This window comes from Camelina sativa, chromosome 5, assembly GCF_030686135.1.
Source record: "Camelina sativa cultivar CO46 ecotype springtype chromosome 5, ASM3068613v1".
In the NCBI taxonomy this organism is placed as follows: Eukaryota; Viridiplantae; Streptophyta; class Magnoliopsida; order Brassicales; family Brassicaceae; genus Camelina; species Camelina sativa.
In genome coordinates this window covers 36,476,475-36,596,473 of record NC_141884.1, presented here as the reverse complement: position 1 = coordinate 36,596,473, position 119,999 = coordinate 36,476,475, and the positions used below count along the sequence as shown (strand labels likewise).

Below are 119,999 nucleotides of genomic sequence, written 5' to 3'. Positions count from 1 at the left end.
TATGAGTTTATTGTTGATGTTTTTTCAAAAATGGAAACATCATCAGATCAACAACACAACAACAATCAGAAACAGATCATTCAAGTTAAGAGATTGAATCAGCAGATCTAACAAAATCAAAAACACAATTGCAAATATAAACTTAGATCAGAGAGCAGAGTAAAGAAAAACAGAGAGATCGGAAATGAAATGGAAAACATCAATTCAGATTAAAAAAAAAAAAAAAAAGAGTGACGATGGACATGACTATTTGGATATGATCCTTATTGGGCATATACACTTTTTGATTCATTGTACATTTTAGACTGTCCAACTTTTACCCATACAAAACAATGTCCAAAGGGACTCTCCCAACTGGTCCATGGACAGACTATTTGACACTTCTATTCCTATATAAGATATTTGGTCAATCTTCTTTTTAGGTCCTCTCTTAACGTTGTTTTTTTTTTTTTTTCTTGTGAAATTACTCTGGCTCTAAAAATATCTTGCGTATTTCAAAACTTTAGAAGCCAATATATGGTAACATTGAACAACTGAAAAACATGACGTGTAGACTGTAAACTTTGTACACATATATTGTAAATTTTTGCATATTTAGATGATAGATCTTCTCTCTTTGGTCTTTACTAGCGTAAAAGAAAAACATATGTTTGAGGTTATATATTTATTTTCAAGTTTAGAAGTTTATATATTCAAGGAGAAAACCAAAAGAGACTTTGCTCAGATCTAGCTACGAATAACATGAGAATATATACTAACCTGTAAATGTAATCTCCGGCCTCCTTGCTTTTCCTATCCCTCAGGAGCGCCTAACTACTAAAACCATATATTTTGTAGAGTGTTGCATATAAGCTGACTAGGAAATCTATTAAGAACTGACAAGAATGAAGAAGAGGAAGAAACACAGAGGTACGTTGAATGAGCCTTTGAATTAAAAGCCTTTAAAACATGGAGCAGAATGGAGGAATTAAAGAAGGATATAATAAAGTAGGCTACATTGTCAATGTATCCTAAGATTTTACTATGTCTGTTTTAGAAGAAAAATAAAATAAAAAACTACATAGTAGAGTCGATCGGTTTTGCAGACACAAGCATGGGGTTTTCGAGCTATGTCCAATCAGATTTTGGATAATTCTTTGGACTTATATTTTATTTGCTCAAAAAACTTATATATATGTATATATCTTAGATTATTACCACAAATGGATTATACAATTCAAACTATTTTTAACAATCAAATCATTGCTCAAAAGACACTCTTTAGGAATTATCACCACAAATGGATTCTATTCAAAACTATAGTGTTCTTACCCTTTCTTTATAGACTTCAGAGATTGGGACCAGAGCCAGATATATATATATATTTTTTTTCACACGATCAGAACCAGTTTAGAAGTCTCCATTTGAAGAGATTTTATTTTAATTTTATATATACATGTTTTGTCAATTTTAGGCAGATATTTCCAAAATTTAATGCTAAGAAAAATGTGACTTGTTACATATTTAGCTAGATAATTAATAATAATAATAGAAATTTTTTATTGATGGGATTATTGAAATATTGGAGAACAAAATCTTGTTTTGTCTGCGTTTTTTTGTTTTGATAGGCAATAAACTAACTAAAGACGTAGAGAACATAAAAGTACTGTTATTTATTTGAAAAGAAGGGAAGAATGAGATATGGATGTCGAGAGAGAAATCTTTTGGCAAAATGTAGCTGCTTCTAGATTACATAGACTTGCACTGCAGCTCGTACGGAGCCTTCTCTATGTTTATTGCCTAACTCTTACAACACATTTACATATTGAAGCAATATGATGAGATCAACACGTAGAAAAATCTATATCAACTGTTTGTGTCTCTTACGTATAGCTTCATAATAAAATTCAACTTTTGAATCCTTGTTAATTTTTCTCCATATTATGCATTTTTTCAAATATCATTTTTTCTGTCACTTTTAAAAAATATTTTTCATGTTGTCTATTTTCAAAAATACTCATTTTTAATATACAAAATGACTAAATTCTAAATCTTAAACCCTAAATACTTCCTAACCCCTTAAAACTATACCATAAACATAAATAAAAAATCCAAATCTAAAAATTAATTTAACATATTGTAACTGTGTAAAAGATAATAAAAAAATGTTTTTTAAAAAGGTATCTTTTAAAATATATATCTCAAAGTGGACATTTCTAACAAATTTTCTATTAGGATTATTACCCATAATGACATTCCTAACTTAGAATTGTCTTAATCGATCAGTTTAGGTTTTTGTTTTGTGATTACATCTAATAGAAAAGAAATGGTTGAGCAAAGAAAGGTAAAGTAAGGTGAGTTCAGCCACAGTCAGTGTGACGCATGACTAACAACAATTTCATTTTCATTTTCACTCAATAATGTAATATAATTGGGATTTGATCCATGATATATACTATCTCTTAATCTTTTTTTTTTTTAAAACAAACACATTTGACTAAACCCACTAAATTACCCAACTAAATTACCCATTCGGACCAAGTTTGTAACGATGATGAAAATTTCAATTTTCAAATCTTTATACGAAATTTTCATTCTAAAAACACATTTAACAACATAACTTTATAAATTATTCTATGAAAAAATCAAAGTTTCTGTAAAACAGAAAAAACTATGTTTAATGTGTTTTTACCGTGGTGGTATGTGTCTTCAAGTTTACGTATTTCGGATACTGGACTTTTATAAACGTTAGTTTTACTTTTATACTAGGAGATATTCCGTGCTGTACAGCACGGATCAATATATTTTCTAAAAATAATAATATAATAATAATAAACTTATTATTATATTTCTTTTAAAAAAATTATTTTGTTTAAATAGTATTTATTTTTAATATTGTAATTGTTCGGTAAATCTATATATATATTTTTAATACTAATTATTTTAGAATATTATAGTTTTAAATTTGTTTGATGTATAATACAGTTTTATATTGCTTGTTTGTATTATTTGCATCATTATTTTGTGAAATATTTTGAAGTAGTAATTATAATATTGTAATTGTGAGTAAATAAAATTTATGAATTTATCAGCCACATAAATTTAGTTTTACCAATCTACTAATGTGAAAAATTAAAATACACATTTTTCTTCATAGATTAAGTAATATATCTTTGACTTTTATAATTCAAATCACAATATATGCAGAAATGTTTTTACATATTTATTAATCATAAGTATTATATGATAATTCAAAACAATTAGTAAATAAAATAAAAGAAATATGATAAGAGAACCATAATTTAAAATCTTAACAAAATCTTCCAAATCTAATTATTAAAAATAATCATATTATCTACTCTGATATAAAATCTTAGTTTTAAAAATTCTGATTTTAAAAAATAAATAATAATTTTCGTCCATAATTAATTAGAAAAAGAAAATATATTTATTTGAAATTTAATAATTATTTAAAAAAATTATTAGAAAATTTTGATTTATTGTTTATATTTATTCAAAGTATTTATTATCTTTATTAAATTAAGTAACTAATTTATATTAAATATTTTTAATAGCATTTGAATGTATATTTTTACACTTCTTAAGGTTAGTTTCATATTTGTACTTCTCAATTAATATAGTAGGATATATACAGTTGGCGGAGCCAGAAAAAAAAATTAAAAGGATCCAAATAAAATTGTTTTTTTCCTAAAAGGAACAAAATGCAAAATTTGAATTTTTATTTTTTTAATAAAGGTAATGCAATTTTCGGAGGATCAAAATAGAAATTTAGTCTTAAATGTAAAATTTATAAGGGTGAAAATTAAAATGCAAAATTTGTAAGGGTCAAAATACAAAATTTAGAGGGAATCATATTATAATTTATAACTAAAAATACACCCAAAACCAAAAATTTGTGGAGTCAGCTGACTCCCTATAATACATATATTTTTTCATTTAGGATCCTATACGTAAAATTTAACATAAAAGTTACCCTAAAAAAAGCACCATGTTTGAAAACTCTCCGAAGCACTATCTCCGAGGAAACATTAGGCAAGCTATTAACCAGATCTCAACCACCTCTCTCCACCAATAGGAACTCCACAAACATTTACCCGCTGGAAATTAACAATCATGAGGGCTGTTCTTCATGCTTGCTATCCAGATTCAAACTCGACCGCAACCAGATCTGCATCAAAGCATTAACTCCGACCTACCAAAACGGTATTAACGATCTTTACCCTCACATTTACTCTAGATACTGTGACGATCAGTAACTTGTTAGTAGCTTTTTCCACTATTTAGCCCACTTAATTACACCCCTCGTCAAACTTATAAACATGTCAAACCGCATCCCTTACCACCTCAAAGGGAAAGGACCCTTAAGAGGCTACTCCCCACCCCCTTGCAAGCGAATCAAAACACCGGAGCTAGATACCACAGACCTGATTCAAGAAAATTCCCTCACTCTCATAGGAAGACTTACCAACCCAGCCGGCCAAAGAAGGTGGGCTCTCTTCCCTTTCCTTCTTAACTGCTGGAACCTGCAAGGAAAAGCAACGAGAGCTGATTTAGGTCAAGGCGTTTTCCAGTTCAAATTTGACTCAGAGGAGGACTTCCTACAAGTCCTAGCGAACAGATCATACCATTTTGACCAATGGATGGTTATCATTCAACGATGGGAACCAATAATCTCCCCCTCATTCCCTTCCTCCCTCCCTTTCTGGTTAGAGATCCATGGGCTACCCAAACACAACTGGAAAAAGAAGATGCTTTACTCTATCGGGGAAGCTCTAGGTGAGATCCTAGACTGGGAAATCTCCTCCACCTCAGTTCAACTCAAGATACTGCTTAATGGACTGGAACCTATCACAAAATAAACCATTATTGAGTTCCCTGAAAGCAGTGAAGCGGTAATCTGCTTGGATAGTACAAAAACCTAAAGAATTACTGCTCACACTGTCTGAGGTTGACTCACGACAAAACTCAATGCCCGGGTCTACTAGAGTCAAACAAGGAACATGTTAGACAAAGTAAACAAGATCTCCCTATCCCCGATCAAATAAAAACTTCAAGAAATTACTATACACCCCAGGATAATTCCCTTCCCCCCACCCCCCCCCCCCCCCCCCCGAAACCAATCTCAAGGTTCTGGAAAGAGTTACCTCCATTACTCCAATACCAACCAAAGGAAACAACCTTTTGCAATGACGAATAATGGCTCTAGATCAGTCTCGGAGGCGAGACGCTCCTCCACGATCCCCACCAAGATCTACTCATAGCAGGGAAAACACCCACCCCTCTATGGTGATTCAACCAAATGATCCCTCTCCTCTGACTCGAAATCTACAATGGAGAGAAAAGTCAACCTCCTCAGCTGAACAATATGGTGAACCCTCTGTATCCTCCAGAGCTAGACGACCTCCCCTAGAGAGAGTTACTTCCACCGAAGAGCCACTCATTCTCCCCATGCCCCCGATCCAAGCTTTCACTGCAACTTCACGAGCCCCCCCTGGCATGAAAAACAATCAAAAATTCCCCTCCAGAGAACAGATAATGGATGAGCTACAAGAAGTTACTATCCAATATGTCTCATGTCCTGACCCCATTGAGAGTGTTGTCCGACGAGTGCGTGTCCTACAAAGCGACTCGGAAAACCTTATGGAACACACAAGTGATACTATCATGGAGGTCAATCTCTGCTCCTCAACCCTTCAAGTCACTTCTGATACTGGCTCCCAGATGGAAGAACCCCTTGCGAACCTCCCTTTTTCTGAGTCCCCCTCTCGAGCTAGAGAGATTGGCAGCTCTAGTAAAGAGGTTGAGGACGTCCTCCCCTACAAAAACAACCAAGTAAGTCACACCTCAGCCTACCATGAGCAAAATTACAGAAACAGAATTTTACAAATGGATCCCTGAGAAAAAATGCTGAATCAAAAAGTACAAGTAAAGTTGCTCCTTCCAAAACAAATTAAAAAAGAACCTCAAAAGGTTCTAACAACTCGAGCTCTTGAACTCAAGTGCCTTCATCTAGTCATCAAGTCCTCACTCAGAATGGTGACCAAGGTCAGTCGAGGACAATACCACCATCACTCTCAATCTCTATCCCTCGAAGAACCTCCATAGTTCCTGCAATCAAGAAGAAATAGGTGGATTTTCAGAAACCGCCAACCCCTCCTCCTTAAGGATGGTGAGCTGGAACTGTTGTGGGTTGGAGAACCCCATAACAGTCGAGCGTTCAAAGGAAATCAGGAAAAAGATTTTTCCTGATGTCATCTTCCTAATGGAAACCAAAAACCCCTTGGAGTCTGTCCAAAAAACTTTACATTGGCTAGACTACCCGCAACACCACCTTGTTCTCCCTCACTCTCCTGCTGTAGGTGGCCTCAAGTTGTTCTGGAAATCAAGCATAGAAGTCGAAATTATTACTTCTAACCAACATTTCATAGACACCATAATTAAAGCGAAAGGTAGAACCTTCTTTGCTACTTTCCTCTATGCTGACCCGGAGAGAAGTAAAAGAATCCAGGTGTGGACCCCCCTCCAAGAACTCGGCCTAAGCAGAACCGGCCCTTGGTTCATTACAGATGACTTCATTGACATTATCTGCAGTGATGAGAAAGTGGGAGGTCCTGATAGAACTGAGGGATCCTTCTCTGACCTTCGAACCTTCATGTCCACATGCGATCTATATGATTTAAAGCACTCAGGCAATTTTCTCTCCTGGAGAGGAAGAAGATATTCCCACTTAGTCAGATGTCGACTAGATAGGGCGATGGCGAACAGTAACTGGGTGATGGCCTACCCGTCTGGTAGGAGTGAATATCTGCGCTTTGAGGGTTCAAACCACCGGCCCATGGTAACATCTTTTGATCCTGTCAAGAGGAAACATAAGAGTCTATTCAGATATGATCGAAGATTTAAAGACAATCCTGAGGTTAGCAATCTAGTGATTCAAGCCTGTCAAGCATGGAACTCAAATCCAGCAGCGTCCATAGACCAGCGGCTGCAAAAAGGTCAGTTGGCCATTATCCACTGGAACAAGGAACATATGTTAAACAGCCAGCAGGAGATATACACCATCAACTAACAACTTGAAGAAGCCATGTTTAATGACTCGGTACCACAACCTATCATTGATGAACTTAATCAGAAACTCCTAACGGCTTATAAACAAGAGGAAGAATTTTGGAAGCAACGGAGTAGACAACTCTGGCTTACCCTTGGAGACAAGAACACAAGCTATTTCCACGCAGTAACAAAGGCGAGTAGAGCCATAAACAATATTTCTATGTTAGAGTCAATAAATGGAGTCAAGGTCTATGTAGAAAAAGATATTGTTAAAACAATTTCCGATTATTTCCAAGAAATTTTTACCTCACAGGAAGGTGTAAGAACCAATGTCGTGAAGGAGGCTTGATATGCTCAAATTAACCCTAGAGCTACTCTCTCAAATTAACCCTAGAGCTACTCTCTCAAATTAAGAGATCACTGCAGTACTTAGGGGTCGAATTCCACAGAGACTCAAGATCACACACAATGGATTATAGAGTTTTATAATTATGCTAAACAAATTGATTTAAATAAAGAAAAGCAATGCAAAATATTAAATAAAAGCTGTTGTAATTTCAGAAGATCAAAAAGCTAGGTCTAGGGAATTTCTTAGGAAATTATGAAATATTAAATCAATCAATAAATTAGGATTCAAACAATTAAGAACAGATCTAGAACTCTAAACACTTTTGTAAATTAAATCAGTTCTCACTGCAAATAATATCTAAATTTAAAACCAGAAAATCCAAATCTCTTTGTAAAATTCTAGGTTAAAAATCAGCAATAAAATCAGGTTTAGATTGTTCACAAAATTATTAAATCAAATCTCTTTGCAAGAAATAATTTTGCTCATCAAAAGGTTTTATCAGGAAAATCAATTATATTCTCATATCAATTTATTTTCCTAAAGTATTAATTCTAGATGGCCAATCAAGGATTAATATGAAGAAACAACCTATGATGAAGATCTAGAAAGATAAAGAATCCTAAATAACAGATCTAATAATTCATAAAATCCCTGTGAAAAACCCTAAACCTAACAAGCAAACTACTCAGACATAATCAATGAAGAACAAGACATGATTCTGAATAATAAGCAATAGAGATTAAAAGAGTAAGAAAGGAGTTTAAGAATTCTTCTCTCAAAGCAGTTTAGATCTCTCTCTCCAATAGCTCTCAAAAATCTCTCAGGGTTGCAGAAAAAATAAAACTTGCTAGAATAAAACTTAAGGGTTTGGAAAACCTAAAAACTATATATATATATATATATATATATATATGTCCTAAAACACGTCAGAGACTAGTTTTGCAAATATGGAAAACTTCGGGCAACTTTGTAAAACTTCCAAATTTAGCTCTCTCGTCGGTTTGGACTGGGTGTCGATCGATGCTAAGGCAGTGTCGATCGGCACCATCTCCTCTGATCGATTCCAAGTTGATTTCTTGCGGATTATTGCTCCAAACTGATCCAAATTGCTCCACTTTGCTCCTTCCATGCTAAAAACCTGTAAAGACTCAAAAACAATCTAGAAACAAATGAAAAGACACTAAAAGACTCCTTATATCATGGTTAAAAACCACAAAAACAATGATATATCAAGGCTCTCTCCCCATGTGTTACTCAGAAGATGAATGATAAATTGATCTCTATGCTTTCACCTCTGGAGATACAACAAGCATGTTTTTCAATCCACATAGATAAGGCCCCGGGCCCCGATCGTTTCTCAGCCAGTTTCTTCCAAACTAATTGGGCCACGGTAGGAGAGGCAATTAATGCAGAGATTCAAACCTTCTTCATCACCGGAAATCTATCTTCAAAAGCAAACCACACTCATGTAAGACTCATCCGAAATATAACCACTGCCCCAAAGGTTTCGGATTATAGACCAATCGCACTTTGCTCCCTGTACTATAAAATCATTGCAAAGTTGTTAGTAAAGCGATTACAACCTGTCCTGGATTCCTGTATCTCGGAGAACCAATCTGCCTTTGTACCCCAACGTGCTATCTCCGATAATGTGTTAATAACACATGAAGCTCTACATTACTTGAAAACCTCGGGAGCTAAGAAAAAATGTTTCATGGCAGTTAAAACAGACATGAGTAAGGCATATAATAGATTGGAATGAGATTTTATAAGGGCTGCTTTTGAAAGAATGGGATTTCATCGAACCTGGATTCATTGGATCATGCAATGCGTGTCCACAGTCTCCTACTCTTTCCTCCTCAACGATCAACCAAAGGGTTTGGTATTACCCCAGCGAGGTATCCGCCAAGGCGATCCCCTGTCCTCATATATCTTCATTATCTGCAGTGAATTTCTCTCTCGGCTTTGTCTGAACGCTCAATCACAAGGCAACCTACCTGGTTTAAGGGTTGAAAAAGGGATTCCAAGGGTAAATCACCTCTTGTTTGCTGATGATACCATGTTCTTTATCCGATCTGACCATCACAGTTTCTCAAAGCTGCTTAGTATCCTCCAAAAATACGAAAGTGCATCGGGCCTGAAAATCAATGTAGACAAATCTTCACTCACTTTCTCTGCAAAAACCCCTCCATATTTAAAGGATTAAGCAAAAAGAATACTAGGTATACAAAAGGAGGGAGGTCAGGATAAATACTTTGGCTTACCTGAACTGTTTGGCAGGAAGAAGAAGAACCTTTTTGCCTCCATTGTGGATCGTATAAAGCAAAAAGCACACAGCTGGTCTTCAAGATTCCTATCCACAGCGGGGAAACTCACTATGCTCAAATTGGTCCTTACGGCTATGCCGTCATATACAATGTCTAGTTTTCACCTCCCTGCTTCTCTGTGCAAACGTATCAAGTTTGCACTCACTCGCTTTTGGTGGGATACCAAAACCGAAAAGAAAAAAATGTCTTGGATAGCTTGGAAGAAAATAACAAAAGTGCTGAAGGATTTAAATTTGTTCAACAAAGCCTTGCTGGCCAAAATCTGCTGGAGACTGATCACCAAACCTAACTTTCTCCTTGCAAAAGTCCTCTTGGGAAAATATTGTCACTCGACGTCCCTACTCGACTGCACTGTTCAAAATTCTGCATCACATGGTTGGAGAAGCATTTTTCTGGGTCGAGATCTACTCAAGTCAAACCTAGGTATGATAGTAGGCTCTAGATCCTCAATTCCTATCTGGCAAACTCCGTGGCTCTCCACTTCCTCCCCGCAAGCACCAATGGGACCACCAACCGAAGCACATCAGAATCTTAGAGTTGCCGACCTCATCCAACCAAGATCAAGTGACCGGAACCTAGAGAAAATTAGACTTATCTTCCCACATCAGGAAAAGGAGATCCTAAAGCTCAGGCCAAGTGCAAAAGGAGCTCCAGATATTTGGGCTTGGTTACCTACCACCGATGGGGTGTATTCTGCTAAATCAAGTTATATCGAAGCCTCTAAGCTGGAGAATGATCTCGAAGATTCCACCACCCTCCCTCCTACAATTCCAGATCCCATTAACTGGTATACTAATATCTCGACACTTAAAACATCTCAAAAAACCAAGCTCCTACTGTGGAAAGCAGCCCAGAATGCCCTCCTAGTCGGAGAGAATCTAAAATTTCGACATATTACGGACTCGACTATGTGTCCTCACTGTGGAGCGGAGGAATCCACCTTGCATATGTTCTTCCACTATCAGTACACAAAACGACTATGGAATATGGTACCAGTAAAAGACCCATTCTTCCCTGCACTATCACCTCAGTAAAGAGGGCATAACTAAGTCAATCAAACTCTTGTGCTTACCACTTTCGGGTATAGCCTTGGGACCCATTTCCCCATGGATCTTTTGGTCTCTGTGGACCACTCGAAACCAACTGATTTTCAGCAAGAAGTGAATCTCGGAGGAGGCCGCTGTACTCACAGCCATGACTATAGCCAGAGAGTGGCAATCTGCTCAATCCCCCTCCCAAAATCCACCAAAGCACCAAGATCTTCAACATCTTCTATTAGATCATCTACATCCTTGACCTGCTACACGGATGCCTCTTGGAAGGCAGACAAATCGGGCGGGAGTTGGGTGGGTTATCAAAGATCAATTCGATTTCATCAAATTGCAAGGATCTGCATCCTCGACCGATGTAGGATCTCCTCTGATGGCCGAAGCGTTGACAACTCTTACTGAGGTGAGAGTTGCAATCGAATCGAACATCACCAACATCATCTTCGCTTCTGACTCACAAGTGCTAGTCCAAACTCTATGTTAGAAGATCCACCATAAGGAACTTCACGAGACTCTCCACGATGTCCTCTACGTTTAATTCATATTCGTTTACCTTTATCCTTCGTAATCTAAATCGCCAAGCCGATGCTTTGGCGAAGGACGCTCTCCTCCGATTATGTATTGAACCTTAAGTTTTAATTAAAATCTCTTTGTTAAAAAAAAAAAAAAATCGTATACGTTTACGTGCAATGTGGTTTCATTCAACTTTTCGTAGATCTTTTGTTTGTAATATACTATCCGAAAGCAATCAAATAAATAAAGATGAGAGACCAATCATGCATTAACATCTGAAAGATTGTATCCAAAAAACGACTATTCATCATTAGATCACGCTCAAATTTTTACAGCATAAACTGTTGGAAGATACATCGTTTGGTATGTTTTATCATTTTACAATTGTACACATTTTAGAATATGTAAGTTAGTAACATAATAACAAAATAATCATCCTTTTACATTTGAATTCCTAGAATGTTTGATTGCAATGTCAAGTTAGATATTTGTTTTCTTCCTTGTAATTTACAATATATGTTTTAAAAATAAAATATTTAGATATATATATATTTAAATACATTGTCTAGAAGGCAGCCGTTGAGTTAACGATCTTCCATGAATGGAGGTTCTTGGCATTTGACTTTTATTATATGGATAATATAGATATTAATATTCTTTGCATTTTGTTTTTAAGGAATCGTGAACTGAACTGTAGAATAAAATAAAAAAATTGATGTTCTTTTAACCAGTGTGCAATCATATCAAGAGCACTCAACAACATTAGTGCAAGAGAAGATATACACAGTTAAAAGGCTGGTTTGGAATTGCACAATGCCCACCAGTTCCAAAATCCACTCAGGAAACCTCTTTCGTGCATTGGAAGACCTTTAATCAATTTTACATCTCATCATCTTTTTTTTCTTCACTATGAGAGATTCACAATCCAAGTTATAAAGAGCTGAAATTCCTTTCTTACTTAATTTAATAGAAAAATCAAATGAAATACAAACCGTAAAAATTGTTTATAATTATAAATTTAAATAAGTTAAAATAGGAAAAATAGAGAAAATTTTTATACAAGTTTAGGCGATCGAATTGATCGTTTAGAGTTTAGACGTTCAATATGCCTAGTGCCTAAATGATACCTAGCCAGACGTCTAAAATGATTTTTAGTAAACTATCTCTATATATATAAATCGTTAAAATTATGTGATTCTACAAAACTAAATTATGTGATCTTACAAAATTATCCATGATTTAATAAGACCATATTATTGAATACATTTAATATATAGAAATTAACAAGTAATATATAAAAATTAATATGGTATATAATGCGAGAAGACAAATTTTCAAACACATTGAATATATGAAAGTCAACCGCTGATGAAAGAAAAAAAATGTTATTATCAGAAAATATCATAGAAAAAGTAATATGTGGAACGTGGTATCATTAAAAAGTCCACGACGCAATATCTAATTTTTTCAGAGCACATGTAAAGGCAATGGATCGATAACTCTTTAATTACTCTGCTCACACGTCGATATAATTAGACCTATAAATACGATATGAATTATTGCAATCGTCTGCTGCAAATACAATACCATTGATTACAAAGCTTTGTAATCAAAGGTTTCATTATTCCAAAGATTTTTTAATTTTATTTTTGACAGTGTCAAAGATTTTTTCATAATTGCTAAGTTGCAATCATGCCTCTTTTTCATTCCTTGAATTCTAAGAAACCCTGATGCATTAGTTTTACTTCCCTTTAATACTCCACAATTATGGTTTATCTTTTGTACACTAATAATTGATCTCTATAGATTTTGTTTATGTAGGTGTTATTATCGTGAAGATATTATTCGTTCTCATGATCTAATTCTATTAATGTTCTCCACTTGATATTTTGTTGTTGGTTTATATCTTTAATGACTGCGTTCATTTTTTATGAATGTAAATATAATAATTTCAAAACATTATAAATGCCTACAAAATTACTTTCAATGGTCAAGAAATAATGTAATTACGCCCTTTTTTTGTCAATATAATAATCTCTCAACTGTTATTTTGTCAACAATAATTTACAATGTAAGATTTATAGTACAATGTAAGATATAGTACTTTAAAACGACTCAAATGAAAAGAAAAAAAAAAACACTAGTAATGAAATAGCCTAGTAACGAAAGAACTAAAACATAATCATATGATACATAAAACCTATAAAAACAGAAAAACACTAATATGATATTTAGAGTTTCCAAGGATTTTCTCTAACAACAAATCACAGAGATCATAAAACTAAATCTTTTAGGGAATATGATAACTTAGTGGTCATATAAGCTTTTCTATCGTTTCCAGTTTGACTAGATTTGAACTCGTTTTAAGAGTTAAAAAAGGGGTCATGTGACCACTAACCTAGAAGACAGAAAAAAGAAGACTACCGCCAAAGCTAAGAAAGGCCAGCCACTAGATTAAAACCAAACATATGTTTTTGCCCAAATTTTTTGACACAAAAATTAGCGAATACTTTTTCGAAAATAGAGCACATATGTCATATGAGAAAGCAGCCAGCGTTGAAAAGACAAAATCCCACTCCCTTCACATCTCTTAAGCTTTACATTTTGTCAACCATATAATATTATGATATATATAAATATAGCTGAGCTCTCTTACCATACTATCTTCCAAACCGTCCTACAAAGCTTTTTATTAGTTTACATCTTTCCAAATTCATACATAAACACAAAAAGACAATATCTTATATTTTATTTTTATTTTTGGCTCTATTCTTATTGATTAACACACCCATATGCTTAAAACTTCCTTCAATCATCTTCCATGGCCTTGAAGTTCTCTCAAATTCTCTTCATAGTTCTATGGCTCTCTCTCTTCTTCCTCCTCCTCCACCACTTGTACTCCCTCAACTTCCGCCGCCTTTATCTAAATGTGGCGGAGGAGCAATCGTCGATATCGAAGCAACACCACCACCGTTTTCACACCATTAGATTAGTCAGCAGAAAAGCTCTCTCACAAAGATACGACTTCACGCCTTTCAACCGCCGCCATGATCACCATCGTTCCGAAGAGCGATACGACGGTGATGAGATCGACCCTCGTTATGGGGTGGAGAAACGCCGTGTTCCCTCCGGACCGAATCCGTTGCACCACTGACGATGACGCGTGTTTAGTCATTTGTGTGGTAACATACTTTTGTCTAGCTTTTTCTTTTTTTCTTTCTTTTTAATATATTTCAGTACGGGAAAAAAAAATTAAAGAATAGAGGATACATTTTCTACAATTTGGGTGTTAATACATTTTATTGTATTTTTTCTTATAATTTTGACGATTTGTATTGGTGAATATGTTGATTTACTAAAGATATTGACATCTTGATTATTATTTTTAGATTTTGTTTTGTTTTGTTACTGAATGTAGTAATGACTGTTATGTACATTGATTACTATAATTAGTTTTTAAATCAAATAGATCAAACTGGTCGTTGATTACAATGATGGATGTTTAAATAATTGCTTTGACTTTGGGATTAACCAACCAGTAGCTGCAACGGCACGTCACAACTCACAACTCAGAGATATTATACCAAAAATAAATGGTGTAAGATAAACAAATACAATACTATATAGAAAACTAATACTAATTTTTGTTTCACATAAATGAAATTTGGATTACAAGGTATATACTTTTCTTTTCATGCTTATATAGTACGCAAAAATTTACTGTAGACGTATTCTCATTTCGACAAAAGATAAAATACAGTTATTGATTTATTTTAAAAAGAAAATTTATATAGAGCAAATCAGAGAAACTAACCCAAATAATAACAAAAAGTGTTGTAATTTTGTAAAGAGAATAGGTTAAAAACGTTAAAGACATTTATTTGGTACGTCTAAAAAAGACTTGGCCTGTCTTTTCGATAGAAATAAGGAAATTGTCATTTTGCAAAAGCTTCACTGTCTCTCAATCTAAGGATGTGCCGACTTTTTCCTATTTTGAATTCTACACCATGAAAATGTTATTAAGTTTCTTTCTGATATTGACATTACATAAATGCAAAAAGGGACCAAAGCTTTTACCAAAAATAAAAAGGACCAAAGAATCCAGTGCAAATAAGAAAGTTACTGGATATATGTGTAACATGAATGTATGGAAAGAAAATTAGAGGAATTTGAGTAACATTTTTTAGTTGTAATTTTTTTTTCTTATAGTATTTCTTTTATTTTAAAATAAATATTTATATTTCAAACAATAATATTGTCGCTATAATTTTTCTTTTTGATTTTTTTTCCCGATTCAAATTTTCGGTATTAAGAGAGAAATTATGTGTATGATATGAATTATCTCCCTGAGGTCTTAAGTCTGGAGAGAGTTTAATTTTGGCGTTAGAATTTTGATTTTGCGATTAAAAATTTATGAATTGTATGATATGAATTCTCTCCCTGAGGTCTAAAGTCTGGAGAGAGTTTAATTTTGGCGTTAGAATTTTGATTTTGCGATTAAAAATTTATGAATTAGCATGGCAGCTGAATTTAGTTTTGTAACTTGATATGAAACTACGATCATTAGAACAGTGAATATGAATAATGTTTCTATATGAATATGAAAAATGTTTATATATGGTAAAAAACGTAAATATTTGTGAAAAACTTGTGAAAGATTCAATAAATATGTTCGTTTGAGAACATAATACAAATGCTAAGTTGTAAATAAACGCTAAGCGTATCTAAAAAAGTATCTAACAAAAAATGGTAAGTTTGTGGTAAACGGCATCCACTAAGTTGCTAACCCATAAAATTATGTTAAAACTCATATGTAACTAGCATAGGTTTATGTCAACTCAAGAATACAATTGTTTCTTCGTTTTTTTTATGTGGACAAACGATTAAACTGAGGATACTAGTGATCTAATTGCCCCAAAAAATAATGATCTTTTTATTAGAAAGTTTATCTAGTAAATAAGCAAAGTCGCCATTACACAGTAGTCTAAGACTATAGTAGTGGTTGTGTGTCCATCATTTCAATGGACCCCTTTCAGATATTAGGTTTGTGTGACATTGAAATATATTTACAATGTTTTATAGAAAGCCAATAGAGTAAAAGCAGAAACAACTAGCTGATTATTACAAAAAAGAATATCATCAACTACTCTAATACTATTTCCAAATGATATATACATATTTTTCATATTTTAGTAAAAAAAGTGAACTGCCAAAGCATTAAATTTCCTTTACTAAGCAAAGAAAGCAAGGGTTGAATTCTGATAACAACATGGAATACATGTCACAGACTCACATGCAATGTTTTCTCTCCAGTGAAATCGAGAATGTTAAAAAAAAAAGAAGAAGAAGAAGAGTACAAGAACTGAATCAAGATTTCAAAATGAAAGGCTGTCATGCTCATGTGGTAATATTATCGGATGCCCACGAAAGGACGATATTCATCAATATAAACAGTCATGAGTCATGAATAAGTAATCATCTTATTAACAGTGAAATATGCACGACACTCTCTTTAACCGAGTGATCCTTTTTACTGATGTTACAAATACAATCAATTTCATAGAAATTTAAAACATAGCCAAGATTTCATTGAATTTTTCGTATAGTTAACTTATCTATTGTGGGATGCCATTGTCTTTGAAGTACGGGAGTAAACATACATAAACATTAGATTAGGACCGTGCTTTTGAAATTCTTCTTATATGATTGTTTTTAATATAAGTTTTTTTTGGTCACCAGTTTTTAATATTATTTATATGATTATATTTAATAGTTTTTTTGGATAAAATATTATAGGATCCGTGCTAAAGCACAAACTAAAATTCCTTCCATTGTTATTTTTATTTTTTTTGCATGATTTATATTGAAAGTTTGGAAAATTCTCAGTAAAATTTTATTTTCAATTACAGAATAAGATCTCAGAAATCATGATTAAGTGTGATAAATTGCCAAGATTTTATTCCTTTTTTATGTTTCACAATATATTTTTATTCTCTTTAATAAGTTGGTTAACTCTAGCAATAAAATCTGCCGAAAATAAATTTGAAATATTTTCTTTAAGATTTTTAGAAACAATTAAGGTTGCACCCACTATTTAACTTGTGACCAATTAATCTATCAATTAATCTATAATCTATTTGTAACCAACTTATTAAAATTATATAGTCTACAAAACAATGTTGTGTACTTTCGTTTTATTATAAAGGGGATGATTAATTTTTAAGAAATATAACTTTAAAAAATTAAAACTAATTTTCTTAAATCAATAAAATAAAATAATCATAACTTTAGTACTTTGGTCATTTTTAAATGAAAAATACATATATTTTTTTTAATCTTTATTTTCAATATATATTTTTTTTTTGGCAATCGTAGTGACAACTTTTTAACTTAAGGAGGTGTATTCAAACCATGATTTAATAAATTTAGAATTTTGATAGATTTTAGAGAAGTTCATATGATTTTCTGTAAAATTCTTTCAAATCCCACCTAAAACCATGAGATTTAGATTTCTGTATTTTTAACTAAACAAATCCTCCAGAATCCTAAAAATTATTAAAATCCTAATCCACAAAACTGTTTTGAATAACAGTGGATTTCAAAGTAGATTTTTAAATCATCAGTTAAATAACAAGGAATTTTAATGGATTTTAAAGTAGATTTTTAAATCATCAATTCAATAACAGTTGATTTTAATAGATTTTTTAAAATTCATGATTGAATAACATAAAATTTGTAAATTTCACACAAATCACTTAAAATGTCAAGTTGAATACACCCCCGTTAGTTACGGATCGACCTTTCAACATAGATAACACATACGTTGACTTTGCATAGACTAATTAAATACGGGAAATTTTGTTTTGAATACCAAATATATTAAATATTAAATACTACATAAATACTTTTAATCAATAATAACAGAAATAAAGTTTCGGAAAACAGACAAACTTGGACCAGCTGAAGAAGAAACAATTCTAATTAGATAACGACAGAAAAAGCCCAAACAGGCCCAATAAATTATTCACACGACCCTGATGACGTCGTTTGCAACTTGCAAAAAGCACCGAAGATACTTTGCCACTTTGAGGTTGAAAGAAAGAAAGGTGTGTGATACAGAGAGTGCGCAGTTTCGGAGCGGAGGACATAACTCTCTTCTTGTAACTGTTTTTTACTAACTGCTTTCACGACGGCCCCTGTCAGAAAAAGATTTCAAATTGGAGCAATTCAATTCCTCCGAAAGTTGTCAAATTAGGGTTCTTTAATTGATGCATCTGGGTCTTTAGGGTTTGAAAGGAAAATGTTGACTCCGCATAGGAATCGGTGGCCGGAGACTGACCGGAAAGGAAAGGCTATAGCTTTTGCCGATGAAATCAAGACGCCTTCTCCGTCAAGGGGCCTCCTCCTAAGAGAGGATGATGATTGGCGAAAGTTCAAAGAAGTTGGTTTACTCGATGAACCTTCTCTGGAAAGAAAAGATCTTGATGCTCTTACAGAGAAGATCTTGAAGCTTGAAAAAGAGGTAAATAAAATAAAGTTTCGAACTTTTTATGGTGCAATTGGGTTTGAATTGAGAAAGTATTCTTTTTTTTTTTTGTGGTACAGCTGTTTGATTACCAACATAATATGGGGCTTCTGCTAATGGAGAAGAAGAAGTGGACTTCGACAAATGAAGAGCTTCAACAAGCATTTAATGAAGCTACGGAGATTCTCAATCGTGAAAGAACATCAAAGTTGATTGCTTTAAACGAAGCTGACAAAAGAGAAGAGAATCTTAGGAAAAGTTTGATTGCGGAGAAGCAATTTGTAGCTGAGGTATCTCTCATTTCTCAGTTCGTGGTGTCTGTTTGTTGTGGTTTTATTTGGGTTTGATGTTTTATTTAGACGTTTCTGCTATTTGTGTATTTCAGCTTGAGAAGGATTTGAAATACTGGCGACAAGAACATTCTGAGGTGAAGTCTACTTCTGAGGCAAAGCTAGCTGAAGCAGATGCTTTGGTTATTGGTATGAAGGAAAAAGCTTTAGTGGTGGATAGAGAGAAGGCTATTGCTGAAGAAAAGCTTTCAGTGATTAATAGAAAAAGTTCTGAGGTAGAAAGGAAACTAAAAGAGGTGGAGACTCGTGAAAAAGTGCACCAAAGAGAGCATCTTTCTCTAGTTACAGAGTATGAACATTAACTTTTTTTTTACTCGTCGATTCTGTTTCTTGTTTGTTGGTATGGAGATTTGACCACACATGTTATCTTTTTCTTATGTTTCTTAGACGAGAAGCTTATGAGGCAGTGTTTTACAAGCAGAGAGAAGAGCTACAGGATTGGGAGAAGAAGTTGACACTAGACGAAGATAGGTTGTCTGAAGCTAAAAGAAGCATTAACCATAGAGAAGAAAGAATTATGGAAAGTGAAAGAGCTATCAAGAAGAAAGAGAAGCTCCTTGAAGAGACGCAGCAAAAGATTGATATTGCCAAGTCAAAATTAACAGAGAGAGAAGAATCTATAAACAATATGCTAAATGACATTTCTAAGAAGGAAAAAGTGAGTTTTCAAGCTGCAATTTTTTTTCTGCTTCCGGTACATTTTTGCTTATATAGGAATTCGTTTCTGTTTTAGGACTTTGAAGCCATGAAGGCTAAAGTTGATATCAAAGAGAAGGAGCTCCATGAGTTTGAGGAGAAGCTTATTGTGAGGGAGCAGGTCAGCCTCAACTTGCCTGAAATTTTTTTCCAATTTGTTAAATATATATCGCCTTGGTCATTGTAATTGTTAATTTTTGGTTTCACGTAGTAAATCTTCAGTAAATGGATAGGAAAAATCAAAGGTAGATGTGTCTTTGTGTTTTGATGTTGTATTACTCACACATACCCACCCACCTTTATTTGCCCCATTAATTTTATGTCACAGTGCGGCAAGTACGGCTTACAAGATTATTAGTGTCCTAGTTATTGTGAATACCATGTCTTGTTGCTGTGAAATGTTATTTTTGTAGTATTTATCAAAATCAGAGTTTGTATACAGAGCTTGGGTTAATGTAAGGAATATTTTAAAACTATGGTGACTTTTCATGTCGATGCTACAAAATTTAGTAACTGACTAGAACAACTTACAGAACTTAATATTTTCAGGTTATTGTTTTCGTTTCTGTCAAAATACATACTTCAAAGAGAAATGACACTGTGATTAAATTTAACAGATGGAGATTGGGAAGCTCCTTGATGATCAGAAGGCTGTTCTAGATTCCAGAAGGCAGGAGTTTGAAATGGAGCTTGAACAGATGAGGAGATCCCTTGATGAAGAACTTGAGGGAAAGAAAGCTGAAATTGAGCAGCTGCAAGTTGATATCAGCCAGAAGGAAGAGAAGTTGGCGAAGAGAGAGGCAGCTTTGGAGAAAATGGAGGAGAGAGTGAAGGTGAAAGACAAGGATCTTGAAGCAAGGCTGAGAGCTGTGAAGGAAAATGAAAAATCTAGAAAAGCAGAAGAGAAAAAGCTGCATTTGGAAAATCATCAATTTCTCGAAGAGAAGAAATGTTTGCTTAAACTTAAAGATGAGATTGAAGAGATCGAAGCTAGGACAAAAAAGCAGGAGTCAGTGATTCTCGAAGAACATGAAAGTCTCAGGATTACAAAAGAAGAGAGACTTGACTTTCTGAGACAGCAGTCTGAACTGAAGCAGCAGATAGATAGAGTTAAGCAAGAGGAGGAGTTACTCTTACAGAAACGTAAAGAACTGAAACAAGATAAGGAAAGATTTGAGAAAGAGTGGGAAGTTTTGGATGAAAAGAGGGCTGACATAGCTAGAGAGCAAAAGGAAGTTACTGAAGAAAAGGAGAAACTGAGAAGGTTGCAAAGGCAAGAAGAAGAGGGTGAGAGAGATTTTAATGAAAGGGAGAGAACATATGAGAAGAGAAGCCAAGAAGAGCTTGAAAACATTAATTACACAAAGAAGCTGGCTCAGAGAGAGATGGACGAAGTGCAATACGAGAAGCTTGCTCTTGAGAGGGAAAGAGAACAAATTTCTATCCAAAAGAAGTTGTTGAAAGAACAAGAAGTTGAGATGCATAACGACATCACTGAGCTAGATGTACTGAGAAGCTCTTTGAAGGAGCAACGAGAAGAATTCATCAGTGCAAGAGAGCGTTTCCTAGTATTCCTGGAAAAACTTAAGAGCTGCAGTTCCTGCGGAGAAATAACCGAAAATTTTGTTCTTTCTGATCTTCGACTGCCTGATGTTGAAAATGGGGACAAACTTTCTGAGAAACGGAAATTAAAAGCAGAGGACGCTTTCAACATTTCTCCCAGTGCAGAAAATAGCAGGAAAACATCTTTGATTGGGAAAATTGCTTCAAAGCTGTTGAGTATATCACCGATTGGGAAGGCAGATAAAGTCACTGACCTGGGTGTAACAGTTAAGCTTCCAAAATCTTCGCAACGTGATGATAATCTTGATTCAGTGCCAGGCGATGATCATGAACCATCTGCTACTGAACAGAGTTTCACAGATAGTAGAATACAAGAAGGTCCTGAGATTTCCCTGCAATCAGAGATAGAGAGTGATAAACCTAGACGTGGTAGAGGTAGGGGTAAGTCTGTTAGAGGAAGATCGCAAGCAACAAAAGCTGCGTCTAAAGATTCAAAACCATCTGATGTAGGAACTCCAAAGAAGCGACAACGCGAACAGGCTTCTAGAATCACAGAAAGTGAACACACAGCTGGTGATAGCGATGAGGGTGTAGATAGTATCACAACTGGTGGACGTAGGAAGAAGAGACAAATAGCTGTTCCAGTCTCTCAAACGCCTGGGCAAAGCCGGTATCATCTCAGGAGACATAGAAAGTAAGTTCCTACTTTTAAACTGGGAAAATGAGTTGCAGTGAATTCAATACGTTTGAAACTAATATTTTGTATGGAAAATCCTTTCAGTGTAGGAACAGAAGAAGATAAAGCACAAGCATCAACAGGTGCCACAGAAAAACAAGAAAGTGTCAATGGTGATAGCAGAATAGTGCCAAGTCTGAAGGATACTCTTACTCGACCACAAGGTGAGAATAGGGAAAATGGCAAAGCTGAAGTATTAGTGGAAGCAGTAACACATGAAGAGATTGTTAGGGTAACACATGAAGAGACTGTTAGGGTATGATTTTCTGAAACATCGTATTGGCTGTTCTTTCTTTCTTACTTTATTTATCATTATGTGCAAATGTTCTTTCTTCTGAGTGGAACATGTGGGCATGTTAATCGTAAGATATATGTAATCTGAACCATGGTTTTGATGCAGGTTGTAGCAGAGACGGAGTTCAAGGATAACAACACGGGAAAGAGGAAAGATTCACAGTTGGAAACAGGAGGCAGCGGTGAAATAAGAGAGCATGGTGAAGATGATGATGAGGATATCAGCATGATCGAAGAGGAGAAGGAAGGAGAAGAAGAAGAAGAAACAGAGCGCCAAGGTGATGCTTCCATAGGAAAAAAGATTTGGGTCTTTTTCACAACCTGATCATTTTCCCTTTATTTCTCTTTTAAAAAGGACAAAGCTCTCCCACAAGTAGGATTTGCAACATCTTGTTATGTGTTGGTTCTTTTTTAACTTCACTTTCTTTTTCTAAGCAACTGAAACAAAAAGGAAGTGATTCTTGAAAGGCATGGACATGTTAGGAAATGTAACATTTGATTTTACTCTCTACCACTCCAACTCCATAGATAATGCTGGTATCCAAGGAACCAAACCATAATTTAGAGGTAAGAAACAAAGTTACTTAAGTCATTGTCATGGACCTGACATCTTTTTTTGGTTATGTTTGCTTGAAAATCGCCAAACTAAAAATAAAGTCCAAAGCAGAAAACGGTAAAAAGCAGAAAAGGACTACACAACGGCTTATATGTAGGATCTGACCAAGATTTGAAACTTAAATTGGATGGATTGATAGTGAGTAGATAGTAGATACGCCTCACCTATCAATGTTAAGACAAAAAAGAGTGTGGTCCAAAAGAAAGGACATGCAAGAGCATCAAAAACTCACTCTTCATTACACTCCACTCTTAGAAACATCCCCATTAATTCTCTCAATGGCAAGGTTTTATGACTTTTGAATCAGTCAAAAAAATACATCTTCTGGTTCTATTCTATTAATGCTTTTAAGTAACTAAATCCAAAGTAACTAAACATTATTCTTTAATTTCAACCACCAAGTAAGCTTCTTCCTTTTTCAGTGTTTTCTAAAATTCTTTTTCAGGAAATATAATAACTACTTTTGAAGAAAGGGACAGTTGAGGAAATATCAGAAACATATAGATAAAATATAAAAATGTGGAGGCTGCAGAATAAACAGCTCCTCTTATAAGAAAGACTCACTCGATCTTCTCTGTCTTTCGCTTTCACTTGCATTATCAACACAATATGTTGGACCTCTCTCTTCTTATCATTTTCATTACCATTATTGTTTCTCTGCTTTGGTAACTGTGTCTTGCTTTCAAAAATTTGTTTTTTACTTTTTCTTTCTCCGATTTATAAACTTTAATTGCTAATGCTAAGTCATTGTCTAAATCCTTGGCTATGTACCCTATTTCTTCACAATGCTTCTAGTCTATGGATCTAACAACCATAAAATGAATATGTCAAAGTTGTAAGATCCTTTACATTTAGTCTTTTATCAAATAGTATTTGTTATTCGTATTTTAAATCCAATATTTCAGTTTTGTCATATTATATAGTCTGTGCTATGTAATCATAAGTTAGAGAAACAGATTTTGGCTTTTCCTCTCTTGCTCTCTGGTTGTGTCTTCTTCATGGCATTTCCTCTATACTATAAACCCTAAAGAGAAACGAAACAGAGAAACCTCTAAATTTTCTTGTGACACAAACCAAGCTCTAGAGGATAAAAGATTAATCAAAACAATTCGTATACAAATCAACCAACATTCGTTGTTTTCAAAAAGGGTCCCATAACCCAATTGTGGTGAATGGTGATAGCTTTGTTTTCATCTTCCAACATTGACACCCACCCAAAATTCTTGATTATCTTTGTTGCTGTATTTTTTCTTTAACTTTCCCTTGATAACATATGCAACAAGTGGAATAGTTCCAATACAGATAAGATCCACACAAACACTTTTCTTTCCTTCTCTTCTTTGGTATCGTCTCAGTGTAGTCTCAATATAAAGATGCTTAGACTTAGAAAGAAGCAACATTTGGTTTATTTACTATGTGTGTGGTGTTTGGTGGTGGATTTGAGCAAGGCAGAAGCAGAGGAAAGTGAAGGAGGTCCTATGGAGAAAACAGAACAAACTGCTCTCTACTCTACAATTCAAGGCTTTGTCGGTGACTCATGGAATGGCTCATTTCTTTATCCTGACCCTTGTGGCTGGACTCCAATTCAGGTTCTTTCTCTCATCATTCTTCTTTGATCTTATTTGAATCCGTTCAAGAACAACAGCAAAAATATCATTTTTGTTTTAAAAACTATCTTACTAATTTTTTTTTTGTGCATGTGCCTACAATGTAATCTCAAACCAGACGAAAGAAAATAAAATTCTTTACTCATTTTTATTAGTAACTAAATTCTTATGTTCCATATTGGTGTGCAACATACTATTTTGATATATTTGTTAAAAAATTGGTTTATTTTGATAAAAATATATTTGTTAATGTTACGTTTGTTTCTCATGAAAATTCCAATTCTCTGTTGTTTAACTCTGCAGGGTGTTACTTGTGATATGTATGATGATCATTGGTATGTAACTGCTTTAAGCTTTGGGACTGTGCAAGAAAACTCTCTTGCTTGTGCTGACGTTCCAGTGATCAGACCACAACTCTTTGAGCTCAAGCACCTCAAGTCCCTCTCTATTTACAGCTGCTTCACATCGCCGAACCGATACCTAGCTTCAATCTCGGATGAGAAGTGGTTGGATCTCTCTAAAAGCTTGGAGAGACTTGAGATCAGATCAAACCCGGGACTGATAGGTGAACTCCCTTCTGTCATTACCAATCTCACCAACCTTCAATCTCTGGTGGTACTAGAAAACCAGTTAGCAGGTCCATTACCGGGGAATTTGGGCAAGTTGACCAGACTGAGACGCTTAGTATTGTCAGGAAACAAGTTCACAGGGAGAGTACCAGAGGTCTTTGGGTTAACCAGTTTGTTGATATTGGATTTGAGCCGGAACTTCTTATCCGGGTCGTTGCCCTTAAGCGTTGGAGGGTTAAATTCACTTCTGAAACTTGATGTCAGTAACAATTACTTGGAAGGAAAGTTACCTAGAGAGCTACAGTCCTTAAAGAATCTGACTCTTTTGGACCTTAGAAACAACAGATTCTCAGGTGGAATAACTAAAGAGATCCAAGAGATGAGTTCTTTGGTAGAACTGGTTCTCTCCAATAACCGCCTCGCCGGGGACTTGACAGGAATAGAGTGGAGACATCTGAAGAATTTGGTGGTTCTAGACCTCTCCAACACAGGATTAACAGGGGAGATTCCTGGTTCAATCTTGGAGCTCAAGAAACTGAGGTTTTTAGGTCTGAGCAACAACAATCTCGGAGGCAAACTCATTCCGCAAATGGAAACCGAAATGCCTAGTCTCAGCGCGCTCTACGTGAATGGAAATAACATCAGCGGAGAGTTGGAATTCTCTGGGAAGTTTTATGAGAGGATGGGAAGGAGACTTGGTGTTTGGGGGAACCCTAATCTGTGTTATAACGGAGATAAGATCAAGAACCTTCCTTTTGGAGTGAACCAATGTAAGAGAGTTAAGGCAGATAAATATTAGAACCCCTCGTTTTTGTGATATAACAATAACTTTGAATTTGAAATGGTACAATACAAAACTGTGGTCGTTTCAGTTTAATTTCTCTGTAATAAAAATACAAAAGAACACAATGGAAAAAGCCCATTAGGTAACCTAACAGGCTAACACTAGCTAGGTTTATATAAAAGAAGTGTTTAGCTATGGCGAATATTTTTGTCTTCACTTTACACACATGTATATATGATCGGTTGTGAACGATCATTCATTTGGATTCAATAATGTCGTGGGGCAAAAAGCAACAACAGTTTCATCATTTGGAAATTAGAGAGTTTCACAGCAAGATTCTTTCGAGGCCCAAACTTCTTTCTTGTTTCAATTTCAAAATGTTCTTCTACAGTTCTACGACCTGAAGGCTGAAATACTATGTAAGTTTTGTAGTTTTGCAAGATTTAACGAATGATTCATCTCTCCATCGCGCGCGTGCACAGTTTTATTGTAGGGATTTAAAAGAGTTAAGGGACTCCGCACATATGGAATTCAGAAATGCTAATTTTGCTTGGAGACATTTTTAAGAATATACTAAATTTCTAAAATAATTTGAAAATTACACTCAATATTATAATTATTTGAAAACTACACATTTTGAAATGAAAATGGACAAATATACCCTAGTTATTAGATATTATTTAACAATTAAATAAAAGAATAAAAACTAAATTTTAATATTAAAATAATTCAAATTTAAAAATAAATTACTTCTTTTTCAAAAAAGAAAAAGAAGTAATTACTTTTTTAAAAAGTAATTATTTAATTACTTTTTAAAATTATTAAATTCGGAATAAATTATTAATAAATATAAATTATAACAAAAATGTATTTATTGCTTATTAAATAATGATTACATAAATCAATTTTTGATTTTAAAATTTTGAATAAAGAAAAAGAATTTAAATATTTTTTGTATATATTATTTAGATTTAAATCTAAAATCATTCAAGATTATACAATTTCTAATATATATATATGTATATATATCAATGTTTTAGACTTATTTTAATTAATATCGATTTATTTATAATGTTGACTTTTTGAACAATCATTTTGTTTTTTTACTTTTGTTGACTTAATTATCTTTGTCATCGACTTATATTAAAACAGTTGAATTATGTTATGGCTAGTGAATTTATAACATAGTCGATTTTTTTTTTCCGTTGATTTGTTTATTCATTGTTGACTTATTACATTTTACATTGATTTTTTAATAAGGTCGATATTTTGAATGATTGATTTAACTTTAATTCGACTTATTTATTTTTCCGTCGATTTATTTTAAAATTCTTGATTTTTTTTTGTTTGATTATTTTTTTACATAGTCGACTTTTGATGATGTTAACTTATTTGTTTTGTTTGTTGAATTATATTTTTTTTCTCGCCGATTTGTTTGGTCTTAGTAGACTTATTTCATTTTACGTTGACTTATTAATATGTTTGACTTTTTGAATTGTCGATTTATATTTTATTCCTGCTGATTTATGTTTTTTCTTTGTTGACTTATATTAAAAAAAAGGCAACTTTTTTTTTATTAATTGATTTGTTACATAGTCAATTTTTTTGAACTGTTGATTTATTTTCTAAAAGCTCACAATATTTGATTATTTTATTAAACTTAATAATTTTAAAAATAAGTTAACTTATACTCAAATTTTCAGTAACATATTTAATATATCGAAATATCTATTTATTTTTCAAAAAAAAAAATGATTGAAAAAAACTAAAGAATTATTAGTGAATTATATATACATATATATTTAAATCTATTATTATCTGAAATTTTACTAAACATAATTCCAAAAAGAAAAATTCCAATTAATTTTATTTTATTTTTATGTAATAAATTTTTGAAATTAAATGACTAAATAATACCAGATATTTTAATTATTACTTAAGGGCATATTTTATTTATTTTATCTGAATTTTAATCATTTAGTTATTGATTAATATTATATATAATAAATTAATTCATCATTTCTAAAAATAATTATCAGAATTTCGAATATCTAGTTTACACAATGTTTTTAGAAATATTTTATCAAATGAATTGATATAGTTATATTGTATTTATTTTTAATTTTTTAATTAACTAGATTTTAACCAGCGCTATACCGCAGGATTATATTTTTTTAATATATATTCTACATAACTTAATAAAAAATATTATGTTAGATCAAATATATATTTTTAAAAGTTGACAAATATATATATATATATATATATTAAAATATAATAATATTAAGATATTTGTAATTTATTTGCTTTCTCTATATACAATTATTTTTTAATTTCGAATTTAATTAATCAAAATTCTTTTATTTTAGAATTTAATCATTTAAAATTAGTTGTTGTGAAAGTAAACATCGGTTAATATGTATAATACACTTTATAGTTCATATAATATTACTTAAAATTTATCCACTAATTTGAAATTAGTTAGTTTTGCCTAGAACCTATTGTATATGAGAGTGATGGAGCCGGTTAGTGTCGGTTTATAACTCTTTTTATATTTTGCTTGTGTTTTTAAACCAATCCGCAAAAAAAGATAAGTGTACTAATGTTAACCCTAATTCCCATCACATACATACTTATGTTTATTTTTAGTCTAGGTTTGGACCCGTGGACAAATAAAATTTTCCATAAAATAGTGTTGCTTTTCTAGTATTGTGCATATGTTAAATTGCAAAAATCTGTATTTACACAAATTTAGTTTTATTATCACATAGTTAGTAATATTGTTGATATTACTCATATAGGAGTAAATTTGATTTACTCAATATCTAAAATGTGTAACAGGATAAATATGCATTTGACATCATAACTCTATAAATGACACCATTTTTTTCTCATTGAAAAAAACATTTATAATTCTGAGATTAACTCTATATAGTATATTTATAATTCATATAAAGTTAAAATATTTATAATTCTTATAAAGTTTAAATATTTATAATCCATAAACATTATTATTATATTTTAACCTGCAGTGTAAAACATTACTTTTTTGGAATTCACAATTTTTTGGAATATAGAGATTTTGTTGGAGTTTATTAATAATTATTAAGATTGCATAATACCAATTTTTATTAAATCAGTTTAATTGTACATGCAATATATTTGTGTTGTTTGAAAAATAGTAATACTAAAAAACTATTTTGCTTAAAGTTTTGGTCCTTTTCTTAATCTCCTATATTCAAATCAAATGCTAATCATGTTGATGATCACGTTGATCATCCACACACAAGAATGTGTATATATATTACCGAAATTAATTAGTTACATAATTACAATCCAGTGGAATTAATTAGTTACATAATCACAATCCACTGAAATTCCCATTAGCCAATCCAGTCCTTACTTTTCCAAGACCTTAAAGCACCCTAGATCTCTTCCCAGATCGCTTCACTACTTCTTCCGTGAACAGAATCTCCTCTTCATTCTCGTCGAGATCTTGATCGGTTCCACTCTCTTCATCCTAAAGGCTTCTCTATCCCGTTTGGGTGCCGATATTGGAAGGAAGAGACGGATGATGTTGTTGGTGGTGCTAACTTGAGATGGGCCAATTATTTATAGGCAATTAATTAGGTTTATTTTTCACCTCTTAACACGCCACATATTAAATTGGTTACAGGTAAGTAGGGTTTAAATATTGCATAATATTTTTTTTAGGGAATATGCCAAGTTTATGTAATTTGATATTTTTTTCAGCCATTAATTTGTTTCTGTATTTGAATTTGTTTATATTTTAAATTAAATGTGGTGAGTAATTGAGTACATACAAAATCGATTATAGCTGATTTATAGGCTTTACCAAAATTATTTTTACTAATTTAATTTTAAAATAAATAAATGTCAATGGCATTGTCTGTAAATAAGTTCCAACTCCAAACTTTCTTTATTAAAACTGTTGTGAAAATGTTAATATAGATTTTTAATTATGGACAAAATGGTTATTTTGTGCAATATATAAGGTATATTTTAAATATTTAAAAATTTTAGTATAGATTTCAAATATGTTACTAAAATTAAAGTATGTATTCAAATTTTTTTCTTTTGTGATAGGTAAACCCAAGCTCCAGCGGTTCAAGAATTTGTTGAGAATGTGATTCAATTGCCGGTTTAAATTTGAGCGTGATTGGTTTAGAAGAAGATTGGAGTTGGTATGTGAGTTGAAGAGTGAGAAACACTCTAGGTGACAGTTTGGGTAAACGCGTTTTCTCCCCTTTGACTATAAGAGGGTTTGCAGTTTGGGTAAACGCGTTTCCCCCCCCCCCCCCCCCCCTCCTCTGTCGTCGTCTTCTTCCTCGCGAAACTTCGAACTCGTAAGGTTTTTCTTCAGGAATCGATTAACACAAATTCTTCACTCTGACTCGATCTCTCCCTCTATCGAATTATCTGGAAATGCATTCTCAAGGAGACGCCGCCAGAACTCGTATTTGGTCTCTTCAACATGTCGAGCTGGATGCTATCAGAAACCTAGTCAATAGTTATCTACAGGTACATGTTATTGTTTATTACCTTCTTCGATTATCGATTTAGCTGTCTTCGCCGTTTCGAAATTAACCCTAAGATTCTCATGTTTAGAGAGACCCGGAGACCTCTTTGACTGCTATGGAACGGATTCGTCTTCTTCTTCAGCATCTGGTAACTGAGACCAAAGATTGGCTCTCTTTGGTGCGTCTTCCCAGAAACAAGAACCCAGCACCGTTGCAACTCCAAGCTGAAGGGGAACTTCAATTGATTCCCATTGACTTCACATGTCCATGAGTTAATCAACACAATGAGTGCTGATATTGATGTGCTGAGGGAATACTACAGTGAAATCAGCATGTGTTCTGCATTTCAAGGGATTTCACCCTCAGGCATGTATCTATTGGTTTCTAATTATGTTTCTCGGGTGATAGACATGCTTCATGTGTTGGTGTCAGATGAGATTAAGGTACAAAACGTAGAAGACCTTGGGTATCTGATCTGGAAAACTAGGAGCTCAACTCTAGAGAGGCTAATGACTGGACTTTTGTATAGTTTCCGCAGACATGACAACCCTCAGCCTCGGGGTTCGCTTGCTAAACTGGGGCGCATACAACAATGCCTTCAGCACGTGCTCTGCATCTCAAGTGACTTCATCTTCACTCATCATCTCGTGCCCATCCCCAAACCACAGCCAGCCTCATTTCCAATACCTCAACTATCACCCTCTATGGATCGTGACTCAGTATTGTCTTTGGTAACTCAGCAAGTTTCCAATGCGGTGCATCTCATGGATTTGATTGATGATTGTTTGGTTCTGATTGGTGAATATGATCTTGATAAGTTGAAGATGGATGATTTGGCAAAATTTCATGACTTGGTCAGCAGAGTCAATACTACCTTGGAAAAGAGGGCTTTGGCAGAGGGAGCTGTGCATGAAGAAGAAGCATAACAGGACTAAGCTAGTAGGCGTTTGCAGATGATTTTACAGAAGGAGGTAAGTATGAATAGATAGAGGAAGAGTAATAACGACATTAGTTGTTGAGTGTAGTACAGCTTATGGAATCTATTGTGTGTTATGTTGCCTTATCTACGGTTGTCATTCCCGATGTCAACAATGTACATCACAATAACAACAAATTCTGCGTCAACCAATTACTACCCTCAAGTCTGTTGGTTCATGAGACTCACAATCTTAGTCGAATCTTCTTATCAAAAAAGTTGCTGTATGCAATTGTCAAACTTTGTTGCAATAAAATAAAATTTTGTGGAAAAAGCAAAATCTCAATTCGCACTCGTGTTTTGATTAAGCGGTCTCGATTATTCGCACTCTGATACCAAAAGAGTGGGACAAAGCTGGCAACATAGCTGCATAATGATCTATATATTTCAATACAAAACCATCAAGGGAAAGAACCACAGCATCTTACAAACCATAAGTTAAAAAAACAAAATAGACTAAACATAAAGTTTCAATCGAACAAGAAGTTAAAACAGATTAAGAGAAAGAAAAAAAAAAAGAAAAACAGAGCACACAAGAGTTTGGTGATGATGCCACAAAGAAGAATATAAACAACAACAAGGAAAGCAAAGCAACTCCAACGAACCTAGAGAGAGAGAGAGAGAGAGAGAGAGAGAGAGAGAGATTATTCATTATTACAAGCTTGGTGTTCGAGATACTTCTTCTGGAAAGCAAAGTTCGTCTCCATGATTCTGGCAGTTTCTGGGGTAACCATAATCCCCCCAGGAGTGCATGGAGGTGTGGGCAAATCAGGCTCGCCAGGTTCGCCTCTGACAAGATAATCGCCAGCAAACTCCCATTGGTGAGATGATTCTTCTACTTTCCTATAGCCCATGACATAGAGCCAGCGGGCAAAGGATGTCATCTCGTATCGCAAGAAGAACACATGTTGCGGAAGAACATCTCTCAGGAACTCAGTTTCTTTCCAAATGATGAAACTCTTGCCGCTCTCACTCCACGAGACAATTGAATCAGTTGAAGGATCATCCACCATATCATACATTTTTCTTTTGAAAAGAGAAGGCCGTCGTTGCTTTCTTACACTGCGTTGCTTATTCGCAGCCGCATATATTCCTTTCATGCATGATAAACTGCTTAAAGGAATCAGGCCATTGTTAATATCCAAACCCTAAATCCAGAAAAATACAAAACAAAACCATATTAGATTTTATGAACAAACAAAACAAACATCTGACAATCATATTTTTTTTTTCTTTCTCAAACCACCTTGCGGCCAGCGAAGACGATCTCAATCTTTCTGCGATATCCAGGCGTTAAAACAGGGCCACCACAAATATGAGGAGGCGGTTTAAGCCCAGGCTGACCTCTCACGAAATAATCGCATGCATATTCCCATTTCTGATCAGACTCTTCAACTTTCCTAAAGCCCCAGAGTTCAAGGCTCTCAGCTTTGAGGAACCCTGAGTCATCCCAAACGACGAAACTCTTGCCGCTCTCGCTCCAAGAAACTATTGAATCAGTTGAAGGATCATCCACCATCTCATACAATTGACTTCTGAAAAATGATCCCAGAGTAATGGGATCTCCATTACTGTCGCCACCATCCATCTCGAATCAATTAATTCCCCTAGATTGTGATGTGACCACAACACGCAAAGACCCAACAACAACATTAGTTTTAAGCAACAAACAAACACAAACATACAAAAATTAAAAATTGGCTAATCCTATAAAATCGAGAGATCCTTACCTCTTGATTTGATCTTAGCTTGTAAGCCTCTGAAACCAAAACCCCTATGCTCGAATCAAATCTGACAAGGACACGAACCGTTTTTATATCAAAAACAAAGGACACGAACGGCCCATATCCAGCCCAACTCTAGATCGTTTTTTTTTCTTCTAATAAATTCTTTTCTAGAAGCTACCATTTGACATATAATTTATTTCCTTCTGCAATATAAGATTTGTTCATAGTAAATAAATTAAAAAACTACTTATTAATATTCAATTTTGCATAAATATATAGTAATACAATATAGTCAACCAATTATAATTATTGAATTTTAGAGTTTTAAATACTTATTTTAGGATAACTACTATTTAAAAATATAAATATAAATTGAAATTTCTTGGCTTTTTCTTTATTATTTGATGATTTTTTTTTATATTTTTTTCTTAAACAACAAATGTAATCCATGAAATAGTTTATTTTCATAAATATATATTATTTTTATTTATGATTACAAAATATATTAATTACATAAGATCTTTTTAAAGATATTTCTTGCATATCTTGTGTTTTAGAGAGTATTTACAAATAATTTAATTTTAGATATATTTTATATATCCATTAAAATAAAATTTAATTGATTTTTATTAATTTCACATATCTTATATATTAATTAACTTTATATTATTAAGGCTATAATGAATATCTTTACTATTTTAAGATACATTTAAAGTAATTTAAATTTTATTTTAAATTGTAATTAGTTAATTGTTTTCAAAATTAAACTGATTTTTTTTCTAAAATTGTGAGGAAAAATATGCACAAATATTAATTGTAATTTTCTTTTCTTGTTTTTTAAAGTTTTTTCCTAAAATATTTATATAGAATCAGAAATCTAGATTTGATTTATTATGTATATAAACATTTTCTTTATTAATTTTGATGTATAAGTTTTTCTTAATTAAATATTCTAATTGATTAAGATTTAAGCAAGATTATCTCATAAAAGTGTTTTAGATTTGCAATTAATGAAATCTTTGCAATCAAGCAATTTTGTAAGATTTGGAAATCAAAATACAGTAAAACCTCTATAAATTAATACTCTATAAATTAGTAAACACTATAAATTAATAAATTTTGTTGGTCCCAAGTCGGACCAGTGTAAAAAATAACAAAACTCGATAAGATAATAAGATAATATTTTTTTTTTTGAAATCTCCATGTAAAATATAGTCCCAATAATATCATAAACTAATAATCATATAAATTTACACATATATATATATATATATAATAATGCATGATTCTCCTAAAACTCATATCAATAAAACAATTATTGTGTTGTATTTTCAAATTATAATGATATAAAATACTTTATAACATATCACAGCTCATAACTAATTTTTTTTAAAAGTTTTCAATTTTTAGATAGTTTGATAGACTATTGAAATACGACAAATTAAATTTTCATAAATTTGAATTGATGTATGTCATGTGTATCAGTGAATTTGTCTATAGTATTTGTAATTTCTTTTCAATAATGTTGTTTTAGACATTACAAATTCAATTTCTAGACCATAAAATTTAATCCATCTAAAGTCTAATCATATTTTGCTAAAATTGTCTCAATTCATAATTTTAAAAAATAAAAAAATATATATAACTAGAAATCAATAACTATTAATTTAGACTATAAAATAATAATTATTAATTTATAAATAAATTAATATCACTATAAATTAATAAAATTTCATGGTCCCAACATTATTAATTTATAGACGTTTTACTGTATATGGTTTAAATTACAACCATTTGAAAAATCAGTGTCTAAGATTGAATTTCGTTTTGATAATCAATGGTAAATATTTGGAGAGATATTCGGGTCAACTAATTAGATATTAAATGATCCGCGCGTAGTTAATTTGAAAGGTTAGAGAATTGTATTTCAACTAGATTTTAACCCGCGGTATACCGCGGGACAATATTTTTATAACAAATAAACTAAATTTTTTAAAATTGTATTTGTTTTGTTTCTTTTGTTTAGTGTTTTAGATGGTATAATTGTATTTTGATTGTTAATTCCAAAATTTGACCAGCTGTATATTGCTGACATGACGGAACAACTATTTAGTTTTATTTATAATAATGTTACATTTTTACCGTATTGAATTTTGTATGGCTATTAAAATTTATATTTTTAGTGTTTTTAGATTTAAACCGTGAAAGAACTATTTTTATATTATTATATTTTTCCATTTTTAGTATTTTTAAATTTAACCTGTAAGTTTAATGTTTTTTAGATTTAACCCGTGAAAAAATTATATCCGTAAAAGTTATTATGCAGTATCAAGATATCATTTAAATTTGAGAGATTATACCATCTCTAAAGATAGTTTTGGAGATTTTATGGGAATAAAACTTTAATGGGTAGAGTTGTTTTTGGAAAAATTGAAATGTATAGATGTTGTCAAGATTTTATGGCAATAAACATATAAATTTTGGTCGATTTAAGAAGTTTTAGTAATTGAGTTTCTGTGCAATATTATTTTTGGAAAATTTTTAGGGGTTAATGTTGTAAAAAAAACTTTTTAAATAAGAAAAAGTAAAAGGGCATAACACAAAATGTACTTCAAAAATGTTAATATAGATATGAATGTCACTTAACCTACTTTCCTAACTAATAAGATCATATAGAATAGTTAAAAATCATATATATATATATATATATATATGATTATGGAAGATTTACTTATCTTCTAGATATCTTCTTATAGTAGTATATACATTGGCTTAAATAAATATCTCTACAACAACTATAGGTTTTCTATCCACCACCTTCAAAGTTACTATCAAAGATACATGCATAGTAGGTTTAGTTGTGGCCTATGCTTTAGCGCCCAAATGTACATCATGGACCAGGTATTCATCAAAAGTGAGTATAATGTGGGACTATTGTTCGCGATACAATGTTTTAAGGAGCCGTGTGGTGTGTATGTAACTGTAGGCTGCATTGCACCATCTTCTCAAAAAGTAGGACAGCTCTCATATCATCTTTCCTACACTGTGGCTGTACACACTTTCACTTAATTACGAATCACCAAAGGTGAAGATGATTCTTGAAGTGAGTTTTGAAACCCCTCGAGAGAATTTCATGTTGATCCCTCAGAGTTTATAGCGTAGTAGTGAATGGTTGGATATGAAACTTCGCATCAAAAAGTTGAACCAGGATAAGAATTAAGAAGGTTATAGAATTGTATAGAAGATGGTCTTTTATTATATTCCTAATCCTATATGGAAACTGTCTCTAATATTGCGTTTACAGGTCTTCATTTTCTTGTTTAACTACATTGGCCCATTAGAACTTTCATTCTCTAGCACTGGTCATAAAATCATATACCCTATATTCAAAATTTTATGCAGTGTTGGAATTATAAATAAGCAAATTTTATAATATTGAAAAAACAGAAATCACATTAAAATAATCCACGCGTAGTCAATTTTGATTTTTATTTTGTTCTGGACTTTAGTTTAATATTTTGTTGCAGTAAAACTGTAAAATAGAGTTTCTTTCATTTATGTAGTAAAGCCAATTTATAAAGGTTTTTTTTTTTTTTTTCTTGAACAAAGGAAAGGTTTAAGCATTGGTAAACCAAATCTTGGTCTTTGTCAAACAAAAGAAAAAAGAGCGTCTCTTTACTTTTCTTCTTGTTCGTGTTCGTGATGCTTGGAACTTGCTGTTAGACCAATCCTGCTTTCATTTTCCAAGGTTTGTGCTCGATCTTGACTCAGCATCATCAACGTATTGTGTTCATTGTTCAATTGAACCTAATTGTGTCCCCTTTCCGTTTTAGCTATATAGATAAATTAACGCACATCATCTGTTCATAGATTTTTCTACATGGGTAATCCAATTTTTGTTATTTCATAGATTGTTTTATCAAATGCTGAGGAATTTTCCTAGCGAAAAGTTTAAATTTTGTTCCTTTTCTTTTTATGTACTGTGTGTGCTTAGTTAGTTATTTCATAGATTGTAATTGAGTTTGTGTGCAATATTATTTTTGAAAATTTTTTAGGGGTTAATGTTGTAAAAACTTTTTAAATAAGCAAAACTAAAATGGCATAATACAAAATGTACTTCAAAAATGTTAATATAGATTCATTTTATCTGTGAGCTTGTGGTCGAATGGTAGGGAGCAGGACTGGGATGCTACAACGTTTCAGGTTCGATTCCCCTGCTACGCGAAACTAAGTCACATTTTCTTGGGCACTCTTACATGGATATGGGCCTATCTAATGGCCCATTTGAATATCCGGAGAGAGGGTCTATCCATGGGCTGCACCTCCCCTAGAGATTAGTCTCGGGCCTTCCATAAGTCTGGGGATTTACTCTGAGTTAACAAAAAAAGAAAATGTTAATATAGATAATATACGTATGAATAATTATTGAATAGTAAACTTTTTATTTAATATCAAAACAAAATCATGGTCCAAAAATTGATCCATGAATATTCTTACCTTAATAGTATAGATTATATTTTATATATTATTTTTTTTTTTTTTTAAAACATTTTTTCGCTATTGTAGTCGTAGATGGTTAACAAATCTTTGATGAAAATGCTCTTATTGATCATGTTCCTTTGGGAGTGAACCAAACTATATAAGACAGATAAATATTAGAGTCCTCGTGTTGAATTAAAGGATTAGTGACAACAATAACTTGCAAGTTAATAAGCTGTGGTCTTTTTAAATTTCGATTATGCATTTATTCAACTGTAAAACAAACCTTAACCTGAACATCACCCAAACTAGTATAAGTCTCTTGTTTTGATTCTTTCATTTTGTTTGCTACTAGCTAGTACGTAGTTTTGCCTTCCTGAGATTGATGTCGTCAAGGCTACACAGTCCGATCTCGTTCACTGAGCTTCACGATTCACGAACGATTTTTGATTCACGAATCAAGCATAAAAGTATAAAACATGCATTCCATACTAAACAATGCATACTAATAATTTGGTATGCTAAACTTCATACTGCATTAGTAAAGCAGACTAAAAAAATACGGACAAATAATTAAATTTTAGTATGGAGTTATTATTCACTCAATACTAACATGTGTTTTATTATTTTGGATTTGATATAGACTATATCAAACAAGTGAGTGAATAGTAAAAAAATAGGAAATTGTTCCGATTTTAAGTCCGGTCTAGAGCATATCAACCAACCATTCAAAGCCATAATGTGAATTTTGTTCAATGCTAGCTACATATAACAAAACATTAAATAACATGATTTTCTTATATAATTTTTTTCTTTTTAGTATATATATATATAGATGTGACTAAGTAGAAGAGGTGTAAGACTTTTTGCGACATGTCTAAACGTGGGAGGTATGTTGGAAATTTTACTTTATTTTGACATTCATAAGACACAAAAAAATTGGTCTAGTTTGGTAAAAAGAAAGAAAGTAATTCGTGAAGAAGTCTGTACTTATATGCAAAAATCAGGTGGATATCCAAATCAAATATGGAATAAATGAAAGAAAAATGTAGATTATGGGAAAGCCAATTTTCAAAATTGTCAAATTATGTGTATTCGTGTCTTACTTTCTTGAAATACCTTCTCACGCAAAAGATAGAGCTGGTATACATTGTTTTCACGTGTCTTTCGTGCATGAATATACCAGTAACTTTGATGTGTATATTCGTTTTAATATAATAACTAGAATATAATCCGTGAGCACAAATTGAAATTTCTTTCTTTTGTTTATTTGGTCATTTTTATTTAAAATATCGTATATGTGATTATTTTATTTATTTTAAAAATATTTATTTGGATAGAACACTATACCATGAAAACATATACTGAATTTGACTTATGAAAATAAAAATCTATTTTGTAAGATATATTCTAGTATGTCTAGATTATGACCCACGGTATAAAGCGGATTAAATTGTATGATAAAAAATTAATTTTTATTTGTTAGTTTTATTTGATTTATTTAGTGTTTAAAATTATATATTGTATTTTGATTATTAATTCTATGACTTAACCTATAGTATAATGTATATTAATTTTAGGACCAAATATGTAACGTATGTTTGTCAAAATCATCGTGACCGAGAAAACCTACCAAACAACATTATTCCAAACTTAAATTTTATTCGAAAAATCATATATTTGAAATTTTAACCCGTGATCTAGCAAAAAAATATATTTCTTGAATTTTTTTCATATTATAGTGACATTATTGACCCGTGATATAACAAATCAAATTAGAATGTTTATAATTTTTAATTTTTTAATCTATCATATATTTATTATATTCTTAAAACTATCAATTAAACTATTTTTAAATATTCCAAATTAAATTATTTAAATTTTTTATTGTAGTATATAAAACTATACAATTCAACAAAAGAAATATATTGAATGAATTTAAATATTCAAATTTTGACCCATTACTCAGTCAAAATTTTCTGATAAAGTTAGGTAAGCTTTTATTTTTTAGTATAATCGGAAATCACTTGTAATATGTGTAAGAATGATTAATTTCTATTAATTACTGAGATTTTTTTTGCCTATATATAGTTAGTTAAATATTCTTTGAAGATTTTATTTTATTCTTTGGATATCGTTTTTAAGAGGATCCTAATCCTGTCTATATAATCTATCAAATAATTAATCTATATATCATATCAAATAATTAATTTTAGTTATAATCTATATTATCTATCAATTTGAAGTCGTGTACTTCTATTTATTAAAAATATTAAAAAGGGGATCATACCACATGTATCCCCTATATATTAATAGAGAAACATTTTGTTGAAAATGCTGATGTGGCGTCGCCAGAGCGATTTGGAGATTTAATTGTAATTAAACATCTCAAGATAAACATATTTACAAAAATAAGTCTTTTGATTTATTAAACGTGCCATTAAAATATATAAAGAAATCTTTATTTCATTATTATTTACATAAATATGTCATTAGAATATATAAGGTAATGTTTCTTTCTATTAGTTTTTTTTTTATAATGAAAGACTTCATCAACTATTAAAAAAATAAAATATAGTTAATAATTTAATTATCATTTTCATAACATATTTAATTATTAAAAGTAAATTACATTTCATAAACTATTAAAAAACTCATTCATCTATTTAACTTTTTGAAATACAAAACTTATTCTCCGATTTTAAAAAATTTGATGACTATTTAAGTATTTTCTCTGTTTAACAATAAATGTAATTTTGACACATTTCACACAAATTAAGAAAATATTAAAATATACATATATGTCTTTATTTAATAAATGTTTAATTAGTTAATTTAGTCATAGATTAAGAGTTAAAACTAGAAAATCTAATGAAAAATATGCATTGAAAATATAAAATAGTACATTGGAAATATAAAATAACACTCTTTGTGAAACAAAAATAAATTCTAAAATGACACTATTTATGAAACAAAGGAAGTATATATTAAAAATAAATTATTACAATAATCTTGAAAATAAATAACATTATCACAATAATTAACATTATTTACACAAAATAATTAAATGTAAATTTGAATAAAATAAAAAAGTATGTGTAAAATTATTGATATAACCCCTTAAATTCCAAATAGTAATTTTACTTGTAATAATTTTATTTGAGTCAATTTATCCCGCATATAGTACGGGTTGTTACCTAGTTATTATTTATTAGTTCTAAATTATAGTCATTTTTACTCTAAAAGTCTACTGCGTACGTGAATTATATACAAGTTTTGTCCTTCTCTTTAGTCTTTTATAATATCTAAGATGTGATCTTATTTAGACTACCTTAAGATTTCAGTTATTGAATTACTACATTATTTGTAAGGATTTGATTTTTTTTTTCTTTTTTTTTGGAACGGTGCTGTGTGTAGTAAGGTATATAAGGATGATATCTACAAAAATTTCTGCACAAAACACATATTGATGTCTGATATGAAATCGAAAGCTAATATTTCTTTACAATTTCATACATCTTGTGATATAATTACTGTTGAAAGTTGAAATATACGAAAGAAAACAAAATAACAGTGATTATGTCCTTAAAGCCATTAAATATTTTCTCCGTCAGCGGAGTCGTACATACTTATGAAAAGAAAAATGACCATCCCTTCAAACTAGATTCCTATTTCATATCATAAAATGGACTTCTGCATATATAAAATATACAAATAAAAGTCGAAGACGACGACTAAAACAATGAGAAAAACTCAACATTCGAAAACTTTAGAATTTACAATATAATAATACAAAAATTCAAAGTCTCATTAGCGTAGGCTTCACTCCTCTCTTATTACTATTCCCCGACTTCTCCCTCATTTCCGCAACACTTATTTCCAATCAAATCCACACACACACACACACATGTTATAAATATACTCATAGTCACATACATACACATTATTCATTTCATTCATTAACGAAGTGGAAGTGAAAATTAGAAAAAGGAGAAAGAAAAAGAACACATCGAATACCAAATGGCTCCGTGTTGTACGATGATGATTCTGCGCTGTCTTGTTCTGTTTCTGATGGCAAGTAGTTCTTTGACAGCCGCCGCAAGAATCGGAGCCACGACAGAGATAAAGATCAAGAATAGAAAGAGCTTAGGGATTAAATACAGCCATATCTTTGGTTACTTACCTAAAGGCGTTCCCATTCCTCCTTCTGCTCCTTCTAAGAGACACAACTCTTTTGTTGACTCTCTTCCTCATTGAGTTGATTTCTTTTTATTCATTGCAATTTTTTTTATTTGTGGTTTTGTTTTGTAGATTAGATCAACATACATAGTTACATAGGATATACTCGTTGTATATGCATACAATTTATATACACTTTTGAAATTGTTCCTTTCTTTTTATGTTTATGGACTTATATGTTTAAGGTTATGATGGTCATATAAAGATCAAGAAAATGGATTAAAGTTTCTTAGCCTTCTTTCAAATTTATATCTACTTCTATTTAATAATATATTCTATAGCTAGGTCTCAAACATATGTTAGTATTAATCTTCTCAAGTTCTTAAATATGTTCATATCCGTATCAACTTCATCTTATATTAGTCGCCTTAATTACAACTTTTGTTTTTATACAAAAGTAAAAAATTCTTGTGGTTCTAGAAGTGAGTAAAAGTTGCAACTTATAGGTTGTAGAGGTTAATATTTGTGTTAAGAAGATGATAATCAAATGAAGAAATAAAAAAACCCACCAACAAAATCTGGTTTACTCGTATCATATAGGAACACAAATACTAAAAAAGAGAGGAGCATTCCGAGAAATGAACTCAGAACCTCTCGTGCATCAAATGAATACTATTGAATTTGTTCCTTTTTATGTTCAAGGTCATGACTCATGATGGCCATATAAAAATCAAGATGGACTAAGCATTGTTACCCTTCTTTTGAATTTATATATATACTTCTGTTCCCATATCCTTCACACACACCATATTCTTAATCTTGTCATGTTCTTTAACTACGTCATATCCGTAACAAGGACCAACTTGATCGTAGATTAGTCGCCTTACTATTTTTGTTATTTTATGCAACTTGTTAGTTGTACCATTTTCTCTTTCTCATAGAGGTCAAATGTCTGAGTTAAGAAGATGACAGTCAAACATAATGAAATATCGAATCCACAAAAAAGTCTAAGATTATTTGTAACTAGGAAATACAAAGACCAAAAATACAGTTAAAATAAAAGGAAAACAGAGAGGGGGCATTCCGAGAATTGAACTCGGGACCTCTCGCACCCTAAGCGAGAATCATACCACTAGACCAAATGCCCTTTTTATTAAATCCCAAATCAATAACTTTACTCATAATAATAATAATACATGATCTCTCAGTCTCCACCACAACAACCATGAGTGAAAGGATTGAATCCACTTTTAAACAACTTCTCAAGTGGCCAAAACAAAGGGGTTGGTAGATTCTCCCAATCATACCAATCCCATCCTTCACTCTTCTCCGGTTCCATATTCTTCGGTTCTTGATTCGGATCCACAAGCACCGCACGCATCGAAACAGAGACGTAGTGCGATGGCTTCGGTGCTTCTTTGAAGACATTGTTTGTAACAGTCAAGAGCTTCATCTTTTCGATCTTTAGACCCGTTTCCTCCATTACTTCTCTAGCTGCACACTCTTCAAAGCTCTCACCTGCTTAAAGAACAAAGATCAGCTTAATCAAGATTTGGGAAAAATTTAAAAAGAGAGAGAGGTGGAGAGAGAGAGAGAGAGAGAGAGAGAGAGAGAGAGAGACCGAATTCGAGATGGCCGCCGGGAAGAGCGAAGGTGGAGTGGCCGATTGAGGAACGTCGGCGACCTAACAAGATTGAGTTTGCCTTGAGGATGAAAACTACGACGGCGACTTTTGGTATCGCTTCTTCTCCTGTCGCCATTATTGTCGAACACAGTGAAAGTGAAACCCTTTCTTGTCGTGTTTTTGGATTTTGTTGAGTTAATTTGGGTCGAACGGTGTCGTATTGATTGAGCAGTTATTTGTTTAAAGGCCCAAATGTGTCATTATCTATATACAATATACATTTTTAACTACATTTTGGATTATACCCTTTTATCTGTACATTTAAAATTTTATTTATAAACATAATCTCTAACAAATATTTTACATTCCATTACAACTAAAAAACGTTACAACAATCAATATAGAAACATAAATTATGAAATATTTAATCACACTATCTATTTTGTTTTGAAGATATTCTATCTCCAAATCTTTTGCAAACAAAGAAAACAACAATTTGATTTCCATTTTGTTTTCCAAAACCTGTGGGCTCTGATTCTTAACGTAAAGAGAACTTCAATTCACATTTATTTAAATATTAATATTAATATATACAAATTTAATAAAATTTTAAAGCTTTATGAATATGTAAAATTAAAAACGTTTCAAATATTATATAATATAGTTATATAGTAGATGAGTTTTCAAAGAGGACATGTTGGAATTAACAAAATATCAGTAAATTTATAATAACACGGGTTAAATCTTCATTTTGTTATTTATCTACTATTAATATTAGAATATTTGATATACAAAATTAAGTTAATTTAACTAAAATTGTGTAAAATAATTAAATTATTAGGAAAAATATGACTTAATCACAAAGTATAAATGACATATTATGTATTTAGATCCCTTATTTTTTTGTTAGAATAATTAAAAATAAAAATAGAATCTTTAACACTAAACAAAACAGACTAAATATAACAAAAATAATCATTAAGTGTATTGCAGGTTAAGAATTAAGAGAGTTTGTTAGAAATGCCCTTTTTGGCATACCCTTTTTCAAAAATGCCCTTTTTTAACATTTTCATTTTTACCTTTTTTACATAATTATACTATGTTAAATTAATTTTTAAAATTTGTTTTTTTAGGTTTGGGTTCCCAATTTACATTTAGGGTATAGTTTTTAAGGGATAGGGTTTAGTATTTGGGGTTTAAGGTTTATAATTTTATCATTTTATATATTAAAAAAGGGTATTTTTGAAAATGGACATCATGAAAGGGTATTTTGAAAAGTGACATAGAAAAAGGAGTATTTTTGAAAATCCCCCAAGAATTAATATAAACATTTAGCCGGAAAAACGACTGAAATTTTTTGTTATTCTTCTATTTACAAAACATCTAATATTTAACAAACAAATATAGCATAAAATATTAAAACAAACATAAAATATAAATAATAATAAAAATTATATACACGCGGTGTACCGCGGGTTAAAATCTAGTGTTTGGGATAACACAAGTATTTGCTGTCCATTTGTACTTCTTTTCTCACTTTTTCAGTAAATCTATTGATAATACTAGGTCTGGTCCGCCAGATGAATGAGGAGAAGGTCATCCTATAAGAGATGATTAACCTGACGATAAAGATCCAAGGGAGCGAGACGCGTTTGAAATCGAGAAAGTTGTAACGGAGTTTAGAGACGAACTTTTGATCTTTCAAGATGAGTATCCGGACAGTAAAACTGATGAAGATGTTGAAGCTGGTCGGGAGAGAAAGAATAACAACATCATAAGTGGTGATGGGAGTTTGTACTATCACGAGAAATTCTTCAATGCCATTGCCTTTAAGGAAGCTGTAATCAGCCATGCTCTGAAGACTGGATGCAATATCGCACAGTACAGGTATGATAAAACGAAGATTGCATTTAGATGTGCTGGGGATGGATGTATCACACAGTCCAGGATGCATGACAACCAATCTCTCGATCTCATCCAACAATGCTTCTTCAACTCACTTGAAGTAATGGTTATCATTGATAAGCTATAAAGCACATAGAATTAGAATAAAAATTTAGTTAGAAACAACCCAAAAAAATCAATCACATTACCTTAAGTGATGCAGCATAAGCACAACAATAGTAACAGTGGTAAGGATTGGTAGCCGACTTTGAAATCAATGCCACAATACCAGCTCCACACCAACACATCTTTGGCACACCCATAACTCTTCTTCTTTGTTGGACATTTGATGTTCCACTCATAGCTCCATATGAATTGCTCATATTAGATCTTAGATGTTGAAAAAAGAAAGTGGAAGATGTTCAAGAGAGAAAATCAAAACTAGGGTTATAAAATTTTCAATTTGGGGATTTTTCTAACTGGGTATATATTTTGCATTGTGAATAACTCGAATCGGGTCTCAATTTGGTTTATTGTATTCGGTTTTTGGTTTGACATCAATTTTTTTCATAAACCGCGTTAACCAACCTTTATGGGGGGGGGGACTAAGGATTCGAACTTTCGAATTAGGGGAAAACTGGATTTCAACTTCTAAATTGTGTGGACAGAGATCGAGGTTCAAAATCTGTGGGTTTGTGGTGCTATATGAAAGTTCATGGGGGTTTATAGATTGTTTTCATAATATTATGTGTTATTTATGATATTAGAATATAGTTCTCGACAATATGTAGGAATCACATCAGTAGCCAAATTTAATAAAAAAACCTTCTCTATTATTTTTGTTCTCACATTGAATTGATGAACCAAACCTACCATTGAAACATAACTATTGCCTAGTTTCTTTTCTTCGATATAATTAAAAAATTTAAAATAAAATTAAGATTTTTTCAAGAAAATACATATATACCTAGTAATCATAATAACATTAAAATGACCTTAAAAGCAAAACCTTTAATTATTATTACAAAAAAAAATAGAAACCAAAAAGATATCACATAGAAGTTTTATCTTTTCAAATGACGAAAACAAAATTACAAACGATTAAATACTTCACTTAGAAGAAGAAAAACAACTCCCTTTTTAACTCTAAATCAATTGTTGGTGGTGTTAGGAGCACCAACATCAGCAGCGGTGATAGCAATATCATCAGTTTTAGGTTGGTGATGGTTCCAGTCCATGGGGTCTCCATCCTCTTCAACATTAGGAATTTGATTCAAATCCAAAATCATATTTTGGTTCGAGTTCAGATTCGGATTCAGATTCAAATCCAGATTCGGCTTCAGATTCAAATCCAGATTCACATTCATATTGAATTGATGAATTTTCTGTGGAATCTGTCGAAAAGGTTCAATAAGAAAATCACCTTGGCGTTGAATCGATTTCTGCTGATTTTGATTTTGATTCATGTGATCATAATCTCCAACTGGGATAACAACTGCATCTGCAACAACAGAAGGAGGTAAACGAGAAGAAGATTCACCATTCTCCATAAGGTTCTGCCTCCTGCAAGTAAGCTTGTTTATATATGTATCAATAAAAGAACTTAAATCCTGACGATCCTTTTCACCAAGCTTACGCACATCAATCTCTCCTTTAAGACAACCAAACATAATATTTTGAATCTCAAAATTTTGGTTATCAGTATGCATTTTTTGCAATTTCGCTTCCTCTTTAGCAATCCTCATATGCAGAAAACGTTCTTGATCGAACATCCTTTTATTCTGATCACCCGTCGAAACCTCCATAAAATCTGATATCACTTTCTCAGCGCCTTCTCTTGATGGCCAAGCCTCAGGGTCTGGGTTGTATGGACTGTAGATAACTGCACACGTCTTGATGTCACAGAGAGTCGACAGCTGAGCAAGTTTCTTCATCATCCCTTTTTTCCGTTTGATGAAGCTTCTTTTTCTCGATGCTTCATTTTCTATAAGGGAATGCTTCGTTTTTCTTCTCATGTTCACTATCTTTGTTGTGTGTCTTGTTTTGTTGGCATGAGGTGTTTATATAGGAAATGAAATGTGCTTTTTGCCCATTAGGGTTTATTTCCTTGCTCAATCATAGCTTTAGATTTGGTTGAATCTCAGATATCGTATCCGTTCCACTCCTACGTGTAGGCACTCAATTGAGTATAAAATGATAACCCTATCATTTTAAAGATAGTTAGTAATCCTATTTAGATATTATACTTTTTATGGGACGTGAAGATAAAGATATTTTATTAAGGGTAAATTTTGCACTTACATATGTAATGTGAGATGTATTTTTATTTAGGATGTCCACGTTAGTAAAAAGTTGTATGAAAATTAATTTAAAATATTTACGATATATAAATCTATTTTTTGTAATTTTCATATTAAATACCAATTTAAATGGATAAAAAGTAAAGTGATAAAAAATAAAGTTACAAAAGGAAAAATATTTGTGGAATAGTGTGACAACCCGTCCCGCGGACCCCACTAGCCCACTGCTAGCCGCCCCAACGGACCATCTGTGGGCCCCACTAGCCCACCGCTAGCCGGCCCAACGGACTCCAAGCTGGCCCTGCAGGGCATCGATCCTAACCCCTCACTGGGCAAATGGAACTATTCATCCAAATCCACAGTAGGTTATTGGTGCGCCAGGCGTTCCTCGAACCCTGGTCCCCACCCTTTAACAACCTTCCCACATGACAAGTTGCCACCAATTGACCTGCAGATCAATTGGTGGCAACTTGTCCTGTGGGAAGGTTGTTAAAGGGTGGGGACCAGGGTTCGAGGAACGCCTGGCGCACCAATAACCTACTGTGGATTTGGATGAATAGTTCCATTTGCCTAGTGAGGGGTTAGGATCGATGCCCTACAGGGCTAGCTTCGGGCCTATGGGGGCAAGCTAGCGGTGGGCTAGTGGGGTCAACGGGACGGGTTGTCACATCAATAATCGAGGGGTTAGGATCGATGCCCTGCAGGGCCAGCTTGGGGTCCGTTGGGGCGGCTAGCAGTGAGGCTAGTGGGGTCCACGGGACGGGTTGTTACAAATAGAAAATAACAATATGTAGATAATAACTATATTATATATTATAAAAATCAGTTGTAAGACATTTAAACGACAAAAACCATCTACACTCTCGATTTTTGTTCAACTATTATAGTGGCTTATACATCAATTAGTTTAGATGTATGATTACTAATTAATTTATGATAGTTTATATGGATAAAAAAGAATGTTCATCGTTGGTATGACACATGTAAATTGTAGAACAAAGAGAAAACGTAACGTCACAAGGATTAGGACTAGCACAATTTGAAATACTAGAAAAATGGGTAACGAAGCAAGAACAGAAAACGCCGGATATCCCAACCGCTGATGCCAGATATTACCTAGTCATTTCTAAAGTTTTAGGTAGATTATAGAATAACATTGAATATTATATATTAATATCCAAATTATTTAGATTCAACAGAAAACGGAAATTTATTTCAACGAACAATGATTTGTTAGTTATTGATGAAAAGATAAATATATAAGAAGTTCAAAAGACATGACTATTAGAACAAAATGTTAGGATGAAAAAGTATGAATAAAATATAGTTAAACGACACAACACTACAATGAACAGATACAACTGTTTGAGTTAAAAAAACAATTTAAAAAAAAAATACTATGAAAAGTCGTAACTGTTGTTCGCATTTATTCAGATTGTTATTATTATTTTTAATTATTAAACTATTTTTTAACAAAAAGTTACGATATATAGACGCAACAGTAAATTCTATATTAAGTTTTATTAAATTCCTCTATAGCTAAAATCATTTCTAAAATTTTAGTTAGATTATAGAATAATGTTGAATATTACTCCCTCCGTTTCATAATATAGGATGTTTAGAGAAATATTTTTGTTTCACAATATAGGATGTTTCCAATTTTCTATGCAACTTTTAGATTAAACTTATATTTTATATTATGCAGACTTGTTTGTGACTGGTTAAACTTTTTAAAAGTTACTACTTCTTAATATGCGTGTTTTCACTAAAACATCCTATATTATGAAACAGAGGGAGTAGATATTAATGATCAATTATATAGATTCAACATAAAATGGAAAATTTGTTTCAACGAACTTATTAGTTACTAATGAAAAGACAAATATAAAGAGAATTCAAAAGACATGACTATTTAAATAGTGTAACATCCGCGGACCAAAAATTGGGGATTTTGGGGTTGGGTATCGATCGACACCAGGGTAGTGTCGATCGACACCAGCAATTCTTGGTTCGACCTAATTGTTTTAAATAGTCAAATTTGAGCGGTTTGGTTTAAGTGAAATCTCTAAACCAAGGTATTTAAAGGGGAAGTCGACCTAGGGTCGTGGGTTTTAGAGTCTGGCCGTTTTCAGAGAGTTTGGAAAAAGAAGAAAAAATGTTAGAGAGTGTTCTTGAGAGTTTTGGAGTCTCTTGGCTTGGATTGAGAGATCTGTTGCTGTGGAGTGGAGATCTCGTGCTAGGAACAAAGGAGAAGGCTTCTAAGGGTTGGATTCGTCGCTGTTGGGTCAGAACTTTCTGCAGAAAGAGGTGAGTGCATGACCATGGCTGATCTAAGCCTGAGAATCCTTTGTTTTGCTTGTTTTGTTGTTGTTTGTGTTGTATTCTTGTGTCTTTGTGGTTGTATGTTGGATTCTATGAGTTTCCAGGAGTTTTGGATGAGTTTCAGACGATTTGGAGGATTTGGGAAACAAATCTTCGTCTTTCGGCTTCGCGTAGAAACGAGTTGCAGAGCCAGTGTCGATTGACACAAATTATGTGTTGGTTGACACCACTTCCTGTCAGCAGCGGCTGACGTCTGTTTTTCCTGGTTTGTTTGTGCTTGGTTGTTATTTGTTAAACATTGGTTTCTCAGTTGCTTGTGTGTATAGCCTAGTAGATGGGAGGATTGCCTCACTAAGTATTTGTGATAATACTTACGCATCTCAATTGTTGTTTGTGGTGTGCAGGTATGTGACGTGGAATCATGGCGATGAGGAGGATGATGATCTAGGGTCTCGTTTGTGTGTTGTTGGTTATGTTATTGATGTTGGAACCATTTTTAGAGTTTGTTAGGTTATTGGATAGAATGGTTAGTAATGTTATTGTATTGATGATATGATAGTTTTGTATTATTGTTGTTGATATATCATGGTTTTTGTAGTTTTTAACAATGATATAAGGAGTCTTTTAGAGTCATTTGATGTGTTTTCTAGGATGTTTTTGAGTCTTTACAGGTTTTCTAGGATTTTGGCATGAAAGGAGCAAAATGGAGCAATTTGGATCATTTTGGAGCATCAATTCAGAAGAAACAAAGTTGGAGTCAGAGTAGAGAGGGAGTGTCGATCGACACTGCCTGAGCATCGATCGACACCATGTTCAGCCGATGAAGAATCACAAATTTGGAAGTTTTACAAATTCGCCTAAAGTTTTCCATATTTGTAACACAAGTCCCTGACGTATTTTAGGACATATAAATAGTATTTTTAAGTTTTCCAAACCATTAAGTTGTATTCTATCAAGTTTTATTTTTCCTGCAATCCTGTGAGATTTTGAGAGCTTTGGAGAGAGAGATCTGCTTTGTAGAGAAGAATTCTTGAACTCTCTTTTACTCTTTTAATCTCTATTGCTTATTATTCAGAATTATGTTTTGTTCTTCATTGAATATGTCTGAGTAGTTTGCTTGTTAGGTTCAGAGTTTTTCATAGGGTTCTTATGATTTATTAGATCTGTTTATTTAGGATTCAATATCTATCTAGATCTTCATCTTAGGTTGTTCTTCATATTAATTCTTGATTGATCACCTAGAATTAATACTTTAGGAAAATAAATTGATATGAGAATATAATTGTTTTTATGACAAAAACCTTTTGATGAGCAAAATTACTTCTTGCAAAGAGATTTGATTTAGTAATTTTATGAACAATCTAAACCTGTTTTTAAAGCTGATTTTTAACCTAGAATTTTACAAAGAGATTTGGATTTTCTGGTTTTAAATTTAGATAATATTTGCAGTGAGAACTGATTTATTTTACAAAAGTGTTTAGAGTTCTAGATCTGTTCTTAATTGCTTGAATCTTATTTATTTGTTGACTTAATAATTTGTAATTTCCTAAAAAATTCTTTAGACCTAGCTTTTTGATCCCTTGAATTTACAACAGTTTTATTTAATATTTTGTATTGTTATTTCAATTTTAAATTAATTTGTTTAGCTTAATTAAAAAACTCTATAATTTATTGTGTAGTTCTGAGTCCTTGTGGAATTCGACCCCTAAGTACTGCATTGATCTCTTAATTTGAGAGAGTAGCTCTAGGGTAAATTTGAGCATATCAAATTTTGGCGCCGTTGCCGGGGACTCTTCGATCTATTTATTAGATTTGAGTTTTTGATTTTGTCTAAATTTTTATTTTTATTTGAAATTTACACGCTTTTGTTTTCTTTTCTCTTGTGTGTTTCAGGTGTATGCCTAATAAGCCTAACACAAGGAGCAACAAGACTGGTCCAATTCTGAAGCTTTCAAACCAAGAGTTGGGAAAACTTGAGCGTGAGAACCGAAAAGCAGCCAAATCTTTAAAGATGGTTAACCCAATCATTCTGATGCGAGATGAGGATGGTGCTATGAGGGATCAAGAGGGCCACTTGCGCAATGAGCATGGCCAAAAGCTTGACGCAGAAGGCAATGTGATTGCTGAACCTATTGTCAACGAGCAGGCTGTCGTGAACCAGCAAGCTGGTGTCGTTCATGAGCCGAACCTTGGTGCCGATCGACACCAACTGGGTGTCAATCGACACCCCCTTCCTGCAGACGGACGTGGAGCTGCCAACCACGTCCAGAATCCAGTTCGAAGACAGGACCAAAACCGGGACTTGATCAGGACCATTGCTGACTACAACCGGGCTGATCTTGTGTATGAGAACCGGTCTGCTATTGTTCCTCCACCATTCCAGACGAATGACTTTGAGCTGAAGCCTGCTTACTTCCAGCTAGTTGGCAGAGACCTTTCTCAAACCTGCCCCATGAGAAGCCTTTGGACCACATTGAGCACTTTGAGGATCTTGTGACCAGTATCAAGGCTAATGGAGTAACTGAGGATTTCATATTCTGCAAGCTCTTCCCATATTCACTTGCAGGAGAGGCATCTCAGTGGTTGAAGCAGTTGCCAGCTGGATCTTTGACAAATTAGCATGATATCAAGGTGGCTTTCCTCAACCATTTCTATGATGATGCAATGTCAGATGAGCTGAGAGTCAAGATCTCTTCATTCAAGCAAGGACATGATGAAGCTTTCAAGGCAGCTTGGGTGAGATTCAAAGCTTATTAGAGGGACTGTCCACACCATGGTTTTTCAAGGGTACAACTGTTGAGTATCTTCTTTAGAGGGTTTGACTGGAAGTATCAGTTAGCTTTGGAAGTTGCAAGTCATGGGAACTTCAAGACAAGATTTCGAGAAGATGCTGAAGTTTTGATTGAGAATTTGGCTTCTAGCAATAGCACTAAAAGAGCTGATGCTAAAAGAAAGAGACTGCATGGAGAGTTTGATTCAAACCAGCTAGCTTCTGTTAATGCTAAGCTGGATTCAATACACAATCTTCTTATGGGTAAGAATTCAGTCCAATTTGCTGCTGAAGTTGAGACATTGGAGCCAGAGCCAGAGAATGCAGAGGAGAATGTCAACTATGTGTATGGAGCTGGGTATCAGGGACAGAGATTCGGTAATCTGCAAGACAACAGACCTTACAATGGTGACCAGAAGCAGCTACAGAACAATGGCTATACAAGAACCTATGGGAATTCATCTTATCAGTCTCCACCTCCTAAGACTTCTTCAGAGAGTAGAATGGAAGCCATGCTTGAGCAGTTTTTGCAAGGCCATGAGCAATTGACAGTGACATTCAATGGGAAGATTGACAATGTCTACACTGAGCTGAATGGAAAGATTGATGCATTGAATGTTCATGTTAAGAAGCTGGAGATTCAAGTTGCACAGACTGCTGGGTCTGTTAAAAGGCAAGAGGGTTATCTTCCAGCAAGAACTGAGTCAAACCCGAAGCATGCTTGCGATGCCATATCTGTGAGAGATGGAGATGCTGTTGAAAATGTTTCTGCAGAATTGGGGGAGCAATTGGCCAATTTCTCAATTTCAGATGATGGTGTCGATCGACACCACCTGGGTGTCGGTCGACACTCATCCCAGACAGAACCTGAAACTGCAAAATCTCAGGTTCCAGCAGTTAAGAGAGTTTACAAACCTAAGGTTCCTTTTCCTAAGCCTAGGAGGTCTAAGCAGGAGCTTGAGGAAGCTAGATGCAAGGCTATGATGGACAAGATGATGATTGAGATGCCTTTGATTGATGCAGTAAAGCTTTCACCATCCCTTAGGCGCTATGTCAAGAGAATGGTATCAAATGGTTTGAGCCCTGAGGAAGGAGCACTGCTTACTAAGGATGTCAGTGCAATTCTGTTAAACCAGCCTCCACAGAGGAAGAAGGAAAAGAAGCAAGAGGTGGTTGTCTCTAAGGAAGTGAGTGCAATCATTCGATGTAGGACTGCAGAGAAGTTACCAGATCCTGGAAGCTTTGTACTTGATTGCTCTATCTCCACAGGAAGGTTTGCTCACTCACTTTGCGATCTTGGCTCTAGCATCAACTTGATGCCACATTCTGTTGCTGTGAGACTTGGGATAACAGAATTCAAGCCAACTCAGATTTCTCTTATCTTAGCTGATCGCTTCCGACGAATTCCTGAATGTGTTTTAGAGGATATTCCAGTTAAGGTTGGGAACTTCATGATTCCTACTGACTTTGTGGTGCTGAAGTATGATACAGAGCCTAAAGATCTTCTCATCTGAGGAAGATCTTTCTTGGCTAAAGCTGGTGCAATCATAGATGTGCAGAAGGGACACATAGCACTGAATGTGGATGGTTTGAGTATGAACTTTGAGATGGATAAGCTGAGGAGGGCTCCTACTATTTGTAGATAGACTTTTTCTGTTGAGAAAGTTTCTACAACACGAGGAACAGGCTCAGTGTCGATCGACACAGAGGAGGCATCGATCGACACTCCTTCACATCCGAGTTCAACCTTGTCCAACACCGATGCTGCAAGTCATAAACCTGTTCCCAAATAGAAGACTTCCCCCTCCACACTTCAGAGTTCTCAGGTAAGGCCAAGGTATGTATCTTCTTCACACAAACCTTCTCCTATCATCAATAACAATTTCAAAGGTACAAAGACTGTTTTACAGTTAACCAAGCCACTAGATTATCGTAGAGCGCTTGTTTCTTCTGTTGATGATTTTGCAGGGCTAAAAAGAAGCAAACCCATCCCTAAATCCCGCCCTGGTCATGTTCCTCGCATACTTGGCAAGCCTCATACACCTAAAGCTTATACACCACCATGGATGAAGAGGTCATTCACTCAGAGGCATTCACTGCCACGTTCTGATCCACCAGATGCTTGAGTTTCAGAAACGTCAAGCTAATGACTGAAAACAAGCGCTTAGTGGGAGGCAACCCACTCATAGGTTTTTCTTTTCCTTTTGAGTCATTATTGTTTATGCATTGAGTCAGTTTGAATTAGTTTTGAATTTTGAACTTCTATCTATCATGTTGCATTTAATATTGTGTTTGAGTGATTATTAGCAGTGCTAACCTCCAAGGATTGAGAGGGACACAAATTTAACAGCAACTAACTATGGATTTCTGGGCAGACTCTCTGCAGACGCAAAGAGTGTCGATCGATGCCACTACTGGTGTCGGTCGATTCCACCATCACAGATGAGTGAATCCGATTTTTTTTCATACTTTCAATACTCATTCATTTTTATTTTATTTTTCTTTTACCAATCTTAGGCTTGATAACACTGGGGATAGTGTTGTTTAAGTCTGGGAGAGGTTATCTACTAACTATGTTTTTGTTTTTGAGTTTTAGTTGTGTCAGTCAAAACCATAAAGTTTGAGTCAAATTTTTCAAAATTTTCTTTTTGTCTTTGGGAATTATGATCTTGACTAATGATTTCTCTTATTTGGCTAACACTCTAATGATTATTTGTTTATGCTTGATCTCAGAACTGAAGCTTAGAAAGACTATGAGCATTATCAACAATCCCGAAAGCCCTTATTCAATGGATATCTTATTGATCTAACGTTGTCTCAACTTTTATCAAGATTTTAACCGGACTTAATCTCTTACTTTGAGGTTGGAAATCAGTGGACTAGACTTCTTCTTCGGGCCATACAAGACAGTGCAATTTTTCAAAGTATGTCTCCCCTCTCTCTTCCCTTCAGTGCTTAAAAAGAAAAAAAGAAGAAGAAGAGAATAAAAGTTGAGATGATTTTTATCAGTTTAGAGAGGTAGGTAAATTACCTGTGACCTCATTATTCTACTCTTGAGTCAAATGATCACACAAATGACCCTGGTATTCGCTTACACCTTTGATTTTAAAAAAATAGAAAAAAAATTGGGAGAAATCAGCTCCATAGAAGTGAGAAAAGGGAGAGGAAAGGAGATGTAAGAAGAATGTCTTGGCTTGAAGAGAATCCATATGCCACTGATGAATACACCCAAGGTAAGAACTCGCCTATATTTGCTTAAATTTATATAATGAGATGACAATGGAGATTTCAGAGATTTCAGAGGATTGTGGGATTTGAGTAAGGAATGTTGATGCTTATCATGGTTAAGTATAAGAAGTAAGTTCTAGAGTCAGGTAAATGAAGAGTGCGAATAAGAATCATCATTCAGTTGAGTGAGTTCCCTGTTTTCAAACTTCTTTCACAGGTCTAAGTTTATGTTTTGCTTGATGGCATGCAAAGGCTAAGTCTGGGGGAGTTGATATATCATAGTTTTTGTGGTTTTTAACCATGATATAAGGAGTCTTTTAGAGTCTTTTGATGTGTTTTCTAGGATGTTTTTGAGTCTTTACAGGTTTTCTAGGATTTTGGCATGAAATGAGCAAAATGGAGCAATTTGGATCATTTTGGAGCATCAATTCAGAAGAAACGAACTTGGAGTCAGAACAGAGAGGGAGTGTCGATTGACACTGCCTTAGCATCGATCGACGCCATGTTCAGCCGATGAAGAATCACAAATTTGGAAGTTTTACAAATTTTCCCGAAGTTTTCCATATTTGCAACAAAAGTCCCTGACGTGTTTTAGGACATATAAATAGTATATTTAGGTTTTCCAAACCATTAAGTTGTATTCTATCAAGTTTTATTTTTCCTGCAACCCTGTGAGATTTTGAGAGCTTCGGAGAGAGAGATCTGCTTTGTAGAGAAGAATTCTTGAACTCCCTTTTACTCTTTTAATCTCTATTGCTTATTATTCAGAATTATGTTTTGTTCTTCATTGAATATGTCCGAGTAGTTTGCTTGTTAGGTTCATGGTTTTTCATAGGGTTCTTATTATTTATTAGATCTGTTTATTTAGGATTCAATATCTATCTAGATCTTCATCTTAGGTTGTTCTTCATATTAATTCTTGATTGATCACCTAGAATTAATACTTTAGGAAAAAAAATTGATATGAGAATATAATTGTTTTCCTGACAAAAATCTTTTGATGAGCAAAATTACTTCTTGCAAAGAGATTTGATTTAGTAATTTTGTGAACAATCTAAACCTGTTTTTAAAGCTGATTTTTAACCTAGAATTTTACAAAGAGATTTGGATTTTCTGGTTTTAAATTTAGATAATATTTGCAGTGAGAACTGATTTATTTTACAAAAGTGTTTAGAGTTCTAGATCTGTTTTAATTGCTTGAATCTTATTTATTTGTTGATTTAATAATTTGTAATTTCCTAAGAAATTCCCTAGACCTAGCTTTTTGATCCCCTGAATTTACAACAGTTTTATTTAATATTTTGTATTGTTATTTCAATTTTAAATTAATTTGTTTAGCTTAATTAAAAAACTCTATAATTTATTGTGTAGTCTTGAGTTCTTGTGGAATTCGACCCCTATGTACTGCACTGATCTCTTAATTTGAGAGAGTAGCTCTAGGGTAAATTTGAGCATATCAGTTGTGTTTCCGATGTGCTTAATGGTTGTTATTGGTTCAATGATGAGTTGTGGTTTGAGTTGGTTTAATTAAGTTGTATAGGATGCTTAATTATATATTATATCTATTATTATTAAAAAAAACGGATCGGGTCGTTTCAATTTGGTATCAGAGCCCTTACGGTTCTAGGATGGTTAAGTGGATGGGTTAGAGCGGTTAGGAATTTAATTGGGTGAATTATTTTCCTTTTGCATGATGCATGATGTTGTGTGATGGAATTGATTATGAGTAGTTAGTCAATTTGCATGTGGTATGAAGTCCTAGTATCATCCTCTTTGAGCCTTCAATGAGATTCCATGGTAAGATGTGTGTTGTGCGCGGTTTTGAATTGTGTACTTAGCTTTCTGTTCTGGGTAGTGCAGATGGTTAAGGGTGGAGCTATTGCTGGTCGTGGACGCGGACGTGGTCGGGGAGGCGGTCGTGGTCGTGGTAGGGGCAGAGTCCCAGCAGTGAGTGAGTCTGTTGAGCAGAGTGTGACAGCTGAGGGTGCCGGCGAGTCGCATGGATTCCAGGAGGGGTCCATGAGTTTTGCCGGTGGTGGTATTGATAGGACCGTAGGCGATGAGGGGGTCGGTGCAGGCGGTGTCGGTGCTCGAGTGGCCAGTGGTGCTAGGGTTCCGGGTGTGGAAGTCCCAGCGGGTGGAGCCCCTGGTGTTGATTTTGCGGCTATGCTAGCACAGCTGTTGGAGTGGTTGCCACCAGTGGTACCGGCTCAGGCTCAGGTAGTGCCACCAGTGGTGGCGGAGGAGCGGCAGCCAGTGGCTGTGGATGCAGGAGCTCATGGACGTTATCTGTCCATGCTCAAGGAGATGAATGGTCTCTTCACTGAGAGGTTTTCGGGTGGTATAGACCCTACTGTTTCGGATGCGTGGAGAACGAGTGTGGAACGTAACTTCCATACTCTGAGATGTTATAAGGAGTTTTGGGTGGACATAGGGGTCCACCATTTGAGTGGTGATGCTGATGTGTGGTGGAGATCAGTGGCTGCTAGGAGAGTGCAGAGGGAGATGACTTGGGCTGACTTTGTTGAGGAGTTCAATCACAAGTATTTTCCGAGAGAGGCGTTAGACCGATTGGAGGTGCAGTTTCTTCAGCTATCTCAGGGGACTCGGTCAGTGCGGGAGCTGGATTTAGAGTTCAGTCGACTTCTAGCTTATTTGGGCCAGGCGATGGAGCCCAAGGTGGCTCAGATCAAGAGGTTCATGAGGGCGCTTCGTGAGGACTTGAGGGTCCACTGCAGAGGGAGGAGTTACGCTACGAGGGCGGAGCTAGTGGAGACTGCAGCTGAGATAGAGGATGACTTGAGGTCTTAGGTAGTGGTGGTCAGTCCAGCGGTTCAGACAGAGGAGACATTGGAGCAGAACATTCTAAGCAAAGGTAACAGGTCAGAGCAAGGGCTTAAGAGGAAGCGGGAGGGCACGTCAGTGACAAACCAAGGCGGTCAGGGATGCTATGGGTGCGGGAGCATAGATCACAGGTTGGCAAGCTGTCCCAAGAGGAGCGGCACGCAAGGGAACATTCGAGTGTGCTTCTACTGCAAGGAGGTGAGACATATCAGGCCTCAATGTCCAAGGTTGCAGCAGTTGACAGTGGGAGGGGTGCAGCCGAAGGAAGGGCGGGGCACCAATCCCGGAGTTTAGTTTGGCTTCTGTTTCCCGGAGTTTAGTTTGGCTTCTGTTTCTTTTTATTTCAGTTATGTCTTTTCGTTCAGGGTTGTAAACGATTATTTCATTTGAGGTTTTAATAAAATGGAGTTCTTTGGTTTTTGTGCTTTATGGATCTTGTGGAAAAAAGAAATCGCTCGGGAGTTCCATAAATGGAAAATTTAGAAAGCTACTAAGTATAGAAGTGTTCTGGGGTTAGAGCTTTGCTATTTATGGAAAGTGTCATGGCGAAATGAAAATAGAAAGATCCATTAAAGGAAACTTTCCATAAATAGAAGGTTCTATGAATAGTTAGGACTTGCTTATTTTTTGAAAAGGAGGTGTGGAATGCCTGGAGTGGCGGGGATGTTCGGAGGTTGACCTGAAGAGTGGTCACAGATGAGATGATTAGTTCTCAAAGATTTTTTTGATTGGTGGTGTTACGGTGCTACGAGATGTGCGGGATCTAAAAATGGGAAGTTTTATGAATAGTTAAAGCTTGCCTATTTATGGAAAGTGCGGTTGCAAATAAATAGAATGTTCTATGAATAGTTAGAACTTGTCTATTTATGGAAAGGGCGTGTGTAAACACCCAAATGGTTGAGATGTTTTCGAGTTGGCCTGAAGAGGGGTCATGGTGGTGGTGATATTCTGGTGAGAGAATATGGTAATTGGTAGAGCATTGCGATGTTTTACACGAACCAGATGAGGTAGTTCCGGTCGGGAGATGCTTATTGACGTTAGGACTTGTTTGCTCACGTGGAGATGATTAGTTCTCTTGGGGAGATGATTAGTTCTCCTGAGGGGATGATTAGTTCCCTTGGTGCACCGTGGGCTTGACGGGTTGCGACCCTGAGGGCAGAGGAGATGATTAGTTCTCCTAGGGGATGATTAGTTCCCCGGAGGGGATGAGTAGTTCCCCTGGTACCGAGATCTCGAGGGTGACGATCCGAGAGTGAGACGGTATGGCTCGAGGACGACGGTCTGAGAGTGCAGGCGGTGCAGTTCGAAGGTTGTGACCTGAGAACGTGTGAGTGTGAGAGCAAAAAATGTCTAGAACGTGGGTATTGAGCATAATGACTGGATGTAGACCTCGGAGGTCGGGGTTGATCTCGTGTTTCTGTGTTGTGCTAACTGGTGGGGTTAAGGATGTGTGGGCTGTTTGGTCACGTGGATGTGCGGGCTGTTGCGATAGTCGCATGAAAAACCTTGGCTGATGGTGTTCAGTCCGGACGGAGAATGTGCAGGCCGTGGTGACGGTTGCACGGAAGTCCTTGGTGGAGGGACGATGTTGAGGGATTCGAGGACGAATCCATATTGGTGGGGGAGAATTGTAACATCCGCGAACCAAAAATTGGGGATTTTGGGGTTGGGTGTCGATCGACACCAGGGTAGTATCGATTGACACCAGCAATTCTTTGTTCGACCTAATTGTTTTAAATAGTCAAATTTGAGCGGTTTGGTTTAAGTGAAATCTCTAAACCAAGTTATTTAAAGGGGAAGTCGACCTAGGGTCGGGGGTTTTAGAGTCTGGCCGTTTTCAGAGAGTTTGGAAAAAGGAGAAAAAGTGTTAGAGAGTGTTCTTGAGAGTTTTGGGAGTCTCTTGGCTTGGATTGAGAGATCTGTTGCTGTGGAGTGGATATCTCGTGCTAGGAACAAAGGAGATGGCTTCTAAGGGTTGGATTCGTCGCTGTTGGATCAAAACTTTCTGCAGAAAGAGGTGAGTGCATGACCATGTCTGATCTAAGCATGAGAATCCTTTGTTTTGCTTGTTTTTATGTTGTTTGTGTTGTATTCTTGTGTCTTTGTGGTTGGATGTTGGATTCTATGAGTTTCCAGGAGTTTTGGATGAGTTTCGGACGATTTGGAGGATTTGGGAAACGGATCTTCGACTTTCCGCTTCGCGCAGAAACGAGTTGTAGAGACAGTGTCGATTGACACCAAGTAGGTGTCGGTCGACACGAAGTGGGGAGTGTCGATCGACACTTAGGTAGTGTCGGTCGACACCACTTCCTATCAGCAGCGGCTGACGTCTGTTTTTCCTGGTTTGTTTGTGCTTGGTTGTTATTTGTTAAACATTGGTTTCTCAGTTGCTTGTGTGTATAGCCTAGTAGAAGGGAGGATTGCATTACTAAGTATTTGTGATAATACTTACGCATCTCAATTGTTGTTTGTGGTGTGCAGGTATGTGACGTAGAATCATGGCGGTGAGGAGGAGGATGATCTAGGGTCTCGTTTGTGTGTTGTTGGTTATGTTATTGATGTTGGAACCATTGTTAGAGTTTGTTAGGTTGTTGGATAGAATGGTTAGTAATATTATTGTATTGATGATATGATAGTTTGTATTATTGTTGTGTTTCCGCTGTGCTTAATGGTTGTTATTGGTTCAATGATGAGTTGTGGTTTGGGTTGGTTTAATTAAGTAGTATAGGATGCTTCATTATATATTATATCTATTATTATTCAAAAAAAAAAAGGATCGAGTCGTTTCAAATAGACACATCTATTATAACAAAAAGTTGTGATGAAAAAATATAAATAAAATATAGTAAAAAGACACAAATCTACATTGAACAGATACAACCATTTGACCTTTAAAAAAAAACAAATAAAAACAAAAATTTTACGAAAAGGTACTATGAAAAATCACAATTGTTGTGTCTGCACTTGATTATATTTATATCTAATAACCCATATAAACTGCTTTTAAATAGAAGACATCTTTATTATCATAATGAAAAGTTAAATTCAAAAAGCTCACTATATAATCCATCTAACTCTTGGAAAAAAAAACTCTAGATATTTTCATTAAGTTTTATATTTAAAATTAACTAAAAGTTGTAAATTAGATTAATCATTTCAAAAATCTTTTGTTAAATAAAAAATTGGAGGAAATTCTTTACTATTAAAAGAATAAATGCTAGCTAGAGAATAATTTATAAAGCTGTAAAAACCGTTGAGGTTGAAATTTTATATTATTTTGTATCATGGCAAAAAAATAAAACAGTTCAAACAGACAAATATATATATAGCTTTCAAAAGATACGATATTCAAAAAACAGAACTCTAAAATGAATAGTTACAATTTTACAAAAAAAACTTTACAATGAACAATCACAACTTTTTGTAAAACACACAATTTAAATATTTTACAAATTTTTTTAAAAAATTATCCAAAAGGTACGATTGAAAAAACATAACTTTTACTGGCATTTATTCGGATTGCTATTAGATATAGATTACAATCCAACTATTTTAGTTAACAATAGGACTTGACCACCATGAACCCCAAAAAAATGTTATTTTAAAATGTGATAATAAAAATTACTGCATGAATTATATATGTTTGGTTTAAGGCTATGTATTTTAATAACCAAACCCTACGAATCTAAAATATTATTATTGTTTGACTTTTTACGCGGCGTTTCAAGTCGGGAAAGGATAAAATAAACAAAATGACCATTTTTGCCTATTTTTGTATTGATTGACCCAACATGGTCAATACTTCTTCACTTCCCTCTTCTACGATCGGAATAACCAAACTCCAAGATTCTGCCAAGAAAAAGCATATTTTCTTCATGGTTCTAATCTCTTTTTAATCTTGTTCTTCTAATCACCTTTGATAATAAGTTGATAACACTTCATCGTCTCATCAACTACTCAACTACTTAAATTCTTTTTTTATCGTTGACTTTTCTTTTCAGGCTTACCCTAACGAAAATAAGAAGGAGAAACTGAAACTCTATTCTTACTGGAGAAGCTCGTGTGGCCATCGAGTGCGAATAGCCCTCACTTTAAAAGGTTTACTTTAAGCTGATTCAAAATATTCGTTATTTTTCCATCTATCTTTATTTGAGTTGTGGATTTCTTGTTCGATTTTTTTTTGTAGGGATTGAGTATGAATATATAGCAGTGAATTTGCTCAAGGGTGATCAATTCAATCCAAGTGCGCGCAACTGGTTTATTTTCAGATCTAGTCTATTTTAAATTGCTTTATTTTCAGATCTCGAAGTTACACTAGCCTTTAGATTAATAATTGTCTTTAAGAAAAAAAAAAAAGATTAAAAATTGCATGTGTTTAGCATCGTTATTTGTCTTTCGTGTGTGAATGTTACCAGTTTAAGACTTATTTTTTCCTACATATAATATATATACAGCTAATCGTAATATACATGTAACATAATACATTATTTACGTAATAAAGATACTAAAATATTTAAAAAGAAACTATAATATTAGTTTAACATAAATTGGTGCAAATTTTCTTTTTTTGTATTCAGTTGCAATAATATTTTTTTTTATAATTAAAACTTGAAAAAAAATTAGCACATCAAAGTTTTTTTTTTTCTGTGTGTTGACTATATATGGAAAGCAAAATGGCTTCTTAATAGTACATCATTTTTGATCCTCAAGATTTCCAGAAGATTAATCCAATGGGTACTGTGCCAGTGCTTGTGGATGGAGATGTTGTGATCTCTGATTCTTTAACCATTATAATGGTTAGTACGTATACCATCTATATATATTTATATGTTTTGTGGATTTAAAAGCAAAAAAATTCATGAAATTTTTGTGGTTTAATTTCTTTTATCAAAAGTATCTTGATGAGAAGTATCCTGAGCCACCTTTGTTACCTCGTGACCTCCATAAACGAGCTTTAAATTACCAGGTATATATATTTTCTATTTTAGAACCGTACGTGCGTAGAAGTATTAAGACAGTAATATATATAGTTTTTTTTTTCCCTGGTATTATTTCAGGCTGCGAGTATCATTTCCTCTGGTATACAGCCTCTTCAAAACCTAGCTGTTATCGTAAGGACATGAGTTTGATTTTTCATTTATTAGATTCCAAAACTGATCTTGCTACATTATTCATCCTTTTTTTCTTGGGTTGTACAGAGGTATATAGAGGAAAAAACAAATGCTGAGGAGAAGATTGCTTGGGTTAATAACGCTATAAGAAAAGGATATACTGGTATGAATTATGAATTGTTACTATCTAATCTACCTTAATCTGTAACATCTATGTCATTATAGCATATACGTAACTAAGAACACATTCATAGCTAAACAAACATATATTACCTCTTAGCTCTGGAGAAACTGTTGGTGAATTGCGCTGGAAAATATGCGACTGGTGATGAAGTTTACTTGGTATTTTTTATTTGCTCTAGATTAATTAATCCTCTCTTCCAAGATTTCGAGAAGATAAAAAATACTCACCTCTCTCATTATTTTTGTCTAGGCTGATCTTTTTCTAGCAACCCAAATCCACGCAGCAGAGATCAAATTCAATATCGATGTGGTAAAATTATTAATTTGTAAACTTTTTCATCAAATTTCTTGTTACATGTATATAGCAGTTTACTGTTATAAAAGTATGTTTATATTTTGTATGGATTTTTTCTACAGGAACCGTATCCAACTCTTGCAAAGTGTTACGAGTCATACAAGAAACTGTCTGTGTTTGAAGATGCAATCCCAGCGAAACAGCCAGATGCTCCAGCTCCAACTAACTAATTTCTTCTAAACACAAACTTTGGTCACTTTATACCACGTTTAATTTTGTGACTGACGAATCGTCACTATGTCTCCCAAATTATCAAAAAAATTATTCTGATCTTTTTGTTTTGTTTTTTCTTTAAACTCTTTGCTTATTTTTTTCTTTCACCTTGTCAAGAGAATTTTTATAATTAATTAATTAAATCATATATACCTGCGTCAACTTGCCTAATATGCATCATAGCTTTTCGGCCCAAAATATAATTTTTTTTTTTGTTGGTTTTGTTGTTTAGAGAAGAAAGAGTGAAAAATAAAGTTTGGAAACAAAGAAGAATAGGCTTCCATTTTTTTACGGGGAATAGAACTAGCACCACAAATTTAACTGCGCCATAATTTACTACGTTGACCACCATAATTAGTAATTTCTATACCTAAACAAACGTACAATAAATCAATCATCGGAAATTTTTAACTTTGATCACTACAATTAACACTCCCATTCTTCAACCATTCACTTTGTTTCATCCATACAATGACGGACACGACGGACGATATCGCCGAGGAAATCTCATTCCAAAGCTTCGAAGATGACTGCAAGTTGCTCGGTAGCCTCTTCCACGACGTGTTACAAAAGGAAGTCGGCAACTCATTCATGGAAAAAGTCGAACGCATTCGGATTCTTGCTCAGGTTTTGTTTTCTGTCTATTCGTTTTCAATAAGCTTTAACAATTCATCTACTACTTGTTCCCTTTTTTTATCTGTGTAGATCACTTCTAGGAATCTCACATTGTTTGTTGTAATAAACGTTTCAGAGTGCGTTAAATTTGCGTTTGGCTGGTATTGAGGATACTGCAAACCTTTTGGAGAAGCAACTGACTAGTGAAATATCCAAAATGCCTCTAGAGGAAGCCTTAACATTGGCTCGTACATTCACTCATTCTCTTAACTTGATGGGCATTGCAGATACTCATCACAGGTCATAGATTTTTATTCAAACACATTAGAACAAAAATATTTACATGCATACTGGATTCTGAATATATATACTTTTTTTTTTTGTTTTGCAGAATGCACAAAGTTCGTAACGTTACACAACTTGCAAGATCTTGTGATGATATATTCAGCCAGCTATTGCAAAGTGGAATTTCTCCAGACGAGCTTTACGAAACTGTTTGCAAACAGGTCTAGCAACTTCATAAAATGGTCTAAATATGTTTTTAACAAAGATTCGTTTTCCCAGTTTGGTATATGACTGGTCACTATTGTTTTAATCGCGCTCTAGGAGGTCGAAATTGTTCTTACTGCTCATCCTACTCAAATTAATCGACGAACCTTGCAGTACAAGCATGTTAGAATTGCTGTAAGTTTCTATTGATGTTGACATATATGTTCATGTTTCTATCTTTAGTAGCACGTGAGAGTTGAGATTATATGTTTCTTGCAGCATCTTCTAGACTATAACACTAGATCAGATCTCAGCCTTGAAGATCGTGAAAGGCTCATTGAAGATTTGGTACTCTCCACCTCAATATATTCCCTATAGATTTTCTCAGCATAATAACTAATCAACTAAGACTTACTTATACTAACAGGTCAGGGAGATAACTTCACTATGGCAAACTGATGAACTTAGACGTCAGAAACCTACTCCAGTTGATGAAGCTAGAGCTGGTACGTTATATCTATTCTAGTTTGTAAATTTTTCAAAAAATATTAAGTTGCCATACCATTCTTTTTTTTTTTTTTTACATTTTAATTCACCAGGTCTAAACATTGTTGAGCAATCCCTTTGGAAAGCTGTACCACATTACCTGCGTCGTGTTAGTAATTCATTGAAGAAGGTATTATATCTTTACGCCTTTAGATTTCTAGAATATATTGGAAAAATCTGACTAATAGTAATTAAAGTTACTTTACCTTAAGACATATTGATATTTTGTATGTTCTTGTTTAGTTCACAGGGAAGCCACTTCCACTAACATGCACTCCTATAAAATTTGGTTCTTGGATGGGAGGTGATAGAGATGGAAACCCAAATGTCACGGCAAAGGTTAGGCTTGATTTTGATATCTTAATGTTATATTTTAAGGTTTCAAACTCAAAACCAACTGGTAATACATAAATTAATACATTAGATCATGGTCATTAATATATATTACTCTAGTTCACATCTCACCTCTAACATTAGATATTGTGATATCATTTTTTCAGGTAACGAAAGAAGTATCTCTCTTGTCTAGGTGGATGGCTATCGATCTTTACATAAGGGAGGTTGATAGCTTACGATTCGAATTGTCTACGGATCGATGTAGTGACAGGTTTTCAAGATTAGCAGATGAAATTCTTGAAAAAGGTATATAAATGCTTCAATTTCTACAATATCTTTATTTTTCTTTTCGTATAGTTTCATTTTTATTTAAATCTTAAAAATTTGATGTTTTCTCCCTCAGAAGGAAGTTCTACACAAGATTCTGAGAGAGGCCAATCAAATTACTCAAACCAATTACAAAGTTCATCATCTTTGCCATCACAGCTTCCACCTAGAGCTCACCTACCTTCTTGCATTGGTAAAATATATTTTTTGTAAAAAAAAATAATTACTCCAACATCTATGAATCTTTTCACGCATGCATATTTTTCTATCCCATCGTATTACAGAATTTGGTGAATCACAGCATACCAAATTTGAAATTGCTACGACGACAGATTATATGCCACCTAATCTTCAGGTAAGAAAACATCTTTAAGCATGCTTACATATGTATATGGAACATAGTTTGCTGACTTGCTCCGTTCTTGAAAGTTTTTTTTTTCGATTAATGTTTCTATGTTTTTTGTTAATATAGAAGCATAATGAAGAAGGCTTTTCGAAAATCGACTCGGAGAAAGCTGACAATGGTTCCCGAGGTTCTTTCTCATCTACCTCTCAACTTCTTCTCCAAAGGAAACTATTTGCGGAATCTCAGGTTGGGAAGACTAGTTTCCAAAAGCTACTAGAACCACCTCCACTTAAACGAGCTAGTAGTGCTCCTTATCGTATTGTTCTTGGAGAAGTAAAAGAAAAGGTAAGATCATAAGCTTTTTGATCAACATAATATATTATCAAATTTGAACCATTTTTTGATGAATTATGTATATACATATTGATTTTCAAAAAAAAATGATTTCTGATCATAGCTTGTGAAGACAAGAAGACTTCTTGAACTCCTAATTGAGGGTCTTCCTTGTGAGTTTGACCCAGTAAACTCCTATGAAACATCAGATCAACTTCTTGAACCACTGCTCCTCTGTTACGAATCTTTGGTAACAGTCCTAACTCTCCATTTGAATATATATGGCGTTTCTATAAAAATCCATCATCTTTAATATAATATAACATCATTTATTTTTCTCAGCAATCATCTGGTGCTAGTGTACTAGCTGATGGTCGACTCGCTGACTTGATCCGTAGAGTTTCTACTTTTGGAATGGTTTTGGTGAAACTCGACTTGCGCCAGGTGAATTTTGTTTTTGCTTAAATCTTCATAACATTTTGGCCAATCTAATTCAAATGATATATTTCTCTAATTTGTGTGTTTCAATTACTAGGAATCTGCAAGACATTCGGAAGCTTTAGATGCAATTACAACATACTTGGGTATGGGTACTTATAGTGAATGGGATGAAGAGAAAAAATTAGATTTTTTAACAAGGGAACTGAAAGGGAAACGACCTCTTGTTCCTCCATATATCGAGGTCAGAATGAAATATATATTGCGTATACTACAAGGAACAACAATATGAAAGTCATCTCAAGTTTTGTTTACCACTTGTTAATTTTTTTTTTTTTTTTTTCTTTTCATTTATGTAGGTTGGTCCTGACGTCAAAGAAGTATTGGACACATTCCGAGTCGCTGCTGAGCTTGGAAGTGAATCACTTGGAGCTTATGTTATTTCTATGGCTTCAAATGTATGATTTCTCCAAATGAAAATGTAGCTATAAGTTATGGGTGGACTATGTATATATAAACATTTTCATCAACAAAGAAAACAATGACATTGATTTGTATAATTACTTGCAGGCAAGTGATGTCCTCGCTGTGGAGCTGTTGCAAAAAGATGCTCGACTTGCTATAACTAGCAAACATGGAAAACCATGCCCTGGTGGAACGTGAGTTCAAAACTCCACCATAATATTACATTGTAACATGCTTTTGTTTATAGCAGTCACTTCTGCATGAGTAACATTTTGAGTAGCCTAAACATTTATTAGTCCTATATATCTATTTATTTGAATAGGCTGCGAGTGGTACCTCTTTTTGAAACGGTGAATGATTTAAGAGCCGCTGGTCCTTCGATAAGGAAATTATTCTCAATCGATTGGTATAGGGAACACGTACAAAAGAACCACAACGGTCACCAAGAGGTACATTACGCATAACTTCAAACATTTAAAAGAATTACAAACATTTGAAGGGAGCTTCTAAATAACAATGTTACTTGTAGGTGATGGTTGGATACTCTGATTCAGGAAAAGATGCTGGACGGTTTACAGCAGCATGGGAACTTTACAAAGCTCAAGAAAATGTTGTGGCTGCTTGTAATGAATTTGGAATCAAAATCACATTGTTCCATGGACGAGGAGGAAGCATTGGTCGTGGTGGTGGTCCGACCTATCTTGCTATACAATCCCAACCGCCAGGCTCTGTAATGGTCAGTTTCCAACTTTTTTGATAGATCATAATATTGGTTTGTACTAATGCTATCACCATATTAAATACATTGAAAAAAAAAAACTAGATTATAGATAATGACTGAATTGGTTTGACCAGGGCTCTTTGCGTTCAACTGAACAAGGTGAGATGGTTCAAGCTAAATTTGGGATACCACAAACGGCTGTTAGGCAACTAGAAATATACACAACCGCGGTTCTACTCGCTACCTTAAAGCCTCCTCAGCCACCTCGAGAGGAAAAATGGCGAAACGTAATGGAAGAAATCTCCAAAATAAGTTGCCAACACTATAGAAGCACAGTGTATGAAAACCCAGAGTTTCTATCTTACTTTCAAGAGGCAACACCACAAGCGGAACTTGGTTTCCTCAATATAGGAAGCCGGCCAACGCGAAGAAAGAGCTCTACTGGCATAGGACATCTCCGAGCTATCCCTTGGGTCTTTGCTTGGACCCAAACAAGGTTTGTTCTTCCAGCTTGGCTTGGTGTAGGGGCTGGCTTAAAAGGAGTCTCTGAGAAGGGTCACGCGGATGATCTTCAAGAGATGTATAAAGAATGGCCATTTTTTCAGTCCACTATTGACCTTATAGAGATGGTGTTAGCTAAAGCAGACATCCCCATAACCAAACACTACGATGAACAACTTGTTTCTGAGAAAAGAAGAGGACTTGGCACTGAGCTAAGAAAGGAACTTGTGACTACTGAGAAGTACGTTCTTGTGATAAGTGGCCATGAGAAACTTTTGGAGAACAATAAGAGCTTGAAGAAACTCATTGAGAGTAGACTTCCTTATCTTAACGCAATGAACATGATGCAAGTTGAAGTTCTTAAGAGGCTAAGACGTGATGAAGATAACAATAAGCTTAGGGATGCTTTGCTTATCACAATCAATGGTATCGCTGCAGGAATGAGAAACACTGGTTAACATGCCACAACACTTGCCTCGGTTCCGTGATATACAAGATATATTTAAAAAAAAAAAAAATCTTTTTGCTATGTTGTTGCTGGACCAAGTATTGATTTTGTTGATATTCAGGTTTTGAAGCACCTATTCTTATAAGTTCTATTTTGCTATTTAACTACTACTTTACTAATCAAATTTATATCAATCTTTCAAGTAACTCATTATATTATACATATTTAGAAATAGTTACAATAGATACATTTTTTTGAACTGTAATTTATAAATATTATTATCTTGAATAGAAAATCCTTCCCGAGAACTATAGATTTGAACTCTTTTTCCAATTTAAAATTCAGTCTTGTACAACAAAACGAAGCATAAAAATCCAACCCTAAACAATTTGTTTTTTTCCTTTTTGGTCGACTGTCATTATAGAGATGTATCAAGTACAAGTATAATTAGTAAAAACCTAACTACTCTTAGTTGTTGAAGAAAATGTGGGTTTAGAAAGACCTTTTCATGTCTAAAACCCACTACCAACTTGTGGCCGAAGGTTGATAGATCAAAATTTCGGGTTTAAAGTAACTTTAGTATCTATGATTCAACTTCTAGTTTCAATTGCTTTTTTACTATTTAGTTTCTTTCTCAAAACACTGTATGTAGCCTTTTACATGTCTGAATTAATTTAAAAAGACTTTACTAGGCATGATAGTGCATGACCCAAGAGCATATTCCTTGAGAATATTATTTCAATAGTATTAGTGTATTACTAATCTATAGAAACCCCGTTATATAATAACATCATTACCTTTAATGAACCCATAAGTGCTACAGCTTGAGCAAGTGTGGTACATCTTATAATGTACAAAGGTTTAACTTCTTATAAAGGTTTCCTAAAGGCATTTATAGTCAACAGTCAATTAACCATATCAAAGACATTACAAACAATTTGTTTGTTTTCTTCATTCGAATTGTTTTTTTTTTTTCTTTTATAACTCATTGGAATAGAAAGACGTTACAAACAATTAACATATTTGTCTTTTGTTTTTGTTTTCTTAATTCGAATCAAACAATTTGTTTGCTTTCTTAAGTTGCTCTTTCTGTTTAATGAAAATGAATAGAAAGAGTATCATTTTTTGAGATCCTTTTTTTTTTTGGTCAAAACATTATTTGCGATCCTTAAATAGAAATTTGTATAAGAATTGAGAAGTGGAAATTGAGGAATTCCTCAAACTTCTTTATATATATTTTATGTTTTTATCTACTATTACTAATATATTAGAAGTGATAAAGTAGCTTAAAATGAAAATAACATCTTCAACGTAATTATGTTTTTATCTACTATTACTAATATATTATGTGATAAAGTAGCTTAAAAAGAAAATAACATCTTCAACGTAATTATGTTTTCTTCTTTTTTCTTACACACATGTTATTCTAAAAAGATGTATAGTTTATTAAAAGCTTCCGTTGAAAATGTTGAACCCAATTTTGTTGGTTATTAATAGGTTCATCTTTTTTCCTTTGCCTTTACATACATTCATATATATATATATATATATATATATATTGGTCACTTTATCGAGTTAAATTAAATCTTCTAACTAAAATGTACGTAGCTCAGACCCGATGAGTAGAGTCATATCAAGTCTAGACTGTCTAGATCCAAACTTCCAATACTAGAATCCAAAACATATGCATTAGAATTTAAACCATTTGAAATCAAATTAAATTTACTTATGCAAAAATTAATTCATGAAAACAAATTGTAAGAACAAACCAGTTTGTCAAAAACTACAACATATTCACCAGCTTTGTACTTTTCATCTCAACACTTGACAATCAATCTTATGAGATAAGATAGTAAATTATACAATTACTTTCTGAGGCAGTGTAGTCACTAAATGTGTCGTAGTTGCATTATTATCTCTCAATTTGCAACATATCTTTATACTAAAGTTAATAGCAACTCTTGCATCATAACAGTAACGTAAAACAATCATAAAATATATTATATATTTATATAAGAGAAGGTTTTTCTCAACTTTTGCTAAGAAGATGATACTTGGCCTATTTTAGTTGTTTGGAGCTAATTAACTAAATTCATTTATACTTTGGACCTAATTCACTAAAAGCCCATAAAACAAAAAAAAACTCTTAACATTTCCTTCTTCCCTTCTTCAATTAGACCTTCCAATCTAAACCCACCATTTATCAGTTTGTGGTTTCATCCTAGGAACAATCTGATTACATGTTATTTTGATATTATAAAAATATGTTTCAATCTTATATATGATTCACAACAAGAACGGATTCTAAATTATGTAAAAAAATTATTTATGGGTTTCCATCTTATAAATGATTCATAAGCAAGAAAGGAATCCAAATTATGTTAGATTGTAGATGTTTACGTGTTCTCAAAATTCTATTATAAATTCATAAATTTTTGAATCAAATTTTAATTTCTGAGTATCCATTACTAGGTTTAGTTTCTGGAGTTTAATCCTATATAATCTAATGGTGGGATGTTTTATGTAAGTAATTTGATAATTGCTTACTTATTTATTCCTCATTAGATATTACCAATTTGTTTTCCATAATATTAGAATTCAATCAGTTTTTCATAAAATTAAATTTGAGTCCCTAACTGCTCTCATTTTAAGAGATTTTTTCAGTCATGATTATTTAATTTCAGTCATTAGGTTCCTATGAAGAATTATATTATTTTTATATATTTTCCATATTTCAATAGGTATTCTTGAATAATTTTAAATATTTTTTTGCAGGTTATCATGTTTATTGTTAGCATTAAAAATGCATCAGAAAAATATAATGTGAGAATATTTTACAAATTTACTTATTCATTAGAGTGTGTATGTATGTATTTCCTAATCTCCATGGACCGGTCCGGCAATTTTGGATGACCTATGCCAATTTGTTTTTAAGAAACCATTTTCATTATCGTAAATAAAATAATAAGAATAGTAATATAAAAAATTATTTTCATAAGATAGTTTCTAAGTCCATAAACCGAAATATGTTCGTTTTGCTTGCTCACATTTTTTTTGTCTTTTCAATGTTTTCATATTCATTTAAATATTTATACAAATTGGATATATCTACATGAAAAATATATGTTTTTCTTATATAAAACTTGAACTTATAAAAAAAATCTAATAATAACTGAACTTATAATTTTATTTTTTTCTACATAAAAGAAAAAAAAAACTTTTGGTCTAAAGTATGCTCCAAAAAATTTGATGCCATAATGCTTGGCTTCATTTGCTTACCCTATGGGTTGGGCCTCGGTCCGGGCCTTGAACCATATTTTATATTTACTCTAGGGTTGTCGCGTTTGTTGGTTATATTAATACTACTACATCATGAAAAAATGAACTATCATGATTTAATATATTCAACATCACTACAAGAAATATGCGTATTTTTAGCACACGAAAAAACGCTATCATTTCGTTTCGATAGCGATTTTGTAAATGTTGTCTTTGTCGGTGCCATCTTAGAGGGTGCAAATACAATATCATTTTTTCCTTTGCTATTATTTGTCTCTCTATAATAGTGCATTATTATCGCTATATTAAGATTATTAGTAGCATTTTAAATTTGCTATATTATAATTTTTTTTTTTCAGTGTATAAAGTAGACTAAAACTTCTTCTTATAAGACGATGCATATGAGTCTCTCCATTGTAAATTTAGTTTGTGATGTACTATCATATGCTTAAAAAATCATGTTATTAAGATTGTGATGTCTTTTTATATCATAGCATGATATGAGTTGCATTTTTCTATATTAATTAATTTGACTTCTATAGTTGTGACTTGTGAGTAATATATGCTAATTGTATATTGGTATCATTTTTTCGGAATCTTAGTATGAAATAGTTTTAGATTAACCATCTTAAAAATAAAAGATCAACAAATATTCTCATAACATTTTCCACTTTCACATATAATATTTTACTTCCTAAGACACTTTTTATTATGATATTTGATATTATAATATTCTGCGGTTTTTCTTCTAAGTAGCTACGAGAAAATAAATATTTGTTTTATTCAATTGCATTTATGATAAAGTTAAAAAGACAGATCTAAACAATCATTTCGGCGATGGAACAAAACTATTGCATTTTTATACTACACCAAAACTTAGAGTAATTTTTTATAACTTTATTTACTTGGATTCATTTTCATTATTAAAATTTCGTAAAAAAATTTTAATTTGTATTAGAATGTATAAAGAATAAATTATATTAAAGGATGTGATTGCATTTTTTACCTCACCAAAAATTAGCTGGTAAAATATATTTATTAAGTTCATTGTTGTTTACCTAAATTTCATATTTAGATTGTATTCATGTAAGTTAATTTCCAAAATTTTCATGTTTTTATAGATGTCAGTGGTAATATAATTTGTGCAAACGCAAGAAAGAAAATAAAAAGATGGAGAATGCTTAATATGTCTTGAAAGTCTAAAGGGAGAAAAAACCATAAACACACTACTATGTAATCAAAAATTTCTCTACATATTAAAATACTCTAATACTACATATAAAAGGAAAATTTAAATAACACTAAACAAAAGAACCCAAAAAATCATTAAAATAACAATTGCTGAGTAAACAAATAAAAGAACTATAATATCCAAATTACTAAAATTCAAAAACAATGTAAGCTAAATATGTGCGTAGCACGGAATGACTTCTAGTATATATATATATTGATAAAAAGATGTCTAGCCGCATGCACTTCTATCTTAAGTATCATCACAAAGCCACTGCATTTTACGATGAATTTAAAGCTAAACATACGTTTCTATGCGTTGAAGACTTATTTTACGACTACATGTTAGCTATTTAATCTGTGACATAATATGTAGTTGTAAAGGGTGGTGTCTTCAATGTATGATGTACGTGACTAGAAGCAAAACGAATGTATTTATAATGTAAATAGTATAATTTGATGAGAAAAACATATATATGAATGAAATTAGATGTACAAAAAGGTTTTACAAACAGAATTATCCTCGGCATTATACTAAAAAGATAAGGCATAATCTTCACATAGTATTCTAAACCAAATAAATTATACAAGATAAGATGAAAAAGTATATATTCATATTCCGGATCCATTTCGTTACAAAATGTTTGAGTTTTTTTGTTTAAAAAACTATTAACTGATTCTTCTTCTTGTCCTTTAGCAATTTAGATTCACATGTATTTATAATCAAGAACATTCGGATTTCGGAGAAAGACATGATCCATATTTTTTTCCTCCTAAATTGACAAAACAGTTTTCATAAAATTAATTTGTTATCATACATTTGTCCAAAAAATAGAAAAAAAAAAAAAAAACTATCAATATGCTTACGCTGTAAATGGTTGCTTAAAAATTATAAAGTGAGTTGAACAAAATTGGGTTGAACAAGTTGAACATTTTGCTGTAGAATTAATTTATTTTTTCTAATTTTTTAAGTTGGATGGTTGAATAATTTTTTTTCAACGACTTCTTCAATCTCTTCTATTCAATGGTAAAAATTGATTGAATAATTTTTTTCAACTCCTCCAACCTTTTCAATTGTGCAACCATTTGCACCCGAAAATTTATTTTAAGTTCCGCATATACTCACATTTTTACATTATATATATACTCTATACTACATAATTTAATAAAATTGTAGTATATATATATACTATGTGGAATTTCTTTTAAATAACAGTTGAGAAATATATAAAGTACTAGAGAGATTCTTTAGATCAATTTTAGCTGAACCAAGTGTTGCTTTGATGAAAGGCTAAGTGTAATAATGTATATGGATATACTTCTTTTCCGATTTATTTGAAATAGACGTGCAACTAATTAAGATTCACATGCATTAAAATATTATACAAATCCACCCCATATCAAAAGAAAATTCTTAGTTCTAAATCTCTAAGAATGGTAAATTAGGAGGGATGCTTCATCAAGAGAATAATATCAAACTTTCAATTGCAATATTAAATTGACAACATCTTTCTCTAGGTAAGATCACACAATAGCGATGCAGCTTCCATTATATACAATTCAACTATAATTATGTTGCATATTATTAAATATATATACGAAAAATTGGCAGGCAAAACATATGAAGACTTCATGGACAATATATGTATTTTCAATTAAAAAGAATATATATATATATACATGCATGACATAATGAATAGTATCTTGAACAATGTCCAAACACATGGAATTAGTTCAAGTAGAAATACATCACAATCGTAAAATACCTCCAAAATAACCTTTTTCTCTGGGAGGATCGTGTGTGTGTATACACATATATTCTCTTCTCAACGATTCGAAGATAATTTGATTCTAAACACATAGGCATGTAAGAATTCGAATCAAGACACATGCAAATTGAGACTAATTCATTAATCCATCGCTGCCTAAATTGAAGCATATGCTTCCACATATACTAAGTAAGTTAGCCATCGTTGTTACTCTTTTAAAATGTAAACAATTCAATCTATCAGTGTATACATCCACGTTGACAAAAGTTAAATAAAGGACTCTGCGACATACACGTACTTTCGTGAAGGTGGCTACCTAAATAAGTATATATATATTATATATACTTTAAGTAGACTTCGATAAATTACCGTGCAAAGGGCATATGCCTTACGCCTTTTTGGTTAAAATACATTAGTTATATCAAATTATTAGCTACGTTGATTCGGACTCCCAAATATTTTCTTCCATACATTAAAATTATTGCAGTGACTACAACAACCTTTTAGTTCATAAACTAATAGCTGGTTGATCAATCTATAACTTGAACAAACATGACCATATTTCTTAACATTCAAAACCAAAAAACAAATGACCATATATAGATCTTCGATGTGGATATGAGTTGGCTATACATCTTACTTAATTACGACATTTGACTTTAATTGAAATTCTGAATATTTTTAAAGGTAAAGATTATATAAATTGTTAACAAATAATTTACAAACATATATATATATATATATATATATTTATACATATTCATTAATTATAGTGTATATATATGGTAATTACAGTACCTTTCTTTCATATTTAACTTTGATGGTTAATATCTCATCAACAAAATAGAAGATCAAGGAGCATATAACATTATATAGAGAGAGGCTCGACGTACGGGTATATTCCCCATATATAGTCTAGAGTTCGGCCCTATATTTTTCTTACGACTAAAGGATGGTATCTTATTCTTACAAAATGGATTTTATTAGGTTTAGCTGTAGTCTCTCACATGATTTAGAATTTTCTGATTTGATTAACCTACTGTTCTATCTCCTAGATTCATTAATTTGCCACCACTACTAGATATATCCATCTCCTTTTCGACAAAACCTAAAAATTTGTTGGATTATTCTTTTATGAGAATGAGAAAAACTGAGACAAAATATCTCTTTGCTAGTGATCTGTAGGCCAAATCATAAACTCTTATGATTTATTCTGGAATAGTGAATGGATCATTGGACAAAACGGAGGACCCATAGATCGGAGTATGCCGCAAAACACATGAAACCCATGGAAAAGTGTGGTTACAAAGTGGTATCGTGGTCGCATATCCAAACAATAGTATTGAGCGCTCAAACGGTCAATGTAACAACTAAGGACTAAAGACAAAGATACATTTAGTAATTTACCAAAAAAATGAAGAAGATACATTTAGTATCGATCAGTCGTGTTTTTCTCTTCTGTGTGGTTTTTGTCTCTATATATATTAGTTTGTGACAGGTTTACTGCCACCCAATCTCACAAGCTAGTTGCTAATATAATTTTTATCACTACAAATTTTTGGAGTAAATCGTTAATTTTTCATCTATATTTGACAAATTTAATTTCGATTACAATTATGAAATTATTGCATAGTTTGTTCACGACTGTGTTTCTGTTGCAAATATTTAGCGATCACAATAGTCTTATATCCATCGCAGTTTAACCAAATGATGTCGTCGTAAATATTCTCATAAATTTAGTTTATGATATTTTTTGAGTTTCAAAATAGTCAGTCAGTTGCAAAATAGCCATACAGATTGTAGCTATGGTTTGAATTATGACAACGGGAAATTTGGGATGATTCATAGTCATTGCAAAATTAAGGTGTAATTTAGTGTTTTCAGTCGAATGGTAGAATCGCAAAAGGTATATCTTTTGAGTGTCCAATCTTCATATATCTTTTGATCATTTACCGCCTGCTTTAAAGGAAAGTTTTTGAGAAGAAACAGTGGACCAACTTTCACATAAATTTAAAGTTGGATATGTATATTATCATTTCTTTGAACGAAAAAAGTATAATTTTATATATTCATCTGGACGACCGATGAAAGAATTGACATTGCCCTCACACAACATTCATACCAAAATAAAAATAAAAATAAAAACTGAAAAGAGAATATATTTTAATTTAAATAAGAGTTATGTAATATGTAAAGTTAAAAAAAAGGAAATTAAAGTATAATATTTGTTGCCAATAAAAATATATGTATATATGTGAAGCTGAACAAAAATGTGGAACCGATGTCTCCGAAGTGGTAGATAGCTATGATAAGCACATAGACACAAATAAATGCGGTTCGATTCAGACCATCATCTACTTCTTGTCTCATTGGTTTTTAAATACATATTATCGTATTAAACCATTTCAAATTTGTTTTATTAACCTACGAATTCTTGTTCTTTTATTTTTAATGTTTTGTGTTCCTTACTTTCTCTTGGAAATATTTGTTTTCATCTCAATTAGAGTTTTTTTTAATTCTGGTCCCCAACCTGCCATGTTAAGGAAATGGGAAAGACATTTTAGGCAACATTTTCAAAACTAAATTAGAAATTGTTTTAGATCACTATACTAAACCAATCTGACAGTGCCAATCCGATACATATAAGGGCCAAAAATTATAATTTAAAAATAATGTAATAGATTATGAAAATAATAAAAATAAAAATGATTTCTGACACATTATAAATAATTCAATTTTACAACAGTTAATAAAAGAAATCATCAATCCATTGAAAAAAGAATGGTGAACATATGTATAATAAACTAATTATTTTCCGGGACTAGTTTTGAACTCGAGCAAGACAATACTTGACCAATTGACATATTTAGTTACGTAAATTATTTTTATTTTGTCAATATTAAACTAAATGTTACCTTTTTCATTAGAAAAAAGAAAGGAAAAGAAGAAGAAGCTTTTTTTTTTCTTATTTTCTTGTGCAAAAGAAGAAGAAGCTAATAAGCTCCATGAAATATGGACTTTCCGTAATTGGAAGGCCGCCATATGTTGGCTTCGTATGTATTTTCCTTTTATTGACCCCTTCGTTTCTCTTATAAAACAAGTAACCAATTAAGCGAAAGGTAAAGAGGCATTAGTAGTGAAGTATATATTAAGTTCATTATCCGGGACATCTTCTAGGCCTATAGCATACATTATTCAAAAAAATTTATCTTCCTTATCTACAAAATATATTAGTAGTACATGGAATAGAATATATAGTGTATGCACATTCAATGCCATCCATCCGAATGGCTGCCCTCAAAACGTACTTCAACCGCGTGCATAAAGCTTCTTGAGCATCCTGTGCTTTGAAAAATTTTCTTCCCTAAAATATCAGGCAGAAAATATTTCATGAAATTTTTTTACTAAGATCAGCAAGACAAAACTATGTAGGATTATTCCATCAAAATATGGCATCTAAGCCCAACTTTTAAAAAATATATATATTTTACAATGTGTCATGAAAAAATGGAAAAGAAAGAAATATTAAATTGAAGTGTTTGTTCCCTTAATTAGTTGTACACAAGTCTCAAAATATTTGTATTAGCTCATATATATGTACAATTAAGTCTCATAATATTTGTTATCTAATTCTATAACTGTAGAACTAGTTGAGCGGATTTATTGAAAATATTACTTATAATTTTACTATACAACATACAAAATCGGCTCAACTAATTCTCATAATACTAGGTAACCGATCCGCTCTATGTGCGGGATAAATTGATTTAAATAAAATATTATGAATAAAATTATTATTTGAGATTTAAGATTTGTTTGTATTAAACAAAATCTGTAAGTAAAATTTTTTTCGTTTATTCAAAATTGTGTTTATTTTCTGTAAAATATGTTTTACCCGTGAAATATTTGAACTTAGAAAAGAATTTTTAAGTGATGTAGAAAGTTTTGATGCTTTTTGTGTTTCTAAAAATCAAATTCCCATATTTTACATTTCATATTATTATCTATATCACTATACCATTAAATAAATAAAATAATATTTTTTAGACTAACTAATTTAATTTAAACTAATCCTAAGTTTAAAAATGCAATGAGAAAAATGATAAGTGGTAAATAAATGAATAATTTTATTTCTTGTTTGTGAAATGTAATTTATTTTTAATAAGTAAATAGGTTATATAACCTGGTGATGGTGATTTCCTACATGGTGAATATTTTATTTCACTACAAGAAAACATGGTGAAATAGATCATATATGATTGTCTCGATGGTCGAGAAAAGTGGTCGAGACAATCTGTCGAGATGGTCGAGAAAAGTGGTCGAGACATTCTGTCGAGTGTCGAGAAAATTGGTCGAGGAAATCCATCGAGAGAATCGAAGGAATCAAAAATGTTCGAGAAACGCTGAGAGAACCAACGATGTCCGAGGCATCGAGAACATTGTCCGGTTATTGGTCGACAGAGCCAATAGCATCCGAAGCATCGAGAGAATTGTCCGGAACTGGTCGAAGGATTATCGACGATGGTCGAGAATTGTCGAGAGTGCCGATAGTTGCATCCGAGCGATATCGAGAAAATTCGAGGATTGTCGAAGGCGTGGGACAAGGAGGACGGAGCTGGTCGAGAAATTGCGGAAAATATATTTTCCCAATGAACTGACCAATCACCTTACATGCAAGGCATGCACAAATAATTTTTGTGGTTTAAGAAGAATGGCGCGAGGAGATTGGGCGGTGTAATGCACGCGCCACATGCAGCCAAACTTTTGCCATTTGTCCAATTCCACTAAGGGAAGAGGAAGAGAAGTCGAGCCTATAAATAGGGGCTTAGTGGCTTCATTTGAGAAATTTCTCTCATTTCTCTCATTCCACTCAAAAGAAAAGCTTGCTTCTCTCTCTAAATCTAGAGAGAGAGTGTCGAGAGAGAGAGAGAGAGTTTGTCGAGAGAGAGATTGCCGAGAGAGTTGAGGGAGATCGTCGAAGGAGATCAAGCGAGGTGCTGCTTGTGTCGACAGAGATTGTCGAGGGAGTCGAGGATCTGCGGTGAAGCTGATCGAGAAGCTGTCAAGTGCGAAGGAATTGTCTGATCCGCGGTGCCGTGAAGTCCAATCATCATCGATCACATCAAGGTGAGTTCTGCGGTAATTATTTGTTGCATGTAGACTAGATTCTTGGTAGAATCAGTTAAATTGTTGCATGCATAAACTTGGTAAGATTCACGCTAGATTCATGTTAAAGATTACATCGAATTTGAGCTAGGAATCACCATGCAAGACTTCAAGTGAATTTGGTTGCAGTTTAAGCAATTTTGGCTTGCATAAAATTTGGGTTTAGTCGCATGCATGATCGAACCTAGTTTTACTTGAATTTATTCTTGTTGAAAACCGGTTTCATGCATGATTAAATGATTAAGTATTTTGCAATATATTGCATAATTTTAATCAAGGTTAGGACATGCTTAAATGAACCTTAAAGATTTAAATGTTTAAATTGAATAGGTTGCATGCGATTTGAGAGTTGAAGTAGTTAGAAATTTTGATTGCTTAAAAAGGGTTGCATGCATGATTTAAACTTGGTAAAGTTTATTTGCAATTTTTATTGCATAAAATCGGATGAGGTTATTGCATGTTAAATGAACTTAAAGGGATTTAAAGGAATTAAATCATTTGGCTTTGCATGCATAATTTGTACTTGAGGATTTAAAAGGGAGTTAAATCATGAACGGTTGCATGCGTATTAGAACTTGTTGCATTAACTTGCTTAAGTTGATGATATTGTTGTATGCATGTAGAATAATCTTAAGTTGCTTGATTTATTTTCTTGCTTCTTGTTGATTATTCCATGTTGGTTGTTCTTGCTTGATTGCTTGCATGCGTATAAAATAATCCTAAGTTGCTAGATTTATTTTTCTCGCTTCTTGTGTGATTAACGCATGTACTTTTCTTGCTTGATTTCTCGCATGCGTGCTTGGTTAATCAAAGCTCGAATTGTGGTGGTGTTTTATTTTAGCTAGTCTCTTGAATTTGTTTCTTGAGTCTTAGCTAGTGTAGTGTGTCGATAATTCTGGTTCCATAAGCGTGTGTCACGCGTGAGTTCCCGACGACCACTCACGCGGGGACACTGTTACGGCTGGCTAGCTACCAGCGTAACCGCTACATGACGATGTAGCTAAAGGTGGGTTCATGCTGGTGACCTTTGTGGTCTCGGCATGGGAGATGGTACGGAACAGAACAGATTATCGAAGGGCCCTAGGTGTAAAGAGTTAGAGCATTCAAGTATTCCTTGTCTGAGTCTATTCGTCTTTACATGCGTTTGTTGTCTAAGAGTTAGGATAGTTCAAGTATCCCTTGTTTATTCTAGTCATCTTAGAAAGTTGCGATTGGTACAAGAGTCTAAGTGTTCTTTAGTCGTCTTGTGTTGGGTATAGCGATGTCTAGATCATCAAGTCAAGTCGTTGGATCTAACTTTTCTCGCTTGTGTATGGTTTAAATTGCTTCCGCTATGGCTTTTGTTGCGTTGCTTTGATTACTTGCTAGCTTGTTTGCCTTGCTTGTTTTCTTTGCTTGCCGGGGTAGTTGGGTTGGGAAGTTAGTATCCTGTTTAGGAGAAAGGGGTACCCAGGCTCACTGAGTAATCTTAGATTACTCATGATAATATTTTGGTCTTGCAGGGAAGCCTAAGCGAGTTTAGAGCCGGAGCAAACATTAGGGTACCGGATAGGGTTTTACGTGTTCTTTGTAAAATCCTATATTTTGAAAACGGTTATAATTATTTTCCCGACTATCTTTATATATTTTCGATAAATTATTTTATTAAAGTGATATATACGGTTTTCAGGAAAACATGGCAAGTTGCAAACGATACTCGGCCTTGTCCGGGCCAACACAACGCGTGCTGTGGGACGCAAGGGTTGCAAAGCCTAAGCGAACCTCGGCCGTGGGCGGAGTCGCGTCCAGGAGGACTGGTCGGGAAGCTGCAGCTTCCGTCCCTCGACCGGACCACCAGGGTGCGGTTCCCACAACAAGTAGCGTTTCGGCGCCGTCGAGACAATCTGTCGAGATGGTCGAGAAAAGTGGTCGAGACATTCTGTCGAGTGTCGAGAAAATTGGTCGAGATGGTAATGAAATATATTTTTAGATTTAATAGTTGATTAAATATTTTATTTTTAAATACTAATAGGAAAAAACATTGGCTCATAATATTTCAATATATTTATGTAAATAGTAATGAGAAGTAGACGATTTATTAAAAGAAGTACAGGAGCTCTGTGAGCGCGACAGCTCAGCTTTTTTGTGAAAGTGTTTAGTTATTAATATACCAGGGATACTTATTTGCTCACCTAATTCTATACTATAGTTGTTTCACCCAAAAACATTACCAAGTTTGAGATGTTATTTAAAATCTACTGATACAAATACAATTCTATTTTCCTTAATTAATGCTGTGACATATCGTCGCCACTAAAAATCTAGCACTAGACAAAAAGGAAAAGCTTGTTATCAAAATGATTGCATTGTATTTGTTATTGTATTTCTGGAAGTAGATTTTAAAGAACATTAATCAATGTTCTGATTGGCTATAACCAACACTACCTGACTGCTATAACATGGTTTGGCAGCATCTGCAATTGTAATATGAAACTATTCTATCAAATTTTTGATTGGTAGCTCTTTTCTTCTTTTATTTGATTCTTTAAGATTTCTATGTTTTCAAAATTTTCATTATCCTCCGGAAAGATGTAGTGGAAATCGAGCTGGTCCAATCCGTGTATACCTTTTGTGACTCTAGGCACCTAATTTCCTTGGTCCATTTTTTTCTACACAAAAATATTAACCAAATTACAATCTACTTACTATTTCTGGTCTCCCCTTGGCAATACCTAAACTACCCTCTTTGGTTCATATAGTTCATTGTACAAGCTTCACTCTTGGATGAAACATTCTGAGTGGTGAGAGAGGCATATGAAGCTCGGCGGCCGAAGGAGGATCAGTGAATATATTCCGGTGAGAATCAGAGGGTCCCACTCGAGACAAGATTTACCTCCTAAAAAGCACAAGTGGAAGAAGCATAGGATAAAATTAGTACATGAAGTTGGGTTTCAAGAAGGATATTTGAGAATGTGCTTTGTGAGGCATCATCAGTAGAAGCAAGCAAGCCGGTCAAATATATTCTTCTTTTTTTTTTCTTTTGCCTTTTCTTTGGTCACTATAAAACAAATCTCAGCTTCCTCTCTTGGCCTACACTCACAAAACAAACACTCTCTTCTTCATTTGTTCTTTTGAGTTTACGGACTTAAAAGAGAAGAAGCTATGGTGAAGTTTACAAAACAATTTGAGGGGCAGCTCGTTCCGGAATGGAAAGACGCCTTCGTCGATTACTCCCAGCTGAAGAAAGACCTCAAGAAAATCCATGTGTTAAACAATGGAGTTGAGAAGAAGCACACAGAAACTTCTCTCATTAAAACCATTAAGTCCTCTTTAGGAAAGCTTTCCCTTTTCGGTAACAAGGAGCGAGAACGATCTAGTACCATCCATGTACTAATATTAACCTTTGTGACATTTATTTATCAACCATTCATGGGTTCGTTGTGTTAATGACTTTGATGCTTTCTGAAATAGGTTCATAAGAAGCTTGCTTCTTCTGGAAGTAACAATGACGTGTATGAGACGGAACTGCTGGAGAAGATTGCTGATGATACTGATGCTGCAAAAGAGTTCTTCGCGTGTCTAGACACCCAGCTTAACAAAGTGAATCAGTTCTACAAAACAAAGGAGAAAGAGTTCTTGGAAAGAGGAGAGTGTCTGAAGAAGCAAATGGAGATACTCATTGAGCTCAAAGAAGCTTTCAAACAAAAGCACGCCAATGGAGAGTCTACTCAAGAATCAAAAGAAGACGATTCCATATCATGCACCATCTCTTGCGGTAATAAGAAGATAATATTTTAAAAGACCTGCATTTTTTAATAAAGTAGACCTTTAAATATACACAAAAACAAAAGCTCTTTTAAGTTTATTTAATCTTAAAATTCACTAGTTAACTATAATTTGCTCTGTTTTGGATACAGAGGAAGACTCTGTTAGAAACAGAACAGAACAAATGCAAGTTGAGGAATCTTGCTTAGAGGAATCGGAGGATAATGGACCAGAAGCATTGGAGTCTCCAAGATCAGAAGAACCGATCAAAATCAACAACGAGGACTCGAAGCTGACAACGGGTTCTGGTCGGGTTTTCAGCTGCCAAGGGAAGAATGTCAAGATAAAGATTCCATTGACCAATCCCTCTCGTACATTCTCAGCCATCAGTTACTTGATAAACCAGTCTTCATCGAAAAAATACGGACCAGATGGAGGAAATAAGCTGCAAATCAGCAAGAAGAAACTAAGCCACGCCGAGAAGATGATAAAAGGAGCTTTAACAGAACTCTTCAAAGGGCTAAACTATCTCAAAACTTACAGAAACTTGAACATGTTAGCCTTCATGAACATTCTCAAAAAGTTCGATAAGGTAACCCTTAATTCCAAACATGATTCTTTCAACTCTTTTTTTCTTTTATTTTAATTGAGACTAAGTGACTAATACTTTTATGTTTTAGGTAACTGGAAAACAAATCCTTCCAATCTATCTCAAAGTTGTGGAAAGTTCTTATTTCAACAGTTCAGACAAGGTAACTCAAAAAAATCTACTGTCTCCTTTGTTGTAAAAGTTAGCTTAAGCGGAAAATCGAAACCTACACTATTGTCTTGTCACTTTATTATTTTGGTTTTGTAATAATATGAAGAAAAAAAAAGTTAACCAACATAGCTTGTCATAATCTTGGGACATAACAGGTGATAAATCTATCTGACGAAGTTGAGGGATGGTTCATCAAGCACTTCGCTGGAGAAAATCGTAGAAAAGCGATGAAATATCTGAAACCGCACCACCGTAAAGAGTCTCACTCTGTCACCTTCTTCATTGGTGAGATTTGTTTTTTTGCTTTTTACTTTTTAAAAAATATTTACCTGTTTAGATGTTGTGACATTTTTATTTTGCACTTGCCAAACACAAAATCTTTTTCAGACTAACAAAATAAAAAAGGCTTTGGACCCATACACATTAGGATTCCACAATGTAACCTTTTAGTCTTTGAGTTCTCGGTGGACAACTAAGAGCGTCATGTTGTGTTATACTCTCTGTTGCATATCATTATCTTGTCTGCTAAAGAATCTTTTGGAGATTTATAATAAAAATCTATCTTTGTTTGATCTCTATATTCAGGTCTTTTCACTGGTTGCTTTGTTGCGCTTCTTGCTGGCTACATCATTGTGGCTCATCTAACTGGAATGTATAGACAACACTCTGAGAACACTTTCTACATGGAAACTGCATATCCTGTGCTTAGGCGAGTGATCTAAATAAAAAAGCTTATAAAACCTTATGATTAATAGAAGAAATAATTTAGTCAATGGAAGCTAATGCTAGTTTATCTTCTTTGATGCAGCATGTTTGGACTCTTGTTTCTACACTTATTCTTATACGGTTGCAACATATTTTTTTGGCGAAAAGCGAGGATAAACTATAGTTTCATCTTCGAACTTGGGTCCCAAAATGAGCTCAAGTACAGAGATGTTTTCTTGATATGTACCGCGTCAATGTCTGCCATAGTCGGTGTTATGTTTGTTCATCTATCACTTCTTGCGAAAGGTCACTCCTTTCGACAAGTTCAAGTGATCCCTGGCCTTCTATTACTGGTAATTAACAACCACTAGTCACTCTCATCATGTTTTTTTTTTCTTTTGTAAATTTGTAACCTAAATTTGTTTACTATTTTCTTTTTGCAGGCCTTCTTGTTAATACTGATTTGTCCCTTGAACATTTTCTACAAATCGAGTCGTTACCGGCTTATATCAGTCATTAGAAACATAGTTTTTTCGCCTCTTTACAAAGTCGTGATGCTCGATTTCTTCATGGCTGATCAACTTTGTAGCCAGGTAATACCTTAAATCACATTTCAGTAGACAGAAACAGAGTTAAGAAAAATATGGTCTTTGACAATGGATTTAATATCTCGCAGGTACCGATGTTAAGGAACCTAGAATACATAGCCTGCTACTATATAACTGGTAGCTACGCAACACAGGACTATGGGTACTGTATGAGAGTCAAATACTACAGAGATCTCGCCTATGCAGTTTCCTTCCTACCATACTACTGGAGAGCAATGCAGGTATATTATCCTAAACATCATTGCTTCTTACACAAGTTTGTTTCCTTCTCTCCCAAGTTAGGAGAAAATACTGACAAAAAGTATTCTGATTCACAGTGTGCAAGAAGGTGGTTTGATGAAGGTGAAACGAGCCACCTAGTGAACCTAGGGAAGTACGTGTCAGCGATGTTAGCCGCTGGAACCAAAGTGGCTTACGAGAAAGAGAGGAGCATCGGTTGGCTCTGCCTTGTAGTGGCTATGTCAAGTATAGCTACAGTTTACCAATTGTATTGGGACTTTGTAAAAGATTGGGGTTTACTTCAACACAACTCCAACAACCCTTGGCTTAGGAACCAACTCATGCTTCGCCAAAAATCCATTTACTACTTCTCTATGGTACAGATCCAAACCTTTATCACCCAAATGCACACATAAGTCTTAACAATATATATGAAGAAAGAAAACAAAACTAGTGAGAACAATTTTGATTTGCTTTCTCATACTTATGCTTTGCGATTGTCTCTGATTCTTTTGTAGGTTCTAAATCTTGTGCTGAGGTTGGCATGGTTACAAACAGTTTTGCACTCAAGTTTTGAGCATGTAGATTACAGAGTAACAGGATTGTTCTTGGCTGCTCTTGAAGTCATTAGGAGAGGACAATGGAACTTTTACCGGTAAAAATTAATCTCCATTTTTAAGGATCTTTTATTGGAATCAGATTCAGGAAATATATACTGATGCTTGTGTGGACAAAAACCAAAACATATGCAGATTGGAGAATGAGCATCTAAATAATGCAGGCAAGTTTAGAGCTGTAAAGACAGTGCCGCTTCCTTTTAGAGAAGTCGACGAAGAAGACTGACCTCTGATCTGATCTGATCGATCATCATTGTTAACTTTGTCAGAACAATATGAGAAGAAGGGGAAGAGAAGGATTTGTTCTTTCTTGATCAACCATATTTTGTGATCAACGATCAAGAATCTTCAAACTATTATTATTATTCTTGTCCAAAAATTAGTGTAACTAAACAATCTTACTCCCCCTCTGTTTTCTCATTGTGCATCACCATGTAATTGTAGGCAAAAAAAAAACAAAAAACAAGAAATAAAGAGTTCTATCTTAATTTCTTAACCAAAAAAAAATAATGCTACAAACTGCTTTTTTTTTTCTTTTTTCTTGTCATGTTGTATTTTTATACAAGAGTCTAAATTATTAAATAGAGACTAAGATTTAAAATTTTGGATTTACAGCTTTGGTATTTTTGATATTCCATTTTATTAATTTGAGTCATTAGTAGTTTAGTAGACATGATAATGACAGTATATAACAAAAAAAACTCAACAAAAAAAAATCCATAGGGTGGGCATTTAAATCGAACCGACCCGAACTCAAACAAACCCAAACCAAACTCAATCCTACACTCCAACCATTCGGTTATGTTTCTTCTCAACCCAAATGGTTCGGTCTAATAACCCAATGTGTTTTTTAAATTAATTAATAATATTATTAAAATTATAAATATGTGATCTTATCTATTACCATTTGCATTTGGTTGTTATATTACTTTATTTTAACTTTTCTAATAAAATTAACTAAATATAAACATAGATTTAACTATATTTAATATCAGGAATTAATTTTATTTTTCTATCTTTTCTAATTTATTTGATTAACTAACTATTATAAAACCATAATAAATTTTATTTTGTTACATTAATTGATTTTTAAACCAAATTAAAACCGAACCAAACTAAAACCAAACCAAACATAAACCGACCCGAACACAAACCAAACCAAACTAATTTCGGTTGAATTTGGTTAGAATTTTACCAAAACCCAATAAACCAAACTGGACCTAAACCGGACCTGAACTTAAACCGAAATACCCACCCCTAAAAAATCTTATATATCAAAAAAATTACACATAGGTATCTGATTTCTACTTCGGTTTACTAATTTACCAAATAGACTTCAAAATTATTTGGAAATTAGTTCATCTACAAAATTGTGAACTATAAGAATTTTTTTAATTATTATTATACACGTGACTGTATCTGAGACGTTGAAATCAACGGTAGAGATGTTTCCGTGGTAAAGCTACCACTTTTACTAGTTTAAGTTGGGGTCCAACAGAACAGAGTGAGAACAGAACAGAACAGACGGAGAACATGGCGAATACTACCGCCCGTTGGTCACCGGTTTTGGCTCCAATCTATTCTCCGGTAAGTGGTAACACAAAGCCAATCAGTGTACGGTTCTCAGCTTCTTTCTACAAGCCGTCTCTTCCGTTGTTCAAGCAGCAAAACCCTATATCGACGACTCTACACAGGTCCCAAAGCTTTGATTCTCTTCTTCTTCATCACGTTTCCTTTCATGGGTCTGATCTCATTTTGTATTCCCCTCTCGTATATCTCCGAAAGACTCATCCTTTTACTGTTTCTACAGGTCGAGAGCTGCTCGTGTGACAGAGGTAGTAGCAGCACCCAAGCAAAGGAATCGATCATTCTCTATTTTTGCGTCTCTTACTGATGATTCTAAGTTAAAACCAGAAGAGGAATCAAATGATTCCGTAGAGGTAATAATCAAATTGGGTCTTTTAATGATGTTTGTGTCCATGTCTTTCTCGCTGAAGCTTTGGTTCTTGTTGTTATGCAGGGTCAGGTTGCTTCTGTGGATACTAAACTACCGAGAAGAAGTTTGCAATTGGAGTTTACTTGCAATTCATGTGGAGAAAGAACTAAGCGGCTTATCAATAGACATGCTTATGAACGTGGCCTTGTCTTTGTTCAGGTGTGTCTTTGATTCTGCTTCCCAGTTTGTGCACACCACATGTTTGCTTAATTGTCCAAGAGAGATGCTTTGGTTTGATTAATTGCTTTTATTATTTCCTTTTGCAGTGTGCAGGATGTCTTCAGTATCATAAACTGGTTGACAATCTTGGTGCCATTGTTGAGTACGACTTCCGTGAAACCTCCAAGGATTTGGGTACTGATGAAGTTTGATACGCTACTTCGAATGTTGAATTAATTTTTTTGTTCCTTTTCTCAGATATGTTCGTTTAGGCATGATATAAGAACTAGAAGCTATTTTTCCACAAAGAATACAAAAGAATATATTATTTTTGAATCAATGTGTTGGTATACATGGGGAAAAATGTAGCTGCTCGGGTTGATACATTTGTTATATCATGAGAGATAGAAAGTTTAAGCTGTCATAGCCAGTAGACAGAGAATTCCCAGTGCGGTATTGACCCACATTCCTACTCTTCCTTCTAGCTGATTCAATGCAGTTCCTCCATTCTGTAAACCAGAATTTAAAGAAAGTTACAATCATAGTATGAAATTGTTGTTCTTTCAAGATTGTTGTTCAGTATGAAATTTGTTACCGTGTCTGGCGATGGTGCTGGAGCTGTGTCTTGGGAATCTGTTACAACTGGAGGAGATGGAGGGCTCGGGGGAGTTGGTGCTGGAGCTGGGGCATGGTGATGCCTTTTGTGTTTGTGCTTTCTCTTGTGCTTGGCAGGAGCTGGTGCTGGTGGTAAACTTATTGGTGTAGGCGCTTGTGCTGGAGGTGATGAAGCTGGTGCAGGTGGTGGTGAAGCTGGTGCTGGAGGTGGAGATGCTGGTGCTGGTGGTGGTGAAGCTGGTGCCGGTGGGGGAGAAGCCGGAGCTGGAGGTGGTGACACAGGTGGTGGTGAGATGGATGGAGCTGAAACGGGTGGGCTTTGGGGTGGCTGTGGTGGCGGAGTTGTGGGGCTGCTTACTGGTGCAACTTTTGGAGCCGGTGATGAAGTTGGAGTAACTGCTGGCGGTGGTGTAACCGGGGATGCTGGTGGCTTAGTAGCTGGAACGGGTGGAGCAGTGGTAGTTGGAGGCGGAGCAGTGGTAGTTGGAGCCGGAGTAGTCGTGGTTGGAGGCGTAGCAGCTGTGGTTGGAGGAGTAGCAGCGGGTGTTGCAGGCGTAGATGTTGCCGGTGATGCAGCAGGTCCTTGTGCATTGACATTAACGGGAGAGAGGAGAGCAGAAGCTAAAAGAAGTGACCAAATAATTGCATTTGAATCCATTGTGTTGAGAAGGAAGTTGCAGGAAACAATTGCCTAAGTTATCGTGCATATAAACAACTGTGGGATGTTGAGATTTCTTAAAGTAAATGATAAAGTTTGGTGCAACGATGAGTTAGGTGATTTAAGAGATCAAGTCTTCATCAGAATGCTACGTTGCTTCTAATTTCGTGCCATTAATACGTACTTATCATATAACTGTCCCCAATAATAATTAGCATTTTTAATAAAACGTGTTAATCATCAACTAAATGGGACCGATGCTTCCCTTGGACCTATAAAATTGGTAAGGAGTCGAGATCACTATCAAGAGAGGTTTGGTTATAAAAACTTTGAAGACAAAACATCATGAGCTCATATAAAAATTGTGCATAACGTTACAATCAATGGGTACAATGAACCAACCTAGTCTTCAGATTTTAACAAATGACAACGTTTCATTGACACAAAATATACAATTTTGAACACATCAGACGCAAAACTTGTACATACAGAAATGAACACCGAGGCATTGGAGGTAGGTAAGCTTCTACAGACAGAAAAAGGGTAAGACTTGATGCATCTTGTTGAGGAGTTTGGAAGGATGAAGATGATGATGATGTTCGGTAGGAGCGGGTGGATCTGGGTTCTTGTCTTTCTTCTTTCTCCTCAGCTGGAAAAACTGCTGCATTGTCTGAGCACATTCTGATTCGAGGACTCCGCGCCGGATTGTCATCTTAGGATGGAATGGATGAACTGGGGGAGGCGGCTTTTCTGAATTCTCTGATCCATTTTCTTCACCTCCAGGGAACAGCCTGAAACCATAATTTGTTCAATGATTTTGCAGAGACTCTGCAATGTTCAGAACAACGTTTTCAGTTTCAGAAGTTATTGATACCTGATCCAGCTGCCATCTGCTCCGAGAAGCTTATTGGGAGCACCCCACACAAGAGTGTTGACCCTTGCCTGAAGTATTGCTCCCGCACACATTGGGCACGGTTCTAGTGTTACATAGAGCGTTGTATCCTGTTGGAAGAATAAGCAAGTTATAGTGTATATAGTTTCACTACCACATCTATCAATACACATAATCAAACACTGACTATTTTGACCCCAAAAATTAAGCATCAGCACGCCATAACTAATATTGTTGTTATGCTCATATACTAGTTCTGCTATTGCAATTTAACAGGAATTTATATTTGACCATGAGGAAGCTGTTTCAGAGTGAGAGAGAAGATTACTGCGAGCCTCCATGAACGAAGTACTTTGGAACCCTCTCGAATGCAAATCATTTCTGCATGGGCGGTTGAATCCCGAAGCTCCTCTACTCTGAAACACAAAACTATGGTTAGGTGAATCCAGCTGGAGAATATAAGAGTGAAAAAAGGTTTGACGAAAACTAAACTTACAGGTTAGAACCCCGAGCAATGATTTTCCCATCATGCACAAGCACAGCCCCAACAGGTACCTCCCATGTATCAGCAGCCTTCTTAGCTTCTACTAACGCTTCCCTCATGAATATTTCATCAATTGTTCGCCTTTCAGCTTCTACTCTGTATGCTTCTTCCCACTCCTCAAAACTATCCCTCATAACCTGTTTGTTCCTCTGAAGTTTCTTTTGTGTGAACGAAGAGTCTGCCGGTATGGAACCTGTTTCTTCCTGGGATTTCGCACTCAGAGGTTGTTGTTGTTCCACCTGCTCGCTTAAGCTGCTACTGCCAGATACCATGCTGGGACGGGATTCTGAAGGTTCCTTTACAACAGGAGACCTTAGGTTTCGACCAGGAAATGGCAACGGCTTTTGACTTGCATCCATTTCAGGAATACGAGCCTGGTAGCGTCTTCCTTCTCCCACAGTAACATTTTGATCGCTAGTTACCTTGGTTGGACTAGATTCTGATGGTTCCTTGATAGCAGGAGATCTTATCAGGTTTCGACTAGGCAGTTTCTTTGGCACCCCTGTTGAAGCAGTTTCGGAAAGACGGAACTCAAAGTTTCTGCCGCCTTCTTCATCAACGCGAACAATTTGATCACCAGATGTGGAAGCCATGTGATTGGATGCAGTGCCACCTTCTAATATTGTGGAAGATGGTGGCAATACTACACCTTCATGCCGTCCAGATTGCTGCTTCAGTTTTGTAGTGCCAGAAGATTCAAATTGGCCTCTAGGAGAAGTTTGACCAACCACCAACTGATGTAGGGAATGAGCTTCTTGAGGCAAAACTCTATCCCCTTTGTTATCATCACTGCTTCCTTCATGCTCACGTCCAGAAAACCATGTTGCACTGCTAACTGACTCATTGGGTGAATTCTTTCCGGCAGGTTTTGCACTCGAGTCAGAGTTTCCAGCTCGGGAGCCCCACCGAAGCCGAGCAATATCGGCGATAACATTCCACAAGGACCTACCATTTCTTTTGAAAGTAGCATTTCCCTCTGCTGCATTGCCTTCCGTGGCTCCTGGTTGAGGGGTTCCCTGAGTAGAATCTGTGACCCATAATTCATCTGATGGTCCCTTTGCTCCTGAACCAGATGATCGCCTTGAGTCCCGCCTCTTCAACTGATTGCTTTCAACTCTTTGCTCCCCAGTCTCCGGATATGATACTTCATGCTTGGCCTTTTTCAAAAACTCCCCAACAAACTTCTCTGATGACTGTTCTAACCGATGTGCGGAACCCAGAGCACCTTCGTGTGTTGTAACTCTCATCGGTTCTCCAGCAGATTGACTAGTAGCAAGAGCTCCTGCTATTGGGTAATCAAAGACTGTGGGATCACCACTTTCTGAAGTTTCATGAGAAATTTCTTGAATTGAAACTCCACCAGTTCCATAACTATTCCCTGAGCCTCTGCTTACCAACTGAGAAGAAGGAGGTATCAGTGTTGTTTGAGATCCTTGCATCTCCGCTGAAACCAGATCTACCAGATGCATTTTATTTCGCCCGACCAAAGTCAAAGATGATTGTGAACTTGAGGCATCTTCAGCTAGCTTTTCCTGAGAACTTAGATCCCATAAGGCCATTTCATCTTCTTTTGTCGAGTTAGCATGATCCCGCCTAGAGTCTTTCCAAGCACCGCTTTTTTCAGCGTTGCTGTCCGACTGCAAATTCGTAGTACTTTCTTGACCAATTAACCTCTTCTCAGATTTTCTCTTAATTTCTGTATACCTAACTGTATCACTAGTATGAGACACAGAAACAGAAGTTCTGTCAGATTGCGTCCTTTGCAAGGGATTATGTTCATTATGATCATCTTGCTGCTTCCTTTCTGATTGCAAACCAGAAACCAAGCCAGCATGAACCTCTTGGTTTCTAATCTGTTCTTCACTTTGCGAGACATATGTATTTCTGATGTGTATGTCATGAATTTTTGAACTTTCAGAAAAGCGTTCAGTAGTTCTTCTCATGTCAGTTTGCTTAGATAACCTTCCTTCCACTAGAGGTTGCTGATTATTTCTCGCCTCTGGAAAATTTTGGAGCACATTTATATCTTCCTCCTGGGACTCTCTATATTTGGTTCTTCTCCGCATTTCAGATACTCTTTCCTCACTGCTATAACGAGCCTCAGATCTCTCCTTCAGTAGCTGTTGAGAACTCTCAATGTTTTCGCTTCCAGAGTCATTAAGAATTGAGTGAACTCTGTAGTCCTCTCTTTCACCAAAGAGCTTTTGAGTTTGGGAATTGGTCTCTGCATCGTTGACATGGATCTCATGAATCTCTGTATCTTCTTCATAATTTCCCGTCGATTCAGACGCTCTATTACTAGTTTGACTAAACTTCTTACCTCTCCTTTGGTTCAAAATCACTGCCTGATAGCTTGAACCCACTCTATCAGAGCTCTCATCTTTCTTTCTCCTCGAATGCATCTGAGAGGATTCCTTCCTAGATTTTAATTCAACAACTTTCTTTCCTGAACTTCTCACGTTTTCTCGATGAATTGCCTCATCCTCCTCCTGATCTTCAGTATCACTCTCAAACTCAGCAGAAGAAGCAAGGGAATAATACGATGAACAACTCGAACTCTTTGTCCTTACTGGTCGAACTTCTCTTTCTTCATTCCTCCTCTTACTTTTCCCAATGGATTCACCACTAACCAATTTATTAGAACCACGCCGAGACTCACTCTCCAGCTGAGAACTTTTCTTTCTACTCCCACAATGTTCACAATCATCTCTTCCATCTAACTTCACATCTTCCTTAATCTCATTTCTCCTACCAAACCCCTCAGGTCTCTCTAACCTTTCCTGCTTGTTTTTCCGAGTAACTCTCCCATCACCATAACTATCTCTAACCTTTTTGACATTTCCCACTTTCTTACTCTCTTCAACTCTACTAACTAAGTTCCACTTCCTCTCCTCATCTATCAACTCCTCACTTAAAAACGAAATCATAGCTTCTACATCATCATCTTCACAACATTCATTAGATTCTTCCAAACCCCTAAGCCTAAAGCTCCGATTTTTTCTTCGTCTACCATCACAAGAAGCATAAACCTCACAACCCACGAGTCTATTCCCACAAACAAGCAACCTCCTTTGAAACGAAGGCCACTGAATAAGCGTAGATTGCCTAATCCCATAAATCACAAATCCAGGGTTTATCGATACCTTAGGCTTAACATATGAAGAAGAAGAACATGGTGTTGCACAGCAGCAGCAACGTGATGAGCGAGAACTAACACAGCAACATCTCCTCGACGATGAAGATTGTAAGAATCGGTAACTTTCAGATCTCTCAGGGAGCAAAGAGCAGTAATCTTGGTGATTTCTACTTCGAATCGGCCATTGGAGTGAGCTTGTGTATGTATTGAACATGTTGCTGAAATAGAAGAGGTTTACCTCGTTTTAAGCACAGAAGCAGCTATTGAAATTTCATTTCGAAATGAAGGAGACCATTGTTGTGTGTGGGATGAGATTTACATCGGAGATGAATATGAAAATTGATGTGTGTGGGATTTTGCAGATGAAGAAGACGACAAGAGCGAGTCCATGATCTAAATAACCGGTCCGGTTCGACTGAGTTGGTTTAATTGAATTGACCAAGTATAAATTTGGAAAACTCTCTCGGGTTCTTATTGGGCCTGAGTCAATCATTGGGCTTAATCGAACATTAAGAAAATCATGTAAGTAAGCGTTAGTGAGAAACATTAAATTTCAAGCATTACGATCCCACAATTATTTTTTTTTTCCTTTTTTTTTTCAGCAAAATATATATATATATATATATATATATATATATATATATTTCCTTCAAGAACACACATTTCATTTTCATTACTTTAAATGAAAAAGAAAGAAATTATTTCGAAGATGACATCCAAACAATAAATTTTTCAGCATAGCTTATGTTGTTGGTAAGACAAATGATATATATATATATATATATTATATTGTTAAAAGTACTATTTGTAATAAATATTCGATTTGTTATAAAGAAACAGTAAATTGTATTGCTCTATTTTTAATAATTTCAAAATATAATGTATGATTCGTTTGAAACCACATAAAAGATAAAAATAATAGTCAACATGCACACTAGGGATAATTAATCTGAAATTCTAAATTCAATGTTAAAAACATTCTTTTAATATATATCTTATTCAGCTTATCCTTATTTTCAAAGATTATACAATTTGTACATATTATATATACATATATATTATAATATTATAAAATATAAAATTATTCGGATACCAAACATAAATGATGATTAATTGGTACGTAAAATATCTCATATCGTTGTAAGTTGTACCGCCGTTATTGAGCCAATAGGTGGTATCATGCTGATGCTGTATATTGTGAAGAAGAAATAATGTTTGTTAATTCTATAAAGACATGATGATATAATATGGTGATGTCAACAATGTGTATAATAGTTTTGTTACGTGACTTATGTGCATGTATGTATGTATGGAAGAGAAGTTGGTAAAGAGGTAGAGGAAGCTAAGGGGGACAGGTAAGGTTTGTAGGTGATCGCATGTGTTGGACACTAGCCTGTTGGGCTCCTCTCTTTGCCCTCCCCATTTCTATGCCAAAGCTTTTCTTCTTCTTCTTTTTTGTTTCGTTTCCTTTTCCATTTTTGGTCTTACTCTCTCTTTTTTCCTTTCTTTCTTTTTAACCTTGTCTTTATTTGCCTTTGTGCGTGTGTGTGCTGTGTCCTGTGTGTGATGTGATCCATATAGTCTTTGCTTCTTTTTTTTTCTTCTTTTTTCTCTTTTTGAAACTTAATTTTCTTTTACATGCGTGGTGGGATGAATTTAACACAAAGCTGGATTTTTTAAGAGGTTAAAAGAAATTGAAATATAATGTTGTAAAAATTTATATATTTCATACGGTTAAACATATATTGTCTAATAACTATGTCGATCAAATATCGATATTTTTTTGTTTTGATGTGAAAAAGAAATTAGAGCACCATTAACATTTGGTAGTAAAACCAAACATATAGCTCAGTGAAGATGGGATTTTATTTAATGTAGTTGTGGAAGTGGAAGTTAGGGCCTTAATTGGGTGAAGATATTTCAAAAATGTGATTTACAGCAAAATAAAAAAGGATTTGTTTAATTGTATATGATAGCTAGGATCTTAGATATTTTAAATTAACATTATGTGTTTACGTTTATATATGAGAAGAACATATTATATTTCATAATTAAGTATTAAACATCCTTATTTTTAATCAACTATTTTCAAACTTATGTTTGTGCTCATTTGCATTTACAATAGGCAAAAGAGGTTTCGTATGAAATTGTATATAGGTAATGGTTAAAATTTGAAAAGATACACATTTAACATAAAGGGCAAATGCACTCACCAAGCAAACAAATGAACAATCGTGACCAGTCTTTTATACTTTGTTGGATAATGAACAATAGTGACCACTGACCAGTCTTTTATACTTTGTTGTATCCAGGACAAAACCCTTAGTGCATTAACGAGAAGGAAACTGTTTATTCCAAGAAAGGAAAAAATATAGCTTTACTTGTGGAGATGTTCTCATTTTTCTCAAGTATTTGATTCAAATTGTACCATGCGAAACTGTGAACATCGGTGGGGAATTAATTGAAAACGTCATATATATATATATATATGTATATATCATATTTTTATATAACGAAAATGAGACAAGACTAAAGATATATAATTGCGTAAAAAAGAAGAGGAAGAAGAAACTGTAAAGATATCCTAGTCAAAAGGATGTCCATATAGAGGATTCGAATGGGATGTGTAAAAGATCATTTGATATGATATTTCATATTTATGAAGACAATCTTCCACTAAATTTTGTATGGTAAAATAAGGTTTGATAATTCAAAGGTTACAAAAGTAGTACAATTATTGGTCTATATAAAGTAGATAAATATAATTCAGTAATAGCAAGCAATAAATTATTCAAAGTATCAGTAGCTAAATTTGGTTGACACTTGACAATTACACAACATTGAACACACAAAGTATTAGGTAAATGAATCTAGTAAAAGCATTAAACTATTATTATCTATACTATTAAAGCAAGAGTACTCATGGACCAACTTTTGGACCATGATTTTGTTTTGATAATTTTTAAATAAAATGGTTAATATTCAATAATTATTAATATATTAGTATATTTTGGCATTAAAATTCTCTAACCATTCAAATTAAGTCAGGTCCCACGTGGGTCATTTATTAGTTGATCTAATTTTATCATCAAATCTATTTATTATGTATTAAATCAACCATAATCTTGCCTAAATCTTAATCGGTTAAAATATTTAATTAAGGAAAACATATACATCATAATTAAATAAGGAAAACATTTAAATACATAATAAATCAAATCTAAATTTCTTGATTCTTTATAAATATTTTAGGAAAAAACAAAAAAAAAAACAAGAAAAGAAAATTACAATTAATATTTCTGCATATTTTTCCTCACAAGTTTATGAACAAATAAATAAATCCAGGTTAATTTTGAAAAACAATTTAAAATAAAAATTAAATTACTTTCAAAAGTATTTTAAAATAGTAAAGTATTCATTATAGCCTTAATAATATAAAGTTAATTAATATAGAAGATATGTGAAATTAATAAAAATCAATTCAAATTTATTTTAATAGATATATAAAATACATCTAAAATCTACTTATTTGTAAATACTCTCTAAAACACAAGATATGTAAGAAATATCTTTAAAAAGATCTTATGTAACTAATATATTTTGTAATCATAAAGAAAAATAATATATATTTATGAAAATAAACTATTTCATGGATTACAATATTTGTTTAAAAAGTTATAAAAATTCATTTTTAAAAAACAAAAAAAAAGTAAAGAAATTTCAATTTATATTTGTATTTCTACATAGTAATTACCCTAAAATAAGTATTTAAAACTCTAAAATTCACTAATTACAATTGGTTGACTATATTGTATTACTATATATTTATGCAAAATTGAATATTAGTAAGTAGCTTTTTAATTTATTTACTATGAACAAATATTCTATTGCAGAAAGAAATAAATTATATGTATAAAATGTGAAAAGCATCAAATGTAGTTATGCTCTTATCCAAAAATTTTGGAGTTATGGGACATAAAAAATATACGGGTAGGGACGAGATGAAACAGGATGGGACAAGACAAGATAGGATGGGACGAGATGTATTTGCCATTCTAAAATAGTTATGTGTAGGTTATATACCACTACAAGAAACACGGATTGTAACGTCATTTGTTTATATACTTAACGTCGGTACTAAACCGATGTTAATAATTTAACGTCATTTTGTTAAACGACGTAACATCGACTGACGTAAAAAAATTTAGCGTCACTTAAAGAAGTGACATTATATTTAACGTCAAAAGAATAACGTCGGTTCTTCTCACTTTAGCATCAGTTTTAGTTTGACGTTAAATCTTCAGCTTTGGGTCAATTATAAAACCGACGCAAGTATGCATTATTTATTTTCTTTTTATACTGATTATTTATTAAAAACAATACAAATGTGGTTCAACAAAAAAAATTGTAAAAGCCGATTCATATAAATCATTCTAGATATCTATTGATCAAAATACAAAATGTAATTTTGTCACTGTCTTACAAAACATAAACATAATATCATAGATACATTTACCAACTCAAAAACTCCATAGAGTAAAGCCCAGAGCCATAAATATCTCCTTTCTTGGTGAATGAGTTATCTGCTCGAAACATCTTCGGAATTGAGATAACCAGATGTCCTTTCACCTTTGATGTTGGCAGCATGTTCTTCATTATAGTCCAAAGTCAGCAACCTGAAGTAAAAGACAATCCACCATGAGAAAAACTCGGAGTCGGGGTGGGGTGGTTTAGACAGAGATTTCAAGGAGAGTGAAGATACATTTACCTAAGCTCTCATGGATTGACAATGACCCACCATCAACTTGTTTCTTGGATGATTTGATCTTTGTGGATTATAGGATGGACATCCTAGAATGAATTTAATTGAACATGAACATGGGTTCTGAAGATATGTTTTCTAGATACACATTAAACTGGTGGATAGTTTTAGTAAATTACCCCATCATGAAGATATTCTAGAGTCTAGACATTCTTCTCAACCTTCCATAGAAATGCCAACGAACACCAACTCTTCTAATATAGCCAACATAATCAGTAACAAAAACAACATCATTGTTTGCTAATGTATCAATATGACAGATGGAGTGGACTCTAAAAAGATTCTTACTTCAAACTATGGAGTGTAAACGAAAAAGAAATCATTAAGGGAGCAAAGTTCAATAGAGAAGCACCATTGTTCACTTTCCCTAGCTATTTATGAATAGTCCTAGAGAAATAACAAGATTGTAGAACTAGAATCAAGGGCTGTATAAGTATAACTAAACTATATAGTATTTAGTTTTTGTGAAGTGATCCCAACCTGTTGTTGATGAATCATACCCAAAAAAAATTCTACAAAACTATATATCCCTTACCGTTACAATCCAAGTTATTCATCAGAACCAGAATCAAATTATCAAATGCATCTCAATCGATTATAGAAGAGTACTCTCAGAGAAAGAGAAAGCAAACCTGGGATCGAATTGAGATATAGTTCTTCATCTAGGGATTTGAATGTCGATGGAGATTATCAATTTGAACGAATCGGAGATGCAAAAGTACGAAGAACTCCATAGAAGTTTCAGAATTTTGAGCTTTTACCGAATCAGAGATAAAATAGTATGAGTTCATCTGGATCGATCCACAACTCACAATTTTCATGAAACTTATTCGTTTTGTTAAGGAAGAAATATATGTTAAGTTATTTTATGTTATTAAAAATTTAAAATTGAAGTCGGTTTAGTAACCGACGCTAAATCCCTTCCCAATTTAATTTTTAACGTCGGTTTTGAAAATGACTTAGAAAAAGTGACGTCTTCTACCGTATTTGTTGTAGTGTGCATGCAATAGTCCAAACTAAAACCACATTAAAATCTGATATTTGAATTTAACACCTTTAAGAATACCGCTACCGCTTAAAAACTGCAAAACGATCATTATATATTTGTTAACACTAAATATACTACTTAACAGTATTTAAAATTTCGAAATTATAAAAAACATATAAAACCAAAATATTTTATGCATTCAAAATATACATAAATTAATTTATGTATTTCTGTAGCACCCCTTTCTATATTTCTGTATACTCGACTACATTTCTATATCAATAAAAGAAAATAATGGCTCATCCCTTTTTTCACTCTCTTAAAACTCATTATCTTTAAAAACTACTATTCGATATAGCAGTGTGTCTGTTTCCGTGAAAAGTTACATTCTATAAACAACATACTCTATCGGGATTTCTAAGTTACCATATATCACCAAATATATAATTCAACACTATATAAATAAAAGAAATAAGTCCAAAAAAAATTACCTTACAAAAAATTACTAACAAAATAAATAATTTTATGCTGTAGCACAGATTCTCTCCTAATTCTAACTAGAGAAGAAAAGATCAACGCTGCAAAGACAGATTAATTTCTCAAATCACATTTTTGTGGAATATATGTCTCAATTAACTAAAGATTCCGTAAACCGTGTAGATTCTTCGTCAACTTCATAAAGTCTTTTACTTTTGGTAAAAGAGTTTCATAAATACAAAATATCCATCACAACTTTAGATTTGTGGCTACCAACTTTATTTAATTTCTGTCAAGCACCACACGAAGAAAATATATCTATATAAGCCGTATGATCCAAATCTTCGCAATCACAAATAAATAAAATAACATGGATCACTTGTAACATTTCAAGAATGGTTTACAATATGTATCCAACAAAGATCATGAGTTTGTTTTTTAACTTATATGGCTGAACTCAAATTAGATTCGGTTGACATGTTTTGTAAGTTAATAAAGTTGCATTTCAAATGGAAATTTTCAATTTCATTTGTTTTAGCGTCGCATGAAATTATCACAAAAATATAATAAATGATAAATACCAAATTATGGTCTTTATTCGTTAGTATCTTAATAACAAAGAAAAAGGTTATGGTCTTAGCTTCTGTCGGCTCCTACCATCTTCGTGGCAAGCTCTCCTAATTCACGTCAACGTCAATTTTATATTTCACGTCAACATCAATTTATGAATAAATAAGGTGATCATATGCACTATTTTAAAAACATATATTCATATATTATACTCAGGAAATTTTAGAAGCTTCTCTTTTTTTTTGCCGGATACCGATGAGGCGACCATCGAAGGTGTATGAAGAAGATAGTCATATGTTTGAGAAGGTTTAAGGAATTAACTAATATTTTACAACATTTTAGTTTCAATCACCAAATCCACGACGATATTAAAAGGCGAAGATATATATGGTACAATTAGTGAAGGTGCTTTGGCTTTGCATGGGAATATTCTAAGGCATGTGATGTGTAATTCGATTGACAATCTAACTACTAAGTTTTGAAATTTTCGCCAAAGTCTTGTTTTTTCTAATTTCATTTCTCCCATGTCTTGACATTTATGAGAGTGTGACATCTTTGATGATGTTTTTGCACAAATTAATTCATACTATATAACACAATTTATCATAAAAAATTAATCAGTTTATTGTAGATTGAATTTTGTCAAAGATAACCACAATCAACGGACTAATATTAGTATATATATATAACTCCAATAGTACACAATCCATTTTGCGACTTTTGACTATTAAACCCGATAGAGAAATAGATGAAAAGTGTTTCGTGCCACTTGGTCACAACACAAACACCACATCGCATAATTACATAATATTCAAGGGAATATATTAGCTAAAGCTCGAGCATCCCAACATAATACATGTATATATAGCTCAAATGATCCGTTGCATTATGAACAGCGTAGTGCTTTTTAGAAGTGCATACTCTATGGGTCAAAGACAAAAGGTCGAGTTCTATCACTCTACGGATATTGAAGTGATTTTTTTTTTTTACCATTGTGACACCATATCTGATATAATACAGGTTATATATGTATAGAAAATAAAAGAGTACTAGTGTTTTGATAAGGCAAATAATTACTAAAATACACTAAAACTGACATTGTCATGTATGGATAAAGTGACATATGCATTCTACTATGTTATGTTGTCATGGTGGTTACAATATAAGAATAAGAGAATTAATTATGATATCCATATTATTAAAATATCTAAGTTCGATATTTTGAGAAAACCCCAAAAAATTTATTAGGTACACGAATCATATAAATTTAAAATCTAGCCACTCAACTTTTTTAAACGACTTCCAAACTTTTGCGAAAAAAAAAAAAAAAAACGACTTCCAAACTTCTGGATAAGCCATGCAATAAAAAACTATTAAATATATTAGGATGTTTAAAAAAATTTGTTTTGTTTAAAAAGATTTAGATAAGTCATGCAATAAAACATTTCAAAATTGTATATATATCTCCATATGGCCTTATAAGAAAAATGGGTATGAGTCATACCGTATGACATATATGTTGATGTATGAAATCGACAATATAAATAATAAGAATATAAGTGGGATGAATCGGATCTGGTCCTTTTATTTAACGTAGAATCTTAAGGGTTTTCAGGAAAATAACAATTACAGAGCTAAACGCAGTTAATACGAAAATAATTGCTTTTCTCTCTCTAATTGCCAAAAAGTGGATACCAAACTCAGACAATGACCTCTGGTATTTATAGTGGGCCACTGACCTAGGGTCCCTCTGTCTCTCTGTAAAATGACGATTTTGCCCCTACGGCCTGATGGGCCAAATCCAAGACTTCAGGCCCAAAACTTTCTAAGATCTCCTGTTTGGACTTCTGTAAATGTTGGGGGCGAAGCCCATATCCAACAATGGTCCCCCCTAGTCCGATGAGCGATGGCTTGCTTGAGCTCGTCGGGTACAGTTCCGCGTCTCTGGGTCCGTCGTTTTCCTAGATGTGGTGGATTTTGAACGGGAGTTTTAAAGGGTCTTATGCGTAGCCGTATCTGTCGATCGGATCCCGTGGCGCCATGGTCACACGGTGTGAAGATGGTTGAAGAGACAGAGGTCTCGCCGTGATTATGGTTGTTGCGCGATGGCTTGTTGAATTGGAGTCTTGTGAAACATTCAAGGTTTTGGCGCGATAGAGAGGTGGTGCACAGAGTCCGAAGGAGTGCTGGTCTCAGCGCGATGGAGCATTGACGCACGGAATCCAGAGGCTCGCTGGTATCGGCGCCTCGTCTCGTTGTCTGTTCCTGTAAGAGCCTTGGATTTGTTGACCTTGTAACAAGTATTGGCGCTGAGCGGCTTGATACGAAGCATAGAGCGGCTTGATACGAAGCATAGAGCGACTTGATACGGGGCATGAAGTAACTTGATACGAGGCATGGAACGACTTGATACGAGACGCATAGCTGCTTGACATGAGTCGAAGAGCTGCTTGAGACGAGGTGCGCTCGAAATCTTGGCATGTTCACTGTTGGGGGACGCAGCTGGAGCGATGTTTGGGGGCGCCAGCAGGTTTGCGGTGGAGACGATGTCATCCGCGAGATAGCTTGTTGCGTGTGATAAGTGTGCTCGAGCATACGTGTGGGCAGTACGGTGTGATATGCGTTGTTCATGGGCAAGCTGATTGTCGGTGATAGCGAGCTGCGAGGTGACGAGCTTGAGGTTTGGCGTGCGAGATGGCGTGCTCAAGGACTTGTCCTGGTGCCTTGGTTTTTTGGTCGTGGTCAAGGCTTATGCCGTCGAGACTCTGCGAGATCGAGACTTTTGCTGACGAGGTGACTCAATGGATATCGTACGAGAATGTGTATTTCAAGTGGCGAGATGACAAGGATGAGATCATGATTCTTGGTGACGAGGTCAAGGTGACGAGTACGAGGGTTAGCGAGATTGATCCTGCGGGTTCGAGATTGAAAAGGTCCGTGTTGAGGATTCGAGATTGTCGAGCTACAAAGCGTCAAGCTCGGGAGTTGCCGAGCTAGAGAGTGGCGAGCTCAAAGCTTGTATAGGAGATTGCAGCGAGCTCAAGACTTCTGCGTATGAGAGCTTGACGAGCTCAAGTTTGATGACGTTGTCGTGTCTTGGCGAGATCAAGTTGGCGGGGTCACCATATAATGAGATCACCGCTTGCGGAGAAAATGATGGGCTTATACGAGTCGAGACATGCGCATGTAGTAGGACGGTGCGATGATATGGCTTGACGTGGCTTGGAGCATACGTGACGCTGTGGTGTCGAGGCGTGCATACGAAAATGGTTAGATGACTTTTGTGATTGCGCCTACACGTGAAGTCGTTTCGTGAAGATGATCTTCGTGTCTCCGCCTTGATATGAGGTCGTGCGACTTTTGGATTGGTTTCTAGTTTGGATATGTCATTATTTCCATTCTTCATTGCGTGTATTCAATCGTTGGGGTAGATCATATACTTTGATAGAGGCATGCTTCTTTGCGATGTTCATGTTTGTTTTGCAAGGTCGCATCTATGTCTCGTTTTTACATACTTATTACTTTTGCTGAGAGTTGATGCAAGAATGTGGTGCCGCCTCTTCGTGACGATGATCTCGAGGCCTTCTCGGAGCTTGCTATCTGAGGAGCCGCCAAGACTGCCCAAGAGTGATGTGTCTTCGTGTTTTCGTTTATTGCTTTTGTTCCTTTTTTTGTTGTTTTTTTTATTGTGAACTCGATTGCTGATTGCTTTTGAATTTTTCTTTTTTTTGTATTGAAAACTTGATTGCTTTATGAACTTGGTCATTCATACTTTATTGATGATTTTCGCGCAAAGGTTGATTATTGCCGATTTGTTCGTTTTCTTCATTATAATGAAGTTGCTTTGAAATTTTTTTTTTTGTTGCGGGGCATATTTTGCGGTGCAGAACGTCTCCTGGCTTATCCTGGATATGTTATTTCCCGTAACGCTGAGAGCAGTCAAGACGGACTTGTCGTACTAGTTAGGTGCGTTCAGTCGTGACCGGCTTACCCTGTAGGTGCTGCAAGAATAGCGAGAGTGTGCGAGTCGGGGTCTTCGGCTTATTCACTCTGCCCTCTGCTAGCTTTTGCAAGTCTGGGCTCGGCTTATAAGTCCTTACCAAAGTAAGGACGTGGATTATTTCACCACTGCACCCATGCGGAGCGCTTGCGAGTATGGACTCGGCTTTTATTCTTTACAAAAGTAAAGTTTGTGGATTATTTCACCACTGCACCCATGCGGAGCGCGTTTAAAATCGTACACCTGGCCAGCGCGACGATGTGCAAGCTAATTGTTAGCAAGGCAGTATTGCCCAAAAACTTATTGGGTGCGGCTTTTGCGTCCAGCTTATCCCGTGAGTACTTAGAGCACGACATTGTCGAGCGTGTGTTTTTTTTTTTGGCTTGAGAGGTTCTCGTTGCGCCAAATATGGCAAGTATTGCTCCTTGATGCGTGCTGGTGAATGTGTGGTGGTTTGCGGGCGGCGCTGTCTGGTGGGTGCGCGTACGATCTCCGCGTGATGGTATGGTAGTTGACGCAGATGCAACATGGCTCGTGTGATGATTTGTCGATTCTAATGCGTGTTCGATTGGCGTGTTAGTATATGTCGCATGTTGCGATGGAGAGGGTGCGAGATAGAGAGTGGCGAGATCGAGAGTGGTGGGCTCGAGCGAGAGTCGCAAGATCGGAAGTGCGAGATCGTAAGTGGCGAGCTCGAGCGAGAGTTGCAAATGTACGTTGCTTGGTCCGGCTCATTGGCATCTTCGTATCTGCGAGATGGTGAAATAGTCGTGTCGGGGCGAGATGCTACTTGGCGAGATGGTTTGATAGTCGGCGAGGTGGGGAGGTAGCGAGGTCAAGATTCTCGATGGTGAGGTGGCAAGGTCGAAATTCTCGGTGGCGAGGTGGATGTGCTTTTGGCGAGAAGCTTGTTCAGTTTGTTTGTTCGAACGCTGTTCGTTTGCAAGGTTGATGGGTACAAGATAGCGCGGTGGCCTTGTCGTGATGGCTTTGGTATGTTGGCTGTTGCGGTACGCGCGATGGTGTGGTAGCGGATGATGATCTCTGTGGCGAGATCAAGACTTTGCGTACGAGACTTATGGCGAGATCAGGGGTTCGCGTACGAGACTATGGCGTGCCTGACTTGGCGAGATCGAGGTCGTGCTTTAGAGATTGGTGTGTTTGTGAGGCCAAGGCTTAGCGAGATTGATGTTTCGAGTTTGAAACTGGCGAGCTCAGGCCTAGCAAGATCGATATTGCGGGTTCGAGATCGACGAGCTCTGTATTGTGGATTCGGAAGCGTCAAGCTTGAGGGTTGCCGAACTACAGAGTGGCGAGCTTGAATCTTGTATACGGGATTGCTGCGTTTGTCGTTGCAAGATTGCAAGACTGTGTCGCGTTGGCGCGCTCAATACTTCTACGTACGAGACATTGGCGAGCTCAACACTTCTCCGTACGGAATCATTGGCGAGCTCAACACTTCTCCGTATAGAATCATTGGCAAGCTCAACACTTCTCCGTATGAAATCATTGGCGAGCTCAATACTTCTCCGTATGGAATCATTGGCGAGCTCAACACTTCTCCGTATGGAATCATTGACGAGCTCAACACTTCTCCGTATGAGATCATTGGCGAGCTCAACACTTCTCCGTATGGGATCATTGGCGAGCTTAACACTTCTGCGTATGGAATCATTGGCGAGCTCAACACTTCTCCGTATGGAATCATTGGCGAGCTCAATACTTCTCCGTATGGAATCATTGGCGAGCTCAACACTTCTCCCTATGGAACCATTGGCGAGCTCAACACTTCTCCGTATGAGATCATTGGCGAGCTCAACACTTCTCCTTATGGAATCATTGACGAGCTCAACACTTCTCCGTATGTAATCATTAGTGAGCTCAACACTTCTCCGTATGTAATCATTGGTGAGCTCAACACTTCTCCGTATGAGATCATTGGCGAGCTCAACACTTCTCCTCATGGAATCATTGACGAGCTCAACACTTCTCCGTATGTAATCATTGGTGAGCTCAACACTTCTCCGTATGTAATCATTGGTGAGCTCAACACTTCTCCGTATGAGATCATTGGCAAGCTCAACACTTCTCCGTATGGGATCATTGGTGAGCTCAACACTTCTCCGTATGAGATCATTGGCGAGCTCAACACTTCTCCGTATGGGATCATTGGCGAGATGGTGTGACTTGCGTCATTGTCAGACAGAGCGATTGTCGGTGAGATCGAGAAGTTAGCGAGCTACGAGGTGACCAGCTTGAGGGTTCGCGAGATGTTGTGCTCACGAGATGCTGTCAAAGGTGTTGCATTTGATACTTGTTGTGTTTGAGGGCTGATGAGGTCGAGATTGTGGCTTGATCGATGGTCACACGTCTGGATGCTTGACGAGGTTGAGTGTCGCGCATAGTGTCCATAGCGTCGCGGTTGTTCGGAGTGTCGCCAGCACCTATACGATCAGGAGGGATAACGCCATTGGTGACGCCATTTGTTGGAGCGACACGCGTAGCGCCTACGGCTTAGCGGTTGGTTGGGTTGACGCAAATGGTTATACGAACAGGGGACGTAGCGCCTACGGCTACGCCATTGGTGGGAGCGACACGCATAGCGCCTACGGCTGCGCGGTCAGTGAGTGTTGCGTCCTCGCCCGTAGCTGCTTCGGTCATGTTGACGCTTTGGAGCTGGTTCATCCTCGCACGGGTGCACCCCCATATGGTACGCCTGGGAGATACGTCGCGGGCGGCGTAACAATCGACGCCTTCGTTGCTCGGGAGATCGGTGTGAGACATGCTTCTGGTTTTCCGAAAACGCCTTATCTTCAAATTCTCTTCGTCAAAATGAAAGAATTCCGTTCCGCCCCACGGTGGGCGCCAAATTGTTGATGTATGAAATCGACAATATAAATGATAAGAATATAAGTGGGATGAATCGGATCTGGTCCTTTTATTTAACGTAGAATCTTACAGAAGGGTTTTCAGGAAAATGACAATTACAGAGCTAAACGCAGTTAATACGAAAATAATTGCTTTTCTCTCTCTAATTGCCCAAAAAGTGGATACCGAGCTCAGACAATGACCTCTGATATTTATAGTGGGCCACTGACCTAAGGTCCCTCTGTCACTCTGTAAAATGACGATTTTGCCCCTACGGCTTGATGGGCCAAATCCAAGATTTCAGGCCCAAAACTTTCTAAGATCTCCTGTTTGGACTTCTGTAAATGTTGGGGGCGAAGCCCATATCCAACAATATAGGTGTTAATTGTTAGGGATTTTTGGCTATAGTTACGCGATTGAGTTATCATGACCAGAAAGAAGAATGATATGATATGGTTTTTTCTTTTGTCAAAGGATATGATATGGTTATTACGTACAATATATACATATATCTCTTTTATTTCTGGTTGTATCTTGTTTAGGACCAAGATCAAAGATGTGTACGTACGAAAGGGCCGGCTTGTAATTTGTTTTATTCACACAACTAAGTAACATTAATTCTAAGATCGTTCAACTCGTTTTTTTTTGTTTCTTGTTGACGGACGCTACACTAATCAAAGTTCGCTCTAATTTATAACATACATGAAAAGATACATAAAGCCAATTGATACTGATCATCTTCACAGGTTTACGAACTTGTCATTGTTGTAGGCAGGCTAACACGGCCAAAACAGGAGAAAACCTATAAGGCTACAAACCAACAACGGACGTTCAATTTATACAAATCAAGATGCCTACACTACAAACAGGAGTTGATTAGAACAAAAAAAAATCTAGCAACAAGTGGAATTTATCAGAAGCAGTGTTCAAGAAAGCGCTAGGCAGTATATGGGCGATGACCCAGCGCCTAGCGCCTAGAACGCCTAATCGGGGCCTAAACGGTTTTTAGGCGGTTTAGGCGTTTACAACATAAAACATTATATATAAAATTATATACAAATATATGTTAGAAAAATAAAAAAAAATTATAAATTATAAACAAAATTAACAAAAATACATTTATTTAAGTTATATTAACAACATATAAACATTTATAATTACGTATACAAATATAAAACTTAATAATTTAAATCTATATAGTTAAAAATCAAAAATAAATATTAAAATTAAATTAATGTAATTTTAAACGGTTTAGGCGGTCATCTAATCAGAAGTTTCATTTTCTCTTTTTTTTTTTTCTTCTAATTTACTATTTTGTTATTACATTTCGCAGAAACTAAACTTGAAAGCAATATTCATGCATTAAATGATGCATACCAAACTATAGAAAGCCGGTGGCATGTTTTATGCATTAAAGTCAAAGTTCCTCTAATTAACCATACCAAAATCCTAGAGGTTATAAAGTCATTCACCCAACTCCCATTAGCCATTAGCTCTATTACCAGTGAAAACAATAAAATGCGTAAAAAATCATCCTAGAAATTCAACCTCATCAGTTTCATTGGTCATTATATTATGATTATATTAGTTTTTGATAATCTAGGTATCCAAAACCTAGTGGGCTATGACTAGCCCACTAGCCCGAAGGCTTGGAGTACGTCCCGAAGGCAGCAAGAGTGGTTCTTGGAAGCCGCATAGTCTAATGTTAAATTTTTCTGCGGTTGCCACTTAAGGTGTTTGCAGCCATGGGGATTTGAATCCAGGAGTATTGAAAATCTCACCCTGAACCCGAAATCTATCCTACCACTGGCCCACCTATGAGTGGTTAAAACTTAGTTTACGTGTGATTTTGAATTTAAAACCAACAAAACCCCATCACATTTTTCTTTCGTGTCAATAAATATGATCTTACATTTAGGAGAGACAAAGTGAAATTTATACATACATTTTGTTTGTAAACATCTCTCAATTAATATAGGATATTGGGATGTTTAAAAAAATTGTTTTGTTTGACAATGTAAGATGTTTTGAAAAAAAAATTCATGTTTGTAACTTGTAAGCCAAAATTAAGTTTATACAATTTTGTAATAATATTTCTATTCTACTAGTAAATTTTATAATTGGCCAAATTTATTTTTAATTAGATATTAAATTATACAGTATTTTTAATGTAAAAACACACACACAAAAAGAGATGAATTATTCTTAAATTTTGTGTTTTTAGTAAAATATTTTATATTTTGAAAAAGAGAAAACACGTACTATACACAATAAATAAGATACTAATTAAGTTTTAGTTATTGAGTGTCCACGATGTATAATATATGGGATCTAATTATGACATTTATGTATAATAGTACTACTATTTGATAAATGATACTATTATGACTTCTAAACTGTTCAATTGTTTAAGTAAAATGACTTTTTTTTTTTTTTGGGTCTATTATCGTTCTCACTAGGACATGCCAATATGCCATTCACGTTAAACTCTCGATAGCACTGTATAATAGTACTCTTTTCCATTCTCAGTGTTGTGGTTTAGCATTAGACGAATTAGATTTTGAATAACGCTTATAGAATCTCATTAGAAATCACCATTAAGATTACCAATCTAAAGTCTTAAGCGGTCACCAAACAATCGGCCGTCCACAAGTACATGCACCCTGTTCCGATTAAAAATCAACATGAATCTAGTTAGGTGTTAACTTGGTCTGTCCACTTTGTGATATTTAAACCTAAAAATCATTCTAAAACCTAATTTATGACAACGTACAGTGTTTTTTGTAGACAAGTTTTGGTGTAAAAAAAAAAAAAAAATCACCTAATCGCTCTCTCTCTTTTATGAAAATGTGAATAGTCACTCTTATTAGTATAGTTAGTTACCCTCAACCGATTAAATTCCTTGTAAGCAAGAGTTTGAAATCAAATGGTACACTTACTAGTAACATAATTAAATTACATAAGTAGAAGTAAATCAAAAATAGAGATCTCAAATTTTAATGTGTTTGACCCCGAATTTTGTGTGTTGTGTTGGTCACCTCTCTCTCCGCCATGACGGCGCATCTAATGTTCCTCCTTTCGATTCTTCTTCTTTCTCTTCTCTAACCAAAAACAAAAAAAAAATAAACTCTCACTTCTTTTTTTTTTTTTTTTTTTTTCTTTCTTTCCTGATCATCTGACAGTAACAAAATCATCCTTGTTTTGAAACTGTCAGATCATCTCAGTCTCTTTGTCCTTCTTTTTTTTTTTTCTTGTTTCCAACAGTCTAAGAACAAAAAGGTTTCAACTTTTTTGTGTGTTTGAACCAAATTAAAAAAATTCAGCATTTTGATTTGCTGTTATTATTTCCAGGTGGGGGGAGGGAAACAATGACTTGTCCGAATCTTGGCACTTTCTCTGTGTTTTTATCTTGTTCGTCTTTGTCTTCCCAATTTGTTTGGATGATGAGATGATACACATTTTTTTTTTTTTGGTTATAAAAAGCAGACAAATTGAACAGTTGAAGCAGATAGATATACACACACATTTTATTGAGATCTCCCCTCCTCTCTCTTGTTTCCTTCTTCTTCTTCTTCTTCATAGCTCTGTTTTTAAAAATCTCAACTTTCTCAAAGATCATCCCTTCAGCTCTCTCACTCACTTGATCTCTGATCTTTTTTTTTCCCGAGAAAATTCCTCATTTTCCCGAGAAAATAAATTAAAAAAATTCGAAGAAAACGAGGTCTGATTATATAAACCAATCAAGTCACGGTCTTCTCTGCTTTTTTCCTCTCTGTTCTGTTCGGTTGGTTTCACGGTATTGTCTTTTTTTCTTTTCTTTTCTTTTACTTTTTTTTTCCCCACTTTATAAAAAAAAAAAAAAAAAACCTGAAAATTATGTTTCTTGGTTTCTTCGTTTTTAAAACTCTTCTCCCGGGTGTTGTTGAAACAAAAACAAAAACTAATGTTCGAATCTCATCACTTGAACAACTTACTCGTTTCCCGTGTCTGAAACTTAAAAAGATTTATTTTTTTTTTCTTTTGTTTATTATAATTTTCAGGTTTCTTGAATATCTGAAAACAAAATTGCAGATTTTGTTTCAGTAAAGATTCCAACTTTGGCTTCTCAAGTAGCTGCTGCAAGGTGTTTAAAATGGCAGGAGGTGGAACAAAGAGAAGAAGGAGAAGACTACAACTAAGTAAGCTATACACGCTTTCATGTGGTAAAGCATGTTTTAAGAAAGACCATTCTCAAATCGGAGGACCTGGTTTCTCTCGCGTTGTTTACTGCAACGAACCTGATTCCCCTGAAGCTGATTCTAGGAACTACAGTGATAACTATGTGAGGACTACTAAGTACACTCTTGCTACTTTTTTACCCAAATCACTGTTTGAGCAGTTTAGGAGAGTCGCCAATTTCTACTTCTTGGTTACTGGGATCTTGGCTTTCACTCCTCTTGCTCCTTATACTGCTTCTAGTGCCATTGTTCCTCTCCTTTTCGTTATTGGTGCTACTATGGTTAAAGAAGGTGTTGAAGATTTGCGCAGGCAAAAACAGGTAACTCTTTTTTTTATCTCTTCTCTCTGATTGTGATTAGATGCTTTAATTAGATTAGTTAAGTGAAACTGAAACAGAAGCTTTTCTGTGTGTTTTTAGGATAATGAGGTGAATAATAGGAAAGTTAAAGTGCATAGAGGTGATGGTAACTTTGATTTAAAGGAGTGGAAGACTTTGAGTATTGGAGATATAGTGAAGGTAGAGAAGAATGAGTTTTTCCCTGCAGATCTTGTTCTGCTTGGTTCTAGCTATGAAGATGCTATTTGCTATGTTGAAACGATGAACCTTGATGGGGAGACTAATCTGAAAGTTAAACAAGGACTTGAAGTAACTTCGTCTTTGCGTGACGAAGTTAACTTCAAGGGCTTTGAGGCTTTTGTCAAATGCGAGGATCCAAATGCTAATTTGTATTCTTTTGTTGGTACCATGGAGCTTAGGGGAGCTAAATACCCTCTCTCACCACAACAGCTTCTTTTGAGAGACTCAAAACTCAGGAACACAGATTTCATCTTTGGAGCTGTTATCTTCACTGGTCATGACACAAAGGTTATTCAGAATTCAACAGATCCTCCATCTAAGAGAAGCATGATTGAAAAGAAGATGGATAAGATCATCTACCTAATGTTCTTTATGGTGGTTGCTATGGCGTTTATTGGTTCTGTTATCTTTGGAGTTACAACAAGAGAAGATCTTAAAGATGGTGTGATGAAGAGATGGTATCTGAGACCAGATAGCTCCAGGATCTTCTTTGACCCCAAACGAGCTCCCATTGCTGCAGTCTATCACTTTCTAACGGCGATTATGCTTTACAGTTATTTCATTCCTATATCTTTGTATGTCTCAATAGAGATTGTTAAAGTCCTTCAGAGCATCTTCATCAACCAGGATATACACATGTACTACGAGGAAGCTGACAAGCCAGCTCGTGCACGTACCTCTAACCTGAATGAAGAACTTGGCCAAGTGGATACAATTCTTTCAGACAAGACGGGAACATTGACTTGTAACTCCATGGAGTTCATCAAGTGTTCTATTGCTGGTATCGCTTATGGCCGTGGTGTTACTGAGGTGGAGATGGCTATGGGAAGCAGAAAAGGTTCTTCTTTGGTGTTTCAGAGTAATGAGAATGATGATATGGAATTTAGTAAAGAGGCAATTACTGAAGAATCAACTGTGAAAGGATTCAACTTTAGAGATGAAAGGATCATGAATGGAAACTGGGTCACTGAGTTTCATGCCAGTATGATTCAGAAATTTTTCAGATTACTCGCGGTATGCCATACAGTGATACCTGAAGTGGATGAGGATACAGAAAAGATCACTTATGAGGCTGAGTCGCCTGATGAAGCAGCGTTTGTTATTGCAGCAAGGGAGCTTGGGTTTGAATTTTTTAACAGAACTCAAACTACTATTGCGGTAAGAGAGCTTGATCTACTGACTGGCAAACGAGTTGAAAGGTCAGTCCTATCTCCTCTTCGTTATTTTATACTATCAACATTTTTATATGTTTTTAGTTACTTGATTGAAATGGTGTTTGTGTCTGCAGGTTGTACAAAATCTTGAACGTTCTTGAGTTCAACAGCACGAGGAAAAGAATGTCAGTTATAGTGCAGGATGAAGATGGGAAACTCTTATTACTTTGTAAAGGAGCAGATAAGTAAGTGACCTTTGACTTCAGAAAACCTTTTCCTATACATATTGGAACTTAGTTTTTGATTTGTTTTGTTTTCTAGTGTTATGTTTGAAAGACTTTCCAAGAATGGTAGAGAGTTTGAAGAGGAAACACGGGACCATGTGCACGAGTATGCTGATGCAGGACTGAGAACTTTGATACTTGCATATCGTGAACTTGATGAGAAAGAATATAAAGTTTTCAATGAGAAAATCAGTGAAGCCAAGAGTTCGGTTAGCGTTGATAGAGAATCGCTGATAGAGGAAGTCACAGAGAAGGTTGAGAAAGACTTGATTCTCCTTGGAGCAACTGCTGTTGAAGATAAACTCCAAAATGGAGTAAGCAAAACCACTGATGATATATTTACATGACTAATGTATATGATTGATGAATTGAAATACTCTATATTTTCTCTTTCAGGTCCCTGATTGCATTGACAAGCTTGCTCAAGCAGGCATAAAGATTTGGGTTTTGACTGGTGACAAAATGGAGACTGCTATCAATATTGGGTATCAGTTTCTTGGTATCACCTTAATATATTATATACTCTTTGAGTTTCTGCATGCATTTTTTCTACTGTCTTTCCACTCTATGAACCCTTTTGTGTATTCGTCTTTGACAGCTTCGCTTGTAGTTTGCTCAGACAAGACATGAAGCAGATCATAATCAACTTGGAGACCCCTGAAATCCTATCACTGGAAAAAACTGGAGAAAAAGATGCCATTACAAAGGTAAAGATAGCCAAGAGACATTTGATATGTAGCTGAATAGTTTAGCATTAGATGAATGAATCAATGTGTCTAATTTTATCTTGCAGGCATCAAAAGAAAATGTCTTGGCTCAGATAATTAATGGAAAGACTCAGTTGAAGTATTCTGGTGGGAACTCTGATGCATTTGCTTTAATCATTGATGGAAAATCACTTGCTTACGCGTTGGATGATGATGTAAAACACATCTTTCTTGAGCTAGCTGTTGGTTGTGCATCTGTCATCTGTTGCCGGTCATCACCAAAACAGAAAGCTCTGGTTAGTTTTTGTTTTAAGTATTCTTTTGTATACTTTTTACCTCTATCAAGATTGTCTCAAGAACGAAATGGCAATGTAGGTGACAAGACTAGTAAAATCTGGAAATGGTAAAACGACATTAGCAATTGGTGATGGCGCTAATGATGTTGGAATGCTTCAAGAAGCAGATATAGGCGTTGGAATTAGCGGTGTGGAAGGAATGCAGGTTCAGTTTAGATTTGTATAACTCATTTGTTTCTTTTTGTTGTGTATTGTTTCTTTTTGTGGGCTAATCCTGATCCTTTGTTCAGGCTGTAATGTCCAGCGACATTGCGATTGCTCAATTCAGATATCTGGAACGTTTGTTACTTGTCCATGGACACTGGTGTTACAGGCGTATCTCGACAATGGTAAATACCATTCCACATCTCTAAACCGAACATTACATTACATTACGTGCAGAGAAGTTGATATATTTTGGTTCTAACTAGTTTTCTCTTATTCACAGATTTGCTACTTCTTCTACAAGAACATTACATTCGGTTTCACGCTCTGCTTATATGAAACATACACAACATTCTCATCGACACCTGCCTACAACGACTGGTTTCTATCTCTTTTTAATGTCTTTTTCTCATCCCTTCCGGTTATTGCTCTCGGTGTCTTCGACCAGGATGTCTCCGCACGGTATTGTCTAAAGGTAAACTTATTCATTGCATTATTACAACAGCTTAATCTTTCGAACAGTTTGTGCCAACTTCTTGCTTTTCCTTGGTTATATATGCAGTTTCCGCTTTTATATCAAGAAGGTGTGCAGAATGTTCTATTCAGCTGGCGCAGGATACTTGGCTGGATGTTCAACGGATTCTACAGTGCAATAATCGTTTTCTACCTCTGCAAAAGTTCTCTCCAATCTCAAGCTTTCAACCACGATGGGAAAACTGCAGGAAGAGAAATCCTAGGGGGGACAATGTACACTTGCATTGTGTGGGTTGTGAATTTGCAGATAGCATTAGCTATCAGTTACTTCACTCTGATCCAGCACATTGTGATTTGGAGCTCCATCGTTGTTTGGTACTTTTTCATCACGGTGTATGGAGAACTTCCATCAAATATATCAACCGGTGCATATAAAGTCTTTGTTGAAGCTCTAGCGCCTTCACTTTCTTACTGGCTCATTACTCTCTTCGTCGTTGTCACAACGTTGATGCCTTACTTCATCTACTCTGCACTTCAGATGAGCTTTTTCCCAATGTACCATGGGATGATACAATGGCTAAGGTACGAAGGTCAGTGTAACGACCCAGAGTACTGTGATATGGTGAGACAAAGATCGATAAGACCTACAACAGTTGGGTTCACTGCCAGATTAGAAGCTAAAAAGAGATCAGTTAGGAGATCTGAGCCTGAATCATGACAACAGAACTAACCTGTCTCCTCTTTGAATGGTTTTTCATATTCAACTGACTCGCAGAACGTAAATAGAACCATAAATATATGGAAGCATATTTCTTGGCTTCAGACTGGATCGAAGAAGGCTTTTTCCAACAAGTCGTTGTACATTCTGCTGATTCTTGCGGCCTTTCCTACTCACAAAACGAGATCGTACAAGTTCAGTATATATAGTGTTTGCAGAACAGCTGAAGATTATATACATCAGAGTTACACTAGAGAGATAGCCTGTGTATTTTCTCTTCTTTTGCTCTTTCAAGATTGCCATTATTAGTCAGAAAAATTTGTTACTCTCATTCTCACTCTTAGAAAAAGTACAGAATTGCATAGATATGGTAGTTAAATACCGCTTTGTTACTGTCACAAATCTCTATTTTTTTTTCTTTTTACATCACAATTCATAAATATCCCTAAATATATAATATATTAAAGGAGAAGTCTGAGAGAGCTCACAGCCAATCTTACAAAAATTGACCTTTTTGCCTTTAATGAAAAATACCCTCAAAAATATTTCGAAGAAGCTTTTACTCTCTATTTAGGTTGCTGAAATGCACCACATTCATCCTCAGACTTAAGATTACTAATTTGCCATTAATGAGATTTAAAACTGGACCTTTTTACCCTTTTCTAAGTTTTTTTTTAAAAAAAAAAAAAATCGAAAATTAAAAAAAAAACGAATTTTGTATTACAAAATCGAAAATCTAATATATTTACACAATATCTCTTTTAAAAAAAATGGAAGATAAATATTAGAATATATTACGAATATTTGTTTAAAGAAATTTTCTATTTTTTAAAATTTTAAAATGGTAAAGATAATTATGACGATTTTCCTTCTAAGCTATATATATAGAGGCTCACTCAAAACAGTAGAAGTCGGATTCATTAAACTAAACATATATTTTGAGAGTATAATGTTTTTTTTGTATTATTTTTGTTCTAATGAATCAACTTTACTATTGTGTGATTTAGATTTTTTTTTCATGTTGATGTACTATCCATATGCTTTGGTGCTTTGCATGATTAATTTTTATGCTGCTGTAATTATTAATTATTATGTTGAATCATATCAAAAGTTTTACTCATTTTGTACTGTTTGGCTGTGTTTTAGGTGTACCTGCCATGGACCATGAATATTTTTTTATATATCAAAAACAAGATTGGACGAACAAGTTGATGAA

General features: G+C 34.4%; 13 protein-coding genes, 2 non-coding genes and 3 pseudogenes across 25 annotated transcripts; 11 read left to right on the top strand and 7 right to left on the bottom strand.

The window, feature by feature from the left end:
- Positions 1-6,166: 6,166 nt before the first annotated feature.
- LOC147944822 (uncharacterized) lies at positions 6,167-7,069 on the top strand. Its single transcript, XM_087512735.1, has one exon. The coding sequence runs from the start codon at positions 6,167-6,169 to the stop codon at positions 7,067-7,069; it is 903 nt and encodes a 300-aa protein (XP_087368861.1).
- Positions 7,070-13,946: 6,877 nt separating this feature from the next.
- Positions 13,947-14,670, top strand: LOC104787935 (CLAVATA3/ESR (CLE)-related protein 12). The gene has a single exon (XM_010513597.3). The coding sequence runs from the start codon at positions 14,110-14,112 to the stop codon at positions 14,440-14,442; it is 333 nt and encodes a 110-aa protein (XP_010511899.2). The 5' UTR covers positions 13,947-14,109; the 3' UTR covers positions 14,443-14,670.
- A 3,626-nt stretch (positions 14,671-18,296) lies between these two features.
- Positions 18,297-22,963, top strand: LOC104787934 (protein CROWDED NUCLEI 3). Its single transcript, XM_010513595.3, has 8 exons — positions 18,297-18,810; positions 18,894-19,103; positions 19,199-19,452; positions 19,551-19,821; positions 19,897-19,980; positions 20,477-22,116; positions 22,204-22,414; positions 22,559-22,963. Exons 1-8 carry the CDS (start codon positions 18,589-18,591, stop codon positions 22,775-22,777), a joined length of 3,111 nt encoding a protein of 1,036 aa, XP_010511897.2. The 5' UTR covers positions 18,297-18,588; the 3' UTR covers positions 22,778-22,963.
- Positions 22,964-23,657: 694 nt separating this feature from the next.
- LOC104787933 (uncharacterized) lies at positions 23,658-26,121 on the top strand. Its single transcript, XM_010513594.3, has 2 exons — positions 23,658-24,657; positions 24,979-26,121. The coding sequence occupies exons 1-2, from the start codon at positions 24,442-24,444 to the stop codon at positions 26,041-26,043; spliced, it is 1,281 nt and encodes a 426-aa protein (XP_010511896.1). The 5' UTR covers positions 23,658-24,441; the 3' UTR covers positions 26,044-26,121.
- A 4,228-nt stretch (positions 26,122-30,349) lies between these two features.
- LOC104787932 (uncharacterized) lies at positions 30,350-31,632 on the top strand (annotated as a pseudogene). The gene is made up of 2 exons (XR_015557774.1): positions 30,350-30,570; positions 30,658-31,632. The product of XR_015557774.1 is annotated as an uncharacterized LOC104787932 (transcript).
- A 280-nt stretch (positions 31,633-31,912) lies between these two features.
- On the bottom strand, positions 31,913-33,616 carry LOC104787931 (uncharacterized). Its single transcript, XM_010513592.2, has 3 exons — positions 33,276-33,616; positions 32,792-33,152; positions 31,913-32,693 (listed from the first exon to the last, which is right to left on the bottom strand). The coding sequence occupies exons 2-3, from the start codon at positions 33,131-33,133 to the stop codon at positions 32,190-32,192; spliced, it is 846 nt and encodes a 281-aa protein (XP_010511894.1). The 5' UTR covers positions 33,134-33,152; positions 33,276-33,616; the 3' UTR covers positions 31,913-32,189.
- An 8,017-nt stretch (positions 33,617-41,633) lies between these two features.
- On the top strand, positions 41,634-42,235 carry LOC109132998 (protein IDA pseudogene; annotated as a pseudogene).
- Positions 42,236-42,924: 689 nt separating this feature from the next.
- On the bottom strand, positions 42,925-43,763 carry LOC104787930 (nudix hydrolase 1). Its single transcript, XM_010513591.3, has 2 exons — positions 43,552-43,763; positions 42,925-43,448 (listed from the first exon to the last, which is right to left on the bottom strand). Exons 1-2 carry the CDS (start codon positions 43,688-43,690, stop codon positions 43,135-43,137), a joined length of 453 nt encoding a protein of 150 aa, XP_010511893.2. The 5' UTR covers positions 43,691-43,763; the 3' UTR covers positions 42,925-43,134.
- Positions 43,006-43,077, bottom strand: TRNAP-AGG (transfer RNA proline (anticodon AGG)). Its single transcript has one exon. It is a non-coding gene; the product is annotated as a tRNA-Pro (tRNA).
- A 2,639-nt stretch (positions 43,764-46,402) lies between the features above and the next one.
- LOC104789715 (MADS-box transcription factor PHERES 2 pseudogene) lies at positions 46,403-47,499 on the bottom strand (annotated as a pseudogene). Its single transcript, XR_015557773.1, has one exon. The product of XR_015557773.1 is annotated as an MADS-box transcription factor PHERES 2 pseudogene (transcript).
- Positions 47,500-52,733: 5,234 nt separating this feature from the next.
- Positions 52,734-52,840, bottom strand: LOC147944821 (small nucleolar RNA R71). Its single transcript, XR_015558770.1, has one exon. It is a non-coding gene; the product is annotated as a small nucleolar RNA R71 (small nucleolar RNA).
- Positions 52,841-62,670: 9,830 nt separating this feature from the next.
- LOC104787929 (glutathione S-transferase Z1-like) lies at positions 62,671-64,935 on the top strand. Of its 2 annotated transcripts, none has more exons than XM_010513590.2 (10): positions 62,671-62,780; positions 62,904-63,000; positions 63,089-63,145; positions 63,613-63,698; positions 63,797-63,868; positions 63,960-64,013; positions 64,101-64,176; positions 64,294-64,355; positions 64,447-64,506; positions 64,614-64,935. In XM_010513590.2, the coding sequence occupies exons 1-10, from the start codon at positions 62,694-62,696 to the stop codon at positions 64,719-64,721; spliced, it is 759 nt and encodes a 252-aa protein (XP_010511892.1). In that variant the 5' UTR covers positions 62,671-62,693; the 3' UTR covers positions 64,722-64,935. The 2 variants fall into 2 exon arrangements, with proteins under 2 accessions (XP_010511892.1, XP_087308940.1); XM_087452814.1 differs by having other exon boundaries at positions 62,686-62,780; positions 63,089-63,158.
- A 195-nt stretch (positions 64,936-65,130) lies between these two features.
- Positions 65,131-70,535, top strand: LOC104787928 (phosphoenolpyruvate carboxylase 4-like). The gene is made up of 20 exons (XM_010513589.2): positions 65,131-65,391; positions 65,516-65,679; positions 65,771-65,885; positions 65,986-66,063; positions 66,148-66,216; positions 66,296-66,374; positions 66,468-66,544; positions 66,658-66,753; positions 66,915-67,056; positions 67,154-67,270; positions 67,362-67,432; positions 67,550-67,768; positions 67,881-68,006; positions 68,099-68,200; positions 68,292-68,438; positions 68,554-68,652; positions 68,765-68,853; positions 68,982-69,108; positions 69,189-69,395; positions 69,515-70,535. The coding sequence occupies exons 1-20, from the start codon at positions 65,236-65,238 to the stop codon at positions 70,337-70,339; spliced, it is 3,105 nt and encodes a 1,034-aa protein (XP_010511891.1). The 5' UTR covers positions 65,131-65,235; the 3' UTR covers positions 70,340-70,535.
- A 13,873-nt stretch (positions 70,536-84,408) lies between these two features.
- Positions 84,409-88,960, top strand: LOC104787927 (phosphate transporter PHO1 homolog 1). The gene is made up of 12 exons (XM_010513588.3): positions 84,409-85,139; positions 85,224-85,527; positions 85,670-86,109; positions 86,198-86,269; positions 86,433-86,562; positions 86,863-86,986; positions 87,086-87,335; positions 87,426-87,575; positions 87,659-87,811; positions 87,908-88,186; positions 88,328-88,464; positions 88,562-88,960. The coding sequence occupies exons 1-12, from the start codon at positions 84,915-84,917 to the stop codon at positions 88,650-88,652; spliced, it is 2,355 nt and encodes a 784-aa protein (XP_010511890.1). The 5' UTR covers positions 84,409-84,914; the 3' UTR covers positions 88,653-88,960.
- A 955-nt stretch (positions 88,961-89,915) lies between these two features.
- LOC104787925 (uncharacterized) lies at positions 89,916-90,921 on the top strand. Of its 2 annotated transcripts, none has more exons than XM_010513585.3 (4): positions 89,916-90,120; positions 90,237-90,366; positions 90,447-90,581; positions 90,689-90,921. In XM_010513585.3, exons 1-4 carry the CDS (start codon positions 89,960-89,962, stop codon positions 90,791-90,793), a joined length of 531 nt encoding a protein of 176 aa, XP_010511887.1. In that variant the 5' UTR covers positions 89,916-89,959; the 3' UTR covers positions 90,794-90,921. The 2 variants fall into 2 exon arrangements, with proteins under 2 accessions (XP_010511887.1, XP_087307280.1); XM_087451154.1 differs by having other exon boundaries at positions 89,938-90,120; positions 90,243-90,366.
- On the bottom strand, positions 90,878-92,043 carry LOC104787926 (lysine-rich arabinogalactan protein 19). The gene is made up of 2 exons (XM_010513587.3): positions 91,177-92,043; positions 90,878-91,090 (listed from the first exon to the last, which is right to left on the bottom strand). The coding sequence occupies exons 1-2, from the start codon at positions 91,852-91,854 to the stop codon at positions 90,995-90,997; spliced, it is 774 nt and encodes a 257-aa protein (XP_010511889.1). The 5' UTR covers positions 91,855-92,043; the 3' UTR covers positions 90,878-90,994.
- A 139-nt stretch (positions 92,044-92,182) lies between these two features.
- Positions 92,183-96,843, bottom strand: LOC104787924 (tRNA(adenine(34)) deaminase, chloroplastic). Of its 2 annotated transcripts, none has more exons than XM_010513584.3 (4): positions 93,243-96,843; positions 93,075-93,162; positions 92,729-92,856; positions 92,183-92,645 (listed from the first exon to the last, which is right to left on the bottom strand). In XM_010513584.3, exons 1-4 carry the CDS (start codon positions 96,638-96,640, stop codon positions 92,381-92,383), a joined length of 3,879 nt encoding a protein of 1,292 aa, XP_010511886.2. In that variant the 5' UTR covers positions 96,641-96,843; the 3' UTR covers positions 92,183-92,380. The 2 variants fall into 2 exon arrangements, with proteins under 2 accessions (XP_010511886.2, XP_087307279.1); XM_087451153.1 differs by having other exon boundaries at positions 93,038-93,162; positions 93,243-96,640.
- Positions 96,844-112,573: 15,730 nt separating this feature from the next.
- Positions 112,574-119,185, top strand: LOC104787923 (putative phospholipid-transporting ATPase 9). 6 transcript variants are annotated; one of them, XM_010513580.3, is made up of 12 exons: positions 112,574-113,947; positions 114,192-114,688; positions 114,788-116,145; positions 116,235-116,345; positions 116,422-116,698; positions 116,781-116,869; positions 116,983-117,091; positions 117,178-117,387; positions 117,467-117,592; positions 117,678-117,776; positions 117,875-118,066; positions 118,154-119,185. In XM_010513580.3, the coding sequence occupies exons 2-12, from the start codon at positions 114,284-114,286 to the stop codon at positions 118,781-118,783; spliced, it is 3,606 nt and encodes a 1,201-aa protein (XP_010511882.1). In that variant the 5' UTR covers positions 112,574-113,947; positions 114,192-114,283; the 3' UTR covers positions 118,784-119,185. The 6 variants fall into 6 exon arrangements, 4 of the variants coding, with proteins under 4 accessions (XP_010511882.1, XP_087307277.1, XP_010511885.1 ...); XR_015557771.1 differs by having other exon boundaries at positions 113,056-113,947; positions 116,781-116,883; XM_010513583.3 differs by having other exon boundaries at positions 113,143-113,947; positions 114,223-114,688.
- Positions 119,186-119,999: the final 814 nt, after the last annotated feature.

Bases quoted from the DNA above. Each gene is read 5' to 3' on its own strand.
- LOC104787931 (XM_010513592.2), bottom strand. From the start codon at position 33,133: ATGGATGGTGGCGACAGTAATGGAGATCCCATTACTCTGGGATCATTT. The intron at 32,694-32,791 runs GTGGTTTGAGAA...TTCTGGATTTAG, and splicing joins TCGTCTTCGCTGGCCGCAAG to GGTTTGGATATTAACAATGG.
- LOC104787923 (XM_087451151.1), top strand. From the start codon at position 114,284: ATGGCAGGAGGTGGAACAAAGAGAAGAAGGAGAAGACTACAACTAAGT. The intron at 116,346-116,421 runs GTAAGTGACCTT...TTTGTTTTCTAG, and splicing joins CTTTGTAAAGGAGCAGATAA to TGTTATGTTTGAAAGACTTT. The intron at 116,699-116,780 runs GTAAGCAAAACC...TTTCTCTTTCAG, and splicing joins AAGATAAACTCCAAAATGGA to GTCCCTGATTGCATTGACAA.
- LOC104787930 (XM_010513591.3), bottom strand. From the start codon at position 43,690: ATGGCGACAGGAGAAGAAGCGATACCAAAAGTCGCCGTCGTAGTTTTC. The intron at 43,449-43,551 runs GTCTCTCTCTCT...TTCTTTAAGCAG, and splicing joins CGGCGGCCATCTCGAATTCG to GTGAGAGCTTTGAAGAGTGT.
- LOC147944822 (XM_087512735.1), top strand. From the start codon at position 6,167: ATGGTGAGCTGGAACTGTTGTGGGTTGGAGAACCCCATAACAGTCGAG.
- LOC104787927 (XM_010513588.3), top strand. From the start codon at position 84,915: ATGGTGAAGTTTACAAAACAATTTGAGGGGCAGCTCGTTCCGGAATGG. The intron at 86,270-86,432 runs GTAACTCAAAAA...GGGACATAACAG, and splicing joins ATTTCAACAGTTCAGACAAG to GTGATAAATCTATCTGACGA. The intron at 88,187-88,327 runs GTACAGATCCAA...ATTCTTTTGTAG, and splicing joins CCATTTACTACTTCTCTATG to GTTCTAAATCTTGTGCTGAG.
- LOC104787935 (XM_010513597.3), top strand. From the start codon at position 14,110: ATGGCCTTGAAGTTCTCTCAAATTCTCTTCATAGTTCTATGGCTCTCT.
- LOC104787928 (XM_010513589.2), top strand. From the start codon at position 65,236: ATGACGGACACGACGGACGATATCGCCGAGGAAATCTCATTCCAAAGC. The intron at 66,545-66,657 runs GTATTATATCTT...GTTCTTGTTTAG, and splicing joins TTAGTAATTCATTGAAGAAG to TTCACAGGGAAGCCACTTCC. The intron at 68,201-68,291 runs GTGAATTTTGTT...TTCAATTACTAG, and splicing joins TGAAACTCGACTTGCGCCAG to GAATCTGCAAGACATTCGGA.
- LOC104787934 (XM_010513595.3), top strand. From the start codon at position 18,589: ATGTTGACTCCGCATAGGAATCGGTGGCCGGAGACTGACCGGAAAGGA. The intron at 18,811-18,893 runs GTAAATAAAATA...TTTGTGGTACAG, and splicing joins TCTTGAAGCTTGAAAAAGAG to CTGTTTGATTACCAACATAA. The intron at 22,415-22,558 runs GTATGATTTTCT...GTTTTGATGCAG, and splicing joins CACATGAAGAGACTGTTAGG to GTTGTAGCAGAGACGGAGTT.
- LOC104787925 (XM_010513585.3), top strand. From the start codon at position 89,960: ATGGCGAATACTACCGCCCGTTGGTCACCGGTTTTGGCTCCAATCTAT. The intron at 90,121-90,236 runs GTCCCAAAGCTT...CTGTTTCTACAG, and splicing joins ATATCGACGACTCTACACAG to GTCGAGAGCTGCTCGTGTGA. The intron at 90,582-90,688 runs GTGTGTCTTTGA...TTCCTTTTGCAG, and splicing joins GTGGCCTTGTCTTTGTTCAG to TGTGCAGGATGTCTTCAGTA.
- LOC104787929 (XM_010513590.2), top strand. From the start codon at position 62,694: ATGGTCAATACTTCTTCACTTCCCTCTTCTACGATCGGAATAACCAAA. The intron at 62,781-62,903 runs GTTCTAATCTCT...TTTTCTTTTCAG, and splicing joins AAAAGCATATTTTCTTCATG to GCTTACCCTAACGAAAATAA. The intron at 64,177-64,293 runs GTATGAATTATG...ATTACCTCTTAG, and splicing joins TATAAGAAAAGGATATACTG to CTCTGGAGAAACTGTTGGTG.
- LOC104787933 (XM_010513594.3), top strand. From the start codon at position 24,442: ATGCTTAGACTTAGAAAGAAGCAACATTTGGTTTATTTACTATGTGTG. The intron at 24,658-24,978 runs GTTCTTTCTCTC...TTAACTCTGCAG, and splicing joins GTGGCTGGACTCCAATTCAG to GGTGTTACTTGTGATATGTA.
- LOC104787924 (XM_010513584.3), bottom strand. From the start codon at position 96,640: ATGTTCAATACATACACAAGCTCACTCCAATGGCCGATTCGAAGTAGA. The intron at 93,163-93,242 runs GTAAGTTTAGTT...TTTGTGTTTCAG, and splicing joins ATTGCTCGGGGTTCTAACCT to AGTAGAGGAGCTTCGGGATT. The intron at 92,857-93,074 runs GTAATCTTCTCT...TTCTTCCAACAG, and splicing joins TTCGTTCATGGAGGCTCGCA to GATACAACGCTCTATGTAAC.
- LOC104787926 (XM_010513587.3), bottom strand. From the start codon at position 91,854: ATGGATTCAAATGCAATTATTTGGTCACTTCTTTTAGCTTCTGCTCTC. The intron at 91,091-91,176 runs GTAACAAATTTC...TCTGGTTTACAG, and splicing joins CAGCACCATCGCCAGACACG to AATGGAGGAACTGCATTGAA.